Below are 123,058 nucleotides of genomic sequence, written 5' to 3'. Positions count from 1 at the left end.
ACAGTGACTATAAAAATTACATTGAAATAACTGCATGGGGGCCTTAAGTTTGATTTTATATTTTCACATACAGTATGTTACAGTTGATACAAAACAGAGCAGCACATATTGCACTTAGATGTACACAGAGGGCAAATGTCAACGACATGCATGTCAGTCTCTCCTGACTCAAAGTTGAAGGAAACATTGACTGCATCACTATTGGTCTTTGTGCGAGATGTTGATGTGTTGAAGCTACCGAACTGTCTGTTTAGGCAGTTGGTTCACAGTTCGGACACTCATTGGTATGGACAAGACAACCAGAGGTCTCTTCACAGTCCCCAGGGCCAGAACAGAGGCTGGGAAACACAGTATTAAATAGAGCCATGACTACATGGAACTCTCTGCCACCCCAGGTAACTCAAGCTAACAGATAAAATACCTCCTTATTGCAGGATGGCGACTGTAAAGAGACACAGACATGTTTATGCATTTTGTATTGTTTTCTGCATTGTATTATGTGTTGTATTATGTATGTGATACGTGGTTAGGATATGACTTTGATATGTGGTTGTCTCGTCTGGCTGTCTTAAGATGAATCCACTTGCTGTGGGTCGCTGTGGATGGGAGTGTCTGCTGAATGGCTCAATTGCAATGTAAATGTAGTGCTGTATATTTCTGTATATTACGTACTTCATTTCTTATTTTGTTTCATGTTTGGACCCCATTGTGATTTTTTCAGTACATATGTGCAAATTATTTATTTCAGAAGGAGCCAGCAAAACTAGTGCACTCCATGTGCTCTAGGTCATTGGAAACCGTTAGACATGCACGTGGTTATTCTTGTAACTGTTATGGCCAACTATGGTTACACCTCTTGGGTCTTTTCCAGAACAGCGGTTCCCCTTTCAGAGGATTCAGCAGGATGTCATGTATTGGTTATTCCTGTAGAGTGCCAAGGTCTGTTGCTATGGTCCTACATGCATGAAACTATTTTTGTGACTCTACAGGTTGCATGTCCTAATTTGAAGACAATATGATAATGGTGGCTAAATGCCAGAGGTGATAAGCCATTAAGAGGAGTCACTATGAGAATGACGTAAGAAGGACAAATGTAGAAGTATTCTGTGCCAAGACTGGAAGGCAGTTGTTTTCATGATCCCAGCTCGGCTTTTATTATGAAGTAATAAATAGTCTATTTGAACTCACATGCTCCGGGATTTGTGAAATATGATTGACCACATATTTCCACGACTACCCCAGGAAGAGTAGTTGCCTCAGCAACAACTAAAGGGGATCCTAATAAATAGTAAATACTACTAAATACATCAACGTGAAAATTGAAATGTTTATGAATGTGTGTTGTCCCTGTCAACTAGATACATAAACACACTCCCTCTCAAAATTATTTGTCAGTTTCTGGAGAAAATCACATTGATTGGTGGTCATAGTGAACTGATATAACAGTCTCTTCCTGTATGTTTGTAACCCTGGTGTTGGTCTCCATCTAGTGGTGGTCTATGGTATTTGCAGTCTTTGACTTGTGTCCTGCAGTCAGGTCATGCAGTGGGACAGAGGAGTAATACTCACCATCAATGTTGCCTCTAAACTGCACCGCGCGCTGGCGAGCAGTACCCCGAGACTGCCATGAAAAAGAAATATCAGTCCACGGAGAAAAGCACGAGATTGAACTTTACTCCACTTTCTAGAGCAGTAGTCACCAAACCGGTGGAGCGCAATCGACTGGTAGATCTCTAAGCATTTGTGTACAAAGCCCAACGATAAAGCCTTGTGTTCCTATTTTTTTATTGTCTCGGGCTGTTATTCATCTTGGGCTGTTGGCGGTAGAATTGTTGCCATGTGGAACCATATCATGTGTCTAAAGGTTCAAACTCTGCCTTCCCGGTGGGCCCAGAGAGCAAATCAAGTGCACTAAATAGGGCTACCGCTGGCCAATCGGATGGCTCGGAATACCGTGTCTGCAGTAATCTAGCAGGCATAAGAGAAAGCTACAGAAAAATTGATAGTGTGAGATTTCAAAACATTTAAAACCATAACTAGAAAGAGGCTGTCAACGAATACAGCACATGGCTGTGATATGTGGCTGTCCCACCTAGCTGTCTAAAGATGAATGCATTGACTGTACGTTGTTCTGGATAAGAACGTCTGCTAAATGACTCAAATGTCAAAAGTAGAACTGCTGTTTTTATGAGTGAGTTCATGTTTAGCTTCTTACTCTCCACTGTCAACACTTTGTATTCAACACTTTCATAAGCCACAAAATACACATTCTTCCTATTTCCACATTCAGCTGCGGGATCGGGGCACCACCAGTACAGAGCTTGCTCAGGAATGGCAGCAGGCAGGTGTGAGTGCATCTACACGCACAGTGAGGCGAAGACTTTTGGAGGATGGCCTGGTGTGAAGAAGGGCAGCAAAGAAGCCACTTCTCTCCAGGAAAAACATCAGGGACAGACTGATATTCTGCAAAAGGTACAGGGCTGATGAATCCCCTTTCCCATTGTTTGGGGCATCCGGAAAAAAGCTTGTCAGGAGAAGACAAGGTGAGCGCTACCATCAGTCCTGTGTCATGCCAACAGTAAAGCATCCTGAGACCATTCATGTGTGGGGTTGCTTCTCAGCCAAGGGAGTGGGCTCACTCATGATTTTGCCTAAGAACACAGCCATGAATAAAGAATGGTACCAACACATCCTCCAAGGGCAACTTCTCCCAACCATCCAGGAACAGTTTGGTGATGGAAAATGTTTCACGACTCTCGTCTCCTCAAGATTTCAGAATGAGTGATAACAGGTGTACGAACTGTGCCTACCTTGTTTCTGGTGCTGGCTCCTGTTCACTGATTCGGAATTTCTAGTTTGACTGTAAATCATGGTGAACCCTGCTCACAGTGCCAACCCTGCTCACAGCGCCAACCCTGCTCACAGCGCCAACTGTTAGGTTTTAAATTACCATTAGTAAAGCTTAAAGCAAGTTTTTTCACCCATTGGGTTACACAGCTGAATAAGACAAAGACATATTTCCACCAGTCATAGTATACAGTTGAAGTCGGAAGTTTACATACACTTAGATTGGAGTCATAAAAACCCGTTTTTCTACCACTCCACAAATTTCCTGTTAACAAACTATAGTTTTGGCAAGTTGGTTAGGACTTTGTGCATGACATAGAAAGTTTACAACAATTGTTTACAGACAGATTATTTCACTTATCTGTATCTGTATCACAATTCCAGTGGGTCAGAAGTTTACATACACTAAGTTGACTGTGCCTTTAAACAGCTTGGAAAATTCTAGAAAATTATGTCATGGCTTTAGAAGCTTCTGATAGGCTAATTGACATCATTTGAGTCAATTGGAGGTGTATCTGTGGATGTATTTCAAGGCCACCTTCAAACTCAGTGCCTCAATTCTTGACATCCTGGGAAAATCAAAAGAAATCATCCAAGACCTCAGAAAAAAATAGTAGATCTCCACAGGTCTGGTTCATCCTTGGGGGAAATTTCCAAACGCCTGAAGGTACCATGTTCATCTGTACAAACAATAGTATACAAGTATAAACACCATGGGATCATGCAGCTGTCATACCGCTCAGGAAGGAGACGCATTCTGTCTCCTAGAGATGAACGTACTTTGGTGCGAAAAGTGCAAATCAATCCCAGAACAACAGCAAAGGACTCTGTGAAGATGCTGGAGGAAACAGGCACAAAAGTATCTATATCCACAGTAAAACAAGTCCTAAGGTCGCTCAGCAAGGAAGAAGCCACTGCTCCAAAACCGCCATGAAAAATCCAGACTACGATTTGCAACTGCACTTGGGGACAAAGATCGTACTTTTTGGAGAAATGTCCTCTGGTCTGATGAAACTTCACAAAATAGATGGCATCATGAGGGAGGAAAAGTATGTGGATATATTGAAGCAACATCTCAAGACATCAGTCAGGAAGTTAAATCTTGGTTGCAAATGGGTCTTCCAAATCGACAATGACCCCAAGCATACTTCCAAGGTTGTGGAAAAATGGCTTAAGGACAACGGTCAAGGTATTGGAGTGGCCATGACAAAGCCCTGACCTCAATAAAGGTAAAAAAAGAAGAAAAAAAATCCTATAGAAAATTTGTTGGTATAACTGAAAAAGCGTGTGTGAGCAAGGAGGCCTACAAACCTGACTCAGTTACACCAGCTCTGTCAGGGGGAATGGGCCAAAATTCACCCAACGTATTGTGGGAAGCTTGTGGAAGGCTACCTGAAGTATTTGACCCAAGTTAAACAATTTAAAGGCAATGCTAACAAATACTAATTGAGTGTATGTCAACTTCTGACCCACTGGGAATGTGATGAAAGAAATCAAATCTGAAATAAATCATTCTCTGTACTATTATTCTGATATTTCACATTCTTAAAATAAAGTGGTGATCCTAACTGACCTAAGGCAGGGAATTTGTACTAGGAGTAAATGTCAGGAATTGTGAAAAACTGAGTTTAAATGTATTTGTCCAAGGTGTATGTAAACTTCCGACTTCAACTGTATATACCCCAATTTGGGTGGAGTCTCCCCCTTCTCTCTGAACATTGCATCTTTATTACTAGGCAGGAAGTTAAGTGTCCTTTATGATTACTTGGCCTGGAGACGTGTAGGACCTCGATGGATTAAATCCAATTTACTTGGTAAACAACAGGTGTAGACTAACAGTGAAATGCTTACTTACGGATCTTCCCAACAATGCAGAGAAGAGAGAAATAATACAAATAGAAAAAAAGAAACATAATAAATACACCATGATGACTTGGCTATATACAGCGCCTTCAGAAAGTATTCAGACCCCTAGACTTATTCCACATTTTGTTACGTTACAGCCTTATTCTAAAATGGATAGTAATTTTAAAATATATATATATCATGTTTTTTTAACCCCTTTTTTGTGGTATCCAATTGGTAGTTACGGTCTTGTCTCATCGCTGCAACTCCCGTACGGACTCGAAACACAACCCAACCGAGCCGCACTGCTTCTTGACACAATGCCCACTTAACCCGGAAGCCAGCCGCACCAATGTGTCAGAGGAAACATCGTACTCCTGGCGCCCGTGTCAGCGTGTGCTGCACCCGGCCCGCCACAGGAGTTGCTAGTGTGCGATGGGACAAGGACATCCCTGCCGGCCAAAACCTTGCCTAAACCGGACGACACTGGGCCAATTGTGTGCCACCCCATGGGTCTCCCAGTCAGACCTTAATATTTGGTACAGAAACCTTTGTTTGCAATAACAGAGATCATACGTTTCCTGTAGTTCTTGACCAGGTTTGCACTGCAGCAGGGATTTTGGCCCACTCCTCCATACAGACCTTCTCCAGATCCTTCAGGTTTCGGGGCTGTCGCTGGGCAATACGGACTTTCAGCTCCCTCCAAAGATTTTCTATTGGGTTCAGGTCTGGAGACTGGCTAGGCCACTCCAGGACCTTGATATGCTTCTTACGGAGTCACTCCTTAGTTGCCCTGGCTGTGTATTTTGGGTCATTGTCATGCTGGAAGACCCAGCCACGACCCATCTTCAATGCTCTTACTGAGGGAAGGAGGTTGTTGGCCAAGATCTCGCGATACATGGCCCCATCCATCCTCCCCTCAATACGGTGCAGTCCCCTTTGCAGAAAAGCATCCCCAAAGAATTATGTTTCCACCTCCATGCTTCACGGTTGGGATGGTGTTCTTGGGGTTGTACTCATCCTTCTCATCCAAAAAGCTCTATTTTTGTCTCATCAGACCACATGACCTTCTCCCATTCCTCCTCTGGATCATCCAGATGGTCATTGGCAAACTTCAGATGGGCCTGGACATGCGCTGGCTTGAGCAGGGGGACCTTGCGTGCGCTGCAGGATTTTAATCCATGACGGCGTAGTGTGTCACTAATGGTTTTCTTTGAGACTGTGGTCCTATCTCTCTTCAGGTCATTGACCAGGTCCTGCCGTGTAGTTCTGGGCTGATCCCTCACCTTCCTCATGATCATTGATGCCCCACGAGGTGAGATCTTGCATGGAACCCCAGACCGAGGGTGATTGACCGTCTTCTTGAACTTCTTCCATTTTCCACTAATTGCGCCAACAGTTGTTGCCTTCTCACCAAGCTGCTTGCCTATTGTCCTGTAGCCCATCCCAGCCTTGTGCAGGTCTACAATTTTATCCCTGATGTCCTTACACAGCTCTCTGGTCTTGGCCATTTTGGAGAGGTTGGAGTCTGTTTGATTGAGAGTGTGAACAGGTGTATTTTATACAGGTAACGAGTTCAAACAGGTGCAGTTAATACAGGTAATGAGTGGAGAACAGGAGGGCCTCTTAAAGAAAAACTAACAGGTCTGTGAGAGCCGGAATTCTTACTGGTTGGTAGGTGATCAAATACTTATGTCATGCAATAAAATGCTAATTCATTACTTAAAAATCATACAATGTGATTTTTGTTTTAGATTGCGTCTCTCACAGTTGAAGTATACCAATTACAGACCTCTACATGCTTTGTAGGTAGGAAAACCAGGAAAATTGTCAGTGTATCAAATACTTGTTCTCCCCACTGTATGTACATATTGCAGTGGAATCTCCTCCTCAGAGGAAGGGGAGGACCATTTTAATGTAACATTTTAATTGTATATATCCACATAACTGAGTATGTGACTAACCTTGTGAAACTGTGTGAAACTGCCCTATTATAATCTCCTGTTCTTGGGAGTATAATCCTGTGTTTCAAACCAGTTTGCTCCTGTGTCCTTGTATAGATGAAAAGGGAACTGAGAGTCCCGCCCAAGAACAGGAACTATAAAGATATGTGCTTATCACCCAATGCTTCAGATTTCAGACTGTCCACACTGCTCTGTGTAACTCCAGCAGATCCTTATTTTATAATATCCACCACAATTTGGCTGACGTATCGTTGACCTGTGGCTCCGAGGGTAAACTGCCGGCAGAGGCTCACTGAGCTGTGACTCTAGGGTAAATTCCTCCTCGCCAGACGAGGGAACTTAGAGACCCGCTTGACGTCCACGGGAGTTTGCGCTAAGGGATAGAGGAGCATGCTCTACCGCATAGTGCGATGCGGGTAGACCGGTTAAGATGTCCTGTTAGACTATAATATCCGGTTAGGGATGGACTTACTAACCAGTGGACAGGAAGAACTGTTTATCATACATTTGAAACTAAGTATAATAACAAAACTGTGTTTATGTTGTTACGATATCCATTTGGACGAGTTCTCCAGTGATTCAACGACAAATTGGGCAATATTTTAGCAGTCATGCAATTGCATGGTTTAGGTTGCAGGAACTGATCACTCCTCTGTGTTGTGTGTGAGTGTACAAGAGATAGGAACTCAAGATGAGATCATCCTCGAGCAAAAAGTGTTTTCCAGCCACCACATGCTACACAAGGCCATTGAAAGTAATGGTAAGCAAATGGGGACCGATTGTTGCGAGGACGTGTCACAATGGCACAGTTTAACAAATTGAGATTTTCCCAAAGAAGGCACCCTCAATGTCGTTAAGTTGAAATTAGTCAGAACGGTTGGAGAAAGTAGGGAAAGGCAAGAAATTTAATATAGGATGGGATAATTTTAGAAAGTGGGAAGTTGAAGCAGAGACAAGGACAGAGTGAGAGAGGATAAGTGCAGAGGTAATGATGAAATCTGAAGAAGAGAAAGGCAAAGCAAGTAGGAACAGACGTAAATAGGAACTGTATCAACATCATCCACCACACTACACTCCCCCCACCTCAAAACAGCTACCACCTCCACAACCAGGACCCCCAGCAGCAGGAGTGTGGGCTGTGGGGGCAGACGGCGGAGAATCTGAAGAAGACAAAGAAGAAAAAGAAACACCTCTGACCACCATACACACTGAGTTCCGACACCTCAGGACCGCCCCCGCCGAGACCCTAAGCCTCCCAAATGACTGGTCACCAAAATTACCTGTTGAGTTTATCCAGACTTATCACCCCATCCACCTCCTGTTTCCACACTACCCTATGCTGCACTGCTTCTCCTGATGTCAATATCAAATCCAGTGGCAGGCCATGACGCGAACGCCACTCCAACCATCCTCCTATTATAATCTCCTGTTCTTGGGAGTATAATCCTGTGTTGCAAACCAGTTTGCTCCTGTGTCCTTGTATAGATAAAAAGGGAACTGAGAGTCCTGCCCAAGAACAGGAACTATAAAGATATGTGCTTATCACCCAATGCTTCAGAATTCAGACTGTCTACACTGCGCTGTGTAACTCTGTTATTCTCTCTGAGCTCAGAAATAAAGAATCTTGGTTAGACTTGGACTCCAGCAGATCCTTATTTCATCATTTCCACCACACCATCCTACTCAATGAATTTCAGAAAAATGAATAAGTTAAACATAAAAAATTATCCTTTTTAGATAAAACTATACTAAATATGTATATTCATGTCACCAAATAATTGATTAAAACACACTGTTTTTCAATGAAGGTATACAGTAGCCTCAGCAGCACTCTTTAGCGTTGCACCTTGGTGTAGCTGGAGGACAGCTAGCTTCTGTCCTCCTCTGGGTACATTGAACAATTCAAAACCTACAGTAGGAGGCTCATAGTTCTCACCCCCTTCGATAGACTTCCCGGATGAAATCCTCCAACCTATCAATCAATCAAATTTCAATCAAATGTATTTATAAAGCTGGTGGTTTGCCCTTTTACATCAGCCGATGTCACAAAGTGCTTTACAGAAACCTAGCTTAAAACCCCAAACAGCAAGCAATGCAGATGTAGAAGCACAGTGGCTAGGAAAAACTCCCTAGAAAGGATGGAACCTAGGAAGGGACCTAGAGAGGAACCAGGCTCTAAGGGGTGGCCAGTCCTCTTCTAGCTGTGCCGGGTTGAGATTATGACAGTACATGGCCAAGATGTTCAAACGTTCATAGATGACCAGCAGGGTCCAATAATAATAATAATAATCACAGGGGTTGTAGAGGGTGCAACAGGTCAGCACCTCAGGAATAAATGTCAGTTGGCTTTTCATAGCCGAGCATTCAGAGTTAGAGACAGCAGGTGAGGCAGAGAGAGAGAGTCGAAAACAGCAGGTCCGGAACAAGGTACCGCGTCCGGTGAACAGGTCAGGGCAGGCTGAACAGTTGAAACTGGAGCAACAGCATGACCAAGTGGACTGGGGACAGCAAGGAGTCATCAGGCCAGGTATTCCTGAGACATGGTCCCAGGGCTCAAGTCGTCCGGGAGGTGAGCGAGAGGGAATTAGAAGGGAGCATACTTAAATTCACACAGGACACCGGATAAGACATGAGAAATACTCCATACATAACAGACTGACCCTAGCCCCCCTACACAAACTATTGCAGCGTAAATACCGGAGGCTGAGACAGGAGGGCTCCCGTAATAGGGTTAAAAGCAGAGAATCCCGGTGGAGAGAGGGGAACCAGCCAGGCAGAGACAGCAAGGGCGGTTCGTTGCTCCAGGGCCTTTCTGGTCACCTTCACATCCCTGGGCCAGACTACACTCAATCATAGGATCTACTGAAGACATGAGTCTTCAATAAAGACTTAAAGGTTGAGACCAAGTCTGTGTCTCTCACATGAATAGGCAGACCATTCCATAAAATTGTTGCTCTATAGGAGAAAGCCCTGCGTCCAGCTGTTTGCTTAGAAATTCTAGGGACAATAAGGAGGCCTGTGTCTTGTGACCGTAGCGTACGTGTAGGTATGTACGGCAGGACAAAGACGGAGAGATAGGTAGGAGCAAGCCCATGTAATGCTTTGTAGGTTAGCAGTAAAACCTTGAAATCAGCCCTAGCCTTTACAGGAAGCCAGTGTAGAGAGACTGGAGACTGGAGTAATATGGTCAAATTTTGGGGTTCTAGTCAAGATTCTAGCAGCCGTGTTTAGCACTAAGAGCGAGAGAGAGAGAACTATCTATGTTTCGTAGTGTATATTTTTTTACTTTTACTTTCATTACTTAGCTAGCAAATGCAGCTATCTAGTTTAGCCTACTCAAACACCTGGTTGAAACAGAGAGGGATGCTATGTTAGCTAGCTGGCTATGTGTGGCTGGCAGCCTTCCAGCTACCACAGAACTCCTGTACTTCATCCATTGTCAGTCTGCCTCCATCACCACCAGCATCTTCAAAGGGAACTGGGACTTTGTGCGTGGACAAGGGGTCCTCAGATTAAGGAGTTTCAATGGTTGGGGGGCAGCTCCTCACTGTCACTGCCAGAATCTGATTACTGACTTTCAGGCTCATTGTCAGAATTTTAAAAAATCTCCAGAATTTCCGCATTTGTGAGTTGTCTCCTTTTGAAAGACATTGCTAATGCTACAGCTTAGCTCACTAGCTACATACATAAACAACTACACTGAATGGTTCAGAGTGGGAGTGAGAGGTTACGTGATTGACTGCCTGCACGCATCATTTGTATCAAATTATTGATATATTTACTGTTTTATTCACGTTTTTCAAGTACCGGGGATGAATCATGCATTCCGATTCTTGCATAGATTGTAATATGTACATATTATGTGTGTAAAATACTTTTTTGAAGGTTGTACTGATTATGATGAGCTAAGCTAATTCCAGCTATATGTGTGGAGCCATGTTTGTTGACATACAATGCCTACTGGGTTTCACGTAATCGTCTGTTGGACCGAAAATGTTATAACAAAATGAGGGGCGTAAGGGTTCACTCATTTCTTGAGGACTTCCGGAAATTAATGGTGGGATGTGAACCATGGTGGATGACACCCCCCTTTGAACATGCATACTATAAACAGACCAAACTCATCTTGCCTCCTCTTATTATCTTTGGTTTCTTTGAGGGGAAAAAAGCATGGCAGCGAGCAGAAACTACCCAATGTCAGATTACTTTCGATTTCTAGAGAGTGTTTTACTCAATTATTTTGATCAATGGTGAGCTCACCCTGGATGTGATTCATTATACATAGTAATTTATATTAGCTAATTCATATTGTATTTGCTCAGCGAGAGTTATACAAATTTGACCGCATGTGTTATGTCAATCTTTCCTCAGTTAGCGCTAAGACAAATGTAGCCTACATTTTTCCAATTTGGATGATTGTGTTATGCTGTAGATACTTCTGCTAACATTCTGGACATAACTTTGTAAGGACTGTGTTTGTGCAAAATGTTTCTGAAAAAAAGTGTGGCCAGCTCAAATGCTGATTGATGCATCATTCGAAACTGGCCGTTTTAAATAAGCGTTTGATCGTATGCTACAGGGACCACTGTAGAATGATCACACCATTGTGTTGGTACATGTGAAAAGGTTAAAATGTACATTTCCCAGCTGTCAGGTTTACATCTAAATATTGTGAAACGTATGTGATTAAACATGAAACCATTTGTGAAAAGATGTAATGTGACGTTAACCTTCTAAATAAGAGTATGGATGTTCATATAAAGTTTAACTAGTCAGTGACCACGCCCCCGTGAGGCCAGACATTACATCAGGTGTCATAGAACTGCCCCTTTTTCCACAGAGAATTAAACCACTTCCTAAGAAATGTACATTATGGAGTCCCCACGTTGGAACTGCTGCAATTCTATAGACCAAAATATGGAGCTGACGCTACATGTTGAAATGGTTAAGAACTACAACTCCTGTAACGGTTGTCTTCGGTGGAATGAGAGGAGGACCAAGGCGCAGCATGGTATGTGTTCATGATATATTTTAATGAAATATCACTGGACACAGAAAACAAAAGGAACAAGAGAAATAAATGAAAACCGACACAATCCCGTGTGTAACCAACACTGACACGGAGAAATAATCACCCACAAAACACAGGTGGGAAAAGGCTACCTAAGTATGATTCTCAATCAGAGACAACGAACGACACCTGCCTCTGATTGAGAACCATACCAGGCCAAACACATAAACACAACATAGAAAAAAGAACATAGACTACCCACCCCAACTCACGCCCTGACCAAACTAAAACAAAGACATAACAAAGGAACTAAGGTCAGAACGTGACAACTCTATAGGTCACGGAGACCATACAGATATAGTTTTGGCTACACGGCTGGAAATGGTTCAACTCTGAGACTATCGATCACTACAGAATATGAGCAAATCCCAGACGTAGAATTACTAGTCTGCAGCTGGAAATTACGTAAGTCTAGGACAAGAATACCGACAACCGCCGAAACATCTATTCTATAAAACATCCATGTGTACGCCTGACGTATCCATAATTTACATAACCAGAGACTTTCTGTCGGTTGACTCTCCAGCAGACGGACCGGATTCCAACAGAGAAGACAACGACATACAGGTGTAAATATTTACACTACCGTTTAAAAGTTTGGGGTCTTTAGAAATGTTCTTGTTTTTGAAAGAAAAGCACATTTTTGGTCCATTAAAATAACATCAAATTGATCAGAATACAGTGTAGACATTGTTAATGATGTAAATGACTATTGTAGCTGGAAACGGCAGATTCTTTACGGAATATCTACATAGGCGTACAGAGGCCCATTAAAAGCAACCATCACTCCTGTGTTCCAACGGCATGTTGTGTTATCTAATCCAAGTTTATCATTTTAATAGGCTAATTGATAATTAGAAATCAATTTGCAATTATGTTAGCACAGCAGAAATCTGTTTTCCGATTAAAGAAGCAATTAAACTGGCTTTCTTTACACTAATTGAGTATTTGGAGCATCGGCATTTGTGGGTTCGATTACAGGCTCAAAATGTCTAAAAACAAAGTCCTTTCTTCTGAAACTCATCAGTCTATTCTTGTTCTGAGAAATGAGGGCTATTCCATGCGAGAAACTGCCAAGAAACTGAAGATCTCTTTCAATGCTGTGTACTACTCTCCTCACAGAACAGCACAAATTGGCTCTAACCAGAATAGAAAGAGGAGTGGGAGGCCCCGGTGCACAACTGAGCAAGAGGACAAGTACATTAGAGTGTTGAACAGAAGTGCTGATTGTATAGTACGTGTTCTAATGGTACTGTTTGTTTCTGTGTTCAGATACATCAGTGGTCATCATAGTATCTGGGAATGTGGTTATGCTGCTATTGGTGCTTGTGGTCAGCCTGCTCATGGTCTATAGATGTGAATTCAATAAGGAAACAGGTGAGAAACACTCACTCTCACACACACACTGTGTCAAATAAGGGAAATTACTCTTTTCACATCCAGTTTTCAATTCCAAGAAACTATTTGCACGTACAATCATCCTTTGGCCCTGAGAAATAGAGTTCTCATTGTGAACAGGGCTCTCTGTGTGTGTGTGTGTGTGTGTGTGTGTGTGTGTGTGTGTGTGTGTGTGTGTGTGTGTGTGTGTGTGTGTGTGTGTGTGTGTGTGTGTGTGTGTGTGTGTGTGTGTGTGTGTGTGTGTGTGTGTGTGTGTGTGTGTGTGTGTGTGTGTGTGTAAAATGTTCTAATCTATGTCCTCTATCAAAGACCCTCAGTTATGGAACAGCTTGCCCTCTCAGGTAAAAGGAGCAAAAACCATTGAGGTTTTTAAAATCACAGTTAACAATGTACCTTTTAGCTTGGCCTTTAATCAGTGACTGTTTTAGGCATCCTCTGTGATTTATGTTATTTTATTCATCCTTTTTACTGCTTCCTGTTTGCTTCCACATTTGTAATTATATTGTTTTAATTGTAAATTGTGTTGTGATTTAAAATGGAATTTATATTAAAGGGCAGTGTTGTTAACTTAATTTGATTGGTTTACATTGTTGACAAAAAATGACAATGCATTTTAATTCCATTTTGTAACACAACAAAACGTGGAAAAAAAAATCTATGGGTGTGAATACTTTCTGAAGGCACTGTAGCAGATGGTCTTATCCAGAGTGATTTACAGAAGCATTTAGGGTTAAGTGCCTTGTCAACGAGAATGCCCTAGTCAGCTCGGGGATTCAAACCAGCATTCTTTCGCTTACTGGCCCATAGGTTACCTGCCACCCTAACTAGTAAATCATTAACAAATAATTTAAAAGTTGTTTGAAAATCTGTCTATATACAGTATATGTTTTTATTTAATATTTATTGTAGGAATAAATTATTAATAAATGGTGAGTAAACTGTATATAAATGTCTTACAAATTGTTTATTGCCGGACGTTATTATAAAGTGTTACTGAGAAGTGAAATGGTTTCAGGAAGTACGAAGTGAAACAGCAGGACTTCTGTGGCTCAGCGTAGACACACTCACTCTCAGGGGGGTTCTCATACACACTGCAGGAGCAGACCTTCCTGTACTGGGGTGGTAACTGGACATATAAGTATTGAGGGGACTGTAGTAAACAGGGTGTACAGGGTCTAAAGAGACTTGAACTAGCTGGGAGCCACAAGTCATCATGGTTAACCTGCTGGTCCTCACACTGAAGGTTGTCCTCCTCTTAGGTGAGTACATCAGACTGAATGAACACATGTCCAGTGACTCCTCTCTATAGTTGGATACATTTGGTTGTAACATTTTACAGTGTAACTCCATTCACTCACTGATAATGTTGTTGGATAAAGGGGAGGGGACACTGAGGAACACAAGGTCCAGTATGTACTGATGGATGTGATGGTGATCACCAGTTGTGTACCAGACCAGAATCCCCTCTTACAGTATGTGAAATGGAAGCTGGGGTGTTTGTACTGTTTGTAATGAGACTGTTGGTGTGTCCTACAGCTGCTGTGTGGAGTGTGTGTTCAGCAGAGTTGATCACAGTGGAAGGATATGAGGGGGGCAAGGCAGAGATCAGATGCCCTTATAAAGAGGAGTGGAGGAGCCAACAGAAGTACCTCTGCAAAGGGGATTGTTCTGTTTTTAATAAAGACAAAGTTATTAAGACTGAGGCAGGGGAAAACAGTGCTTCTAACGGGAGATACTCGCTGAAGGACAACAGAGAAGAAAGTGTCTTCATTGTGACAATCACCAACCTGACGTTAAATGATGCTGGGAGATACTGGTGTGGAGTGGACAAATGGGGACAAGATAACTACATTAAAGTGAACCTTGAAGTCTCTGAAGGTAGTGTAAACATTGGATCCTCAAAACTTTGTCACTTCCAAACTAAACATATTATAATATACATTCCTAATCAAGCTTCTGCTATTGACCTGAGTCTTAACTTGAGATCCTGCGCATTATTCCATTTTTGTGCACATTATTCATTGACACAATGAATGCATTGTTCTGTTATGCGCATGTAGCAATCTGCAATTGCTACATAAAGTACCAGTCAAAAGTTTGGACACACTTACTCAATCAAGGTTTTTTCTTTATTTTTACTATTTTCTACATTGTAAAATAATAGTGAAGACATCAACACTATTAAATAACACATATTGAATCATGTAGTAACCAAAAAACTGTTAAACAAATCAAGATATATTTTAGATTTGAGATTCTTCCAAGTAGCCACCTTTTTCCTTGATGACAGCTTTGCACACTCTTGGCATTCTCTCAACCAGCTTCATGAGGTAGTCACCTGGAATGCATTTAAATTAACAGGTGTTTCTTTCCTTCTTAATGCAGTTGAGCCAATCAGTTGTGTTGTGACAAGGTAGGGGTGGTATACACAAGATAGCCATATTTGTAGAATGCTGTGGTAGCCATGCTGGTTAAGAGTGGCTTGAATTCTAAATAAATCACTGACAGTGTCACCAGTAAAGCACCCCCACACCATCACCCCTCCTCCTCCATGCTTCACGGTGGGAACTACACATGCGGAGATCATCCGTTCACCTACTCTGCGTCTCACAAAGACACGGAGGTTGGAACCCAAAATCTCAAATTTTGACTATTCAGACCAAAGGACAGATGTCTAATGTGTGTTGCTCATGTTTCTTGGCCAAAGCAAGTCTCTTCTTATTATTGGTGTCCTTTAGTAGTGGTTTCATTGCAGCAATTTGACCAAGAAGTCCTGATTCACACGGTCTTCTCTGAACAGTTGATGTTGAGATGTGTCTGTTACTTGAACTCTGTGAAGCATTTATTTGGACTGCAAATTCTAAGGCTGGTAACTCTAATGAACTTATCCTCTGCAGCAGAGGTAACTCTGGGTCTTATTTTCTTGTGGCGGTCCTCATGAGAGCCAGCTTCATCATAGCACTTGATGGTTTTTGCGACTGCACTTGAAGAAACTTTCATCATTCTTGACATTTTCTGGATTCATGTCTTAAAGTAATGATGACTGTTGTTTCTCTTTGCTTATTTGAGCTGTTCTTGCCATAATAGGGACTTGGTCTTTTACCAAATATGGCTATCTTCTGTATCTCACCCCTACCTTGTCACAACACAACTGATTGGCTCAATCGCATTAAGAAGGAAATAAATTCCACAAATTAACTTTTTAACAGGTGTGCCTTGTTAACTGAAATGCACTCCACTGAGCGCCCCTCTTCATCCTGGTCCCAGTGGGATTCGTCTCTCCCTGCCCCAGGGATACGATGGGAAGGCTGCGAACTGCCAGGGGTTCCTTCTCCAACTGGACCTAAACCTGGCCACCATCCACCCGGCTCCGTCGTGTCGTGAGAGGGTGTCCGCCCTCATCTCGTGCCTCACCGTGAAAGCCCTGGAGTGGGCCAACGCCGTATGGAGAGAGGGAGATGCAGAGTTTGGACCAGTTTGAGGAGTTCACCCGCTGTTTCCGGGCAGTCTTCGACCATCCGCCTGAGGGTCGAGCGGCGGGTGAGCGCCTCTTCCATCTGAGGCAGGAGACGAGGAGCGCCCAGGAGTTCACCCTAGAGTTTAGGACCCTTGCTGCCGGCGCGGGATGGAACGACAGGGCCCTGATCGACCATTATTGCTGCAGTCTGCGCGAGGACGTCAATCGGGAGTTGGCCTGCAGTGACACCACCCTTACGTTTGACCAGCTGGTGGACCTGTCCATCCGGTTGGACAACCTGCTGGCTACCCGCGGACGATCAGATCGGTGTCTGGTGGATCCATCCCCCCGCACCCCCTCTCCGATACCTACGGAGCTGGGAGGGGCGGTGCACAGGGATACCGGAGGGGGTTCCAGCTCGTGCACCATCTGTGGCCGCAGAGGTCACACTGCTGGTCGGTGCTGGGCTAGTTCCTCTGGGGATCGAGGTAACAGGCAGGGCGCTCTGGCGTCACCCCAGTTGAGCCGGCACCATTCTCATCCAGAGTCCTCTGTTGCTCATATGTTTGTCTATGTTACCTTTTCTGAGATTTCCCCGCTTTCCCAGCATAAGGTGTTCGTCGATTCAGGCGTGGCTGGGAACTTTATAGATAGAGCGTTCGCCTATAGTTTAGGGATCCCCATTGTTCCCGTGGCTGTGCCGTTCCCCGTTCACGCCTTAGATAGTCGACCATTAGGGTCAGGTTTGATCAGGGAGGCCCCCGCTCCTCTGGGTATGGTGACGCAAAGGGGGCACAAGGAGAGAATTAATCTCTACCTTATTGATTCTCCTGCGTTTCCCGTGGTGCTAGGCCTACCCTGGTTAGTTTGTCATGACCCCACTGTTTCTTGGCCACAGAGGGCTCTCACGGGGTGGTCGCAGGAGTGCTCGGGGAGGTGCTCGGGGAGGTGCTCGGGGAGGTTTCCGTTGGTGCTACTACGGTGGAGAGTCCAGACCAGGTCTCCCCCGTGCGCATTCCCCCTGAATATGCCGATTTGGAGATGCTGCACTCCCCAGGAGTCACGTGTATCCCCTCTCACAGGCAGAGACAGAGGCTATGGAAACATATGTCTCCGAATCCCTGCGTCAGGGGTACATTCGGTCCTCCACTTCACCTGCCTCCTCTAGTTTATTTTTTGTGAAGAAGGAGGAGGGAGGTCTACGCCTGTGTATTGACTATCGGGGATACCTGAATCAGATCACTGTGAGGTATAGCTACCCGCTACCACTCATAGCTACAGTGATTGAGTCAATGCACGGGGCAAACTTCTTCACCAAACTAGATCTCAGGAGCGCTTACAACCTGATGCGTATCCGAGAGTTAGACGAGTGGAAGACGGCTTTCAGTACCACCTCAGGGCACTATCTCGTCATGCCGTACGGGTTGATGAATGCGCCATCAGTCTTCAGCCGTTGTAGATAAGATTTTCCGGGACCTGCACGGGCATTCATAGTGGAGGTGGACGCGTCCGAGGCTGGGATAGGAGCCATGCTCATGTACACCACCGAAGCTCCGCCCCTGTGCCTTCTTCTCAAAGAAGCTCATCCCGGCGGAGCGAAACTATGAAGTGGGGGACCGGGAGCTGTTGGCTGTCATCAAGGCCTTGAAGGCTTGGAGACACTGGCTTGAGGGGGCTAGACACCCTTTTCTCATCTGGACTGACCACCGCAATCTGGAGTACATCTGGGCAGCGAGGAGACTGAACCCTCGCCAGGCAAGGTGGGCCATGTTTTCACCAGTTTTGGGTTTACCCTGTCCTACAGACCAGGCTCCCAGAATGTGAAGGCAGACGCATTGTCCCGGCTGTATGACACAGAGGGGAAGCCCATGGATCCCACTCCCATACTCCCCGCCTCCTGCCTGGTGGCGCCGGTAGTATGGGAGCTGGACACGGACATTGAGCAGGCGTTACGTGCAGAGCCTGCTCCCGTCCAGTGTGTCGCTGGACGTCTGTACGTCCCGTCTGCTGTTCCTGACCTGTTGATCGATTGGGCCCACACGTCACTCTCTTCTGGTCATCCTGGGATCGGTCAGACAGTGCGCTGTTTGAGTGGGAGGTACTGGTGGCCTACATTGTCTAAGGACGTGAGGGTTTATGTTTCCTCCTGCTCGGTGTGCGCCCAGTGTAAGGCACCTAGGCACCTGCCCAGAGGTAAGTTACACCCCTTATCCGTTCCACAGCGGCCTTGGTCGCACCTGTCGGTGGATTTTCTAACTGATCTTCCACTCTCACAGGGTAACACGATCCTGGTTGTTGTGGATCATTTCTCTTGTTGTCGTCTCATTCCTCTGCTCGGTCTCCCGACGGCCCTGCAGACTGTGGAAGCCCTGTTTACACACGTCTTCCGGCACTACGGGGTGCCTGAAGATACAGTGTCTGATCGGGGTCCCCAGTTCACGTCTAGGGTCTGGAAGGCGTTCATGGAGCGTCTGGGGGTCTCGATCAGCCTTACTTCAGGTTTTCACCCCGAGATTAATGGGCAGGTGGAGAGAGTGAACCAGGATGTGGGTAGGTTTCTGCAGTCCTATTGCCAGGCACGGCCGGGGAGTGGGCGGCGTACGTGCCCTGGGCCGAGATGGCACAGAACTCGCTCCGCCACTCCGCCACTCCTCCACTAACCTCTCTCCCTTCCAATGCGTACTGGAGTACCAGCCGGTTCTGGCACCTTGGCATCAGGGTCAGACCGAGGTTCCTGCGGTGGACGACTGGTTTATGCACGCGGAGGAGACATGGGAAGCTGTTCGTGTCTCCCTTCAGCAGGCCGTGACGCGCCAGAGGACAAAGGCAGATCGCCACTGCAATGAGACCCCGGTGTTCGCACCAGGGGACCGGGTCTGGCTCTCGACCCGAAACCTGCCCTCCCGCCTGCCCTGCCGGAAACTGGGCCCGCGGTTTGTGGGGCCATTTAAAGTCCTGAGGAGTGTGAACAAGGTTTGTTATAGGTTACAGCTTCCACCCAATTACTGTATTAACCCCTCGTTCCATGTGTCTCTCCTCAGGCCAGTGGTGGCTGGCCCACTCCAAGAGTCTGAGGTGCGAGAGGTTCCTCCGCCCCCTCTGGACATCGGGGGGGCCCCGGCCTACTCCGTTTGCTCCATACTGGATTCGAGGCATCGGGCAAGGGGCCTTCAGTATCTCGTGGAGTGGGAGGGGTACGGTCCGGAGTAGAGGTGCTGGGTTCCAGCCGAGGATGTGTTGGACCCTTCTATGCTGCAAGAGTTCCACCGTCTTCGTCTGGATCGCCCTGCGACTCGCCCTCCGGGTCATCCCTGAGGCCGGTGTCTCGGGGGGGTACTGTCACGACTTCCACCGAAATCGGTCCCTCTCCTTGTTCGGGCGGCGTTCGGCGGTCGACGTCACTGGCTTTCTAGCCATCGCCGATCCACTTTTCATTTTCCATTGGTTTTGTCTTGTCTTCCATCACACCTGGTTCTAATTCTCACCTGGTTCCAACTTTATTGTAAAGGACCATAGGAGGAGGCAGGTAGCTGGGTCCAGGGGCGGGCAGAAGGTCATACAAAGGGGGACAACAAGATAACAGTACAGGAAGGGAAAAGGCTAGTAATGTCGCCCGGGAGATCAGGCAATAGGTTGATAACAGGAAATCTGTTTTTGCCTGCCTCAATAGCCTATCATACACAGGAGGATTAAATTACGGGAAAAACAGAGCACCGAATAGAAGTGTGTCACAAAACAAACAATACCTCACAATGATGGGGTGCAAAGAACTGAACTAAATAGTGTGTGATAATGACATACAGGTGTGTCAACAGGTGATCAGAATTCAGGTGATTGGGATCTGGAGAGTGAGCTGCGTTCAGGGGATCTATGTGTTTGAGTGTGTGAACCCAGGAGACTTGAGGGTGTGAACCCAGCCAACTTATCTTAGGTCCAGGGCCAGCTCCTTCTTGACCTCTTGGTCAGCCAGTCCAAGTGGATTATTATTTGTTCAGATGGTGACGAAAAATACATATGTACAAAAAAGAAAAGTAGAAAAAAAGCATGCCCAAACTAAAGACTCAAAAACAAACGAAAGGCCTCATGGCCAAACAAAAACCAGCAGCCTCATGGCTCTGCCAGCTGGGACACACCTTAATTGGCAGCACCTGTGTGCAACTAGAAACTTGGCTCAGCATCTAGACTCGGTTGGTGCTGCCACCTGAGGATGTAGTGTGAAAGTGTATCATGGTAGTGTGTTGTTTGTCAATGTCCTAACTCTAACCTTCCCTCCATATCATAACACTATCAACACACAATGGATCCTTTTTACACTACGCTAGTTTGTAAACATATTTTTGTACTGTAAAGAGACAGATCTGGCGTCAAATCTGACTTTGAATCAGATTCCCGCCTCTGAGTGGTATAGTGTACAAGCAATGTCTCTCCGACAACACATCTGTCACCGATTCCCCGTACTCCTGCTCACTCCGTGCACCAGTTCCGGGGGTCTACGTCACCGGCCTCTAGGCGGCACTGAACTGTCCTATTACGCACACCTGGTTCCCATTCCCTCTGATTAGTCATTGTATATATGTGCCCTCTGCTCACCATTGTCTGGTCGGTTATTGTTCCCATGACCGTTGATCTTGTGAGTACATGTGCAGTGGTGTATTGTGTCCTCGTTATTATGGGTCTCGTCCTGGGTATTTATTAGAGGTTTAACCTCTTGTTTGGGTTACATCCCTGTGTTTTTGTACATGTGTTTGTTTTGAACTTCGTCCCTGTGCCTTTACATGGCATGTTGTATTTTTGGGTGGAGTTAAAACCCCCTATTACGTATTCCTGTCTCCAATCCTTTTCTACAACATCCCCCTGCAAGAACTACTTTAATACCAGTAGACAGCATTTTTTTTTTTTGCCAAGTGGAAAATTGTCACTTTGTTTTGTGGTCCTTTTTAGCAAAACCAACAATCACCACCAAAACAGAACCTACTACAACCGCTTCAGACCCTGGTTCACCAACTTCATCATCCTTAGCCATCTCACCACCGTCATCCATCTCATCAACGCACAATGGATCTGGTAAATAAGCTCTTATTGCTGTGTTTTTTACTTATTCAATCAGTTCAGCTCTGAAAAAGATGATTTGAAAATATCTGTGATTGGTCAAAAGTTGCGTGAACACAGCCTATGAGCCTTAACTACTGTATGCTGGTTTCTCTTTGAAACTGGTTTCACAACATGTACTTTTGTAGTCTAAGTTACTGATTTGGAGCCAAACCTGACTTTAGGTAGTGTGGGACACTTCTACACCAGATTCCCCACTGAGTGGTATAGTGCAAAGACCATGTCTCTCGGACAACCCATTAGATCTTTTTCAGAGCTGATCTGATTGGTCAAAATATCAATTAGTGAAAAAAAAGATCCAAATTGGGCTGCCTGTGTAAATCAGCCTTAAACAAATAGGGGAAAATGTCCACACCTGTGATTTGATGCATTACTTAAGTTTGCATTATGGTTTAGATGAGGAGCTCCTGTATAGTTGAACAGCTAGCCTTTTGGTGGTCTATATACTATGGTGTATGCTAATGGCTGCACCAATGCATGAATGTTGGCCACCACATCCAAGGCTAATGTAAGGATAGGATGTAAACAAAAGATGCACATAAAATGTTACATTTTATCAGAGGCAGATCTTGTTTTACATATTACTGTAAAAAGGCCTCATGTAAGTTAAATTGCTGATTGTGAAGTGTTGGCACTACTTGTGTGTCTGTGTTCCAGGAGCATCAGTGATCATCATAGTATCTATGAGTCTGGTTACATTGCTGCTTGTAGTCGGTCTGCTTATAGTCTACAGATGGAAATGCAACAAGAAAACAGGTGAGAAACGCACACGCTGTCAAAACATAAATGCCCCTTTTCACACTTCATTTCAAATAAATAATTAGCATATTCATGATTGCACATTTCGTCACTATTGTTTTGAGTGTTCTCTTGAGCACTGACTAGTGCATTCTCAACCTTCTGTTATCATTGTGATGTCATCCGATTGACTTTAGGTGTAGTATAACGTTAGCTAGCTAAGAGTGTTAGTAAATTCACTCTGGCTATCTACTCTGATTTTAGAGCACTCATCTGTGACAGGAGTGCAGAATAACTGAATTTACGAACTGCAATACCTGTTGAATATGACCGGTGTCAGTAAACATTGGCAAAAAAAACGGCATTAAATTGTTGCAGTTATAGTATCAAAGCTCTAGATAACATGAACAGCCTAACCAGCTCTGCTAGAATGAGTAAAATGGTCAGTGCCACACACTGATCTGGTTCACCTGTCTTTGTGCTTGTTGCCACCCTCCAGGTGTCGCCCATCTTCCCCATTATCCCCAATGTATTTGTACTTGTGTTCTGTTTGCCTGTCAGTTTGTTTTGTCAAGCATACACACGGATTTCCCGTGCTCCTGTCTAGTTCCTGTATTCTTGTTTTGACCATTCTGCCTGTCCTGAGCCTGCCTGCCATTCTGTACCTTGTCACACCACCCTGGATTACTGTCCTCTACCTGCCCCCCTGTTTATGAAACTTTTGTTACTTTGAAACTGTCTGCATCTGGGTCTTCTCCTGAGCCTTGACAGAGTGAGAAATTCCCTCATTTGTGTCGGCAGTATCTAGCAAGTTGGCCAGTTAGCTTGGCCGCTTGACTGCTGTTGTGAAATCAGAATGCTTGGATCAACCCTACTCCTCGGGCAGAGGGTCCAGTCTTCTCTCTGAACTCTCCGAGAGTGAAACGCTCTGAATTTACTATGACAATCTGACAATGTTCTGAATTTACAAATGCCCAGAAAACACTGAGCGCACTCTGACACTCCAGAGTGAATTTACGAACACACCCGTAGTATCATGTTAGCTAGCTAGATAAGAGGGAGGGGAGCACACTGAATTACAGCTAATTAACATGAGCATTGCTAGATAGTTTTGACAAACTTTGCTAGCTAATGACGACATTGCCATCTGTCTAAAGTAAATTTGACAACATATTGATTACAATGGTTTCCTACAAAATAGCTGCATAATGGCAATGTCATGCATTTCCAAGCTACTATAGTGTAATTGTCATGTATTGTCATGTTGTGTCTTGTTTCTGTCCTTTCCCTTCACCCTGTCTCCCTCTGCTGGTCGTTATTAGGTTACCTTTTCTCCCCCTCTTTCCCCCCAGCTGTTCCTTGTCTCCTCCTAACTACCTCGTCACCCCTTTTCCCACCTGTTCCCTTTTTCCCTCTGATTAGTCCTCTATATCTCTCTCTGTTTTTGTTTCTGTCTTTGTCGGATTCTTGTTTGTGTTAGTCATGCCTGAACCAGACTATCGTCATGTTTGCTGCAACCTTGTCCTGTCCTGTCGGAATCTGCCGGTCCATCTGAGCCTACCTTTGTTTGGTTATTAAAGAAGCTCTGTTTACATTAATTCGCTTTTGGGTCCTCATTCACGCACCGTAACAGAAGAATCCGACCAAGAATGGACCCAGCGACTTCGGATCCTCTCCACTCAGCCGTCGAGATCCAGGGAGCGATGCTAGGCAGACACGAGCAGGAATTGTCTGCTGCTCGACATGCCGTTGAGACCCTGGCCACCCAAGTCTCCAACCTCACAGAACAGGTTCACCATCTCCGCCTCGATCCACCGGCCACTTCCAGGGCTTTCGAATCTCCGGAGCCCAGAATCAATAACCCGCCGTGTTACTCTGGGGAGCCCACTGAATGCCGCTCGTTCCTCACCCAGTGTGATATTGTGTTTTCTCTCCAGCCCAACACTTACTGCAGGAGCACTGCTCGTGTCGCCTACGTCATATCTCTCCTTACTGGACGGGCTCGTGAGTGGGGCACGGCAATCTGGGAGGCAAGGGCTGAGTGTACTAACCAGTATCAGGACTTTAAGGAGGAGATGATACAGGTTTTTGATCGATCTGTTTTTGGGGAGGAGGCTTCCAGGGCCCTGTCTTCCCTATGTCAAGGTAATCGATCCATAACAGACTACTCTATTGAGTTTCGCACTCTTGCTGCCTCCAGTGGCTGGAACGAGCCGGCTTTGCTCGCTCGTTTTCTGGAGGGTCTCCGCGCAGAGGTTAAGGATGAGATTCTCTCCCGGGAGGTTCCTTCCAGCGTGGATTCCTTGATTGAACTCGCTATTCGCATTGAGCGACGGGTTGATCTTCGTCACCGAGCTCGTGGAAAGGAGCTCGCGTTCTCCGTTGCCCCCCTCTCCGCATCACTACCATCTTCCTCTGCCGGCTCGGGTGCTGAGCCTATGCAGCTGGGAGGTATCCGCATCTCGACTAAGGAGAGGGAACGGAGAATCACCAACCGCCTCTGTCTCTATTGCGGTTCTGCTGGTCATTTTGTCACTTCATGTCCAGTAAAAGCCAGAGCTCATCAGTAAGCGGAGGGCTACTGGTGAGCGCTACTACTCCTGTCTCTCCTTCAAGATCCTGCACTACCTTGTCGGTCCATCTACGCTGGACCGGTTCGTCAGCTTCCTGCAGTGCCTTAATAGACTCTGGGGCGGAGGGCTGTTTTATGGACGAGACCTGGGCTCGGGAACATGACATTCCTCTCAGACAGTTAAGGGAGTCCACGGCCTTGTTCGCCCTGGATGGTAGTCCTCTCCCCAGGATTCAGCGTGAGACGCTACCTTTAACCCTCACTGTTTCTGGTAATCATAGCGAAACCATTTCTTTTTTAATTTTTCGTTCACCTTTTACACCTGTTGTTTTGGGCCATCCCTGGCTAGTTTGTCATAATCCTTCTATTAATTGGTCTAGTAATTCTATCCTCTCCTAGGAACCTTCTTTTCGTTCCCGTTCCTACTCGTCTGGCCGTTCTTCAGTGGGCTCACTCTGCCAAGTTAGCCGGCCACCCTGGCGTTCGGGGTACGCTTGCTTCCATTCGCCAGCGTTTTTGGTGGCCCACCCGGGAGCATGACACGCGTCGCTTCGTGGCTGCTTGTTCGGTCTGCGCGCAGACTAAGTCCGGTAACTCTCCTCCTGCCGGCCGTCTCAGGCCGCTTCCCATTCCCTCTCGACCGTGGTCTCACATCGCCTTAGATTTTGTCACCGGACTGCCTTCGTCAGCGGGGAAGACTGTTATTCTTACGGTTGTCGACAGGTTCTCTAAGGCGGCTCATTTTATTCCCCTTGCTAAGCTTCCTTCTGCTAAAGAGACGGCACAAATCATCATCGAGAATGTTTTCAGAATTCATGGCCTTCCGTCAGACGTCGTTTCGGACAGAGGTCCGCAATTCACGTCTCAATTTTGGAGGGAGTTTTGCCGTTTGATTGGGGCTTCCGTCAGTCTCTCTTCCGGCTTTCACCCCCAGTCTAACGGTCAAGCAGAACGGGCCAATCAGACTATTGGTCGCATCTTACGCAGTCTTTCTTTTCGCAACCCTGCGTCTTGGTCAGAACAGCTCCCCTGGGCAGAATACGCCCACAACTCGCTTCCTTCGTCTGCGACCGGGCTATCTCCTTTTCAGAGTAGCCTCGGGTACCAGCCTCCGCTGTTCTCATCTCAGTTCGCCGAGTCCAGCGTCCCCTCCGCTCAGGCTTTTGTCCAACGTTGCGAGCGCACCTGGAAGAGGGTCAGGTCTGCACTTTGCCGTTATAGGGCGCAGACTGTGAGAGCTGCTAATAAGCGTAGAACTAAGAGTCCTAGATATTGTCGCGGTCAGAGAGTTTGGCTCTCCACTCAGAACCTTCCCCTTAAGACCGCTTCTCGCAAGTTGACCCCGCGGTTCATTGGTCCGTTCCGTATTTCTCGGATCATTAATCCTGTCGCAGTGCGACTTCTTCTTCCGCGATATCTTCGTCGCGTCCACCCGGTCTTCCATGTCTCCTGTGTCAAGCCCGTTCTTCGCGCCCCCGCTCGTCTCCCCCCCCCCCCCCATCCTTGTCGAGGGCGCACCCATCTACAGGGTCCGTAGGATTTTGGACATGCGTCCTCGGGGCCGTGGTCATCAGTACCTAGTAGATTGGGAGGGGTACGGTCCTGAGGAGAGGAGTTGGGTTCCCCCTCGGGACGTGCTGGACCGTGCGCTGATCGATGATTTCCTCCGTTGCCGCCAGGTTTCCTCCTCGAGTGCGCCAGGAGGCGCTCGGTGAGTGGGGGGGTACTGTCATGTATTGTCATGTTGTGTCTTGTTTCTGTCCTTTCCCTTCACCCTGTCTCCCTCTGCTGGTCGTTATTAGGTTACCTTTTCTCCCCCTCTTTCCCCCCAGCTGTTCCTTGTCTCCTCCTAACTACCTCGTCACCCCTTTTCCCACCTGTTCCCTTTTTCCCTCTGATTAGTCCTCTATATCTCTCTCTGTTTTTGTTTCTGTCTTTGTCGGATTCTTGTTTGTGTTAGTCATGCCTGAACCAGACTATCGTCATGTTTGCTGCAACCTTGTCCTGTCCTGTCGGAATCTGCCGGTCCATCTGAGCCTACCTTTGTTTGGTTATTAAAGAAGCTCTGTTTACATTAATTCGCTTTTGGGTCCTCATTCACGCACCGTAACAGTAATTTAGACAAAACACTCATAGCCCCTGTTAAGAATGACTGGGCACCACTTGACTTTTGGGCATCAGTATGGCTGAGCGTCATGAGAATGTTGATGACCATGGCATAACGCAGCTGAGTGACAGAGGTACAAATCATCCTTTGGCCCTGATTGAACAATAGAGGTCTCATTGTGAACAGTGTGCCCTCGGCTCCCTGTTTCTTGGAAATGCAGCTCTTAAATCCACCTGAACAGAATGCTGGAGCCAAATAGTGAGCTGTGTTTTGTCTGTGTTCTACAGCTGTCTCCCCTGCATCGACGGTGAACACTGGGATCAACAGAGAGGTCAGTGTGTGTGCCCTGTTGGTGGAAATGCAGCTCTTAAAACCACCTGAACAGATTACTGGATACCCAATACTGAGCAATGTATAACACACTGTGTAGCTTCTTGATATGCCACACCTGTCAGGTGGATGGCTTATTTTGGCAAAGTTTAAATGCTCACTGACAGGGATGTACAAAATTTGAGAAATAAGCTTTTGTGCATATGGAACATTTCTGAGATCTTATTTCAGCTCATAAACATTTTTGTTACTTTGAAACTGTCTGCATCTGGGTCTTCTCCTGAGCCTTGACGGTGAAGTTCCCTCATTTGTGTCAGAAGTATCTAGCAAGCTAGCCAACTTTAGCCAGTTCGCTTGGGCGCTTGACTGCTGTTGTGAAGTCAGAATGCTCGGATCAACCCTACTCCTCGGACAGAGCGTCAAGTGTTCTCTCTGAACGCTCCAGGAGTGAAATGCTCTGTCATAGTAAATTCAATCTGACAACGTTCTGAATTTACGAATGCCCAGAGTGAATTTACAAACATCTAGTATAATGTTAGCTAGCTAGATAAGAGTGAGGGGAGCACACCGAATTATATCTAATTAGCATTGCTAGGTATTTGACAAACTTTGCTAGCTAATGACAACACTGGCATCTGTCTAAAGTAAATTTGACAATTTTGATTGTTTCCTACAAAATATATGCCTAATGTAGCAGTCATTGAGTGTGAGATCATGCTGTTTAATCAGCTTCTTGTCACACCTGTCAGGTGGATGGATTATTTTGGCAAAGTAGAAATGCTCACTAAGAGATGTAAACAAATTTGTGTACAAAATGTAGACTTTTGTGCGTAGAGAACATTTCTGGGGTCTTTGATTTCAGCTCATGAAACATGGGACCAACACTTTACATGTGTTTTTGTTAAGTGTATGTTCTTCCCTCTCGTAAGTCCTCCCATCTCTCTCCTCGTTTTCCTCCATTCCAGGGTTGTGATGGTGACTATGAGGAAATAAATGAACAACCCCTACATTCCAACATCTACGCCAACTTACCCACAAGCCCCTCTGAATCTCAACTATGCCGGTCTCAACTTCCACAAGGACCCCAGCTGCCCCAATGAAGCCAGTGCTGTCATTTTAAGAGGGCACTTCTTCTGGTGATGCCACTCTCAACGTTGGTCAAAACCCTACCTAGTCCTCCCATCTACTCCACAGTCCGCAAACCCAGAAACACCTGAGTCACTGTCAACCAATCAGAAGGGACATACACACACTGGCAACCAATCACAGTGACCTGTTATTAACTATGTGTGCCACCTCTTGAATGTTGAGATTTAATTTGAGCAAACATCTGCATAATCTGCTTTATGTCCTCAATCAGATGTGCTACTTTGACTTCTGTCTTTCATGTCTCTGCTCACCTTGTCTTAATGTTTAGGTCACTTAGGCCTAATTTGCATGTTAATATCTAAGTAAATATTGGCTCACTATATGCATTATAACTGTCTAATGGTTTTTAACACATGATTAAATAGACATAATTAAGGGATAATCAATGAAGGACTATGCTTTCTGTGGAAAATAATGCACGATTTGGAAGTTGTGCCACCACGCACAGCGCCGTGGCACTAACCTTCCATGGCGTTGCATTGTTTACCAGGAAACGCATAGAGCCCTGAGTTGATTATTCTGCTTATACCACGGCTATAACACTTTCTGCTAGAAATGAAAAAGAAACTAGCTGGCAAGTTTCCTAGATAGTTACAGTAGTTACCTAACCAAACAGACTTGCTACAATAGATTAGCTAAGCAAACCATCAGTCCTAGCTTGCTATTAATGAAAATCAATATTGCCAATTATGTTTTCAATTTGACTTTTGCTTTCCAAAGCAGGTTAGACCCCTGGTAGTGTCAAATAGGTAATAGTCTCCAACCATGGTCTCCATCCCCCCCCCCCCCCCCCCCCCCCCCCACCATGTGCCCACTATGCCCAACATCATTTAATAGTTATTGACTCGATACCGGTACCCCTGTATATAGCCTCGTTATTTTTTTCTTTTACTATTTTTACTTTAGTTTATTTAGTAAATATTTTTGTAACTTTTCTTGAACTGCATTGTTGGTTAAAGGCTTTAAAGTAAGCATTTCATGGTAAGGTCTACTACACCTGTTGTATTCAGAGCATGTGACAAATAACATTTGATTTGAACTGTAAATGAGAGGATCATGTTATGTAGAATTAAAACATGTTATATTCTGACTTAGTCTGATATACAGTATGTATTTGAAAGGATCATAAATATAACGACGAGTAAAGCAAAAGAGACACTTGAAAGACGAGACCATTATGAAATGGGTAAGTGTGGATGGTTAGAGTGAAGCCCTTTTAATCTTTTATTTATTAATCATTAAACATTGTTAGATTATTCATACCGGTGAACAATGACCACTTTTACTAAGGGACGTTCACGACATACATATTACATTATTATATACAGTGCAGTACAGTGGATCGTTATGTGTTGCCGGGGGAACGGGGAGGGAATGTGAAATTCCATTGGCTTCTTCTTCTTGTACCACAGCACAGTTGTTCTATAAAAGTTGCCCATTGAGAGTTACACATTTTCACAGCTACAGTAACTTAAGGGTGAATCTACGATAAAGCAACTCCTGTGGGGAATATGAATTGGGGCACATTGTTGATATGAGTATGCTATTATTACGCTATAAAACATTCTAAGTTAGTCGAGCAGCTCCGGGGTTCGAGAGCCAGAGGAGAGGCATGAGATCAGCGTGCATGCGTGCTGCAGACATTCAGACTGGGCAGCCATCTTGAAAATGGACTGGCCCACTTCTCCCCATTTAAGCCTCATTTTTGGTGCTTTCCCTTTTATATAAAAAAATACAAAACATAACGGCGAAAATAATTCAAGTTTCATTCCATTTTCCCTTTTTGTTTTTTTTGTTTTTTTTTCTTGTCCGGCACTTAGCTACATATTGACAAAGTATACAATATTTTACAACTGAAGACTGAAATAACACTTGATTCGTCTAATCGGATATATACGGTGTAAGGCCCATATCCAATCAGAAAAGCCAACTGGAAGCTAACCAGTAGGAAGCAACACAACAAGCCTATGGTGTGAAGAAAGATGTCCGACAGCTCTGCATTAACACGAGCACCCACCCTCTGGGACAGTGGGTTCTGCTGGTTTGTCCAGCTTTATGTCAATCACTGGAAAGTGTCCAATTAAGGAAAACTTGGGGAATACATAGAAAATGGTTAAACATTATCTGCATATTCCATTCTAAATAACAAAACTGTCACATAACATCAACAAAAATGACTTTAATGCAATATAATAGACCCTCTTTCTTTCTCTCTCACACCCACACACACGGTCACACAATTCCACACTATATGGAACTACAGCACGCCCTCCTTCCAACCACAATAGTGTATTCATCATGTCTCCCTAGTACAGCTCTGCTACCCAACTCGAGCCCTAAGGGCCCCGACATTATACAGTGCCTTGCGAAAGTATTCGGCCCCCTTGAACTTTGCGACCTTTTGCCACATTTCAGGCTTCAAACATAAAGATATAAAACTGTATTTTTTTGTGAAGAATCAACAACAAGTGGGACACAATCATGAAATGGAACAACATTTATTGGATATTTCAAACTTTTTTAACAAATCAAAAACTGAAAAATTGGGCGTGCAAAATTATTCAGCCCCTTTACTTTCAGTGCAGCAAACTCTCTCCAGAAGTTCAGTGAGGATCTCTGAATGATCCAATGTTGACCTAAATGACTAATGATGATAAATACAATCCACCTGTGTGTAATCAAGTCTCCGTATAAATGCACCTGCACTGTGATAGTCTCAGAGGTCCGTTAAAAGCGCAGAGAGCATCATGAAGAACAAGGAACACACCAGGCAGGTCCGAGATACTGTTGTGAAGAAGTTTAAAGCCGGATTTGGATACAAAAAGATTTCCCAAGCTTTAAACATCCCAAGGAGCACTGTGCAAGCGATAATATTGAAATGGAAGGAGTATCAGGCAAAATCTACAATGGAATGGTTCAAAAATAAACATATCCAGGTGTTAGAATGGCCAAGTCAAAGTCCAGACCTGAATCCAATCGAGAATCTGTGGAAAGAACTGAAAACTGCTGTTCACAAATGCTCTCCATCCATCTCACTGAGCTCGAGCTGTTTTGCAAGGAGGAATGGGAAAAAATGTCAGTCTCTCGATGTGCAAAACTGATAGAGACATACCCCAAGCGACTTACAGCTGTAATCGCAGCAAAAGGTGGCGCTACAAAGTATTAACTTAAGGGGGCTGAATAATTTTGCACGCCCAATTTTTTAGTTTTTGATTTGTTCAAAAAGTTTGAAATATCCAATAAATGTCGTTCCACTTCATGATTGTGTCCCACTTGTTGTTGATTCTTCACAAAAAAATACAGTTTTATATCTTTATGTTTGAAGCCTGAAATGTGGCAAAAGGTCGCAAAGTTCAAAGGGGGCGAATACTTTCGCAAGGCACTGTACTTTCGCAATGCACTGTACCATCATTAGGGGGGATCCTTTCCCCTTGTCCTATGCTGCCCTACAAAACCTTTCATCTGTTGTAAAGGCCAGCAGGTATGTTATCTGATTAATGTGGTATTTAGTTACCTGAAACAAGAACAAGCCAATCGATCAAAATACATCATGAAGTACCATAACGTAGTTTGTGAACTTTGTAGGGCAGTATAGATTCCATACAAACTGATCATATTACGGGTTCACTGCACTGGAGATGGCAGCCGATTTCTGCCTACTTCTTTATTACCGTACCAGCAACCACGATGAGTTAAAGGATTCGTTCCCTCTACTGAGTTTCTCTTCGTTGTTCTGAGCCTTGATTAACCGTGTTGAGTCACTCACTCTCTCTGTTCTAAAGGATACTGCCTTCAGGGTTCACATCGTCCAAACTCTCCATCCCAGGTAAGGTTGCTGCAACACGCCGAAACAGCTGGAGAGGGAGGGAGAGAGAGAGAGAGAGGGAGGGAGAGAGAGAGAGAGAGAGAGAGGGAGGGAGGGAGAGAGAGAGAGAGAGAGGGAGGGAGAGAGAGAGAGAGAGAGAGAGGGGGAGGGAGAGAGGGAGAGAGAGAGAGAGAGAGAGAGAGATGGAGAGAAAGAGAGGGAGGGAGGAAGAGGGAGGAAGTGAAAGAGAGAGGGAGGAAGAGAGAGAGTGAGAGAGGAGGGGAAATAGAATCAAACTAACATAATAAAACAACATACTATAAAGAATTTCCACAATCTAAATCTTATGTTTCAGTGAGTGACATGAAGCAAATTAAGAAGCTAAAATTCTGAAATGTTGACTGTCTAATTAAGAAATGCTAAATTTATATAGCAAGAATCACCTGTTTGACATTGGTGCCTGTCTTGGCACTAGTTTCGATGAACATCACATTCAGTTCTTTGGCTCTCTGCTCTCCCGCCTCAATAGTGATTTGCCTGTGGGAGAATCAGACCATAGCATGCATTCAAATGTTTCAAGGGAAATACTTGTTAGACATCTTAAACGGTTTATGTAGAACCAATGACGTTGAACAATTGATGCACAATTGAATCAAATCAGGTGACTCATGTTCACGCTGTAAATGCATATATAATCAATTTAAAGGGATTGAAAAAGTAGCATTAAGGCAGACAAACTACCCCTCCGGAAAGCTTATACAGGGATGCTGGCCCGTGTTGACTTCAATGCTTCCTACACTTGTGTCAAATTGGCTGAAAGTCCTTTGGGTGGTGGACCATTCTTGATACACAAAGGAAACTGTTGAGCGTGAAAAACCCAGCACCGTTGCAGTTATTGACACATAAAACAAGTGCGTTTGTCACCTACTACCATACAACATTCAAAGCCACTTAAATATTTTATCTTGCCCATTCACCCTCTGAACTGCACGCATACACAATCCATGTGTCAATTGTCTCAAGGATTAAAAATCATCCTTTAACCTGTCTCCCTCCCTTCATCTACACTGATTGAAGAGGATTTAGAAAGTGACATAAATAAGGGATCATAGCTTTCATCTGGATTCACCTGGTCGGTCTATGTCATGCTAAGAGCATGGGTTCCTGATGTTTTGTACAGTCAGTGTAAATGTAATACATTTATCAGATATAAACTAGAGCAGGGATCATCAACTAGTTTCAGACAGGGATCATCAACTAGTTTCAGCCAAAGATCATCAACCAGTTTCAGACAGGGATCATCAACTAGTTTCAGACAGGGATCATCAACTAGTTTCAACCAAAGATCATAAACTAGTTTCAGACAGGGATCATCAACCAGTTTCAGACAGGGATCATCAACTAGTTTCAGACATGGATCATCAACTAGTTTCAGACAGGGATCATCAACTAGTTTCAGCCACGGATCATCAACTAGTTTCAGCCAAAGATCATCAACTAGTTTCAGACAGGGATCATCAACTAGTTTCAGCCAAAGATCATCAACTAGTTTCAGCCAAAGATCCTCAACTAGTTTCAGACAGGTATCATCAACTATTTTCAGCCACAGATCATCAACTAGTTTCAGCCACGGATCATCGACCGGTTTCAGACAGGGATCATCAACTAGTTTCAGCCACGGATCATCAACTAGTTTCAGACAGGGATCATCAACTAGTTTCAGCCAAAGATCATCAACTAGTTTCTGACAGGGATCATCAACTAGTTTCAGACAGGGATCATCAACTAGTTTCAGACAGGGATCATCAACTAGTTTCAGCCAAAGATCATCAACCCGTTTCAGACAGGGATCATCAACTAGTTTCAGACAGGGATCATCAACTAGTTTCAGACAGGGATCATCAACTAGTTTCAGACAGGGATCATCAACTAGTTTCAGACAGGGATCATCAACTAGTTTCAGTCAAAGATAATCAACTAGTTTCAGACATGGATCATCAACTAGTTTCAGCCAAAGATCATTAAATAGTTTCAGACAGGGATCATCAACTAGTTTCAGCCAAAGATCAACTAGTTTCAGACAGAGATCATAAACAAGTTTCAGCCAAAGATCATCAACTAGTTTCTGACAGGGATCATCAACTAGTTTCAGACAGGGATCATCAACTAGTTTCAGACAGGGATCATCAACTAGTTTCAGTCAAAGATCATCAACTAGTTTCAGACAAGGATCATCAACTAGTTTCAGACAGGGATCATCAACTAGTTTCAGACAGGGATCATCAACTAGTTTCAGACATGGATCATCAACTAGTTTCAGGCATGGATCATCAACTAGTTTCAGCCAAAGATCATCAACTAGTTTCAGCCAAAGATCATCAACTAGTTTCAGCCAAAGATCATCAACTAGTTTCAGACAGGTATCATCAACTATTTTCAGCCAAAGATCATAAACTAGTTTCAGCCACGGATCATCAACCGGTTTCAGACAGGGATCATCAACTAGTTTCAGCCACGGATCATCAACTAGTTTCAGACAGGGATCATCAACTAGTTTCAGCCAAAGATCATCAACTAGTTTCAGACATGGATCATCAACTAGTTTCAGACAGGGATCATCAACTAGTTTCAGACAGGGATCATCAACTAGTTTCAGACATGGATCATCAACTAGTTTCAGCCAAAGATCATTAACTAGTTTCAGACAGGGATCATCAACTAGTTTCAGCCACGGATCATCAACTAGTTTTAGACAGGGAACATCAACTAGTTTCAGACAGGGATCATCAACTAGTTTCAGCCAAAGATCAACTAGTTTCAGACAGAGATCATAAACAAGTTTCAGCCAAAGATCATCAACTAGTTTCTGACAGGGATCGTCAACTAGTTTCAGACAGGGATCATCAACTAGTTTCAGCCAAAGATCATCAACTAGTTTCAGTCAAAGATCATCAACTAGTTTCAGACAAGGATCATCAACTAGTTTCAGACAGGGATCATCAACTAGTTTCAGACAGGGATCATCAACTAGTTTCAGACATGGATCATCAACTAGTTTCAGGCATGGATCATCAACTAGTTTCAGCCAAAGATCATCAACTAGTTTCTGACAGGGATCGTCAACTAGTTTCAGACAGGGATCATCAACTAGTTTCAGACAGGGATCATCAACTAGTTTCAGTCAAAGATCATCAACTAGTTTCAGACAAGGATCATCAACTAGTTTCAGACAGGGATCATCAACTAGTTTCAGACAGGGATCATCAACTAGTTTCAGACAGGGATCATCAACTAGTTTCAGTCAAAGATCATCAACTAGTTTCAGACAAGGATCATCAACTAGTTTCAGACAGGGATCATCAACTAGTTTCAGACAGGGATCATCAACTAGTTTCAGACATGGATCATCAACTAGTTTCAGGCATGGATCATCAACTAGTTTCAGCCAAAGATCATCAACTAGTTTCAGACATGGATCATCAACTAGTTTCAGACAGGGATCATCAACTAGTTTCAGACATGGATCATCAACTAGTTTCAGCCAAAGATCATTAACTAGTTTCAGACAGGGATCATCAACTAGTTTCAGCCACGGATCATCAACTAGTTTTAGACAGGGAACATCAACTAGTTTCAGACAGGGATCATCAACTAGTTTCAGCCAAAGATCAACTAGTTTCAGACAGAGATCATAAACAAGTTTCAGCCAAAGATCATCAACTAGTTTCTGACAGGGATCGTCAACTAGTTTCAGACAGGGATCATCAACTAGTTTCAGCCAAAGATCATCAACTAGTTTCAGTCAAAGATCATCAACTAGTTTCAGACAAGGATCATCAACTAGTTTCAGACAGGGATCATCAACTAGTTTCAGACAGGGATCATCAACTAGTTTCAGACATGGATCATCAACTAGTTTCAGGCATGGATCATCAACTAGTTTCAGCCAAAGATCATCAACTAGTTTCTGACAGGGATCGTCAACTAGTTTCAGACAGGGATCATCAACTAGTTTCAGACAGGGATCATCAACTAGTTTCAGTCAAAGATCATCAACTAGTTTCAGACAAGGATCATCAACTAGTTTCAGACAGGGATCATCAACTAGTTTCAGACAGGGATCATCAACTAGTTTCAGACAGGGATCATCAACTAGTTTCAGTCAAAGATCATCAACTAGTTTCAGACAAGGATCATCAACTAGTTTCAGACAGGGATCATCAACTAGTTTCAGACAGGGATCATCAACTAGTTTCAGACATGGATCATCAACTAGTTTCAGGCATGGATCATCAACTAGTTTCAGCCAAAGATCATCAACTAGTTTCAGACATGGATCATCAACTAGTTTCAGACAGGGATCATCAACTAGTTTCAGCCAAAGATCATCAACTAGTTTCAGACATGGATCATCAACTAGTTTCAGACAGGGATCATCAACTAGTTTCAGACAGGGATCATCAACTAGTTTCAGACATGGATCATCAACTAGTTTCAGACAGGGATCATCAACTAGTTTCAGACATGGATCCTCAACTAGTTTCAGGCATGGATCATCAACTAGTTTCAGCCAAAGATCATCAACTAGTTTCAGACATGGATCATCAACTAGTTTCAGACAGGGATCATCAACTAGTTTCAGACAGGGATCATCAACTAGTTTCAGCCACGGATCATCAATTAGTTTCAGACACGGATCATCAACTGGTTTCAGATAGGGATCATCAACTAGTTTCAGACATGGATCATCAACTAGTTTCAGACATGGATCATCAACTAGTTTCAGCCAAAGATCATCAACTAGTTTCAGACATGGATCATCAACTAGTTTCAGACAGGGATCATCAACTAGTTTCAGACAGGGATCATCAACTATTTTCAGACAGGGATCATCAACTCGTTTCAGCCAAAGATTATCAACTAGTTTCAGACATGGATCATCAACTAGCTTCAGCCACAGATCATCAACTAGTTTCAGACAGGGATCATCAACTAGTTTCAGACATGGATCCTCAACTAGTTTCAGGCATGGATCATCAACTAGTTTCAGCCAAAGATCATCAACTAGTTTCAGACATGGATCATCAACTAGTTTCAGACAGGGATCATCAACTAGTTTCAGACAGGGATCATCAACTAGTTTCAGACAGGGATCATCAACTATTTTCAGACAGGGATCATCAACTCGTTTCAGCCAAAGATTATCAACTAGTTTCAGACATGGATCATCAACTAGCTTCAGCCACAGATCATCAACTAGTTTCAGACAGGGATCATCAACTAGTTTCAGACATGGATCCTCAACTAGTTTCAGGCATGGATCATCAACTAGTTTCAGCCAAAGATCATCAACTAGTTTCAGACATGGATCATCAACTAGTTTCAGACAGGGATCATCAACTAGTTTCAGACAGGGATCATCAACTAGTTTCAGCCACGGATCATCAATTAGTTTCAGACACGGATCATCAACTGGTTTCAGATAGGGATCATCAACTAGTTTCAGACATGGATCATCAACTAGTTTCAGACATGGATCATCAACTAGTTTCAGCCAAAGATCATGAACTAGTTTCAGACATGGATCATCAACTAGTTTCAGACAGGGATCATCAACTAGTTTCAGACAGGGATCATCAACTATTTTCAGACAGGGATCATCAACTCGTTTCAGCCAAAGATTATCAACTAGTTTCAGACATGGATCATCAACTAGCTTCAGCCACAGATCATCAACTAGTTTCAGACAGGGATCATCAACTAGTTTCAGCCACGGAACACATTTTTTTTTGAGGATGGTCGGGGGGCCGGAACATAATTACTATAATTTGTAGAGTACAAATTGACCTCAAGAAGCCCACACAGATATAATGTTTGACTAAAACATAATCATTACAAACCTTGTTTACATTTGTATACAATCATGTGTCTTTCTAGTATGCATGGGAACACTTGGGAACAGATTTCTTCAATTAAAATAACTTGGAGCTGATTTCCTGTTGTTTTTACAGTCTTGCAGTTCTAGGGTGGCAGGTGGCCTAGTGATTAGAACATTAGGCCAGTAACCGAAATGTTGCTAGATTGAATCCCCGAGCTGACAAGGTACAAATCTGTAGTTCTGCCCCTGAACAGGCAGTTAACCCACTGTTCCTAGGACGTCATTGTAAATAACAATTTGTTCTTAACTGACTCGCCTAGTTAAATAAAGATTAAATAAATAAAAATGATGTCCAACAACTTGGGGGGCCAAATATTACCACCCGTGGGCCAAATACGGCCAGCAGGCTGCCAGTTGGGGAACCCTGAACTAGACCTACCTCTTCTCCTCCAGGTCTGTCTTGTTGCCCACTAACATGATGATGACATCACTGCCCCTCTCTGTTCGAACGTCATCAATCCACTTACAGGTCTGCTGGAACGAGTTCATGTCTGTAGAGGAAATACATCATTTACAACCTTTTTACTGTATTTTACTGTGTACACCAAAATGACAAGCCCCTATAGTACACAGTGTGTGTGTGTGTGTGTGTGTGTGTGTGTGTGTGTGTGTGTGTGTGTGTGTGTGTATGTGCGTGTGTGCGTGCGTGCATGTGTGTGTGTGTGTGTGGTTCTGCTTGTTGTGTGAGTTGTAATGCTCACTTGTGATGTCATACACCACCACAGCGACAGTAGAGTCCCGTATGTAGCTAGGAATCAGACTCCTGAAGCGCTCCTGGCCAGCTGTATCCCACAGCTGCAGCCTCACCTAGATAGATAGCATACACAGAGATACAGTACTGTCTAAACAACAACTCTGTATTAAGACATTTACTTAAGTTCATTTCACCAGGTAAGTTAAATGAGAATACGTTCTCATTTATGAATGCCTCGTCGATGTAATTAGTATGTAGTATGTACAAGTATGTATAGTTCAGTGGAGGCTGGTGGAAGGAGCTGTAGGAGGATGGGCTCATTGTAATGGCTGGAATGCTATTGTACTAGTTAGCCACTAAAAGTGTCGAAATAATGTAGTCTGTGTTGATCTGTGTGTTCCTTTCAGGAAACTGACTACGTTTCTTACTGTTCGGTCCTCCAGGTACATGGTCTTCGATAAGAAGTCAATCCCAATGGTTGCCTGTCAAATAAAACAACAGGAAAGTGATATTAGCAATAATAGAACAATAAAAATGTGTCCCACAGGGTACAGTGTTTCACCCTCTATAGTTTGTTATTCACAAAAGAAAATATGTATTGTGATAGATAGGAAACATAAAAAGCTATTCAGTGTTTAGGCCAAACACTGACATCTAATCAAATCTATGGTAATTAGATTTGTATTGCCCTTTGTACTTTGTACTCTAATTGATGTCCTGTAATTTGTTTGTAATTTATGTCCTGTAATTTGTTTGTACCTGAACATTAAATAAAGGAGCCAAGTTTTACCTGATATGTGTTGTCGAAGCTGTCGTACATGAACCTGGTGATCAGTGATGTTTTCCCCACTGGAAGATGAACAGAACACGAGGGTGAACATACAGTACATACATACACACAGTACATACATACATACATACATACATACATACATACATACATACATACATACATACATACATACATACATACATACATACAGTAGATACGGTACATACATACATACATACATACAGTAGATACAGTACATACATACAGTACATGCAGTACATACAGTACATACATACATACATACATTCATACATACATACAGTAGATACAGTACATTCACATACATACATACATACATACATACATACATACATACAGTACATTCACATACATACATACATACATACGTACATGCATACAGTAGATACATACATACATACATACATACATACATACATACATACATACATACAAACATACATACAGTACATACATACAGTAGATACAGTACATACATACATACATACATACATACATACATACATACATACATACATACATACAGTGCATTCAGAAAGTATTCACACGCATTGACATGTTACGGCCTCATTTTAAAATTGATTAAATTGGGGGGATTTTCTCATCAATCTACACACAATACCCCATAACAACAAAGCAAAAACAGCTTTCGACATTTTTGCAAATGTATACAAAATAAAAAACTGAAGCGCACTGGAGCAGGTTTTCATCAAGGATCTCTCTGTACTTTGCTCGTTCATCTTTCCCTCGATCCTGACTCTTCTCCCAGTCCCTGCCGATTAAAATAATCCCCACAGCATGATGCTGCCACCTCCATGCTTCACCTAAGGGATGGTACCAGGTTTCTTCCAGACATGACACTTGGCATTCAGAACAAATAGTTCAATCTTGGTTTCATCAGACCAGAGAATCTTGTTTCTCATGGTCTGAGAGTCCTTTAGGTGCCTTTTGGCAAACTCCAAGCGGACTGTCATATGCCTTTTACTGAGGAGTGGCTTCCATCTGGCCACTCTACCATAAAGGCCTGATTGGTGGAGTGCTGCAGAGATGGTTGTCCTTCTGGAAGATTCTCCCATCTCCACAGACGAACTCTGGAGCTCAGTCAGAGTGACCATTGGGTTCTTGGTCACCTCCCTGACCAAGGCCCTTCTCCCCGATTGCTCAGTTTGGCCGGGCGGCCAGCTCTAGGAAGAGTTTGGTTCCAAACTTCTTCCATTTAAGAATGATGGAGGCCACTGTGTTCTTGTGGACCTTCAATGCTGCAGAAATGTTTTGCTACACTTCCCCAGATCTGTGCCGACACAATCCTGTCTCAGAGCTATACAGAAAATTCCTTTGACCTCATGGCTTGGTTTTTGCTCTGAAATACACTGTCAACTGTGGGACCTTATATAGACAGGTGTGAGCCTTTCCAAATCATGTCATTATGGGGTATTGTGCATAGATTGATGTTTTATGTAATACATTTTAGAATAAGGCTGTAACGTAACAAAATGTGCAAAAAGGGAAGGGGTCTGAAAACTTTCCTGATGCACTGTACATATAGTGCCTTCAGAAAGCATTCAGACCCCTTGATTTTTTAAATCAAACACATACATGCATATATACATGCACACACACACACACACACACACACACACACACACACACACACACACACACACACACACATACATACATACATACATACATACATACATACATACATACATACATACATACATACATACATACATACATACATACATACATACATACATACATACATACGTACGTACATACATACATACATACATACATACATACACACACACACATATGGGTAACTGCCAAAATAATTCTGGAGTCGTGTCTGAGACAGCGTTTTCCAACACCATCAACAAAACATCAAATGATGGAATTTCTTGTGGAAGACTGGTGTCGCATCCCTCCAATAGAGTTCCAGACACTTGTGGAATCTATGCCAAGGTGCATTGAAGCTGTTCTGACACACCCTATTAAGACATGTTATGTTAGTGTTTCCTTTATTTTGGCAGTTACCTGTACGTACCGTGCAGAACATACATTGCCTACATTGTCTACATATACATACGTACATACATACATACATACAGTAAATACATAATGTTACGGAATCAATAACTAGCCTATGGACAATGTTGCACTCGCTTTGTCTAGGTGTCTTAGGCTCCTTGTAGCTAAATACATCACAGTTAGTGACCTACAGAAGGCTATGGGCAGTGGCCATTACAGGCTTGAAATCAGCACCACACCGCTACATTACCACATACCTTACAGAAAACCATTAGGGTGTTAGCTAAATACAAATGCAATAACACATGCGCACAAACACACACACACACACACACACACACACACACACACACACACACACACACACACACACACACACACACACACACGTACATACAGTACACACACACACGTACATACAGTACACACACACACACACACACAGTGCATACACACACACACACACTACATACACACACACACACACACACAGCATCCATTCTATTACAAATAAACCACTAGTATTTTTCACTTCCATGATCGTACCGAAATGTGTATAGCCATTCCGACTGTCTGATGTCTGACCAGTGACCACATATTCCAGGAGGTTTATAGCGCTAAACCATTTATCGATCTAGACTCCTGAATCTGTGCCATATCAACCACGTAAACAGTCATTGTTCCCTAAATGATTGAATTATTGAATACAGCATCATGTTACGAAACGGAAAAACCATTCGTGACTATCATTATGTTACGGAACTGTGAGTCAAGTGACGGAGATTGGAGACAGTGACTGCGAGGTTTATACATTCTACAGACATCGCCAACCTGGGTGTGTCCCGAACTGACACATGGGAACTGTTGGTCTATTTATCCCTTTTAAACATAACAAAAAATTATAGCTTGTCATGTCATATATTTTAATGTTACATTTACGCCTATAATCAACGATGGAACTGTGATAACATGTTATTATAATCTTGGAACAGAACGAATCTTTCTGCCGGTCACTGCACCACATCAAAACATCCAAATTCGTATTTCACGTCGTCTACTATATTCTTTCTCTAATACCAATGATACATTAAAATAAAACATGTTTAAATAGAGAAATTGGTTTAAATGAAATATTAACATCTGGAAAACCGGGAAGATAGATTTATTTCATGACGTTTTAGATCACAATGGATGACTAATCAAATTTTCTACAAAAACAAAATCGTGACAGGAACCGGTGAATTGGTTGATTGGGCTAACATATTACACAACCTCTCAAAACATTTACAAAATAGTGGAAACTTTCAAATAGACCAAATAACACAGTTATGGCCTTCAGGAGGCATTAGCGTGTTTGGCAACTGATAACCAAGCAAGCCTCCAAGCCAAGGCTCTCCAAAATGCTCGACTCACCGCTCTGTTCTCCTAAAAAGACGAGTTTAAATTTTCTCAGAGGGTTCCCCAAGTCTCCTCCGGCGGACATGGTTACAGCGATAAAGCTCTATCGGATTATAATACAGGCTTTCTGATCCAGAGGCGTTGTTTCTTTCACTATCGGTGTGTTGGGATCCTCCTCTGCTCATATGATGATGGGAATGCAGCTCAGCATCGTCCTGTCAATTTAGGATGCGTGTGCGCCTGTGCGCGACCTCACCTTATTCGTTCTCTCACCTTCTGAAATATTATGGCATTTTCTACCGTTATTCCTTACATTTACACAGTGTATACATTTTCAGATAAGTAAGTAACGTAATGCAATAGCTGTGTTTTCGGGTTAGTTTTATTTCCAAACACATTGTGTTATAAACATTTTGTTATGGTAATATGACATTCACATTCATTCACAAATAGTGTCATTGATACAAATCCTCATAAAATTAAAAACATGCGAATACCGTACAATAAACCCGTAGCATATAGCGTTTTTCATGATAAACAAACCGAAAACATCCCTTTATCAAAACCATATGAAGTTATCAAAAGTCCCTTCAAAATGGAAGAAAGTGCTATGTTCATTTGTATTATAGTTCAAAATAAAATCTTCAATGTTGATACTACGTAATATATATGGTCATTTAGCAGGCACTTTTTATCCAAAGTGACTAACAGAGCTGTCATTGACAGTGGCACATATTCAGCTAAATTGGCCAATGCGGGAATTGAACCTGCAACCATAGTGTTTCCAGTATTGTGATCTAACTTGAGCTGAAGGAACCAATGGCCTTGACCCTGTCAGGCTCAGTGCCTTCCTCTTACTCCGGCCTCCCAGGCTCCTTCTCAATATTCAGGCTAGGCCTGTGATGGCTGTAATCTCCAGCCAGCCAGGAATAAGAGCACTGACCCAAGGCACTTATAACCCACCTGTAGCCCAATAACCCGAAAGGTTGCTGGTTTGAATCCCCAAAACTGACTAGGATAAACATCTGCCGATGGGACCTTTAACAAGGCACTTAACCCGAACCGCTCCTGTAAGTTGCTCTGGATACGAGCATCTGCTAAATTGCTAAAATGTGTAAATAAAACGTTCACAAAATAACAAGGACAACAAGACTTTGTTCGTGGTGACCCCTAATTTACAAGCACATCAAGTGCATCTGCACCTGATCCGAAGGATGTTGTTTGTTGTAGTAGTAACCGCAGGCGCTCAGTTTATTCCCACAGGCCTGCTTCCACCAGACACAGGAGTAGTCAATGGCCAGCTTAAACACAGTAAGGGCTGGCAGCCAGGCTGAAGTATATATGAAATGTACGGGTTGAAACATATTTGGAATCGATACTGAACAAAAATATAAATGCAACATGCAACAATTTCAAAGATTTTACAAAGTTACAGTTAATATAAGGAAATAGGTCAATTTAAATAAATTCATTAGGCCCTAATCTATGGATTTCACATGACTGGGCAGGGGTGCAGCAATGGGTGGGCCTTGGAGGGCATAGGCCCACCCACTTGGGAGCCAGGTCCAGCCAAATCTAATGAATTTTTCCCCACAAAAAGGCTTTATTACAGACATAAATACTCCCCACCTGTCAGGTGGATGGATTATCTTGGCAAAGGAGAAATGCTCATTAACAGGGATCTAAACAAATGTGTGAACAAAATTTGAGAGAACATTTCTGGGATTTTTTTTTCTCAGCTCATGAAACATGGGACCAACACTTTACATGTTTTGTTTATATTTTTGTTCAGTGTAGATGGGGTTGTGGGATGAATACAGTGAAGACCATGAGGATCATGGAGGGCAGGAGATGGGGGTTTCTCTTAGCAGAGGAACCTGGATGGGCAGTGCCCATACCCATGACAGCATTATATGGGGATGCTGTCATTATATTATAATATATTATAATAATAATCTCTAATAATAATCTCTAAAAAATAATCTATAATAATAATCTATAATAATACAAAAATAACCTATAATAATAATAATATATAATAATAATATATAATAATAATATATAGTAATAATATATAATAATAATATATAATAATAATATATAGTAATAATATATAATAATAATATATAATAATAATATATAGTAATAATATATAATAATAATAATAATATATAATAATAATATATAATAATAATATATAGTAATAATATATAATAATAATAATAATAATATATAATAATAATATATAATAATAATATATAGTAATAATATATAATAATAATATATAGTAATAATATATAATAATAATAATAATATATAATAATAATATATAATAATAATATATAATAATAATATATAATAATAATATATAATAATAATATATAATAATAATAATAATATATAATAATAATATATAATAATAATATATAGTAATAATATATAATAATAATATATAGTAATAATATATAATAATAATAATAATATATAATAATAATATATAATAATAATATATAGTAATAATATATAATAATAATAATAATATATAATAATAATATATAATAATAATAATAATATATAATAATAATATATAGTAATAATAATAATATATAATAATAATATATAATAATAATAATAATATATAATAATAATATATAATAATAATATATAATAATAATAATAATATATAATAATAATATATAATAATAATATATAATAATAATATATAGTAATAATATATAATAATAATAATAATATATAATAATAATATATAATAATAATATATAGTAATAATATATAATAATAATAATAATAATATATAATAATAATATACAGTAATTACAATCTCTAATAATAATATATCATAATAATAATAATCTATAATAATAATCTATAATAATAATAATAACAATCTCTAATAATAATATACAACAATAATCTCTAATAATAATAATATATAATAATAATAATAATAATCTCTAATAGTAATAATGTCGTATAATAATAATCTATGGGACTTTTGTAGCACTTTTCAAGGACCCAAAATCGCTTTACAATTGTAGAAACTTAACAGATCAAACAAGGCAACACCAGACTAGCAGCAGGGAGAAACAGAAACATGAAACAAAGAGAAGGGGGAGGTGTTTAAGCAGGGAAAAGCTTTAGGAGGGACTGAACGATGGTGATGGGCTTAGAGTCACAGATGGCTGGAGGGAGGGAGTTCCAGAGCCGTGGAGCTTGGACTTGGGAACGGCAAGGTGGCCTGCTGTGGTGGAACAGAGTGAGCGTGTGGGTTGGTAAGGGAGAAGAAGGTTGGGGATGGGGGGGGCAATGTGGAGAAGAGCTTTGTACGTCAGAAGGAGGATCTTGTAGTTAATGCGTTGAGAGACAGGGAGCCAGTGGAGATTATGGAGGATGGGGGTGATGTGCTGCCAGGACTTTGGGCTGGAGGAGTCGGGGTACAGAGTTCTGAACGATCTGGAGCTTATAGAGGGAGCTTGCGTTGATGCCGGTAGAGTAGGAGATTAATGCATGTATGAGGGTTTTAGCGGCAGGACGGGAGAGGGAGGACCTGACTTTGGAAATATTGTGGAGGTGGAACAATGAAGATTTGACAGGGGATTTGATATATTGATTTGATATACAGTATTTGACATGGAATTTGATATAGTGATATAACTCAAGGATGAACTATTCAGTACCTGGACTCTGTGAGAGTTTAGTGGGTCGGTAGTGACATTAGTGCAGCCAGTGTGACAGAGAGAAATGTACTCTGTGCTATTCACTCTACACACAGGGTTAAAGACATCATTCAGACAGGAACAGTTGGAGTTACTGAGAGGGAGAAACCTGGTAACATAATAACAGAAAATAACAGACTAGAATATTTGCCAACCTATCAGTGATGGTTGCTTTGGCTACAACGGTGCAACATGTTGAGAACACAATGCAGTCAGTGGTCTATATAAAGTGAATGACGTAGAGACAGCATAGGGAGACTGAACATGAATAATTGAGTTAGGATTTGTACCGCCAAAGGAAACAAATGTCCCACAGTAAAGTGCCACACAGTAATGAGGGGTATTTTCATACAGTCCACTGGTCCAGTGTGTCACTGTAGCCCACGTTGACCCCTGCCACTCTCTGAGTGGAACGGCCCATGAAGACGAGAGGTACACAGAGCAGGATGGAGAGGGAGAGAGGTACCTAACACAGCTTCATCACCACCCCGCCGAGCAGCAGCCCTACAGCAACAGTGGGCAGGTTGATGCCCCTGGAGAGAACCAACAGGGTGGAGGTCACAGTTGGGTTTAGGGTCAAAATAATTAAATGTTTCAAACTATACATTTAGAGATTGTGTGTGTGTGTGCGTGCGTGCATGTGTGCGTTTGGAGTGCGTATATGTTTGTGTTTGTGTGTGTACAGTAAGTGTGTAGCGTACGTAGCACATCATCCATGAGCAAGCTGCCGTAGGCGGCGGTGGTGCCATACTGGTGCTCCAGGAACTAGCTGAAGAAGGTGGTGAGGCCAGCAAAGGAGGAGGAGGGAGAGAGGGATGGAGGAAGAGGGATGGGGGAGAGAAGGATGGAGAAAGAGGGATGGGGAGAGAGGGATGGAGGAAGAGGGATGGGGGAGAGAGGGATGGAGGAAGAGGGATGGGGGAGAGAGGGATGGAGGAAGAGGGATGGGGAGAGAGGGAGGGAGGAAGAGGGATGGGGAGAGAGGGATGGAGGAATAGGGATGGGGGAGAGAGGGATGGAGGAAGAGGGATGGGGGAGAGAGGGATGGAGGAAGAGGGATGGGGAGAGAGGGATGGAGGAAGAGGGATCGGGGAGAGAGGGATGGAGGAAGAAGGATGGGGGAGAGAGGGATGGAGGAAGAGGGATGGGGGAGAGAGGGATGGAGGAATAGGGATGGGGGAGAGAGGGATGGAGGAAGAGGGATGGGGGAGAGAGGGATGGAGGAGTAGAGGTAAGAGGGGATGGGGAAGAAGGATAGGGAAGAAGATTAATGGATGGAGAGGATGGGGGAGAATAAGGGGGTTATCGGGACAGGAGCTGAGAGAGAATGGTAGGGGAAAATTCCATTGAATTTGAAAGTCATTGCTTCATATTTTTCTGGCTGTATGTGCTCTTCTTATTACTAACGGTGGAGCAGTGACATACTTAAACCTATCTTGTCCACGTCTACATAGATTCAGAGCATCATGGATCCCAGGAGGTACCAGAAGGCTGGCCCAAAAAACAGAGATGGCGAACGGGGTGGTTGGAAGACATAATAAATGAATTGTGAATAAAATATCAACCAGGTGATACTTAAAATATAACTCATCACCAGGGCCAGATTCAATGAACCCCTAGAAATGATTTCATTGATAAAACGCTCAGATCAAATCAATATCCTCAATAAAACATTTCACAACAAAACATTTCACTGTTAGTCTACACCTGTTGTTTACGAAGCACGTGACAATGATTTTTTTTTTTAACTAAAGAATGTGTCAATTAACATTTTGTCTGGTTCTCCTATTAGAAACTTCATTATAGATTCAGGCAGTACTGTAGCAGTAGCTTACCAACGTCCACATAGGAGATGCCAAACAACACCTGGGAAGCAGCCAGGGTCAGCCACTGTGTCCGCTCCTCAGAGGGGTGTCCGCTGACCCCCTGTCTGCACACCTCAGGGTCAGAGGAGTTCTCCCTGGGAACACACACGTCCCACAACCCTTCGGCTAAAAACAACAACACATGCATATATTTCTCTGTAATCTGTTCATTATTTTTGAGAAACATGCAGTGAGGGTTATTATTGCTTGTGCCAACCAATGCACATGAAGTACGAAAACATTTAAATATATATATATTTACACTACCCGTCAAAAATTTTAGAAAACCTACTCATTCAAGGGTTTTTCTTTATTTTTACTATTTTCTACATTGTAGACATCAAAACTATGAAATAGAACATATGGAATCATGTAGTAACCAAAAAAGTTTTAAAGAAATCAAAATATATTTTATATTTGAGATTTGTCAAATAGCCACCCTTTGCCTTGATGACAGCTTTGCACACTCTTGGCATTCTCTCAACCAGCTTCACCTGGAATGCTTTACTAAGAGTTCCCACATCTGCTGAGCACTTGTTGGCTGCTTTTCCTTCACTCTGCGGTCCGACTCATCCCAAACCATCTCAATTTGGTTGAGGTCGGGGGATTGTGGAGGCCAGGTCATCTGACGCAGCACTCCATCACTCTCCTCCTTGGTCAAATAGCCCTTACACAGCCTGGATGTGTGTTGGCTCATTGTCCTGTTGAAAAACAAATGATAGTCCCACTAAGCCCAAACCAGATGAGATGGCATATCGCTGCAGAATGCTGCAGTAGCCATGCTGGTTAAGTGTGCCTTGAATTCTAAACAAACCATAGACAGTGTCAACAACAAAGCACCCCCACGCCATCGCACCTCCTCTTCCATGCTTTATGGAGGGAATTGGAACCAAAAATCTCAAATTTGGACTCTAGACCAAAGGACAGATTTCCACCGCTCTAATGTCCATTGCCAAGTCTCTTCTTCTTATTGGTGCCCTTTATTAGTGGTTTCTTTACAGCCATTCAACCATGAAGGACTGATTCACACAGTCTCCTCTGATCAGTTGATGTTGAGATGTGTCTGTTACTTTAACTCTGTGAAGCATTTATTTGGGTTGCACTTTCTGAGGCTTGTAACTCTAAATTAACTTATCCTCTGCAGCAGAGGTAACTCTGGGTCTTCTATTCCTGTAGGGTCCGGGCTAAAGTGGTCACCCAGCCTGGAGGAGTGGTGCCAAGGCTGCGCACAAGAGCTCCAGTGCTCCCAAACAGCCCGGTCCATCCGGTGCCTCCTCCACGCACCAGGCCTCCTGTAGGTCTCCCCAGCCTGGTGGGTCCTGTGGCAGCCCCACGCACCAGGCTGTCTCTCCGTCTCCTCCCTCCAGGTTCTCCTGCCTGTCCGGAGCTGCCAGAGCCGCCCGCCTGTCCGGAACCGCCAGAGCCGCCCACCTGTCCGGAGCCGCCAGAGCTTCCTATTCCTCATCCGAAGAGGACAACAATCGTTAAATACTTGATGGTTTTTGCGACTGCACTTGAAGAAACGATCAAAGTTCTTGACATTTTCTTGATTGACTGCCCTTCATGTCTTAAAGTAATGATGGACTGTCGTTTCTCTTTGCTTATTATGGCAAGCTGTTCTTGCCATATTATGGACTTGGTCTTTTACCAAATAGGGCTATCTTCTGTATACCCCCACAACCTTGTCACAACACAACTGATTGGCTCAAATGCATTAAGGAAAGAAATTCCACAAATTCACTTTTAAGAAGGAACACCTGCTAATTTAACTGCATTCCAGGTGACTACCTCATGAAGCTGGTTGAGAGAATGCCAATAATGTGCACGTCATCAAGGTGGCTATTTGAAGAATCTCAAATATAAAATATATTTTGATTTGTTTAACACTTTTTTGGTTACTACATAATTCCATATGTTTTAATTCATAGTTTTGATGTCTTCACTATTATTCTACAATGTAGAAAATAGTAAAAATTAAGAAAAACCCTTGAATGAGTACAGTAGGTGTTCTAAAACCTTTGACCGGTTTTAGTATAAGCTGTATAAGGAAATAAGCAAACAGGAAACCACTTACCCAGGGGCGGCGCTCCTAGTGGCAGCAGACTTTAATGCAGGGAAACTTAAATCAGTTCTACCAAATCTCTATCAACATGTTAAATGGGCAACCAGAGGGAAAACATTTCTAGATCATCTGTACTCCACACACAGAAATGCGTACAGAGCTCTCCCTCACCCTCTATTTGGTAAATCCGACCACAACTCTATCCTCCTGATTCCTGCTTACAAGCAAAAATTAAAGCAGGAAGCACCAGTGACTCGGTCTATAAAAAAAATGATCAGATGAAGCAGATGCTAAACTACAGGGCTGTTTTGCTATCACAGACTGGAACATGTTCAGGGATTCTTCCGATGAAGAAACTGGAGCTGGCCAGGCACGACTCCAACACCATCATTAAGTTTGCTGACGACACAACAGTAGTAGGCCTGATCACCGACAACGACGAGACAGACTATAGGGAGGAGGTCAGAGACCTGGCCGGGTGGTGCCAGAATAACAACCTATCCCTCAACGTAACCAAGACTAAAGAAATGATTGTGGACTACAGGAAAAGGAGCACCGAGCACGTTCCCATTCTCATCGACGGTGCTGTAGTGGAGCAGGTTGAGAGTAGAGGTCGACCAATTATGATTTTTCAACGCCGATACCGATACCGATTATTGGAGGACGAAAAAAAAACGATTAATCTGACAATTTTTGTATTTATTATTTGTAATAATGACAATTACAACAATACCGAATTAACACTTATTTTAACTTAATATAATACATCAATAAAATCTATTTAGCCTCAAATAAATAATGAAACATGTTCAATTTGGTTTAAATAATGCAAAAACAAAGTGTTGGAGAAGAAAGTAAAAGTGCAATATGTGCCATGTAAGAAAGCTAACGTTTAAGTTCCTTGCTCAGAACATGAGAACATATGAAAGCTGGTGGTTCCTTTTAACATGAGACTTCAATATTCCAAGGTAAGAGGATTTAGGTTGTAGTTAATATAGTATTTGTAGGACTATTTCTCTCTATACCATTTGTATTCCATATACCTTTGACTATTGGATGTTCTTATAGGCACTTTAGTATTGCCAGTGTAACAGTATAGCTTCCGTCCCTCTCCTCGATCCTACCTGGGCTCGAACGAGGAACACATCGACAACAGCAACCCTCGAAGCAGCGTTACCCATGCAGAGCAAGGGGAACAACTACTCCAAGTCTCAGAGCGAGTGACGTTTGAAATGCTATTAGCGCGCGCTAACTAGCTAGCCATTTCACTTTGGTTACACCAGCCTAATCTCGGGAGTTGATAGGCTTGAAGTCATAAACAGTGCAATGCTTGAAGCACAGTGAAGAGCTGCTGGCAAAACGCACAAAAGTGCTGTTTGAATGAATGCTTACGAGCCTGCTGCCGCCTACCATCGCTCAGCCAGACTGCTCTATCAAATATCAAATCATAGACTTAATTATAACATAATAACACACAGAAATACGAGCCTTTGGTCATTAATATGGTAGAATCCGGAAACTATCATTTCGAAAACAAAACGTTTATTATCGCATATTCCCTGACTCTGCGTGCAATGAACGCAAAGGAAGTGACACAATTACACCTGGTTAATATTGCCTGCTAACCTGGATTTCTTTTAGCTAAATATGCAGGTTTAAAAATATATACTCCTGTGTATTGATTTTAAGAAAGGCAATGATGTTTATGGTTAGGTACACGTTGGAGCAACGACAGTCCTTTTTCCGCAAATGCGCACCGCATCGATTATATGCAACGCAGGACACGCTAGATAAACTAGTAATTATCATCAACCATGTGATTATGATTGATTTATTGATTGCTTGTTTTTAAATAAGATAAGTTTAATGCTAGCTAGCAACTTACCTTGGCTTCTTACTGCATTCGAGTAACAGGCAGGCTCCTCGTGAGGCAGGTGGTTAGAGAGTTGGACTAGTTAACTGAAAGGTAGCAAGATTGAATCCCTGAGCTGACAAGCTGAAGAACTGTCGTTCTGCCCCTGAACAAGGCAGTTAACCCACCGTTCCTAGGCCGTCATTGAAAATAAGAACATTCTTAACTGACTTGCCTAGTTAAATAAAAGTGTAACATTTTTAAATTAAAGATATAAAAAATATTGGTAAAATCGGTGTCCAAAAATACAGATTTCCGATTGTTATGAAAACTTGAAATCGGCCCTAATTAATCGGCCATTCCGATTCATCTGTCGACCTCTAGTTGAGAGCTTCAAATTCCTTGGTGTTCACATCAACAACAAACTAGAATGGTCCAAACACACCAAGACAGGAAACTAAAAAGATTTGGCATGGGTCCTGAGATCCCCAAAAGCATCTGCAGTTGCAACATCGAGAGCATCCTGACCGGTTGCATCACTGCCTGGTACAGCAATTGCTCGGCCTCCGACCCCAAGGCACTTCACAGGGTAGTGCGTCCGGTCCAGTACAACACTGGGGCAAAGCTGCCTGCCATCCAGGACCTCTACACCAGGCGGTGTCAGAGGAAGGCCCTAAAAATTGTCAAAGACCCCAGCCACCCCAGTCATAGACTATTCTCTCTACTACCGCATGGCAAGCCGTACCGGAGTGCCAAGTCTAGGACAAAAAGGCTTCTCAACAGTTTTTACCCCCAAGCCATAGACTCCTGAACAGGTAACCAAATGGTTACCTGGACTATTTGCATTATGTGCCCCCCCAACCCCTCTTTTAAGCTGCTGCTACTCTCTGTTTATCTTATATGTATAGTCACTTTAGCTATACATTCATGTACATACTACCTCAATTGGCCCGACCAACCAGTGCTCCCGCACATTGGCTAACCTGGCTATCTGCATTGTGTCCCACCACCCGCCAACACCTCTTTTTACGCTTATGCTACTCTCTGTTCATCATGCACAGTCACTTTAACGATACCTACATGTAGATACTACCTCAATAAGCCTGACTAACAGGTGTCTGTATATAGCCTTGCTACTCTTATTTTCAAATGTATTTTTACTGTTGTTTTATTTCTTTACTTACCTACACACACACACACACACACACACACACACACACACACACACACACACACGCACACACATACTTGTTTTTTGTGTGTTTTTTTTCTCCGCTCTATTGGTTAGAGCCTGTAAGTAAGCATTTCACTGTAAAGGTCTACCTGTTGTATTTGGCGCACGTGACAAATAAACTTTGATTTGATTTGATTTGATATATGTATATATACTGTATTCAGTGACTGAGGATTTACAAAATAATCGCTTGATAACCTGTTGAAATATAACTAAATTGTTATATTGTTAAACTCTAACTGAGAATATAATTCTTCAAGGTTTTCTCTAGAGGATGCTATCATGAGCCCGCCAGAGCAACACAATTACACCTGTATTCATAGTCAAACTAGTGTCATGGACATCCTGCACTGTAATGCTTTGAATTTTGGCCAAAATGCACTGTAATATATTGAGTAAAATATTTGGGTTTGTCTTCTTACCAGCTAACATAGAGTGACACTGGTAGGGCTTGGACAGGAAGTGAGGTAAGGTCAGGGTGGCAGCAGCACAGGACATGAACAGCCCTCCCAGGCCATTGAAACGAGGCCGTTGGACCCGGCTCCTAAAGTGACTGACAAACACCACTAGCACCATGTTCCCCATCTGCAGGACACACACATGCAGTCACAGCCCAGTGGGCTTACTACAGTGGGCTAAATTAGAGTGTTTCTTAGTCATCTTAAAACACATCTACTTTGAAACAAAAGTATATACCTTACACATATGGTTATGGGCTTACAGAAAATAACACCTATACCATGTCAGATACAGATTTGAAAGAGTTTGCATCCCAATATTACACTTCAAATATGCACTGCATTCAGAAAGTATTCAGCTCCCTTGACTTTTTCCACATTTTGTTAAGTTACAGCCTTATTCTAAAATGGATTAAATACGAGTTGTTCCTCATCAATCTACACACCCATAATGACAAAGCAAAAACGGGTTGTTGTTTTTTTAGGTCGAACAAATTGTCTGTATAGCTCCGAAACAGGATTGTGTCGAGGCACAGATCTGGGGAAGGGTACCAAAACATTTCTGCAGCATTGAAGGTCCCCAAGAACACAGTGGCCTCCATCATTCTTAAATGGAACAAGTTTGGAACCACCAAGCCTCTTCCTAGAGCTGGTCACTCGGCCAAATTCAACAATCGGGGGAGAAGGGCCTTGGTCAGGGAGGCAACAAAGAACCCAATGGTCACTCTGGCAGGGCTCCAGAGTTCGTCTGTGGAGATGGGAGAACCTTCCAGAAGGACAACCATCTCTGCAGCACTCACCAATCAGGCATTTATGGTAGAGGGGCCAGACGGAAGCCACTCCTCAGTAAAAGACAGCCCGCTTGGAGTTTGTCAAAAGGCACATAAAGGACTCTGACCATGAGAAACAATATTCTCTTGTCTAACGAAAACAAGATTGAACTCTTTGGCCGAAATGCCAAGTGTCACATCTTGAGGAAACCTGGCACCATCCCTACGGTGAAGCATGGTGGTGGCAGCATCATGCAGTGGGGATGTTTTTCAGCGGCAGGGACTGGGAGACGAGTCAGGATTGAGAAAAAGATGAACGGAGCAAAGTGCAGAGATATCCTTGATGAAAACCTACTCCAGAGCGCTCAGGACCTCAGACTGGGGCAAAGGTTCACCTTCCAACAGGACAACAACCCTAAGCACACAGCCAAGACAATGCAGGAGTGGCTTCGGAACAAGTCTCTGAATGTCCTTGAGTGGCCCAGCCAGAGGCCAAACTTGAACCCGATCAAACATCTCTGGAGAGACCTGAAAATAGCTGTGTAGCGACACTCCCCATTCAACCTGACAGAGCTTTAGGGGATCTGCAGAGAAGAATGGTGGAAACTCCCCAAATACAGGTGTGCCAAGCTTGTAGTGTCATACCCAAGAAGACTTGAGGCTGTAATCGCTGCCAAAGGTGCTTCAACAATGTACTGAGTAAAGGGTGTAAATGTGATAATTCAGTTTTAATGTTTTTTATACATTTGTTAAAGTTTATAAAAACTGTTTTTGCTTTGACATTATTGGGTATTGTGTGTAAGGGGGAAAAAAACATTTAATCAGTTTTTAGAAAAAGGCTGTATCAAAATGTGGAAAAAGTCAAGCGGCCTGAATACTTTCCAAATGCACTGTACATCCATAAAGACTGAAATATAACAAAAATGTTTGTCATAGATACACCGTATTTTCAGCTGTTTAAAAAAAGTGTTTAATTATGAAATTATGAAAAATATTAATAACATTCCCTCCAGCTAGTGCTGGAGAGATTTTGCAGTTACACATGACTTTGTGCTGTCCCAGTTGAGAACGGAAGAGGTGCTGTACCTCATGCAGGGAGGAGATGGTGCCCATACTGTAGATGTGCTGTTGAAACCGGAGGGGTGCTCTATGGTGGTGATGCAGCTCTTGACGTAGGCACTTTGCAGCAGCTGGATGAGCTGGAGCAGACTGTGACACAGCACAAATAGCTTGGGGGGACAGTGAGGGAGGAAGAGAATGGAGAGAGGGGGTAGAGAGGAGGGTAGAGAGGGGGTAGAGAGGGGGGTAGAGAGGGGGTAGAGAGATAAAGAAGAAAGGAGACATGCAGAAAGAGAGACGAAGAGAGAGAGACAGAAACAGAGACAGAGACAAACAGAGAGAGACAGAGAGACGAAGAGAGAAACGAAGAGAGAGAGACAAAAAGAGAGCGAGACAGAGAGAGACAGAGACAGAGCGACGAAGAGAGAAACTAAGAGAGAGAGACAGAAATAATGACAGAGACAGAGAGAGACAGAAAGACAGAGACAGAGAGAGAGAGAAAGAGAGACGAAGAGAGAGACAGAGAGAGAAAGAAAGAGACGAAGAGAGAGAGAGAGAGAAAGAGAGATGAAGAGAGAAGAAGATTCTTGGCCGTTTTATCTCTGGTAGACGTTTGTCGACATATGGTATATTGCTGTGGCTACAGAATGAGGGCAAACTGTTTTTGATCTTTACTTTGAGCATGAATATAGACATTTTGCAGTCCGTGCAACACGTGGAATTGAAGAAGTCTAGACTCACACCAGAAATTGACTGATTTCTTTATATGAACTGTGTCATGACGTTGGCCTGGGGGATAGGTTAATGACAGTCATAAATACCTCTTCCCCCCTTTTTCCTCTCTCTACCCTACTGAGGTTACATTTGCAAAACCCATGGTTAACATAGAGATTCTAGGAACATCAGTAGGTGGGGGAAAGGAACTATATTCTGGTAATCCGAACAATTGAACATATGCGGTGGTACTTAATGAATATGATGTCAGTTCGGTTGGCATCTGAGACATTCTCATCAATGACAGTGGAAAGTCTACACATCAGAGTTATCAGATTCACATGGAATTGTTCAATTTAAATGCTTGAATATGAAATTATTCGTGATGGGATGAAATGTGATTTTAGCTTCTAAAATGTGAGATTTGGGTTTTCATAAGGCTCTGCTCAATCAGTGGCCCACCCTGTGAAGGGACATGGGCTATAAAACTTTTCAAACACGCCCTCCTCTCCCTTCCTATGTAAGCCCTTGATGACAATATAACTTCCTGTTCCAAGGACTTGAGGACGACGGTCCAATGTCAGAATGGTTCAGATAATAACTACAGAACGAAGCCAACATCAGCGTGAGCTTTGGTTGCGAATGGTATGAACTTTGAACTCTTATTCACTACAGAAGTGATACCTCCTAGCCGTTGAGTTAGCAACAGCAGATGCAACGAGGGTTAGGAAGGAACAGACAGAGTATCCCGTTTATCACCCAATGACGTTACTACAATGTATCCAATTGACAACCAGAGACATTCTTCAAAGGACTCGGTTTGGCAACACGGCCTTCCATCTACCACCAACCTACCGAAGCGCAGCTCAGAGTAAATATTTGTTGCATTTTCCTTTTCCAAATGGGCGGTAATTTAGGATGCATCAGATACTGTATTTACGATAGCACAGCTTCTCCCTGTGTCCCTCAGTCTTCCCGCTCTTTCACTCAAACCCAGCCCTTTTCCTTTGTGTAACAAGCTGTCATATCTGTTCCGCCCGCTAGGGACGTTTTCCTGTATGACTGTAACGGTTGTCGTCTGGAGATAGAGAGGACCAAAGCGCAGCGTGGTTAGTGTTCATCTTTTTAATGGAAAACTGAACACTTCAAAAACACAAAACAACAAAGTGAAAACCGAAACAGTTCTATCTGGTGCAGACACACAAAGACTGAAAACAACCACTCACAAACCCCAACAGAAAACATTCTACCTAAATATGGTTCCCAATCAGAGATAATTACTAACACCTGCCTCTGATTGAGAACCATATCAGGCCAAACAAGAAACCCCACATAGAAACAGAAAACATAGACTGCCCACCCAACTCACACCCTGACCACACTAAAACAAAGCAAATACAAAAGAACTATGGTCAGAACGTGACAATGACGTAATTTGTAATCAAGTTATGATTTAATTATGTGTATGTGTAATTCTGTGTGATTAGTTAGGTATTTAGTAAATAAATAATTAAACTAAATTTTGTATTGCTGATTCAAATTGTTAGCCAGGGTTCGTGCAGATAACCAAGAATTTACAACTTTCAGATGAGACTGAATTAAGATGACGATTGATATTGACTGCTATTGATGTAAAATATTACTAGGTCTTTAAGAGTTTATTCGGAAGATAACAGCTCTATAAATATTATTTTGTGGTGCCCGACTCTGTAGTTAATTACATTTACATGATTAGCTCAATCAGGTGATATTAATTACGGATAAATTATTTTATAGAATAGCATGTCATATCACTTAATCCGGCATAGCCAAAGACACGACAACTGTAACTCAGTAAAATTGTTGAAATTGTTACATGTTGCATTTATATTTTTGTTCAGTATAGCATTAGGGACTGTTGTAATGAGTCAATGCAAAAACAGTTTGTAATTTGTACTTGGGCAGACATCAGGTTATAGGGGCTTATGTTATTGCTGATTTTAAAACACATAAAACTATTGATGTAAAACAGACTTTCCATGAGATAGATTGTGGATTGTGTATGTGTGTCAATCAGAGGGTGAAAGGGCAAGACAAAATATATAAGTGCCTTTGAACAGGATATGCCAGGCACACTGGTTTGAGTGTGTCAAGAACTGCAACGCTGCTGTTTTTTTTTACTCTCAACAGTTTCCCGAATGTATAAAGAAAGTACCACCACCCAAAGGACATCCAGCCGACTTGACACAACTGTGGGAAGCATTGGAGTCAACACAGGTCAGCATCCCTGGGGAAAGCGTTCGACACCTTGCAGATTCCATGCTCAGACCAATTGAGTCTGTTCTGAGGGCAGAGGGGGGTGCTGATGGTCCCAGGTTGAAAATACAATCTAGAAAGGACTTTCTAATCAGCAGGTTTGCATGGGCTTTCCATGATGACATCACCATAAGGTAAATTGGTTAGTAGACCAATTCCAAACCTCTGCCAATAACAGCTAGTTTAAATGTGTCCCTCCCCACTCAGACTATTCTCAGACAGTCCAAGCAAAATTCTTGCTTGACCATTTTTTAGGGGGCCCATTTTAATGGAAATCTATTACAGTAATGTACTTTATTGTTACCAGAAATGATTTTATATTGATATAAAAACGGCTGATTAGGGCATTTACTATACAACATAAATCAACAATCTAAAAGCTGTAATGATATCATGATCAAGGATGTATTCAGCTTCTTTCAATTGATTTGCAATGACATAACACTCATGCACACTCATTCTGAATTAATAGTCTCTCCAAAAGCCCCAAAATGCACTGAACAGTCTAACAACACAAACAAGTTTTACAAAAAAATATCAAAAGACAAAGTGAAAACCAGGACTAATGTTTGAAATCCTTACAGAAAGCAGGCTGTGGTTGATGTATTTACAGATCTTGTTTTTACTGAAACAGGAGAATTCTGTGGCGCTGCTACACTTTTAAAGCTTTTCTTCCGGACTGGCAGTCTACACTATGAACTAGCCTTGTGCCCAGACACTGACACTATCTGGTGCCCCCTGGATGGTACCTTCCATGTGCTGCAGCAGTCCCAAAGAACGGGGCTTTGATGTCCTCAAATCTGTCAAGCCACAGCCGCTTCCCTTCCTGGATCTCCTGGAGGACCGCCTTGTGGAAGTCCCTGACGGTCTCCCATGGGAAACCCCCTACGTGGTAGAAGACATTGTCTCACATCAGGTGCCCTCATTTTCAGCTCCTCAGCTGTCAACTCCTGCTCCAGGATGTGGAAGTAGCCCAGCATGTAAAGGTCAATGGTCAGGCTGTCGTAGATCGCCTGGGGAGGCAGGAAGTGCTCGGGGCAAGAGGTGGTGGGGCGATGCTGGCTTGGGGATATCGGAGAATATGGGTGTTGACCATCTTGTCCACTGCAGTTTTTACGTGGTAGAAGTGGAAGAGAGAGCTGGGCCGGTGTGGCATCCCCGGTTGTGTTTTCGTCCAATGTTGTATCCCGGAAAGTGTCGACACAGTTCATTGTGTCGACCACGGCCTCGTTCGACCGCCTCCTATCTCACCCTGGCTCTCATGGAGATGGCTTACACCGACTTCAGGAACAGAACAACGATGCGCTCTTGTCTCAAGAGTTGGACCTCAAACTCCTAACCGACACCCGAGACTGCTGATCTCCCTCTCCCCTCCCTCTGCTGCATATTTATAGTACCAATCAAAAGTGTGAACACCTACTCATTGCAGGGTTTTTCTTAATTTTTACTATTCCCTACATTGTAGAATAGTGAAGACAAACTATGAAATAACACATGGAATTATGTAGTAACCAAAAAAGATTCTTCAAAGTAGCCACCTTCTGCCTTGATGACAGCTTTGCACACTCTTGGCATTCTCTCAACCAGCGTCATGAGGTAGTCACCTGGAATGCATTCCAATTAACAGGTGTGCCTTCTTAAAAGTTAATTTGTGGAATTTCTTTCCTTCTTAATGCGTTTGAGCCAATCAGTTGTGTTGTGACAAGGTAGGGGTGGTATACAGAAGATAGCCCTATTTGGTAAAAGACCATGTCCATATTATGTCAAGAACAGCTCAAATAAGCAAAGAGAAACAACAGCAATAGCAGCCCATAGTCACAACTCAGATAGGGCCTTCTGAGTGTTAATTATTCAACGATGGGACTGGATGTCCAGGGATGAGGAAGTACAGTAAATCAAAGGAGACTGGTGGGAGGAGCAATAGGAGGATGGGCTCGTTGTAATGGTAAACAAATATATGTAAACCATGTTTGACTCTGTTCCATTTCAGCCATAACGAGCCAATCCTCTTATAGCTCCTCCCACCAGCCTCTGCTGAGTAGACCAATGGCTATGTGGATGTACAGTTGAAATCGGAAGTTTACATACACCTTAGCCAAATACATTTAAACTCAGTTTTCACAAATCCTGACATTTAATCCTAGTACAAATTCCCTGCCTTAGGTCAGTTAGGATCACCACTTTATTTTAAGAATGTGAAATGTCAGAATAATAGTAGAGAGAATGATTTATTTCAGATTTGATTTCTTTCATCACATTCCCCGTGGGTCACTGAATTAGTATTTGGTAGCATTGCCTTTAAATTGTTTAACTTGGGTCAAACGTTTCGGGTAGCTTTCCACAAGCTTCCCACAATAAGTTGGGTGAATTTTGGCCCATTCCTCCTGACAGAGATGGTGTAACTGAGTCAGGTTTGTAGGCCTCCTTGCTCACACACGCTTTTTCAGTTCTGCCCACAAATTTCAATGGGATTGAGGTCAGGGCTTTGTAATGGCCACTCCAATACCTTGACTTTGTTTTCCTTAAGCCATTTTGCCACCACTTTGGAAGTATGCTTGGGGTCATTGTCCATTTGGAAGACCTATTAGCAACCAAGCTTTAACTTCCTGACTGATGTCTTGAGATGTTGCTTCAATATATCCACATAATTTTCCTCCCTCATGATGTCATCCATTTTGTGAAGTGCACCAGTCCCTTCTGCAGCAAAGCACCCCCATGACATGATGCTGCTACCCCCGTGCTTCACGGTTGGGATGGTGTTCTTCGGCTTGCAAGCCTCCCCCTTTTTCCTCCAAACATAATGATGGTCAAAGTACATTAATCTCTAGGAGACAGAGGGCGTCTCCTTCCTGAACGGTATGACAGCTGCATGGTCCCATGGTGTTTATACTTGCGTACTATTGTTTGTACAGATGAACATGGTACCTTCGGGCATTTGGAAATTTCTCCCAAGGATGAACCAGACTTGTGGAGGTCTACAATTTATTTAGGTCTTGGCTGATTTCTTTTGATTTTCCCATGATGTCAAGCAAAGAGGCACTGAGTATGAAGATAGGCCTTGAAATACATTGACAGGTACACCTCCAATTGAATCAATTGATGTCAATTAGCCTATCAGAAGCTTCTAAAGTCGTGACATCATTTTCTGGAATTTTCCAAGCTGTTTAACAGCAACTTAGTGTATGTAAACTTCTGACCCACTGGAATTGTGATACAGTGAATTATTAGTGAAATAAATCTGTCTGTAAACAATTGTTGGAACAATTATTTGTGTCATGCAAAGTAGATGTCCTAACCGACTTGCCAAAATTCTAATTTGTTAACAAGAAATTTGTGGAGTGGTTGAATGACTCCAAACTAATTGTATGTCAACTTCTGACTTCAACTGTATTGTTACGCAGGGTGGAGCAGGTGAACCCAAGTGCAGACTCAGATGAGGAGACTGGGGGGACAAGGTTACCAAGGTATTTATTGAAAAGTGTGTGTGTAGGGGGGGGGGGTGCAGGCCAGGGGAAGCTCAGGCAGGTAGCAGGGAACCAGGAACTGACACTGGAGCAAGAGAAGTAGGGGCAGGGTAAGCAGGGCCGGAGCAGAATCCAAGGAAGCAGTAGAGCGGGGGTCCAGGGCAGGGGAGCAGGACTGACAAGACCAGGGACATGGACCAGAGTCAGAGTGGACAGAACTGTAGCGGAGAGAAAAGCAGCATCAGGCTAGGGAAACCAGGCACCACAGGATAACAAGCTCTATGCAGGCGCAAACAGCTAGAAATGCAGACTGAGCAGAGGCTACAATCTGGCAGCACGGAAGTGGCAGGGCTGAGTATTTGTAGAGGTATTGATTATGGAACAGGTTGCAGCTGGTGGGGATCTGCTCTGACTCCAGCACACCTGTCTCCACTCACACAATCAGATACACCCACAGAGAGAGAGAGAGAGAGAGAGAGAGCACTGGGAGAGTGGCGGCAGTTTAGGGAGACACAGGATGAGAAGTAGTGGGCGTGGCAGGGGCAGATGTAACATGTATGCATAGATATAAAGCAGTGTTCTATAGCTATGGATGTATGTATGTGCGAGAACCAAACACTTGGGCAGGGGAAAGAAATGACCTACAACAATGGAAGGCCTGTCAGACCAACCAGAACAAAGGCATTGAATACTTCTTGGCTCATTGGGTAGCCTTTATGTTGGAGCATCGGAGACATTTATTGGCTGACTGGTTCATCATTCTGTTATAGCATAGTAGACATTCATTGGCATCAAGCTGTTGATTGATAGAGATTTGGCTTTGCAGTGATGGGGCCAAAACAAAATGAGTGAGGCTATAGGGAGAACATGTGTGAAAAGGCATAGCACTAAAGCCAAACACACACACACAATACAATAATAACAATAATAATAATTCCACATATAAACAGGCCATCTTCCCCAATATGTCACACATTACAAAGGCCCTTTAAACCCTGAATTGGGCTGTATCTTTAGGGTCACACTGTCGCAGCGGTCAACCAAACAACTAATCGTTAAGTACACTGAACAAAAATATAAACGCAACATGTAAAGTGTTGGTCCCATGTTTCTTGAGCTAAAATAAAAGATCCCAGAAATGTTCCAAACGCACAGAAAGCGTATTTCTCTCAAATTTTGTGAGCACATTTGTTTACATCCTTGTTAGTGAGTATTTCTCCTTTGCCAAGATAATCCATCCACCTGACAGGTGTGGCATATCAAGAATCTGATTAAACAGCATGATATTTATAAAGGTGCACCTTGTGCTGGGGATAATAAAAGGCCACTCGAAAATGTGCAGTTTTGTCACAAAACACAATGCCACCGATGTCTCAAGTTTTGAGGGAGCGTGCAATTGGCATACTGACTGCAGGAAATGTTTACCAGAGCTGTTGCCAGAGAATGTAATGTTAATTTCTCTACCATAAGCTGCCTCCAACATCGTCCAACGTCGTTTTAGAGAATTTGGCAGTACGTCCAACCGGACTCACAACTCCAGACCCACATGTATGGCGTTGTGTGGGCGACATTGTGAACAGAGTGCCCCGTGATGGCAGTGGGGCTAAGGTATGAGCAGGCATAAGCTACGGACAACAAACACAATTGCATTTTATCAATGGCAATTTGAATGCACAAAATTACCGTGCCGAGATCCTGAGGCTCATTGTGATGACAATTTTTTTAAAGGTATCTGCGGCTAACAGATGCATATCTGTACTCCCAGTCATGTGAAATCCATAGAATAGAAATTGACTGACTTCCTCAAATGAACTGTAACGCAGTAAAATCAATGAAATTGTTGCATGTTGTGTTTATATTTTTGTTCAGTATATTTCATTAGTTGAATTAGATGTGTTAGTGCTGGGCTGGAGCAAAAACCTGCACACCATGTACAGTAGGGGCCCCGGGAACAGGTCTGAACAACACTACATTAGAGACACTTTTTACACATTTCAAACCAGCACGTCCTTGCATCCTTGTATAAGGTAGGATCTATGAGTTTTAGATGATTGGCGATGCCAGACAACAAAATCCAGACAAAGGACACAAGCAAATGTTGCATAAGTTCCACATTTATTTCACTTTATTCTGACAAATTGTTGACGTGTCCACAAACATTAGAAGACACTAGAACTCCAACACTCAAAAGATAACGTGAGCACTGAGATGATATCACAGGCCAGTTATTATGGAACGGGGGTTACATCTGTGCGATCGGACCCACCACAGCCAATCAGGTTCATTATTGACAAGACAAGAGCCAATCAAATGTCAAGTTCAATGCAGAGTCATTTAGGCGGGCGTTTAGTATACGGGTCTGTTTCTATACAAAGCTGCACTGAGGGGGATAGGGCGTCATTAGCAAGCAGTGAGGGAAAGAGAGAGCAGGGTGAAGAAGAGGCAGATCCACATGCTTGGATCCGGGAAATGTAATGCTACATAAAAAAGCTGTCAAAGCAGTAACAGAATCCATCTGTATTTGTATATATAGCCGGCTCACGGAACTTCAAATGCATCGTTTTAACTTCTTCCTTGAGGATGGAACTTCATATATCCTAGCTGTAAGAAGAACCCTAGTTTTAAGAAGTATCCTAGCGTTAAGAAGTGCCCTAGTTTTAAGAAGCATCCTAGTTTTAAGGAGCATCTTAGTTTAAAGAAGTACCCTGGTTTTAAGAAGTATCCTAGTTTTAAGAAGTAGAGTTAAGAGTTAGTAGACGCTAAACGATAAAGCGACAATAGTACAGTTTCAAACAAAACAACATCTCCTTCTTTTGAGGGATAATATTGTAACCCCCAAACAATCTTATGCATTCTGTACATTTTTAATATGATAAATGATGATGTGATAAGTACAATAAATTATACTTGGATGACAATTCAATAGCCCTAATATTCCTTACTCACGTAATCCACCTCCAAATAGAAACAAGAATTCATAAATAAAGCTTTCTTTTCTTCCATTGGTTGAGCAGGCAAAATAGTGGCATACCAGTGTACACCAAAGTAAAAAAAAAAAGTTGCATACGACACACACCAAGATGACCACAACCGGGTCGGCAGGTAGCCTAGTAGTTAAGAGCGTTGGGCCAGTAACCGAAAGATTGCTGGTTTGAATCCCCGAGCCAACAAGGTGAGAAAAAACCATCTGTCGATGTGACCTGGAGCAAGGCACTTAACCTTAATTGCTCATGTAAGTCGCTCAGGAAACGAGTGTCTGCTAAATGACTAAAATGTTAAAAAATTTAAAAAAAACAGCTCCACAATATGAAACCCAGAGATAGGTTGTAAATTTAATTAGTTCATAGTATATATCTTGTGATAGGTTGTATTTAAGTTTTAGCATTCTAGAAACAGAAACCAAAGAACCGTGTGATTTTCCACTGAAACCAATCAACTCTCAATTATTGCACTGCAGTATGTACGCAATATATTCCTTGTAGGAAGGATATAAGAAGATATGTTCATAATTGACGATATAAGCGCTTATTAATATTATTTGAGGAAAATCATGTGTGAGTATGCCATGTCTTGCATGTTGCTCCCTTGCTGTGGCTATCTGAGCATGCTCTGTAGGTTGGCAGGCCTGAGGCATGCATAAAAACCCAACACTGTGTGTTAGATGGGAGAATTGTGTTTGACCAAAAACACGAACCTCGCCATACAAACAAGGAACAACCGTAGGACATGATCCAATTGGCTGTCTGGCCATGGCTGGTCTGCTGCACTCACACATGATGTTGCTGTAAACACAACACTAACGCTTGGTTTTCAATAAAGCAAAAGGACGTACAAAAGCATAGAACACTCAGACTATGAGACAACAGGCCACTTCAGTTTGAAATTGTCCATCTCCTACGGCTGCTAGACCAAGGTGGTACTAAAGAGTCACTTTGCTTCAGTCGGCAGTGCCACCTTGATTCACTTTGGACTACTCTCGTTTCAGATAGCAGTTTGTGGTCATCTGGGTGTGAAAGAATAGTCACAGCGACAATAAACCACAGCCAAAGTCCCCAGGATGTGCGACTTCATAACATCTACATACTGTATAGGTTTCTGACACAAGCATCAGGCTGTAAAACAGCTATACAAAAGCAAAGCAGAGGAGGTTAGCTGCTACTTTACACAAGAAGCTAGTGTAGCCTATAGACTGTACACATATTAGTCAAAATGGATAGAATCACATGGACACACGGCATCAATATTAGGTTCATAGCATCAGAGTAAATAAAAGCTTGCTTCAATACATGTCCCATTGAGCTAATGTGGTGGACGTCAACGATACTAAAGTGTGGATTGGATGAAAAACAGGAGAGAGAGAGAGAGCGAAGTGGAGAAAGGGAGGCACTACCTGGTGCATAGCGATGCACTTTCAGACAACTCGACTGGTGGAAAAAAGGTCAAAAATATCCCAGTAACTTATCAATAGAGTATAATCACAGGGTTCTTTTAAATTATTCAATGTACTGCAACCCACCACCATAGAAGGCAAAGTAACCCACCACCATAGAAGGCAAAGTAACCCACCACCATAGAAGGCAAAGTAACCCACCACCATAGAAGGCAAAGTAACCCACCACCATAGAAGGCAAAGTAACCCACCACCATAGAAGGCAAAGTAACCCACCACCATAGAACACAAAGTAACCCACCACCATAGAACGCAAAGTAACCCACCACCATAGAAGGCAAAGTAACCCACCACCATAGAACACAAAGTAACCCACCACCATAGAAGGCAAAGTAACCCACCACCATAGAACACAAAGTAACCCACCACCATAGAACGCAATAAACATCCTCTTGCTGGAGAGGAGCCATTCTTAGTGTATCCACGTGGAATATTTAACTTATAAACATACATTCAGGGCCAATAGCAGAATCGTAGATATTACATTAATATCTCACTAAAACCTAGGAGACATTTTTTCAAGTCTACATGACAGAGGATCTCTTCACTATTTTAAATAGATTGGACTGCTTTGGTTAAAAACAACTGAGTGAATGGGACAGACATCAACTCAAGAGAATATAATGCAAGAATAAAGTACCATGCGACAAAACTGGTCAGTGATCCCACACAAATAAATTGAACTGGTCAGTGATCCCACACAAATAAATTGAACTGGTCAGTGATCCCACACAAATAAATTAAACTGGTCAGTGATCCCACACAAATAAATTAAACTGGTCAGTGATCCCACACAAATAAATTAAACTGGTCAGTGATCCCACACAAATAAATTAAACTGGTCAGTGATCCCACACAAATAAATTAAACTGGTCAGTGATCCCACACAAATAAATTAAACTGGTCAGTGATCCCACACAAATAAATTAAACTGGTCAGTGATCCCACACAAATAAATTAAACTGGTCAGTGATCCCACACAAATAAATTAAACTGGTCAGTGATCCCACACAAATAAATTAAACTGGTCAGTGATCCCACACAAATAAATTAAACTGGTCAGTGATCCCACACAAATAAATTAAACTGGTCAGTGATCCCACACAAATAAATTAAACTGGTCAGTGATCCCACACAAATAAATTAAACTGGTCAGTGATCCCACACAAATAAATTAAACTGGTCAGTGATCCCACACAAATAAATTAAACTGGTCAGTGATCCTACACAAATAAATTAAACTGGTCAGTGATATATAAATTAAACTGGTCAGTGATCCCATACAAATAAATTAAACTGGTCAGTGATATATAAATGAAAACTAAAATAACAAATAAATAATGTATATACACAAAGAATATGTAAACGGTCAAGGACACATTGCTCTCCAGTGTGAGTCAGGCAGGTGGCGTATTATATTGCCTAATGCTCTACAAACATGTTACTATGAAATGTCAACACAGTGAACTCGCCATTCTCCAAGCATGGAAGGCAAAGAGTCATCCTATTGCCCTATCATATCCCCAGTACCCTAATCTGTCCATTACATTATCCAACTATTACAATACCCCACTTCTATCCCACTGTATACTGTCCAAAACCTGGATATATATTTACGTTCATCCTATACTGTCTAAAACCTTGGATAAAAACAGATACAACGACAACGAGTTCCAGTTTGCGACTGGCAGCCATTTCAACATGAGGTAAATGTGGATATGCTGTTTTAACACGAGAACACACACACAGAAACAGATATCTCTTATGAGAGGACTAGAAAAGGGAATATACCATGTCACCATTAGTATTTTTCTTATCAGTCTACAGTGTTTATAAGAAATACATGAGTGGTTTTGATCTGGGGTTTAATGTACAGTCAGAGTGGGGCGGTAGTAAGTAGCAGGCCATTGAAACTGATAACAACTTGGACTAAGACTTATACACTATACCGTTTCTCTTTGTTTGGATAAACCCTATGGGGACTGTTAGCATGTTAGATAACGGTAAAGTTTACGTGCACATGACAATGGGGCGTGTCACAACCAGGCACAATACAGCCAGCAGGGGTAAGCCCCACTACACAGGGTCGGGTTGTTAGTTAAGTCTTACATGGGTATTAAGGGTGTTTAATGGGTAGTTTAAACTGTGCGTGTTCCAGGTAACCAGGAAGAGGCTTCAAATAGGGCATCAGCTGGGATGGTTTTAAGTGCAGTTTGGGGAAGTATCAGCGACAGGATGGAGCACTGTTAGGACAGGGAGAGCTGTTTAGATGAGCTGTATACAGGAGAGGGTCAGTGGAGCTTTGAGATTGTGTTTTTGTTTTCTTTTTTCTCCCCCCCTCCCGTATGTGTTCCTCTCTCTCACATCCTTGGGCCTGACTTTCTTCTGGAGAGCTTAGACCTTGGGGAGGGAGGGAAAAGAGGGGAGGGTTAATGTTTGACTGAAAATGATCGGGGGCAGACAGTGAATTTTAATTAGAAATTAGCTTGAACAAGTGTTTACGAGGAGATTTAAGTAACCTGGTATTACACAAAAAAATTACATTTTGAGGAAGGGTTTTCATTGATGAACACGAGGTAACAATGTTGAGGCAGTGAGGGGTTACTATACCTGATAGTTCCGGCGAGCAGGGGGTTAAAAGCATACAGCCAGTCGTGCATCTCCTTGTCATTACTGGCCTGGAGGAGTATTCCACGATGCTCGGTGCACACTGCAAATGTGTTTGGAGTCTAAAAGCAGAAATGATTTAGATCACTAAAAGGATCTGGTAAATTAACTAGAATTCGACAGATACAGGAAATCAATGGTATAAAAAATATATTTATTATCCATTTATTAAAAATATATATTTGTCTATTAACAAAAAATATATCCAAGAAGTACATTCCAACAAACATATTAGTGGTATACTGTATTTTTGGTATATCCATTGTATATTTGTAATATATGAGTGATTTATTTGTAAAATGTATATGGTATATTTTTGATATATTTATGAAATATTTGGAAGAGGTTTCTGTCAGTCCTACCCGGAGCAGAGTCTGCTTGTCCTCGCTGTATTCCACCTGGGCAGAGGAGAGGTTGATGACAGCGCGCTCCACATTGTCCCTCTCGTTGCGGTACAGGTAGACGTAGGGCCGGCGTACCACCACGTAGCGCTTCACCCAGCCACTGGTGTGGGGCTCCAGGAAGTGCAGGTAGCCTTTCTTCGACACGATGGGGCTGCAGCCCAGGGGAGATAGAAGGACAGTTATATTTCACTTATATATGAAGTAAACATCATATTTTCTTATTTATTGTTGATTTAGTAGAAATACAGCCCATCCGAATAACTTAAGTATTGCTCATAAATTTTTTCATCTTTATAGTGATTCCAAACAATGAATCTAGCAGAGATATATCATAATTCACCCCAATATCAAACTGTATGACTCGTCTGACCTCTATGGAATCCTGTACAGCAGTCTAGTCCTAGCTGAAATTGCTAAGCCCCAGAGTGGTCTGGTCTCACCTGACGCGGATCTCCTGGATGTCAGGGACGAAAGTGCAGCCTCTACCCGGGATCCTCTTCCTATCTACAGGGCTGAAGGGGTCCAGGTCTGGGGTTGAAGCTCCAGAGCTGGGCTCAATGTGTCTGCAGACCAGAGATAACGTTCCATCAATGTTCTCTCAACTTTCTTAAAACGTTCTCTGTGCTTTCTCAATGTTCTATCAATGCCCTTTTAACAAAGCTCTTTCTACAAAGCGAATTAAGTCATTTGCATATACAGAGCATTCGGAAAGAATTCAGACCCCTTGACTGTTTCCACATTTTGTTACGTTACCGCCTTATTCTAAAATTGATTAAATCATTTTTCCCCTCATCAATCTACACACAATACCCCATAATGACAACGCAAAAACAGCCTTTTAGAACTTTTTGCAAATGTATAATATTTTTTTTTTTAAATCACATTTACAGAATTATTCAGGCCCTTTACTCAGTACTTTGTTGAAGCACCTTTGGCAGCGATTACAGCCTTGGGTATTCTTGGGTATGACGCTACAACTTCGGGAGTATTTCGGGACTTTCTCCCATTCTTCTCTGCAGATCCTCTCATGCTCTGTGGGGAGCTTTTTTCAGGTCTCTCCAGAGATGTTTGATCGGGTTCAAGTCCGGGCTCTGGCTGGGCCACTCAAGGACAGTCAAAGACATGTCCCGAAACCACTCCTGCGTTTTCTTGGCGGTGTGCTTAGGGTCGTTGTCCTGTTGGAAGGTGAACCTTCGCCCTAGTCTGAGGTCCTGAGCGCTCTGGAGCAGGTTTTCATCAAGGATCTCTCTGCACTTTGCTCGTTCATCTTGCCCTCGATACTGACTCGTCTCCCAGTCCCTGCCACTGAAAAACATCCCCAGAGCAGGATGCTGCTACCACCATGCTTCACCGTAGGGATGGTGCCAGGTTTCCTCCAGATGTGACGCTTCGCAATCAGGCCAAAGAGTTCAAACTTGGTTTCATCAGACCAGAGAATCTTGTTTCTCATGGTCTGAGAGTCCTTTAGGTGCCTTTTGGCAGACACCAAGTGGGATTTCATGTGCCTTTTACTGAGGAGTGGCTTCCGTCTGGCCACTCTACCATAAAGGCCTGATTGGTGGAGTGCTGCAGAGATGGTTGTCCTTCTGGAAGTTTCTCCCATCTCCACAGAGGAACTCTGGAGCTCTGTCCGAGTGACCATCGGGTTCTTGGTCACCTCCCTGACCAAGGCCCTTCTCCCCCGATTGCTCAGTGTGGCCGGGCAGCCAGTTCTAGGAGAGTCTTGGTGGTTCCAAACTTCTTCCATTTAAGAATGATGGAGGCCACTGTGTTCTTGGGGACCTTCAATGCTGCATACATTTTTTTGTGCCCTTTCCCAGATCTGTGCCTCGAAACAATCCTGTCTCGAAGCTCATGACTTGGTTTTTGCTCTGACATGCACTGTCAACTGTGGGAACTTATAGACAATCTTATATAGATGATCGATGGAGCTCAATTTTGAGTCTCATAGCAAATGGAATACTTATGTAAATAAGATATTTATGTTTCTTATTTTTTATAATTATTATTTTTTTAAAGTTTTCATGTTGTCATTATGGGGGTGTGGGGGTGTAGATTGTGTAGATTGATAAGGAAAAACATTTATTTAATCCATTTTAGAATAAGGCTGTAACATAACAGAATGTGGAAAATGTCAAGGGGTCTGAATACTTTCCGTATACTACTTGTCAACAGCAGGTCTGGGGTGAATAAAATGGGAGTGAGGGGTGACAGTTGAAAGGACTCATACCTGATGTCATAATGTCCCTCCACCAATGAGGGGCAAGTAGAGGACGGCGTTAGCGTGCTCAGACCAGAAGAGGACGGTGACATCAGCGACGCTGACATCTCAGACAGCTGAAACACGTACACACAAGCATACACAGATAATCACACACACACACACATACAAACAAACATGAACATATACACACACAAAATAAGCACACACAAACACGCACATACAATGACACCATTATACATTCATCAACAGTTCCCATGTATTGCATTTGGAGGGTCTATGACAGAATCTGATACTCATCAAGTCATCCGATGAGGTCATGAGAGGACATGTGTTTCAGCCCCAGGCTTTGGTAACACATGTAGAGACAACATGCTGTAGTAGGGACAGAGAAGCCTGACATTCTCTGAGACGGGGGTGGGAGGAGAGGGGGGTTGGAGGAGAGGGGGCTAGGGGTGAGAATGAGAAAATCTGTAGGTTGGGTGAAGGATTCCATAGAACAGAAGTAAATCAATGGAAAAGATGGGACCTCAGGGGGGATGGGGTTGACGAGTGATGATGAGCAACTGAATATTCATTCATTCATTAAGAGAAGTGAATAAGGTAGTTATTTTGTTTTAATGTTAAGTTCTTCATTCAAATGTATTTCCTTGTTAGAATTCAGTTTTTTGTTAGAGTTTAGTTCTTTGTTTAACAAATAAGCAAATGATCAGAAAGGCTGCGTGTGTTAACTAGACAGGGGATCGGGAGAGAAAGGATGTAGATGACAGATGTCTTGGGTGGGATCAGTGAGAATCGTCTGGAATCTATAGGGGGCGGCACGTTTGATGGTATACAAAGTGCTTTGGGCTAGGGGCTGGCTGGGTAAAAGAATCATGCACGGTGTACTGTAAGTTGGTTATAAAGTGGGTTAACAGGCCTGGGGGCTGGGTTCTGTAAGTGGGTTATAGAGTGGGTTAAAGGGCCTGGGGGCTGGGTTCTGTAAGTGGGTTATAGAGGGGGTTAACAGGCCTGGGGGCTGGGTTCTGTAAGTGGGTTATAGAGTGGGTTAACAGGCCTGGGGGCTGGGTTCTGTAAGTGGGTTATAGAGGGGGTTAACAGGCCTGGGGGCTGGGTTCTGTAAGTGGGTTATAGAGGGGGTTAACAGGCCCGGGGGCTGGGTTCTGTAAGTGGGTTATAGAGGGGGTTAACAGGCCTGGGGGCTGGGTTCTGTAAGTGGGTTATAGAGGGGGTTAACAGGCCCGGGGGCTGGGTTCTGTAAGTGGGTTATAGAGGGGGTTAACAGGCCTGGGGGCTGGGTTCTGTAAGTGGGTTATAGAGGGGGTTAACAGGCCTGGGGGCTGGGTTCTGTAAGTGGGTTATAGAGTGGGTTAACAGGCCTGGGGGCTGGGTTCTGTAAGTGGGTTATAGAGGGGGTTAACAGGCCTGGGGGCTGGGTTCTGTAAGTGGGTTATAGAGGGGGTTAACAGGCCCGGGGGCTGGGTTCTGTAAGTGGGTTATAGAGGGGGTTAACAGGCCTGGGAGCTGGGTTCTGTAAGTGGGTTATAGAGTGGGTTAACAGGCCTGTTGGCTGGGTTCTGTAAGTGGGTTATAGAGGGGGTTAACAGGCCTGGGGGCTGGGTTCTGTAAGTGGGTTATAGAGGGGGTTAACAGGCCTGGGGGCTGGGTTCTGTAAGTGGGTTATAGAGGGGGTTAACAGGCCTGGGGGCTGGCTTCTGTATGTGGGTTATAGAGTGGGTTAAAGGCCTGGGGGCTGGGTTCTGTAAGTGGGTTATAGAGGGGGTTAACAGGCCTGGGGGCTGGGTTCTGTAAGTGGGTTATAGAGTGGGTTAACAGGCCTGGGGGCTGGGTTCTGTAAGTGGGTTATAGAGTGGGTTAACAGGCCTGGGGGCTGGGTTCTGTAAGTGGGTTATAGAGGGGGTTAACAGGCCTGGGGGCTGGGTTCTGTAAGTGGGTTATAGAGGGGGTTAACAGGCCTGGGGGCTGGGGCTCACCTTGCTCTCACTGGCACTGCTGCTCACCTGGCTGTACTCCCTGTTGAATGTATGCATGAGCAACCGCAGACACTGAGACCGCAGGAGGAGGAGAGGAGGAGAAGAGGAGAGGAGGAGCAGAAAAATGTATTATTATTACTAATAATCACAACCATTAAAAGTCCAAAAAAAGAGAGTGAACCAGAAAGTGTTCTGGCAAGCAAGCGTTGTATTAGGAGCTCCAAGGTAGGCCTGGTTCCTAATAGAAGCCAGGGACTTGTAGTCACCTTGGCAGCCAGCTCCCTTTGCCTCTGGCTGGGGCTTTCCAGGGCGGGACTGCCCCCGGGGCTGTAGCTGAGGATGGGGCTCTTAGCAAAGTCGCTGATGTCGCCACTCTTGCAGAGCGCGTCTTGCCCCGCGGCCAGGGTGGCCTCTAGTTTCTCCCGCAGCAGCAGGTAGTGCCTGGTCTTCTCTACCTGTAGTGACACACACAGAGAAACTGCTGAGTCTCTGGCACAAAATGGCCACTGTCCATTATCCAGGTGAGTGACTCATTGGTGAGTAGTACCGCCACACAATACTATTTTGAAAACAGCTACTGTTTATGAATAGAAACATAATTGATTACTTGTTATTCAGACCACATTTCATTGGCAAAGTATTGTTTGTTTATTTCATTCATTCATTGACTAACTATCACACTTGACTCCACCCCTCTGAATTCCGGCCCACCCACCCTACAGACCCTACCAATCCAAGGCCTCACCTCCTGCAGCAGGCTGAGTTTCTCCAGCTCCCACTGGTGGTCCAGGATGAGGCTGTCGCTACGGGGCCTCCACCCAGCCAGGTTCTCCTCTCCACGGACGTACGCCACTGAGGTGTCCAAGACGCGCCTGCGCCGCCGCTGCATACCTGAGGGGAAAAAATTGTAAAAAGACAGCCATGTCAAATATAGAAACAGAACTATGTTTATATACTGCCTATATACTGTCTGTATACTGTTTATATACTGCCTATATACTGTCTGTATACTGCCTATATATACTGTCTATATACTGCCTATATACTGTATATATATACTGTCTGTATACTGCCTATATACTGCCTATATACTGCCTATATACTGCCTATATATACTGTCTGTATACTGCCTATATATACTGTCTGTATACTGCCTATATACTGCCTATATACTGCCTATATACTGTATATATATACTGTCTGTATACTGCCTATATACTGCCTATATACTGCCTATATACTGCCTATATACTGTCTGTATACTGCCTATATATACTGCCTATATACTGTCTATATACTGTCTTTATACTGCCTATATATACTGCCTATATACTGCCTATATATACTGTCTATATACTGTATATATACTGCCTATATACTGTATATATATATATATATATATATATATATATATATATATATATATATATATACACTACCTATATATACTGCCTATTTACTGTATATATACTGCCTATATACTGTCTGTATACTGCCTATCTATACTGTCTATATACTGCCTATATACTGTATATATACTGCCTATATACTGTATATATACACTGCCTATATATACTGCTCATATACTGCCCATATCCTGCTCATATACTGTCTATATACTGCCTATATATACTGCATATATACTGCCTATATACAGATATACTGTTTATATACTGTCTAAAATACTGCCTATATACAGATGTACTTTCTATATACTGTCTATATACTGCCAGAACACACTGGGATGTGGGTTGCAGCTCAATCCAGATTTATCTCCAGACAGATTGAACTGTGAAATTGACAGTTGCACACACAAGTTGGATGAAATGCATCCCAGATACTTGTGTAGAATGCATGGATACAACCCTTAGCCATGGTATATTGGTCATACAGTGCCTTGCGAAAGTATTCGGCCCCCTTGAACTTTGCAACCTTTTGCCACATTTCAGGCTTCAAACATAAATATATAAAACTGTATTTTTTTGTGAAGAATCAACAACAAGTGGGACACAATCATGAAGTGGAACGACATTTATTGGATATTTCAAACTTTTTTAACAAATCAAAAACTAAAAAATTGGGGGTGCAAAATTATTCAGCCCCCTTAAGTTAATACTTTGTAGCGCCACCTTTTGCTGCGATTACAGCTGTAAGTCGCTTGGGGTATGTCTCTATCAGTTTTGCACATCGAGAGACTGACATTTTTTCCCATTCCTCCTTGCAAAACAGCTCGAGCTCAGTGAGGTTGGATGGAGAGCATTTGTGAACAGCAGTTTTCAGTTCTTTCCACAGATTCTCGATTGGATTCAGGTCTGGACTTTGACTTGGCCATTCTAACACCTGGATATGTTTATTTTTGAACCATTCCATTGTAGATTTTGCTTTATGTTTTGGATCATTGTCTTGTTGGAAGACAAATCTCCGTCCCAGTCTCAGGTCTTTTGCAGACTCCATCAGGTTTTCTTCCAGAATGGTCCTGTATTTGGCTCCATCCATCTTCCCATCAATTTTAACCATCTTCCCTGTCCCTGCTGAAGAAAAGCAGGCCCAAACCATGATGCTGCCACCACCATGTTTGACAGTGGGGATGGTGTGTTCAGGGTGATGAGCTGTGTTGCTTTTACGCCAAACATAACGTTTTGCATTGTTGCCAAAAAGTTCCATTTTGGTTTCATCTGACCAGAGCACCTTCTTCCACATGTTTGGTGTGTCTCCCAGGTGGCTTGTGGCAATCTTTAAACGACACTTTTTATGGATATCTTTAAGAAATGGCTTTCTTCTTGCCACTCTTCCATAAAGGCCAGATATGTGCAATAGATGACTGATTGTTGTCCTATGGACAGAGTCTCCCACCTCAGCTGTAGATCTCTGCAGTTCATCCAGAGTGATCATGGGCCTCTTGGCTGCATCTCTGATCAGTCTTCTCCTTGTATGAGCTGAAAGTTTAGAGGGACGGCCAGGTCTTGGTAGATTTGCAGTGGTCTGATACTCCTTCCATTTCAATATTATCGCTTGCACAGTGCTCCTTGGGATGTTTAAAGCTTGGGAAATCTTTTTGTATCCAAATCCGGCTTTAAACTTCTTCACAACAGTATCTCGGACCTGCCTGGTGTGTTCCTTGTTCTTCATGATGCTCTCTGCGCTTTTAACGGACCTCTGAGACTATCACATTGCAGGTGCATTCATAAGGAGACTTGATTACACACAGGTGGATTGTATTTATCATCATTAGTCATTTAGGTCAACATTGATTCATTCAGAGATCCTCACTGAACTTCTGGAGAGAGTTTGCTGCACTGAAAGTAAAGGGGCTGAATAATTTTGCACGCCCAATCTTTCAGTTTTTGAATTGTTAAAAAAGTTTGAAATATCCAATAAATATCGTTCCACTTCATGATTGTGTCCCACTTGTTGTTGATTCTTCACAAAAAAATACAGTTTTATATCTTTATGTTTGAAGCCTGAAATGTGGCAAAAGGTCGCAACGTTCAAGGGGGCCGAATACTTTCGCAAGGCACTGTAATACCACAAATCTCAGAGGTGCCTTTTGCTATTATAAACTGGTTACCAACGTAATTAGAGCAGTAAAAAATACATGTTTTGTCATACCCGTGGTATTACGGTCTGATATACCACGGCTGTCAGCCAATCAGCATTCAGTGCTCGAACCACCCAGTTAATAATTGTGTTTATAATCAAGCATTCTGCCATTCCTTTACTCTACCTGGACTTCCGGCATCAGCGACATGGCAGAGACTGACTTCATACACTCCAGTGACACGGTTACTGAGGAAGAGAAGAGAGGACAGAGTTAGTACTGTCAGATTCCACAGAGAGGGCTTGAGGTGGGGCCTACCCACATAGAGATATATAACCTAGAATAATATGGTCTAATTCTATTTCTACGGGCCTAGCTACCTCTCTGAGGGCCTTAGGCAGCCGGTGCTGAAAAGGTTTCTAATGGAGCGAGAGGCAGGAAGCTTGGCGTCACGGGAGTAGAACACCATACAGAAGTCTTTGGTGATCACCGTCGGCTGGGTGCAGTTCTCCATCTGAAAGGAATGGACCAGAACCAGCATTAAACTCACATCACTTTACATTGTAGTGTACAGGCTAACTCACCACTTCCCCCCCATCAATATAGAGAGCCAACATGGGTGATGTTTCTGGGTTGCAGCGAAGGAAATGTTTACCTCTAGGTAGGCTGAGAGGGTGATGTAGATCTTCTCTCCATAGGGAGTGACGCGGTTCAAAAGGAGGGAGTTGTGCATGGAGCTGTCCCATGCTGCCTCAAACCGGTAAAACGTCCTGTAGGTAAACACAAGGGAAAAAGTTAGTGTTTTTTTGTGTCTAGTACAGGAGGCTGGTGGTACCTTAATTGGGGAGGACAGGCACGTGGTAACGGCCAGAGCGGAATTGGTGGAAAGGTATCAACAACATCAAACAAATGGCTTCCGTGCTTTTGATGCCATTCCATTCGCTCCATTCCAGCCATTATTATGAGCCGTCCTCCCCTCAGCAGCCTCCACTGGTGTATGGACGTTGTTTTCAATTTGTCAATGATGAGTGACTGGAAACACGTAGTATGACTTTCCTTCATCGGCATAGATCAGGCAGTATCAAGAGGAAAGGGTATTCAGTTGTGCAAGCCCTTCAAAGACAAGGGGTACTGAAACAAACTCTATACATGGACAGAAACAACAGCTTTGAATTCACTGCTAAGCGTCATGTCAAATGAACATGTCGGGTTAAAAACAACTGCAGAAAAAAGTTAGAAATAAAACAACAAAAAGCAAAGAAACAAAGAGTTGAGAAGCAGAAAGGTTGTATAAAGAGAGGAGAGAAGGAGAAAGGTTGTATAAAGAGAGGAGAGAAGCAGAAAGGTTGTATAAAGAGAGGAGAGAAGCAGAAAGGTTGTATAAAGAGAGGAGAGAAGGAGAAAGGTTGTATAAAGAGAGGAGAGAAGCAGAAAGGTTGTATAAAGAGAGGAGAGAAGGAGAAAGGTTGTATAAAGAGAGGAGAGAAGCAGAAAGGTTGTATAAAGAGAGGAGAGAAGGAGAAAGGTTGTATAAAGAGAGGAGAGAAGCAGAAAGGTTGTATAAAGAGAGGAGAGAAGGAGAAAGGTTGTATAAAGAGAGGAGAGAAGCAGAAAGGTTGTATAAAGAGAGGAGAGAAGGAGAAAGGTTGTATAAAGAGAGGAGAGAAGCAGAAAGGTTGTATAAAGAGAGGAGAGAAGCAGAAAGGTTGTATAAAGAGAGGAGAGAAGCAGAAAGGTTGTATAAAGAGAGGAGAGAAGGAGAAAGGTTGTATAAAGAGAGGAGAGAAGGAGAAAGGTTGTATAAAGAGAGGAGAGAAGCAGAAAGGTTGTATAAAGAGAGGAGAGAAGCAGAAAGGTTGTATAAAGAGAGGAGAGAAGCAGAAAGGTTGTATAAAGAGAGGAGAGAAGCAGAAAGGTTGTATAAAGAGAGGAGAGAAGGAGAAAGGTTGTATAAAGAGAGGAGAGAAGCAGAAAGGTTGTATAAAGAGAGGAGAGAAGCAGAAAGGTTGTATAAAGAGAGGAGAGAAGCAGAAAGGTTGTATAAAGAGAGGAGAGAAGGAGAAAGGTTGTATAAAGAGGAGAGACGCAGAAAGGTTGTATAAAGAGAGGAGAGAAGCAGAAAGGTTGTATAAAGAGAGGAGAGAAGCAGAAAGGTTGTATAAAGAGAGGAGAGAAGCAGAAAGGTTGTATAAAGAGAGGAGAGACGCAGAAAGGTTGTATAAAGAGAGGAGAGAAGCAGAAAGGTTGTATAAAGAGAGGAGAGAAGCAGAAAGGTTGTATAAAGAGAGGAGAGACGCAGAAAGGTTGTATAAAGAGAGGAGAGAAGGAGAAAGGTTGTATAAAGAGAGGAGAGACGCATAAAGGTTGTATAAAGAGAGGAGAGAAGCAGAAAGGTTGTATAAAGAGAGGAGAGAAGGAGAAAGGTTGTATAAAGAGAGGAGAGAAGCAGAAAGGTTGTATAAAGAGAGGAGAGAAGGAGAAAGGTTGTATAAAGAGAGGAGAGAAGCAGAAAGGTTGTATAAAGAGAGGAGAGAAGGAGAAAGGTTGTATAAAGAGAGGAGAGAAGCAGAAAGGTTGTATAAAGAGAGGAGAGAAGGAGAAAGGTTGTATAAAGAGAGGAGAGAAGCAGAAAGGTTGTATAAAGAGAGGAGAGAAGCAGAAAGGTTGTATAAAGAGAGGAGAGAAGCAGAAAGGTTGTATAAAGAGAGGAGAGAAGCAGAAAGGTTGTATAAAGAGAGGAGAGAAGCAGAAAGGTTGTATAAAGAGAGGAGAGAAGCAGAAAGGTTGTATAAAGAGAGGAGAGACGCAGAAAGGTTGTATAAAGAGAGGAGAGAAGCAGAAAGGTTGTATAAAGAGAGGAGAGAAGGAGAAAGGTTGTATAAAGAGAGGAGAGAAGCAGAAAGGTTGTATAAAGAGAGGAGAGACGCAGAAAGGTTGTATAAAGAGAGGAGAGAAGCAGAAAGGTTGTATAAAGAGAGGAGAGAAGCAGAAAGGTTGTATAAAGAGAGGAGAGAAGGAGAAAGGTTGTATAAAGAGAGGAGAGAAGCAGAACGGTTGTATAAAGAGAGGAGAGAAGCAGAAAGGTTGTATAAAGAGAGGAGAGAAGCAGAAAGGTTGTATAAAGAGAGGAGAGAAGCAGAAAGGTTGTATAAAGAGAGGAGAGAAGGAGAAAGGTTGTATAAAGAGAGGAGAGAAGGAGAAAGGTTGTGTGTTATACCTATGGTCAATTCCCAGGGAAACACTGCAATACAGCGAAGCACAAAGAAAAGAGAAGAGGGCGAGCGGGTTAAACAAGCAGCTTAGCTGAGGATTTCACAGCAGCAAAGTGACCAAAATATACAGTGTTAATATACAACAAATACAAAGAGAAACATAGACATACTGCAGCAGAACATTATGGAAAATCATATTCGGTGTTGTTGTGAAACAAGCTAAAGCCATTGATTCAGAACTACAGTATGTCCAGTATGTCCAGTATGCACAATATGTATAGTATGCACAGCATGCACAGTATGTTCATTATGTCCAGTATATCCAGTATGTACAGTATGCACAGCATGCACAGCATGTCCAGTATGCACAGTATGTACAGTATGCACAGTATGTCCATTATGTCCAGTATATCCAGTATGTACAGTATGTACAGCATGCACAGCATGCACAACATGTCCAGTATGCCCAGTATGTCCAGTATATCCAGTATGTACAGTAAAAAGTTGAGAAAGGGGAAAGCATACGTACTTGTCGTCATACGAGGGCCAGACGTAGCCTGCAGACAAGATGTTGAGGGAGAGGATGTTTGGGTCAATGATGGTCTCGTCAGCCTCCGGAGTATTCCGGATACGCCCTGAGAGAGGTCAAAGGTCAAAAGTCAAGAGATGGATGTTTATGATCCACCCGACAGCCAGAAGAGGACTGGCTACCACTCAGAGCCTGGTTCCTAGGGAGTTTTTCCTAGCCACAGTGCTTCTACATCTGCATTCTTTGATGTTTGGGGTTTTAGGTTGGGTTTCTATATAGTACATCTGTTGATGTAAAAAGGCCTCTACAAATACATTTGATTGATCGATTGATGTACTGTAAAGATGGAGCTAGTGGATCTTTATTGTCATTACGCTCTGTTGTCTCCTAATAAAGCATTCTTCCAGCCGTACTCACCCACCACCAGCTCCTTGACCTCCTTCCACTCTACGTCATTTCCTGTCTCGTGTGCTATGGTAACTGTGATCCTCCTCTGGATGCCCTGTGGACAGGTCACCACACAGGAAGTCAACACTGGGCTTTGAATAACTGAGAAATAGATTCAAATCAACTCCCCTCTGAAAATGTTGCAATTCTTTACCTGGTGAAGGAGGAAGGTTCCATGGCAAGGCATGCCACCTCTGTGGTCCACCACTGAAGGGATATAGCTGAGGACAAACACAGAACAAATGTACAACCTATATGAGTAGATTATGATTGTTGTGTCCATTTGATTCCTTGATTCGAACGGGGAAGTAAGGAAATAGATGTTAAGGTTGCTCACTCTCCATTGGCCTCCAGCTCACAGATCTCAAAGAAGGCCATGAGGTCATATTTGGAGTGACATGGGCCTGCCATGGAGCGGGTCAAGGTGTTTAGCTTGGTGGCCGGCACTGTGAAAGAGAAGGAATGAATCTGGCCTGGTGAACGTTCTGGCACTGTGACAAAACACTTTGCTAAGATAAAGAGAAGGACACAATGCCATGTTTGAACCCTCACCTGGTTTAGACAAGGGCATGACCCTCGGGAATTGCCTCCTAGAAGGTCGAAGGGGACTGTAAAAAAAGTTCGAACTTTTAAAATTGACTATTTTAGCAAGACAGTGAAACGGGATCAATTGAAGAAGAAGAGAACGAGTAGAGTTTTATCACCTGATGAGGTCTTTGCAGAGAGGTGGGAACGGCTGTTTCTGGTAGTGACCAAACACCTCGAAGACGATGGGCTGGGTCTTGATGTACTCCACAAACGACTTGGTGACCTCTACCGTGATCTAATAGACAAATCAAAAGTGAGGTTAGCCATCACTCAATAAGGCCTGTAACAATGGATGATACAAGGAAATACAAAATAAATTGATTAAATAATGGTAATATCACAGAAATGAGACCTATTAGTTGTAATGAAAAATAACATATTGTTTCTGGTCAGTGCTTACATTTTGTACATGGTAGAATCCCAGAGGAGGTCCCCTGCCTGTGTTCTTCAGTGGCTCAGTGGAGAACGCCTCGTCATGTCGGTGGATGAAGCTGGAAGTAGAAAAACACATTCAATCAATATTAAATATTCATTAATCATGTACATTGAGTGTATACAAAACAATATACATTAAACTACTGCACTGTAACATTACTAAATACACTGAGTGTACAAAACATCTTTCCATGACATAGACTGACCAGGTGAAAGCTATGAGCCCTTATTGATGTCACTTGTTAAATCCACTTCAATCAGTGCAGATGAAGGGGAGGAGACCGGTTAAAGAAGGATTTTTAAGCCTTGAGGCAAATGAGACATTCAGTGGGTGAACGGAAAAGACAAAATATTTAAGTGCCTTTGAATGGGGTATGGTTGTAGGTGCCAGGCCCACCAGTTTGTGTCAAGAATTGCAACACTGCTGGGTTTTTCACACTCAACAGTTTTCCATATCAAGAATGGTCCACCACCCAAAGGACATCCAGCCATTGGAGTCAACTTGGGCCAGCATCCCTGTGCAACGCTTTTGACACCTTGGAGAGTCAACTCGGGCCAGCATCCCTGTGCAACGCTTTTGACACCTTGGAAAGTCAACTTGGGCCAGCATCCCTGTGCAACGCTTTTGACACCTTGGAGAGTCAACTTGGGCCAGCATCCCTGTGCAACGCTTTTGACACCTTGGAAAGTGTTCTTGATATTTTTTACACTCAGTGTATAATATTTACTACTCTCAATATCCTGCATTGATTATGAGCACATTTGATGGAAACTTGTCTTTCACCGTCAGACGAATCTGTCTTAGGAATAACACCAACCCTTAGGAATAACCCCAACCCTTAGGAATAACACTAACCCTTAGGAATAACACTAACCCTTAGGAACAACACTAACCCTTATGAACAACACTAACCCTTAGGAATAACACTAACCCTTAGGAATAACACTAACCCTTAGGAATAACACCAACCCTTAGGAATAACACCAACCCTTAGGAACAACACTAACCCTTAGAAATAATACTAACCATAAGATTTAAGTTTGTTTAAATCAAGAGAGGATGGGTTGATTCTGGATAGAGAGAAGTGACAGGCCCTGAATGGCACGGCATTGTCATAGCATAGCTATGAGACAGTTAGAATGCGAGGACTGCCTGAGTGAAAGTACCTGAACCATAGACACTTGTAGTTGTTCCTAAGAAGAGATTTTAGAAACAAATGCCCCCATATGCAACATCATCATCATCATCATTCAAAATGCTTTTCCTCACTGACATCTTGTCAATTCTCTCTCAAAAACATTGAACCTAAACCTCAAGACACTTCCTGGTCAAATAAAGTCTAAAATACATCAAAAAGTTGGATGGGAGGCACTAACTTGAACTGGCAGAAGATATCGGCATATTCGGCAGAGATGCTGGAGGCTTGCAGCACGGTGACCCTGAAGGTGAAAGTGGATCCGATGCGGAGGTGGGACAGGGCCTTCTCGTGGTTCAGCTCCATGGGTAGTTCCAGACCCAGAACCCCCTTCAACGGGCTCTGAGGGGCCTCCGGAGTGGCTGTGACGGGGGACAAGTCTGGGGTCATAGTGAGGACATGTTGACCTTTCAGTTAACATTTCATTGACATATTATGGTTTATTTGGATAGGAAGCGATACGAAACACATCGACACATTGAATAAACAATTATCCGATGCATTACACCCTAGATAATGCACGACACCCTAGATAATGCATTACACCCTAGATAATGCACTACACCCTAGATAATGCACTACACCCTAGATAATGCATTACACCCTAGATAATGCACTACACCCTAGATAATGCACTACACCCTAGATAATGCACTACACCCTAGATAATGCACTACACCCTAGATAATGCCTAGATAATTTATTACACCCTAGATAATGCATTACACCCTAGATAATGCACTACACCATAGATAATGCATTACACCCTAGATAATGCACTACACCCTAGATAATGCACTACACCCTAGATAATGCACTACACCCTAGATAATGCACTACACCCTAGATAATGCACTACACCCTAGATAATGCACTACACCCTAGATAATGCATTACACCCTAAATAGGCTTACATAAATGTCTTCTCTAAACATATTTGTGCGGATAATGTCTGAGGAACACAATGGGATTAAGTCGTTGACTTTGTTTGTCATCCTCAATGATTTGTAGTGTGGGCGCTGCCATTGTACACCACTGATTATCTATTTATAGAAGAAAGGGAGGGGGCCTAACGTTGAGACCACACTTGCAATACCAACAGAACTTCCATAACACATTATATTAAAGAGAAATCAGGTGTGATGATGATGAAGATGATGACTAAGATGCCCTCACCAGCACAGGTGTTGTTGTTGACCTCGTCAGGGTCAGCTCCTATGTCAGAGGTCTGTCCCTCCCCCTCAACAAAGCGGAGCTCCTCTTGGGAGGTGTTAGAGTGAGACATGCTGCCAGAACACGACTCTGTCTGGAACTGACCAGACAAACACTTGATATGATATGTATTATAACCTATTTTAGATAATGATACTGCATTGTTTTAGATACAGCATGCAGACAGTGGCTTGGCAAGTACTCCAGTTTTTATATAATCTCTTACTGATTCTACCTTCTCAAACTGTTGGTCCTCAAAGGAGATCTTGGCAGTTCCTGACTGTCTGACACCAGAGCCGTAGTCAGGGGCTTCTTCATCAGCTGGGGAGAGAAGACAGCTGGTTGGTTACGACTCCAAACACTCAACAAATACTAGAAGCATCCATAAACAAACTGTAATAGCTGTTGTATCACTCTGTCTTTCTCAGTTTCACAAGAGTCAACTCTCTGTACCTGAGATGGCCTGCACTGCCACCCTGAGGAAGCCCTTCACCTCTCCCTTCTCACTGACGATGGCCACACGGTGCACCAGGGGCACGGGGTACAGCAGGTTACTCAGGTACACAAAGGCCCTGCAGACAGGGACAGAGAAGGAGAGGGGGAGCAGGAACAGACACAGGGAAATCATTTCAGAGCGTCATAGAATCTTGAGGTGGTCTCTAGTGGGGCAAGTCTACTAGCCCGGGCCCTGTTCAAATATTTTTCACGTGTATCCTCCCCTCTGTATCTTATTGGATCTGTTTCTATCCTTTTGCTCTCATAATGAAAACACTGGCTGCTTAGTGATTACCTCAAGGAAGTAAGGGAAAGACGGCTACATCTGAAAAGAACAGGGCCTGGGTCCATGACTGACCTGCCCACCAGACGGAACCATGGGAAGCGGTCATAGAAGGGGTCTCCCCCGGTCAGGGCCTGGTCACAGTCCTCCACAGTGCTGCTGGGCACCTCCGCCGCACGGTCGTACATCTCCCTCATCAGGTCCAGCCTCTGCCTACAGGGGGCAGAACAGTCAACACACAGTCAGCACAGATTACCTCAAACCAACCGACACAGTAAAGTAGACGCTGGGCAACGTAAACCCATATAGTCCTACATACCAGAACTATGTGCAAAATAAACCTGTACAAACTCCCATGATCCCCCCACACATACCTGAGTTTCTCCAGGGTCCAGTAGTGTGTGGCCCCGTTCTTCTGGTCCTGGATGTCCACTGCTACGATGGTGCGGGGGAAGGGCTGTCTCTCCCTCTCCTTGGTCACGCTGGGGGGCAGCAGGTCCGGGGGCAGTGGGGAGTACAGAGTGTCGGTCAGCAGCACAAACTGGAACTGGACCTGCAAAGGAGAGAGTGGATCATTTTAACATTTTAGCACATTACCAACAAAATAGTTTTGTTTTAGAATGTTGATGTCAAATCTCATTTCACTGACTCATCGAACCGATTGACAATTGGAAAGTTTCAATGACTACGCAATTTTTTTTGTTGCAATACCAGTCTTTGCTGACACGCTGAATGGATTTACAGTTTCCTAAGACAGTTAACATTTTTACATTTGAGTCATTTAGCAGATGCTCTTATCGAGAGCGACTTGCAGCAGTGAGTACATAAATTTTTTATTTTGTTCATACTAAGAACAGTACCCGTCTGATTCTGTGCACACATTTAGTAGATTGACTGAACTGATTAACAACACAGTTTCATTTTACAGATAGCTGACAGTTTCACCATTCAATCTTTGTTCTACTTTATAGATATAACGTACAGTGAGCTCCAAAAGGTATTGGGACAGTGACGCGTTTGTTGTTGTTTTGGCTCTGTACTCCAGCACTTTGAAATGATACTTTGTGCCCAATAGAAATGAATGGTAAATAATGTATTGTGTCATTATGGAGTCACTTTTATAGTAAATAAGAATATAATTATTTACCATTCATTTCTATTGGGCACAAAATAATCTGAAACACAACCCAAAAAAACAACGAATGCATCTAACAAGTGTGTAGAGTCACAAGCTTTATGTAGTCATTGCGTGAATATGGGACCAAATACTCAACTTTTGACAACTTTAATACAAATATATGTGAATTTGTTCCAATACTTTTGGTCCCCTAAAATGGGTGGACTATGTACAAAAAGTGCTGTAATTTCTAAACGGTTCACCTGATATGAAAACAAAATACCCTCAAATTAAAGCTGACTGTCTGCCGTTCAACCACATGGTTGTTGTATCATTCCAAAGTGCTGGAATACAGAGCCAAAACAACAACAAATCTGTCACTGTCCCAATCATTTTGGAGCTCACTGTATATTTTATTTTACCTTTATTTAACCAGGCAAGTCAGTTAAGAACTAATTGTTATTTTCAATGACGGCCTAGGACCAGTGGGTTAACTGCCTTGTTCAGGGGCTCGGGCATTTGAGCTCGGGGATTTGATCTTGCAACCTTTCGGTTACTAGTCCAACGCTCTAACCACTAGGCTACCTGCCTCCCCAAAATATAATGACAGTGTACCTACCTTCTTCTTGAGCTCCACACTGATGGCGTTGGCTTCCTTGAGGAAGATGGCGTTTCCCCACAGCAGGTCCCTGAGGGAGGTAAACTGGTAGAAACGCCACTTACGGAAGGCCCACAGTGCAAGCTCCGTCTCACACTTGGTCCATGGAACTATGGGAAAAACTTAAAACATTCCATAATTCTAAAAATATTCCATTGTCTGGCCTCAGCAATGGGCATCTTATTTCAAAACGATTGTAAAATGTTGAAAAAGGGTGGTCTAGGTGGATAACTGTCAATCACTGTCTCACCTTCCTCCTCAGGCTCCTCCTCTTCCTCTGGGGGCTCCAGGCAACGGGAGTTTCTGTCCACCTGTTTCTGCAGGGCCTCCAGTTTACTCTCATAGTCCTAGGAGAGACCATGGTACAAACACATCAAATCACATGACAGAATATAGCGCATATATCTCATACGTATTTCAAAAAATCTCTTAGTGGCCTGTCTTACCAGTCTCTGTTGTTCCAGAAGGTTACTGGCCTCCTCTCGTTCTCTGCGGTACTGATCTTCTAACTCTTGAAGCCTGCAGACAAAACGATCACAAATCAGTTTTAAGCTATATAAAAGGATGATAGTTAATTACAGTTGGTGCTTTGCCAAAGGTAGCCCATCGATTATTGTACCTTGACTCCATCTCCTGCTTCATGTCGATGCCCTGTTTCTCCAGCAGCTCTCTCTGGGCGAAGGCCCAGTCCACGGGCTCCACGGGGGTCTCAGCGAAGGGCGTCCTCTCCCGCTCCTGCCGCGCCTGCTCCGGGTCATTGAAGCGGAACACATGGCTCTTCCCCATGATAATGCGGTTCCCTGGGGTCAGGAGTCAAAGGTCAATCTGAGGTCAACCGCATCAGTTGTTTCATACATTTTTACCTATTGATGTTTTTCTAACCCTGGAGTGTTCACCTGTGATGATTCTTAGTTTATTTGTAGATGTTGTATATGGAAGCTGATTCATGCCAAAACAAATAAAACATTTTGAAATAAAATCCTTACAGAGATTTTCAGTATGTTTTACGTGTGTGGTATATATGTTTCCCACGCTCAGTGGAAGACGCTGAGGGGTTCAAGACTTACCTGAGCGAAGCAGAGTAGGCATGGTCACCAGTTTCCCGTTGACATAGATCTCCGCCCCCTCGCAGGGCTCCAGGAAGACGTTCCCTGTGTCATCATCATCAACAGACAAGAACCACCGGGGATGGTGAACATTTGACCGTTCTACTGACTCTCTTGCACTGGTTCTCTACACACTCACTAGACTCTACCCACACACTCACTAGACTCTACCCACACACTCACTAGACTCTACCCACACACTCACTAGACTCTACCCACACACTCACTAGACTCTACCCACACACTCACTAGACTCTACCCACACACTCACTGGACACTACCCACACACTCACTAGACTCTACCCACACACTCACTAGACTCTACCCACACACTCACTGGACACTACCCACACACTCACTAGACTCTACCCACACACTCACTAGACTCTACCCACACACTCACTGGACACTACCCACACACTCACTATACTCTACCCACACACTCACTAGACTCTACCCACACACTCACTAGACTCTACCCACACACTCACTAGACTCTACCCACACACTCACTAGACTCTACCCACACACTCACTAGACTCTACCCACACACTCACTAGACTCTACCCACACACTCACTAGACTCTACCCACACACTCACTAGACTCTACCCACACACTCACTAGACTCTACCCACACACTCACTAGACTCTACCCACACACTCACTAGACTCTACCCACACACTCACTAGACTCTACCCACACACTCACTAGACTCTACCCACACACTCACTGGACACTACCCACACACTCACTAGACTCTACCCACACACTCACTAGACTCTACCCACACACTCACTAGACTCTACCTACACACTCACTAGACTCTACCCACACACTCACTAGACTCTACCCACACACTCACTAGACTCTACCCACACACTCACTGGACACTACCCACACACTCACTAGACTCTACCCACACACTCACTAGACTCTACCTACACACTCACTAGACTCTACCCACACACTCACTGGACACTACCCACACACTCACTATACTCTACCCACACACTCACTAGACTCTACCCACACACTCACTAGACTCTACCCACACACTCACTAGACTCTACCCACACACTCACTAGACTCTACCCACACACTCACTAGACTCTACCCACACACTCACTAGACTCTACCCACACACTCACTAGACTCTACCCACACACTCACTAGACTCTACCCACACACTCACTAGACTCTACCCACACACTCACTAGACTCTACCCACACACTCACTAGACTCTACCCACACACTCACTAGACTCTACCCACACACTCACTAGACTCTACCCACACACTCACTAGACTCTACCCACACACTCACTAGACTCTACCCACACACTCACTAGACTCTACCCACACACTCACTAGACTCTACCCACACACTCACTGGACACTACCCACACACTCACTAGACTCTACCCACACACTCACTAGACTCTACCTACACACTCACTAGACTCTACCCACACACTCACTAGACTCTACCCATTCTACTGTCTGCTGTGATTACACTACTATAACTATAGTCTAGAACCTCAGTAGTCCACGTCTCTATAGTCTAGAACCTCAGATAGTCCACGTCTCTATTGTCTAAAACCTCATTAGTCCACGTCTCTATAGTCTAGAACCTCACTAGTCCACGTCTCTATAGTCTAGAACCACACTAGTCCACGTCTCTATAGTCTAAAACCTCACATAACACCAGTCATCCTAATCTATAACACCAGTCTTCCTAATCTATAACACCAGTCTTCCTATAGTCTATAACCCAGTCTTCCTAATCTATAGTCTATAACACCAGTCATCCTAATCTATAGTCTATAACACCAGTCATCCTAATCTATAACACCAGTCATCCTAATCTATAGTCTATAACACCAGTCATCCTAATCTATAACACCAGTCTTCCTATAGTCTATAACCCAGTCATCCTAATCTATAACACCAGTCTTCCTAATCTATAACACCAGTCTTCCTATAGTCTATAACCCAGTCTTCCTAATCTATAGTCTATAACCCAGTTTTCCTAATCTATAGTCTATAACACCAGTCTTCCTAATCTATAGTCTATAACCCAGTTTTCCTAATCTATAGTCTATAACACCAGTCTTCCTAATCTATAGTCTATAACCCAGTTTTCCTAATCTATAGTCTATAACATAAGTCATCCTAATCTATAGTCTATAACCAAGTCATAATAATCTATAGTCTATAACCCAGTTTTCCTAATCTATAGTCTATAACCCAGTTTTCCTAATCTATAGTCTATAACACCAGTCATCCTAATCTATAGTCTATTAGCCAGTCATCTTAATATATAGTCTATAACCCAGGCATCCTAATCTATAGTCTATAGCCCAGTCATTTTACTCTATAGTCTATAACACCAGTCTCACTAGTCCCAGTCTCTACAGAGTCTCTATAACCTCTGGTGCACTCAGGCATAATCTGCCAGTTATTTCTCCCATAGAAATATAACTAATAGAACTAGCATGGTTAGTCCACAGTTGGTCAATTCAGTCTCACCTTCTCCCCCGGGGCCTGTGGTGCTGCTGAAGGTGCAGTGCTCGTCCTGGATAAAATGGCCGCTAAGCACAATGTCCTGGCGACTTCTGGCGTCCTCACGACCCACCCTGAGGGAAAGATACAGAGGACATGGAGTCTAGAGTGATTCGCTGTACGCAGATGTATTTCTTGTAAGAAAGCTATTTCAGTCTTCACATTCTGAAGATGATAAAATATCCTCGTCCACTTCACAGGACCACTCATCACCTTTGATATTCCAGGTAGTAATCTTAAACAGCTGACCCCCCTACTCCAAATCCATATATGCTGTACTACAGGACTGTTGGCCACCTCAGTCCAAAATAGTTCTCAATGAAAAGTGCACATTTCCTGCAGGTGAAAGAAAGCAGTCGTTCTTACTTGGTGGTCCCATCTTTGATGTAGTAGAGTAAGCACTCAGACATCAACGGGTCCTCGTTTAGGTTCACCAGGTGAGGGGTCTGGAAGAAAGACATGAACATTAGGACTTGGGTCTAAATGTTGTTGACAGAGGTTGTTGTAGCATGACGGGGGAAAAAAATGATTATGTACAGAGCATTATGGGTACTGTAGTGGATATCATTACAGTTGTGATAGGGGTGTACTGTATTTTTGAGGTTCTGACCTTCTTGGGGGAGAACACGCCCACGGTGCCTCCATCTTCCCTCATGGCCACACCCATCTCAGCCAGTAGGGCTTCCCTACAGATAACAGAGAGACATGTTTTTGGGGAGATTAGGGTTTGGGTTAGTTATAACGGTTATTTAAGACAGAGGGACTCAGATGAGGATAATGGCTCAATCCGTCTAACACACCTCTGCATCCGGATATCTTCAGTACGGCGCAGCTTCTCCTCCCATGTTTCATTGAGCTCTGCAATGATTTTCTCTGTTTCCTAGGGTGGAAAGAATGACAAATGTCTAAATTGGTATGGTACACACATGGTATTACTAAGCATTGTGGTTAGCCTCCCTCACCCTTACCGTCTATCTCTAATTTTCCTCTTCTCCTCTCTATCTGTCCCCAGCCGTCTCTCTCTCCCCACCGCCTTCCTCTCCTCCTCTCTCTCCCCTTCCCACCCTCTCTTTCTCCTTCAATCCCTTTAGCTCACACAGTCACCTACTCACTCCCCCACTACCTCTCATTTCACCCTACCTCCCTCCTCCCTACCTTGAGTCTCTCTATGGCCTCCTCAGAGGCGGGGCTGAAGATGCGGTCATGCAGGTTTGCCATGGAGCCCGCGCGGCTGGACAGAGCAGAGAGTGAGGGGGAGGGGCTCATCCCAGTCATGGCATTGGTCACTGTGGATAGATCACCCATTTGATTGACAGCCTGGCGTTTATTGACAAAGTTGTTGTAATCACACAAGTCTGCCAGAAGAAGAGCGGGAGTGTGTGGGGGAGAGAGGGAGAGAGAGGGAGCAGACAGCAGGAAGGTGAGGAAGAGGAGACATCGGGGTGGAGAGAAAAACAGAGAGATGGACATATGGAGGAAAGGGAAGAGCAACAAAAAGAAGAAGAGAGCTCAAAAGATGGATTGTAGAAGCAGACAGGTGCTTACCAAAGCCACTGCAGAGAGAGCGAGAAAAGAGCAACTTAAACTGACGGAATATGTTAAGCATACGATAAGTTAGAGCCAATACATTTCTCTGACATTCATATGCGTAATACATGAAATACCAAGCTAAAAACAAGCAATGTTATATGAAGACCAGCCAATATATAGGTCAGCCTAGAAGAAATGTCTTTTAGTTCTTACTTGCAGTATAATCTCCAGGCTGAAAGGCTGTGAAAGCATTATTGAATTAAATTCAATGCAATTCCCAAAAAACGTTATTCATCCGCAAGGGACAATTATGCCGGGCAAGCAGTGTGAATTAGAAGGCAGCTGAGCTCTAGAGACCCAACCAGAGCCCACATTAAGAACCTGGCATATCAAAGCTCCTCTTCAGAAGCAGAGCATCCAATCAGCTAGCTACACACCCAGAGAACCGGTGTAACCAAGGCTGCATGCATCCCAACAGTCTAAAATGGCTTCCTCCCCTCGTTCCTCCCCTCGTCTCTTCTTGATCTACACTGATCTGAAAGGACTGGACAGGTGGACAAGTCTGTTCCCTAAGAGGAGTTCATCATCTTGCATTCACCTATCCCATGTTTGCAGATCAGTGCAGATAAACGAGGGAAATGAGAACATGGAAAGTACTATGAGAGCAGTTTCTTGTCTACAGGGTCTGCTGGTCTCATGTAAAACCTTTCTATAGGTTTTAGATGAGTTTTGGTTCGGCGTCCTGTCATAGCTCTGGTGTATAAGGACTTCAGTGTCATAAGAGTTTGAGCTTTATTGTCAAGTTAGCTGCAAAAGCGTGAGGTTGCTAGAATATACACACTTTTCAAACCAGCTATCACAGGACCAGGACATCGATACGCTGAGAGGAGAGGGGAGAGAGAAGAGTGTGTGTGAGACACTCATCCTGTGTGTGTGTGTGTGTGTGTGTGTGTGTGTGTGTGTGTGTGTGTGTGTGTGTGTGTGTACTCACTGTCTATGATATCTCCCAGACCCTGAGCAAAGAGGAGGTCCTTGAGGCGACACACCTCCTCCTTCAACTCACGCACCAGACGGTTGTTGGGGTCCTCGTTGATAACAGCGTTACAGCGGATCTGCTTAGCGCGGTCTGCATACCTGAGAGAATGAAAACCATTAAAGGGGACGTTCACCCCAAAATCTCAATTCTACTTTGTTCATAATTACATTGACAGTGAAAACATGGGAGCCTTCAAGGCATCATTATTTGAAGCTCCTGGATTACGTTCTTGTTTAGTCTCATAATGCATTGTCATTACACTTCACAAATGATGACAGTGATAGTGAAGTACTATAGGGTCATCCAATGACTACTATGTTTTTAGCCGGAGAATGTTACCCCAGAGCTGGGTTCTTACCTGAGGGTGCTCAGGGTCTCGTCATAGTTGATATCAGCAGGGCTGAGGGCTGCCACCATGGCGGTGCGAGAGTTACCTCCTGATGGACAGAAAGAAAGGGGAAAACAGATGAATAGTGGATGAGGGCGAGAGGAGGAAGGATTATTTAAAGGGTACCTGCAGAGGAATTAAACAAAAGAGTAAACAGTGATGAGGATGCTACAATTATCATAGCCGGCAGGACCTGGGCTACTAGGTGGAAAGTACGTACCCAGGTTCTCTCTCAGTAGCCAGGTCAGCACTGAGTCTCTGTATGGGATATGGCTCTCCACCTTCTTCTTCTTCTTGTTCTGTTAACATATCATCTTCCCAATTAGAATACTGCTTCAATAGAAGTGCATTTACATGTTGACAAATGTAGGAATACATGTAAGAATAAACGTTTGTTAATCATCCATCTCTTAATACCATTTCCCCAAATATTTTCTCATGGCAGAAATTGAATAAGTAATTGAAATGGTGTACCTTATTTGGGGCGGAGTCCTAGAAAGATAAGAAGTTGACAGTATTGAATTAATAGACAGTCTTACCAAGTTGCTTAAATTACCATACAGACAACGAGTTGTGTACAGAAGAGTAAGGACTCTAACCACTTCAGCTAAAGCAGAGATGACTTTTCCCAGTGTGGTTAGAGATTTGTTGATATTTGCTCCTTCCTGAAAAGGAACAGATGGGGCGAAGTTAATTGTTTGGGACGCAAAAACTACAATCTCCACAATCTCGAGACACAGAGCCTAGATGCTTTGTAAAACGCATAGACGTGTCAACTAGAAATGTTAACTCAAAACTTTGAGGAATTCATACATCGACATCACTGGGGGATCAAATTCAGCCCATAAAGTAGACCCGAAAAATACCCTCTCACCTTCAGCCTGGTTCCTTTGGCTCCTGTAGAGTCGGCTCTCTCACTCCCAGCCAGATCCACCAGGCTGATCTTGCTCACCTGCAACAATAAACCACTCTGGTGTCATAATTTATTTTGGCATGAATCTGCCTCCGTACTCTGTATTGTAAAGGGAAAATGTCCAGATTCCAAATACACAGCGGTAGCCCCAATAAACGCTCTTTGAGGGCTTATCTGTAATGAGCATTGAGTAGTGTTATCATAAAATGATAACACTGTGGATGTCCAGATAACATGGCAATAGATCTCAACTATAAAAGTGTAAACCATACATATTGGTCAGGGTTATTAACTCTTTGGCCTCAAACCATTGCAGAAGCTTGAACAGGAGGTTGAACCTGGTCATTAAGTTGTTGTAAGCCTGTACCGTACCTTCTCAGACGTGTTCTCTGAATCCATGTCGTGTTTCTTCTGAGTGAAGATGATGTTGAAGACAGCGTGAGAGCGGCTGCTGGTCTCGTTCATGTTGGTGGCTGCCACCGTCCTGAAGGAAGAGAGAATTTAACGTTATGACATCCATCCATCCCTCCCTCTTTCATCCACCATCCACCCTTCCAACCCATGCACCTATCATCCATCTATCCCTCCCTCTTTCATCCACCATCCACCCTTCCAACCCATCCACCTATCATCCATCCATTCCTCCCTCTTTCATCCACCACCCACCCTTCCAACCCACCCACCTGCCCACCCATCCATCTATCATCCATCCATCCATCCCTCTTTCATCCACCATCCACCCTTCCAACCCACCCACCCGCCCACCCATCCATCTATCATCCATCCATCCATCCCTCCCTCTTTCATCCACCATCTACCCCTCCAACCCACCCACCCACCAGCCCACCCATCCATCTATCATCCATCCATCCATCCATCCCTCCCTCTTTCATCCACCATCCACCCTTCCAACCCACCCACCCGCCCACCCATCCATCTATCATCCATCCATCCATCCATCCATCCCTCCCTCTTTCATCCACCATCTACCCTTCCAACCCACCCACCCACCAGCCCACCCATCCATCTATCATCCATCACTCCCTGACTCTTTCATCCACCATCCACCCTTCCAACCCACCCATCCATCTATCATCCATCCATCCATCATCCATCATCCATCCACTGAAAGTCTAATTTACCTGGCCTTGTTGCCAGACTCCATCAGGTCCTGGATGTCGTTGTAGGAGGTGACGGCCAGTTTCGACAGGTCCTCCACGTAGGGCCCCATCAGGGGGTGCTCTCTCACACGCAGGTTCCCTTTGTTCTTCGGGTTCAGCAGGTCACGCACACGCTCACAGTAGATCTCCATGTAGCTCACCTGTGGAGGTCGTCAATACTCTATAGAAGTGCCAATCAAACCAACTAAGTGCCAATCAAACATCTATTGAGAACTTGGGATACAAAATACTCTCTTATCAGAACTCTTATCTTATGTTTGCATTATGACAATACTGTGTCCTCCCATTTGTTTTTACATATCACTTGTCTTGGGGTTAAGCACCCTAATGTGGATTTGCCATTTCATGACTGTCAACCACGTTAGGATACAATTAGTTATGGTGGATTCTATATAGATTTAACAGAGCTATTCATATCCCCTGGAGTTAAAGTAAAGTTTCCCTCATGTTGAGTGTTATATCGTATTTGTGCATCTCTGAGTGCTGTTCTAACAATTTCCAGGGTCATTTCATGTTTTCATGTGTATCTGATGTATTGGCGTTCAAACAGGCAGAAAGCAGGCCGGTATGATGAAGCACCGTGATAAAGTCACTCTCACTATTCTGGAAGTTAATAGGAATACGACTTTAAGATCGCGAAAACCTATATCATACATCAGATTTCAATACTGGCCGATGTCATAACTCGGGAGGATGTCGTCTCTCGAATGAGCCATTGATCTTATGTTTGCATTTTTTTTTGCATGTTTTGCATCTATCTTATCTTATTCCTACCCCGAGAAATTGTCAATTTAACGGAGGGTCTAGCACATTTTTCCAATTTGTCTGCCTCTTTAGTCCAGGATGCATTGCATGGTGCCGTTGCTAGATATATTATAGAAAGGAGCAATGCATTGTGGCAATGCATTGTGGATTTTGTAGTCGACTTGAGCTGAAACAGATTTCCACAACGATTTTCCATGTTGCTACCAACCTTATTATAAACGCCAAAACGTTAACACTTTAAAATCCCTAACCTACTATGGAGTAGGCCTCTCTTGTATTCAAGCTTCCTCTAAAAACAGTAGAGGGTCGGGAGCACTCACCTCTACGGAGTAGGACAAGCTGTTGTCGGTATTGCTGTCACTGATCTTGGTGAAGAGGTCCTCGCACAGCTAGCAGAGAAGAAAGCATGGAGGGTTATTTGTTATTATTATTATTGTTGTTGTTTGTATTTATTAAGGATCCCCATTAGCTGCTGCACTCTTCCTGGGGTCCAGGAACATTAAGGCAGTTATATACCATTTTAAATATTACATGACATTATATGTTATAACACGTTCACAACCCATTAAGTGTGTTTCCTCAGGCCACTAATCTACTATCACATATCTACAAAATTCATGTGTATGTGTAGAGTGAGTGTCTTCTCATGTGTATGTGTGTCTGTGCCTGTGTGTGTGTCTGTGCCTGTGTGTTTGTGTCTCTTCACAGTCCCCGCTGTTCCATAAGGTGTATTTTTATCTGTTTTTTTTATCTGATGTGGAATAGAGTTCCATGTAGCCATGGCTCTATGTAGTACTGTGCGCCTCCCATAGTCTGTTCTAGACCTGGGGACTGTGAAGAGACTTCTGTTGGTATGTATTGTGGTGTATGTATGGGTGTCTGAGCTGGTGTGCTAGTAGTTTAAACAGACACCTCGTGCATTCAGCATGTCAACACAAGTAGTGATGAAGTCTCTCCTCCACTTTGAGCCATGAGAGATTGACATGCGTATTATTAATGTCAGCTCTCCGTGTACATTTAAGGGACAGCCGTGCTGCCCTGTTCTGAGCCAATTGTAATTTTCCGAGGTCCCTCTTTGTGGCACCTGACCACATGATTGAACAGTAGTCCAGGTGTGACAAAACCAGGGCCTGTAGGACCTGCCTTGTTGATAGTGTTGTTAAAAAGGCAGAGCAGCGCTTAATTATGGACAGACTTCTCCCCATCTTAGCTACTGTTGTATCAACATGTTTTGACCATGACAGTTTATAATCCAGGGTTACTCCAAGCAGTTTAGTCACCTCAACTTGCTCAAATTGCACATGATTTATTACAAGATTTAGTTGAGGTTTAGAGTTTAGTGAATGATTTGTAGGAGCAACCATACAGAACACACTTTCTAGTAGGTTTAGATTGAAAATATGGCAAATAGGAGTGGCAATTTTGTCCACTATTATCCTCAGTAATTTCCATTAAATCAGACCTCAGTGGCTTGTCATTGTTGATAGACAACAATATTGTTTTTAATGGGTGCATGCTTATTAGTAACTGGAATAAGCAATTTCATTAATGTGTCAAGTGCAGCGTATGGTTGCTCCTCATTGCACACCACAGACCAACAAATATTATTTAAATCAACAACATAGAAATCAATACAAAACGTATTGTATGACCTCTTATACACTATATTAGGGCCAGCCTTTGGAACTTTGGTTTTCCTTGATATGGTTACTAAAAAACAAATTGTACTTGTCACGAGCTCCGTATACAACAGGTACCTTACAGTGAAATTCAGTGAAATGCTTACTTACAAGCCCTTAACCAACAATGCAGATCAAGAAATTGTAACGGCTTTCCTCCTCTTCGTCTGAGGAGGAGTAGGAGAGATCGGACCAATGCGCAGCGTGGTACGTGTTCATTATGTTTATTTGCCTGAACACCAAAATACAAAATAACGAAGTGAAGAAACAAAAACCGAAACAGTCCCGTGTGGAACAAACACTGACACGGAAAATAATCACCCACAACTCAAAGGTGAAACCAGGCTACCTAAGTATGGTTCTCAATCAGGAACAACGATTGACAGCTGCCTCTGATTGAGAACCATACCAGGCCAAACACAGAAATCGCAAATCATAGAAAAAGGAACATAGACAACCCACCTAACTCACGCCCTGACCATACTATTCAAAGACATAACAAAATAACTAAGGTCAGAATGTGACAGAAATATGGTTAAGAAAATATTTAGTAAATAAACTAAAGTAACAAATAAAAAGTAACACAATTAAATTACATAACAATAACAAGGCTATATACATGGGGTACCGGTACCGAGTCAATGTGCGGGGGTACAGGTTAGTCAAGGTAGTTTGGGGTAAAGTGTAGGTTGGGGTAAAGTGACTATGCATAGATAATAAACCTTGAGTAGCAGCAGGAAGCTTGGTCCCAGTGATGTATTGGGTCATACGCACTTCCCTCTGTAGCGCCTTACGGTTGGATGCCGAGCAGCTGCCATACCAGGCGGTGATGCAACCGGTAAGGATGCTCTCGATGGTGCAGCAGTATAACTTTTTGAGGATCTGAGGACCTATGCCAAATCTTTTCAGTATCCTGAGGGGGAAAAGGTGTTGTCGTGCCCTCTTCACAACTGTCTTGGTGTGTTTGGACCATAATAGTTTGTTGGTGATGTGGACACCAAATAATTTGAAACTCTCGACACGCTCCACTACAGCCCTGTCGATGTTAATGGGGGCCTGTTTGGCTCTCCTTTTCCTGTAGTCCACGATCATCTCCTTTGTCTTGCTCACATTGAGGGAGAGGTTGTCCTGGAAACACACTGCCAGGTCTCTGACCTCCTCCCTATAGGCTGTCTCATCGTTGTTGGTGATCAAGCCTTCCTGGCTAAATTCCCAATCTGGCCCACAAACCATCACGGTCACCTAATAATCCCCAGTTTACAATTGGCTCATTCATCCCCCTCCTCTCCCCTGTAACTATTCCCCAGGTCGTTGCTGCAAATGAGAACGTGTTCTCAGTCAACTTACCTGGTAAAATAACAGATAAATAAAAAAATACCACTGTTGTGTCGTCAGCAAACATAATGATGCTGTTGGAGTCGTGCTTGGCCACGAAGTCGTGGGTGAACAGGGAGTACAGGAGGGCAGTAAGCACACACCCCTGAGGTGCCCCTTTGTTGAGGATCAGCGTGGCAGATGTGTTGTTGCCTACCCTTATCACCTGGGAGCGGCCCATGAGGAAGTCTAGGATCCAGTTGCAGAGGGAGGTGTTTAGTTCCAGAGTCCTTAGCTTAGTGATGAGATTGAGGGCACTATGGTGTTGAATGCTGAGCTGTAGTCAATGAACAGCATTCTCACATAGCTGTTCTTTTTGTGCAGGTGGGAAAGGGCAGTGTGGAGTTGGGATGGTATGCGAATTGGAGAGGGTCTAGGGTTTCTGCATTGATGGTGTTGATGTGAGCCATGACCAGCCTTTCAAAGCACTTCATGGCTACCGATGTGAGTGCTACGAGGAGGTAGTCATTTAGGCAAGTTACCTTCACATTCTTGGGCACTGGAACTATGATGGTCTGCTTGAAACTTGGGAATTACATACTCGGTCAGGGAGAGGTTGAAAATGTCAGTGAAGATACTTGCCAGTTGGTCTGCTCATGCTCTGAGTACACGCCCTGGTAATCCGCCTGACCCGTTGACCTGTTTAAAGGTCTTGCTCACATCGGCTACGGAGAGTGTGATCACACAGTCTTTCGGAACAGCTGGTGCTCTCATGCATGCTTCAGTTTTGCTTGCCTTGAAGCGAGCATTAAAGGCATTTAGCTCATCTGGTAGGCTCGCGTCACTGGCAGCTCGCGGTTGTGTTTCCCTTTGTAGTCCGTAATAGTTTGCAAGCCCTGCCCTGCCACATCTGACGTCAGTGCCGGTGTCGTAGGATTCAATCTTAGTCCTGTATTGACACTTTGCCTGTTTGATGGGCATAGCGGGATTTCTTATAAACGTCCGGATTAGTGTCCCACTCCTTGAAAGCCGCAGCTCTAGACTTTATCTCAGTGGGGATGTTGCCTGTAATACATGGCTTCTGGTTGGGATATGTATGTACAGTCACTGTGGGGACGACGTCGTCAATGCCCTTAATGATGAAGCCAGTGACTGAGGGGGTATACTCCTCAATGCCATTGGATGAATCACGGAACATATTCCAGTCTGTGCTAGCAAAACAGTTCTGTAGTGTAGCATCCGGGTCATCTGACCACTTCCATATTGAGAGAATCACTGCTACTTCCTGCTTTAGTTTTTGCTTCAGGAGGATAGAATTATGGTCAGATTTGACAAATGGAGGGCGAGGGAGAGCTTTGTATGCGTCTCTATGTGTGGAGTAAAGGTGGTCTAGAGTTTTTTCCACTGGTTGCACATGTGACATGCTGGTAGAAATTATGTAAAATAGATTTTAGTTTGCCTGCATTAAAGTCCCTGGTCACTAGGAGAATCGCTTCTGGATGGGCATTTTCTTTTGCTTATGGCCTTAAACAGCTCGTTAAGTGCGGTCTTAGTGCCCGCATCGGTTTGTGGTGGTAAATAGACGGCTATGAACAATATAGATGAGAACTCTCTTGGTAGTGTGATCTACAGCTCATCATGAGGTACTCTACCTCAGGTGAGCAATACCTTGAGACTTCTTTAATATTAAACATCGTGCATCAGCTGTTATTGACAAAAAGACACACACCCCTGCCCCTCGTCTTACCACACGTAGCTGCTCTGTCCTGCCGATGCACGGAAAACCCGGCCAACTCTATATTATCCGTGTCGTTGTTCAGACATGACTCGGTGAAACATAAGATATTACATTTTTTAATGTCCCATTGGTAGGATAGTCTCGGCCGTTCATCCAGTTTGTTTTCCAGTGATTGCACATTGGCCAACAGAACCGATGGTAGTGGTGATTTACTCACTCGCCTACGAATCCTAACAAGGCATCCCAACCTTCTCCCTCTGTATCGCCGCCTTTTCTTCCCGCAAATGACAGGGATTTGGGCCGGGTCTCCGGAGAGCAGTATATAATTTACGTCGGACTCATTAAAGAAAAAATCTTTGTCCAGTTCGAGGTGAGTAATCGCTGTTCTGATGTCCAGAAGCTCTTTTCAGTCATAAGAGACCATAGCATCAACTTTATGTTCAAAATAAGTTACAAACAATGGGAAAAAGCAAACAGAATAGCACAGTTGGTTAGGAGCCCGTAAAATGGTAGCCATCCCCTCTGGCGCCATTACTATATTGTGATCACTACATCCGATGGATATGGATACTGCTTTAAAGCAAATTTCTGCAGTATTAGTAAAGATATGATCAATACATGTTGATGATTTCATTCCTGTACTGTTTATAACTACCCTGGTAGGTTGATCGATAACCTGAACGAGGTTGCAGTTACTAGTTACAGTTTGAAGTTTTCTCTTGAGTGGGCAGCCTAATGAAAGCCAGTCAATATTTAAATCACCCAGAAATTATACCTCTCTATCGATATCACATACATTATCAAACATTTCACATGTTATCCAGATATGGACTATTAGCACTTGGTGGTCTATAGCAGCTTCCCACAAGAATGGGATTCAGGTGAGATAGATGAACCTGTAGATCATGAATATAAACCGCCACACCTCCACCATTGGCATTTCTGTCTTTTCTGTAGATGTTATAACCATGTGTTGCTGCCACTGTATCATCAAAGGTATTATCTAAATGAGTTTCAGAGATTGTCAGAATATGAATGTCACCTGTTACTAGTAAAAAATGTATTTCATGAACCTTGTTTCTTAAGCTACATATGTTCACATGGGCAAATATTTTGCACTTTTCTGTGATACTTGATTGTTTTCATTGCTTTACTGGGATGCTTAGCAGAAGTAGACATGCTCATATTATTTATGTTAGTGCAGGGTGTGCTGCACACAGTGGACTTCCTACTAGGGCACACCACCTCAGTGCTAACAGTATAACTCTGGTTCATAGGCACATGATTACTGCATACAATATCTGTAGGATGAGCAGAGACATTCAGGGCAGTTAAGAGCGACACAAATTAGGTTACTTACATTGTGTCTACCAACGCACAAGGGATAATGTACATTTGCTGTAGCATTATGACAACTCCGTGACACAATGGTAGGGATTAACTGAGCTGGGCTTGGGTCATTGAACACAGCAATCAGTATGTATTATGAATAAGAGGCATTTTTTTGGCATAAACCTAAATGTGTTTTCATAGTTTCATTATTTGACATGTACGTGATGAAGTAACTATAGATTATGATGTCTTTACTACATTTTGTCATCCATCCATTTATCCATCCATCCTACCAGAGGGATAATGCCTTGCTGGTCCTTCTGGTCCTGCTTGCCCATCATGGTGTAGCTCTTCCCAGATCCAGTCTGGCCATATGCAAAGATACACACGTTGTAGCCCTCAAAGGCATGCAGCAACATCTCCTCTCCAATGTCTTTGTACACCTGCTTCTGTGAATGATAGTTGATGTCGTCCGGCTGCAGAGAGAGAGAGAAACAGAGAGAGAGAGGAGAGAGAAACAGAGAGAGAGAGGAGAGAGAAAGAGAGAGAGAGAGAGAGAGAGAGAGAGAGAGAGAGAGAGAGAGAAACAGAGAGAGAGCGAGAGAGGAGAGAGAAACAGAGAGAGAGAGAGCAAGAGAGGTTAGAGAAACAGAGAGAGAGCAAGAGAGGAGAGAGAAACAGAGAGAGAGAGCAAGAGAGGAGAGAGAAACAGAGAGAGAGAGAGCAAGAGAGCAAGAGAGGAGAGAGAAACAGAGAGACAGAGTGCAAGAAGAGAGAGAGTGAGAGAGGAGAGCGAAAGGGATTGAGGTTTAATACACCTTTATTAAGCAATTACAGAGTAAATACTGACCTCAAGACTTGCATGATCTTTAAATGCACGACATTCAAGTCTCTAGTGTGGGATGGCAAAACTCACCGTGGTATGTGACCAGTAGGAGTAGTCGAAGTTGAAGCTCTTGTTCTCCTTCGGCTGTTTGGGGTTTAGGATCGCTGAAAGGACAGACAGGAAGGAGACAAAGGTTAGAAGTATCCAAACCAAACCCATAAATCTACACCAAGTAAACTATTGTGATACACTGTATATGGCAGACCAGATATATAAAATATTTGGCTGACTACATACAGAAGGTACAATTAGTGGAAAATGCATTGTCATCATTTCAGGAAGAATTGTGGAGCTGGTGGAATCTGAAACTAGGCCAAGAGTTTGTGGAAAACTGAGCAAGTCCGTCTCTGTGAAAGCTTTAATGGCCAAGGCACAGAAGCAGAGAAAGCACCTGGCAGCAGCTGGTGTCTGTGGCCCTTAGAGGTAATGCAGCGATTAGGTTCATCTGAGCCTGACTGATACAGCCGCATCATCAGTGGTGTCTGACCAATCATGATGTCACTTATGTCATAGACTGGGGAATGTACTCGCGTGCACGTGCTAGTCAGAACTAGGAAACTGACATTTTCAACTTGCTAGCACGTGAACCCGGCTAGAGTACATTCCCCAGTCTATGGCATAAGTGACATTATGATTGGTCAGACACCACTGATGATGCTGCTGTATCAGCATTAGGTATTGATAGAGATATGTAAGCAGTCACAGGAAGGATGTAGGCAGTCACAGAAAGGATGTAGGCAGTCACAGGAAGGATGTAGGCAGTCACAGAAAGGATGTAGGCAGTCACAGAAAGGATGTAGGCAGTCACAGGAAGGAAGTAGGCAGTCACAGCAAGGATGTAGGCAGTCACAGGAAGGATGTAGGCAGTCACAGAAAGGATGTAGGCAGTCACAGAAAGGATGTAGGCAGTCACAGAAAGGATGTAGGCAGTCACAGGAAGGAAGTAGGCAGTCACAGGAAGGAAGTAGGCAGTCACAGGAAGGATGTAGGCAGTCACAGAAAGGATGTAGGCAGTCACAGGAAGTAGGCAGTCACAGAAAGGATGTAGGCAGTCACAGGAAGGAAGTAGGCAGTCACAGCACGGAAGAAGTTGAAAGTCGTAAAACAATGTTTCAGTTGAACAGAAGAATGGGTCAGTAGCTATGTTTCCATCCAAATATTCTAAAATCCGCATAAAAAACGCACAGAAATCCGCACACAAAATGTACTTTCTCACTTACGTTTTCATGTACAGAATAAAAATCTAAAGGTCAATGTGTTTCCATCTCAATTCAGCTCTACCGATAGTTTTGTCACAAAAACTGTTGAATTTAAATAGCAAATGTGTCTACTCTGGTCTTTGCACGTGCTCTCTAGCCAACAGCTCGCAGGTAGGCTGTGCGGGAAGGCTAGTATACATGATGAGATTATTATGGATAAGAGTGAGAATATTTTTATTTGTCAAACGCAGACAAGCATCGATCATCATGTCACCAAAAATCAGACACTCAATATTTATTGGAAAGGAGCATCAAGATCACTGTGCACTTCCCCACCTTGTGAAGTTCATCATAACTTATTTAATCTGTAGCCTAATAAACTGCATGGTTTCCTGAGTTGTAGTGGGAGGACCACACACCATATCATCGCGTAACTCCAAGTTTACTTCCTATATGATGGTTATTATATCAATATTTGCTCATAAAGGCGTGTCGACTGCCATTATCAACTAAATTCATTTTATAGACACAAAAAGATCCCACCATATCGAATCAACAAATTATCTGTCAGCATTTATATAATTGCCCTGAAACTTCCTGTTTCCATCACAGCTGTCGTGATTTTTTTTGTTCATAACAAATTACTTTTAATCACATAAAAACTGTAGATGGAAATGTGGTTACAATCCCTCAGTGATACAAGACAGATGAGATTTCTGCAAGCATTCCCATCCTAATAGTCTAAAGTTCCTTGAAATAACCGTAGAGTGGAAGCAACCGGAAAGAGGATGATGCTAGCTGATGTTTACATGGTAAACAGTACAATGTATTACCTTCACCAAATCAATTTCAGTTATTTCCAGAGATCTAACCTAATCTGTACTGTCATGACGTTGGCCTTTTTGGGTAGAGCAAGCCCATCCCCCTATTTTCCCTTGGTGCCCCGATTTCATAGTTAATTAGTTACGTGATTAATCAGTTGATCGCATAGTAACTAATTACAGAGAATCTTTGATAAAAACTATCAGTCTTCAGTTAATGATAGTAAAGACATGACAGTACCATGCCAAAGATTGTGGGAATGAGGTCATAAACAGACCCGCCGACAGGCACAAAGCAGAGGAACAAGACACACCCACACACACATCAGCTGACTCAGTGTCTCAGCTCAGACAGAAACAACGAGGCCTATTGGACCCTCTGGCTCGAGGGATAAGACGCTCTAGAGGTCCACACACACAGACACACTCGGTTCTGACTGGACCCTTTGTTTCACTTCCTATGGAGATGTGTTACATGCCCCACTGCCCAGCGTCGCATTGCTTTCAAGCGTGTATTTTACATGTATTTTAAAACCATATACAATGTCATTACTGTCAATGTCTAATGGAAATCTCTTCTCTCCAAAACAGAAGCTTTTCTTGACCACATTTTCCCATGAATGAGCATAAAAATATGAAACTTCAGAATTATTATTTATTTATCTAGGCAAGTCAGTTAAGAACAAATTCTTATTTACAATGACAGCTTAAGAACAGTGGGTTAACTGCCTTGATCAGGGACAGAACGACACATTTTTACCTCGTCAGCTTGGGGATTTGATTTAGCAACCTTTCGGTTACTAGTCCAACGCTCTAACCACAAGGCTACCATCTTGGTCCTTGGTCCGAGAGTCATGAAATGTTCAGAGTACATTGGGGGGAGTTACTGCTCTCAACCAATTTAAAACATTTAAAATGTAATGTCAAAAAAAGGAGTTACAAGATTTTTCATCAGAGAAAATGAGATTGTCTCCTGAAGGCCCAATCTAAATCAGACCATAATAGTAAATATTTCATCAAACTGTATTTATTATTGTCAAGAACATATTTGCCTGGAGTTATCAGACTGGAAAATGATGTATATCACAATGGAAGGCCTTTCAAGGATTTGTCATGCCCTGATTTGTTTCACCTGTCCTTGTGCTTGTCTCCACCCCCTTCCAGGTGTCGCCCATCTTCCCATTATCCCCTGGGTACTTATACCTGTGTTCTGTTTGTCTGTTGCCAGTTTGTCTTGTTTGTTCAAGTCAACCAGTGGTTTGTCTCAGCGCCTGCTTTTCCCCAGTCTCTCTTAGTCTCGCCCTCCTGGTTGTGACTTCTGCCTGTCCTGACTCTGAGCCTGCCTGCCGTCCTGTGCCTTTGTCCCTACTCTGGAGTACCGACCTCTGCCTGACCTGACCCTGGGCCTGCCTGCCGTCCTGTCCTTTGCCCCTACTCTGGAGTACCAACCTCTGCCTGACCTGACCCTGGGCCTGCCTGCCGTCCTGTCCTTTGCCCCTACTCTAGAGTACCAACCTCTGCCTGACCTGACCCTGGGCCTGCCTGCCTGCCGTCCTGTCCTTTGCCCCTACTCTGGAGTACCGACCTCTGCCTGACCTGACCCTGGGCCTGCCTGCCGTCCTGTACCTTTGCCCCACTACTCTGGACTATCGACCCCTGCCTGTCTTGACCTGTTGTTTGCCTGCCCCTGTTGTTGTAATAAACATTGTTACTTCAACAGTCTGCACTTAGGTCTTGCCTGAAACTTGATAGGATTCATCAATACATATTCCAGAGATCACTATAGAACATTGGCTACATTGCCTACTATAACAATGGCACACTAGGCATAAAACCAGCATTTCCCCTACCAGTACTTAGCCAATCACTGCCTTAATCAGTTGACCCCCAACTAAAATATTTTAGATTTGACATACACTACATTACCAAAAGTGTGTGGACACCTGCTTGTCGAACATCTCATTCCGGAATCATGGGCATTAATATGGAGTTGGTTCCCCTTTGTTGCTATAACAGCATCCACACATCTGGGAAGGCTTTCCACTAGATGTTGGAACATTGCTGCGGGGTCATGCTTCCATTCAACCACAAAAGCATTAGGGATTCAGGCACTGATGTTCGACGATTAGGCCTGGCTCGCAGTCAGTCGGCATTCCAATTCATCCCTAAGGTGTTCAATGGGGTTGAGTTCAGGGCTCTGTGCAGGCCAGTCATGTTCGTCCACACCGAACTCAAAAAAACATTTCTGTATGGACATCGCTTTGTGCACGGGGGCATTGTCATGCAGAAACAGGAAAGGGCTTTCCCCAAACTGTTGGATTCACGGAATCATCCAGAATGTCATTGTATGCTGTAGCGTTAAGATTTCCCTTCACTGGAACTAAGGGGCCTAGCCCAAACCATGAAACACAGCCCCAGACCATTATTTCTCCTCCACCAAACTTTACAGTTGACACTATGCATTGGGGCAGGTAACGTTCTCCTGACATCTGCCAAACGGTGAAGCGTGATTTATCACTCCAGACAATGCGTTTCCACTGCTCCAGAGTTCAATAGCGACGAGCTTTAGACAACTCCAGCTGACGCTTGGCATTGCACATGGTGATCTTAGGCTTGTGTGCAGCTGAGCTGTTGTTGCTTTTAGAAGTTTCCACTTCACAATAACACCACTTACAGTTGACCTGGGCACTTCTAGCAGGGCAGATATTTGACAAACTGACTTACTGGAAAGGTGGCATCCTATGACGGTGCCATGTTGAAAGTCACTGAGCTATTCAGTAAGGCCATTCTACTGCCAATGTTTGTCTATGGAGATTGCATGGCAATGTGCTCAATTTTATACACCTGTCAGCAATGGGTGGGGCTGAAATAGCCGAATCCACTCATTTGAAGGGGTATTCACATACATCTGTATACAGTGCATTCGGAAAGTATTCAGACCCCTTGACCTTTTCCACATTTTGTTACATTACAGCCTTATTCTAAAATTGATTAAATGAAACAATTTTCTCATCAATCTACACACAATACCCCACAATGACAAAGCAAAAACAGTTTGTTTTTTTACATATATTTTTGGGGGGACGGGAGGGGTGTATTTTTTCTCCCCAGTTTTCAATCTTGTCTCATCGCTGCAACTCCCCAACGAGCTCGGGAGAGGCGAAGGTGGAGTAATGCGTCCTCCGAAACATGACCCGCCAAGTAAAGACCCACCGGCCAAACCCTCCCTAACCCGGACGACGCTGGACCAATTGTCGCAGTCCTATGAGACTCCCAGCCATGGCCGTTTCTAGCACAGCCCGGGAATGAACCAGTCTGTAGTAATGCCCCTAGCACTGCAATGAGGGGCCTTAGGCCCTCGAAAACAGGCTTTTAGAAATGTTTGCAAATGTTTTAAACATAAAAAAGTATAAGTATTCAGACCCTTTGCTATGAGACTCGAAATTGAGCTCAGGTGCATCCTGTTTCCAATTACCATCCTTGAGATGTTTCTACACCTGTGGTACATTCAATTGATTGGACATTATTTGGAAAGGCACACACTTGTCTATATAAGGGTATACAGGTGACAGTGCATGTCAGAGCAAAAACCAAGACATGAGGTCGAAGGAATTGTCCGTAGAGCTCAGAGACAGGATTGTGTCAAGGCACAGATCTGGGGAAGGGTACCAATACATTTCTGCAGCAAGAACACAGTGACCTCCATCATTCTTAAATGAAGAAGAGTGGAACCACCAAGACTCTTCCTAGAGCTGGCCGCCCAGCCAAATTGAGCAATCGGGGGAGTAGGGCCTTGGTCAGGGAGGCGACCAAGAACCCGATGGTCACTCTGACAGAGCATTTATGGTAGAGTGGCCAGACGGAAGCCACTCCTCAGTAAAAGGCCCATGACAGCCCGCTTGGAGTTTGCCAAAAGGCACCTAAAGGACTCTTACACCATGAGAAACAAGATTCTCTGGTCTGGTGAAACCAAGCCTGAATGTCAAGATTCATGTCTGGGGGAAACCAGGCACTGCTCATCACCTGGCCAATAACATCCCTATGGTGAAGCATGGTGGTGGCAGCATCATGCTGTGGGGATGTTTTTCAGCGGCAGGGACTGGGAGACTAGTCATGACCGAGGGAAAGTTGAACGGAGCAAAGTGTAGAGAGATCCTTGATGAAAACCTGCTCCAGAGCGCTCAGGACCTCAGATTGGGCGTGGGTTCACCTTCCAACAGAACAACAACCCTAAGCACACAGCCAAGACAACGCAGGAGTGGCTTCGGGACAAGTCTCTGAATGTCCTTGAGTGGCCCAACTAGAGCACAGACCTGAACCCGATCAAACATCTCTGGAGAGACCTGAAAATAGCTATGCAGCGACACTCCCCATCCAACCTGACAGAGCTTTAGGGGATCTGCAGAATAAAGGTGTGCCAAGCTTGTAGCGTCATACCCAAGAAGACTCAAGGCTGTCATCACTGCCAAAGGTGCTTCAACAAAGTACTGAGTAATGGGTCTGAATACTTATGTAAATGTGATATCCGTTTTTTTCATTTTTATACATTTGCAACAAAAAAAATCATATTTTTTATCATGTTATTAAATTACTACCATGCAACTGCAACAAAGATAACTCAGACGTGCAAGTGCCTTTTGCATTTTCTTACAATACTAGAAATGTCTTAAAACACCAAATATCCAATGCTCACTTGTGGTGTTCCCTGTCATCTGGATGATGCACTTGCTCTCCTTCCCGATCTCTCGAGAGTTGAAGGGACGGACTCGGACTGCCACTTTCACTGAAGCCCCCGCCATGCTTCCTGTCAGTGGGGGGCGACGTGTTTATAGAGGAGTTCAGTCAGGAGGGGACACCTGTGGAGAGGGATGTCATGGTGAGATAAAATCAGATCTTCATTCAGAGCTTCAACTACTTTGTAATGCCATCATCTAACATAAAAACGGGTAACAACTTTACATAACCTGCGTGGTTGCATTGTGATGCAGTTATAGTGCATTGAAAGACTTCATGAGGACCTGGCATCTTATAATGATCCTGACTAAATGCCAGCCAGTCACCTTGTTTTTAGTAGCACTGTATGGTTGTAAAGTCTAGGCACATATGTTCCCCTTATGAATTGACTGCTAGATGACATACAGTGTTTCTTATTCTGGAAGAATCACATGACATGTTGTCATTGTCTACTTATTGCACACAGAATGAAGTTCTCCTAAATCAATTTTTGACAACCACAAACGTAGACTAGGCAGCCCTACATGCTGCGTCATTTGCCACCTCCTCAATGAATTCGGATGACCCACATCATCACCTGCACTTCATGAATCAATGTATCGGTATAGTTGATTTGCCTACGATACATCATGCCATCATCACAATGTGGGCCCTCCTTCTTACTTTTTTTTCTTTAGTCGGGATAATTCAAAACCTAAAATTAAAATATTCTCAATAAATTGCGTCATTTTAGTCGACTATAAACTAGTACATGCTGGGGTAAACATTCTAATCTAGGCTATCTAAAATTAAAATGGCTGCTTTCATCGTAGCGGACATCATTCCTTATTTTTCTCCATCCTCCTCGGACCTACTTACAATGGGCGCGTCTACAACGCTGCAGCTGACAATGCCGACTTTACTGCACCTGCCTGAAGAGTCATAGCCTATGGGTAATAATATGTAGCCTAACTGGGGCCTGGGTCTGTTGTCCTATATTGACCAAAAATGTACCACCCATTACAAAATGGGTTGGCTTGTTACGTTTCATGAATTCGTTGATTCTAAAGACAGCACTATCCACTCGACGCAGCAGCTAAAAATCTCAGTCATATAATTGTATGTGCACACTGTCAGACAGAGCATCATAAAACCTACAGCACGCAAAAAGAATGTAATAAATACAGAAATTACATAATTGACATGGATATTAAAGTGACAAATGTTAGTATGCAGCAACCTAGTTTGTGGTTTTTTGTTTACACTCGAAATGACCCAACATTCATAATGTAAATATTGTTATCTCCACCATCTAGCGCTGCCGCACCTCAAAGCAAACGCACTGTCGAAGCAATTTAATATAGGCCATCACTCAATTTACTGCTAGGCTATTCGCCCACTGTAGAAATCAATGTCATTGAATTCCTCCAGACATAAATTAATCCCTGCAACACATTAACAAATTCATGATTATCAGATTTAGTTGTTTGCACTGTGGATCTGATCAAATTAAAGAGGCTATTGACAAGATGATTCTGTACATTTAAAAACAATTGTTTCACAATGTCTAATCATGTGGATGCCAATGTTCCTCAAAATAACAACACATGTGGTTTACATTATCCAAATAATCCAGACTTCATGCATAAACATGTCGCAGTGCTCTTTTAAGATCCTTGTTTACTGCCCCAAGATAAGGAAGAAGAGCCTCAAAATGGCCAATCCAAACAAGACAACCATGAGGAACAACAACACCGTTGGTTCCCCACTGCGTCAACCCAAGACCGTGATCAGAAACAACATCTCATCAGAAAAGAACAAAACCTCAAATTGTCTTACCAAACCACCTCGAATTCAACAACCGCAGTGGGTTCCTCCTTGATATTTTTCCTTCCGTTAATATCAGCTAACAGCTTCCCTCAGTGTATCCATGCAAGGAGTATCCGCTTCGAGCAACAGAGAGAAACGGAGATAGCTAGACCACCCCAGTCAGGGCTATGGCTGGGTGGGTTCTAACAACAGGGCCTGGTACACAGTGGTGCGTCAGTCGGTCTGCCAGCCAAGGGTAGGGGAGTGAACGGGGAGGAGAGAGAGAAGGGGGCTAGACTGGATTAATGCAGGAGGAGAGCTCAGAGAGAGAGAGAGAACGTCCTATACGGTAGGTCCAAAAAAAATGGTGCTGATGATGATGTCAATGATGACATCATCATCAGCATCATCGCAGTGGAGCAGGTAGAGAACAGTGAAGCAGCGCAGAGAAGGAGGGAGGGGGTGAGGGAGGGAGGGAGCAGGGAAAGGAATGGGAGGGGTAGGAGGAGAAGACCAGGTTGAGGGAGGGGGCATTCAGGTACCAATGGGAAGCCTCCATTTTACAAAGCACAGATAATTTGAGGTGGTGCAGATCTTATTGGTTTCTCACTGAGCTAAACAGTAGATAGTAAGGTTGTAATTCTATACCTGCAGTACTACAACAGAAATGTATCCACTGGCTGTCCAATGAATGAAGTCTTTGTTGTTCAAGTTCAAGTATTTATCTGTGTGGGCAATAGTTAACAATATAGGCTATTGTTTCTCATAAATATGGTTTCTTTGTCTAGTGACCGCAACAAATCTATGTTATTTTACTGGACTGTAACGCTATTACAGAGTAGAGAGCAGAGATATGTTAATACAGAGATATGTTATTTTATTTTATTATGGGGGGTTTTCACTGGGGGAATCTTTCGGGGAAATGCGGGGGTTATCTTGGAGGGCTGGTGGCCTGGCTGATAGGTCGCTGGTTCCGGTTCCCGTTTTTGACCTTGTGGGAGATCTGTCGACGTGCCCTTGAGCAGGGTGTTTAACCTGGTTGCTTCTGTGGGTCGCTCTGGATGGGAGTCTGTTAATGTAATGTAAATGTTGAGCGGCTTCACTGCAGGTAGATTGTATGTTTCAATATTCAATTAAAATAAAATAAACAAATAAAAAAGAAGGGATCATAGCTTTCAACTGGATTCACCTGGTCAGTCTATGTCATGGAAAGAGCAGGTGTTCTTAATGTTTGTACGCTCAGTGTATATAATGCATTATAATGTGGTTATAATGTATTGTAAGACCTGCCATTAGCAATGCATGACTTCCTTTATCATTTCTCATTATCCTCTCATGATGATCACACCTGTCACGTTCTGACCTTAGTTATTTTGTTATGTCTTTGTTTTAGTATGGTCAGGGCGTGAGTTGGGTGGATAGTCTATGTTCTTTTTTCTATTATTGTGTTTATGTGTTTGGCCTGGTATGGTTCTCAATCAGAGGCAGGTGTCGTTCATTGTCTCTGATTGAGAATCATACTTAGGTATCCTTTTCCCACCTGTGTTTTGTGGGTGATTGTTTTCTGTTTAGCGTTTGTCAACGTACAGGACTGTTTCGTTTCATGTCATTCTCTTTGTTATTTTTGTTTTAGTGTTCTGAGTTTAATAAATATCGTCATGAACACGTACCACGCTGCGCATTGGTCCTCGGATCCTTCATACTCCTCAGACGAGGACGACGAATGTTACAACACCTCTGTTGCTCTTCTGTTCATCGGATAAGGAAAGACATTATTTAGACAAACAGTTGTTATTCTGTCACATTATCTGGACACGCGTCAGCAGATTCAGAAGATGTTACATCACACATTAACATTGCGAGGAATCTAACTATGGAGGAATCTAACTATGGATGGCATTTACTGCACAAAAATGTTGTTTATTATCTGACAGCCTATCCATCTATAGGCCCTGGCCAAACACAAGCCCGTTCTGTTCCTCCTCACACATGGAGAGTCCTCTGCCAGGCTCGCCAACCCCGCCAATGGCATTGGAGACCTCTGCCGGGCTCGCCAACCCCGCCAATGGCATTGGAGACCTCTGCCGGGCTCGCCAACCCCGCCAATGGCATTGGAGTCCTCTGCCGGGCTCGCCAACCCCGCCAATGGCATGGGAGTCCTCTGCCGGGCTCGCCAACCCCGCCAATGGCATTGGAGTCCTCTGCCGGGCTCGCCAACCCCGCCAATGGCATTGGAGACCTCTGCCGGGCTCGCCAACCCCGCCAATGGCATTGGAGACCTCTGCCGGGCTCGCCAACCCCGCCAATGGCATTGGAGACCTCTGCCGGGCTCGCCAACCCCGCCAATGGCATGGGAGTCCTCTGCCGGGCTCGCCAACCCCGCCAATGGCATTGGAGTCCTCTGCCGGGCTCGCCAACCCCGCCAATGGCATTGGAGACCTCTGCCACAAGTGAGACACCGCTCCATCGCAAAACAATTTAAAATAAATAAATACAGTTGAAGTCGGAAGTTTACATACACTTGGGTTTGAGTCATTAAAACTCATTTTTCATCCACTCCACAAATTTCTTGTTAACTAACTATAGCTTTGGCAAGTCGGTTACTTTGTGCAAATTTTTCCAACAATTGTTTACAGACAGATTATTTCACTTATAATTCACTATCACAATTCCAGTGGGCCAGAAGTACATACACTCAGTTGACTGTGCCTTTAAACAGCTTGGAAAATTCCAGAAAATGATGTTGTGGCTTTAGAAGCTTCTGATACGCTAATTGACATAATTTGAGTCAGTTGGAGGTGTACCTGTGGATGTATTTCAAGGCCTACCTTCAAACCCAGTGCCTCTTTGCTTGACATCATGGGAAAATCAAAAGAAATCATCCAAGACCTCCAATTTATTTTTTTTAGACCTCCTCAAGTCTGGTTCATCATTGGGAGCAATTTCCAAACACCTGAAGGTACCACGTTCATCTGTACAAACAATAATAAACACCATGGGACCACGCAGCCGTCATACCGCTCAGGAAGGAGACGGGTTCTGTCTCCTAGAGATGAACGTACTTTGGTGCGAAAAGTGCAAATCAATCCCAGAACAACAGCAAAGGACCTTGTGAAGATGCTGGAGGAAACAGGTACAAAAGTATCTATATCCACAGTAAAATGAGTCCTATATCGACATAACCTGAAAGCCGCTCAGCAAGGAAAAAGCCACTGCTCCAAAACCGCCATAAAAAAGCCAGACTACGGTTTAAAACTGCACATGGGGACAAAGATCGTACTTTTTGGAGAAATGTCCTCTGGTCTGATGAAACAAAAATAGAACTGTTTGGCCATAATGACCATCATTATGTTTGGAGGAAAAGGGGGAGGCTTGCAAGCTGAAGAACACCATCCCAACTGTGTAGCACGGGGGTGGCAGCATCATGTTGTTGGGGTGCTTTGCTGCAGGAGGGACTGGTGCACTTCACAAAATAGATGCCATCATGAGGCTATAATTATGCGGCTATATTGACCCCAAGCATACTTCCAAAGTTGTGGCATAATGGCTTAAGGACAACAATGTCAAGGTGTTGGAGTGGCCATGACAAAGCCCTGACCTCATTCCTATAGAAAATGTGTGGGCAGAACTGAAAAAGCTTGAGCGAGCAAGGAGGCCGACAAACCTGACTCAGTTACACCTGACAGTTACATCTGTCAGGAGGAATGGGCCAAAATTCACCCAACTGATTGTGGGAAGCTTGTGGAAGGCTACTCGGAACGTTTGACTCAAGTTAAACAATTTAAAGGCAATGCTACCAAATACTAATTGAGTGCATGTAAACTTCTGACCCATTGGGAGTGTAATGAAATAAATAAAAGCTGAAATAAATCATTCTCTCTGCTATTATTCTGACATTTCACATTCTTAAAATAAAGTGGTGATCCTAACTGACCTAAAACAGGGATTTTACTAGGATTAAATGTCAGGAATTGTGAAAACTGAGTTTAAATATATTTGGCTTAGGTGTATGTAAACTTCCGACTTCAACTGTACTACAGTATATCTCCGATGTATTTATCTCAATTCACACTTGTGATGTCTGCAACTTCAAATTCAAGCCCTAAATTTCTCTCTCCTCAGACACAATACCCTGTTTCTTGTAAATACAGTTGCATCTCTTGGGGAAACGCCTATTTTCATGTACCAGCAGAGTAAGAAAACGTTGAATCTTGGTTAACCCGGAACTAAAATATGGCGTAATTTAGTCAGATGCTTGGTACCATTAATGTTCACCGTAGTCTGTCTATGAGATATTAGAAAATGTCAGACTCTTGTTTCATTGTCAGTATGTCTGTATTCGTGTAACATGTTATCATCATTTTATTGTCTTTGTAGATATTGACATTCTGTACACTGGCTCTCAAAAGGCCTTGAATGTACACCCTGGCACAGCACCCATCTCTTTCAATGAAAGAGCATGGTAAGGACTCTGTGTGTATTTGTGTGCATGCGTGTGTGTTGTATGAGTTACGGGAGAAAGAGAGGGATAATTATTGAATTGAGACAAAGTGAATGTTTGAAATTTGAGAAATATGGACTTTTACACTCCCTCTTGATACCCCATACAGCCAAAATATGTAAAACAAAATCAGTGTCCTACCTCTTTGACATGACCCACTTGTCTAACTACTGGGGAAACGATGGTCAACAAGCCAGACTGTTAAGTCGACAGTATCCTCATGAACACTACTTTATGAGAAAACTGCCCATCCTAACAGGGTGAAATATGTTTCAGATACCACCACCCAGGACCAGTGTCTGGGTCATTTGCCCTGAGGGAATGTCTTGCTATTCTTGCTGAGAAGGTAAAGAAGAAGGTCCTAAATGAATTAACCATGTTTATGTCTATTAGCTGATTACTTTGAGGATTGCTTCTAATTCTCTAAATAAATCAGTTAATTTACAACCAGCTTTGGACCAGTTTCAGGCTTTCAGGCTTACTGTCCCTGTACCATCAGTAGCAAGTTTTCAAATCAAATCAAATGGTAGTGGTCACATACACATGGTTAGCAGATGTAAATGCTAGTGTAGCAAAATGCTTGTGCTTCTAGTTCCGACAGTGCAGTAATATCTAACAAGTAATCTAACAATTCCACAACAACTACCCAATACACCCAATTTCGTATCGTCTGAGATTCCCAAAGATTGGAAAGCAGCCGCGGTCATCCCCCTCTTCAAAGGGGGAGACACTCTAGACCAAAATGCTACAGACCTATATCTATCCTACCCTGCCTTTCTAAGGTCTTCGAAAGCCAAGTTAACAAACAGATTATTGACCATTTCAAATCCCACTGTACCTTCTCCGCTATGCAATCTGTATTTCAGAGCTGGTCATGGGTGCACCTCAGCCACGCTCAAGGCCATCGATAAGAGACAATAAATACTGGCCAAGGCTTTCGACTCTGTCAATCACCACATTCTTATCGGCAGACTCAACAGCCTTGGTTTCTCAAATGATTGCCTCGCCTGTCTCACCAACTATTTCTCTGATAGAGTTCAGTGTGTCAAATCGGAGGGCCTGTTGTCCGGACCTCTGGCAGTCTCTATGGGGGTGCCACAGGGTTTAATTCTCGGGCCGACTCTCTTCTCTGTATACATCAATGATGTTGCTCTTGCTGCTGGTGCTTCTCTGATCCACCTCTACGCAGACGACACTATTCTGTATACTTCTGGCCCTTCTTTGGACACTGTGTTAACTAACCTCCAGACGAGCTTCAATGCCATACAACTCCCCTTCCGTGGCCTCCAACTGCTCTTAAATTCAAGTAAAACTAAATGCATGCTCTTCAACCGATCGCAGCCCGCACCTGCCCGCCCTTCCAGCGTCACTACTCTGGACGGTTCTGACTTAGAATATGTGGACAACTACAAATACCTAGGTGTCTGGTTAGACTGAAAACTCTCCTTCCAGACTCACATTAAACATCTCCAATCCAAAATGAAATCTAGAATCGGCTTCTTATTTTGCAACAGAGCATCCTTCACTCATGCTGCCAAACATACCCTCGTAAAACTGACCATCCTACCGATCTTCGACTTCGGCGATGTCATTTACAAAATAGCCTCCAACACTCTACTCAACAAATTGGATGCAGTCTATAACAGTGCCATCTGTTTTGTCACCAAAGCCCCATATACTACCCACCACTGCGATCTGTACGCTCTCGTTGGCTGGCCCTCGTTTCATACTCGTCGCCAAACCCACTGGCTCCAGGTCATCTACAAGTCTTTGCTAGGTAAAGCCCCGCCTTATCTCAGCTCACTGGTCACCATAGCAGAACCCACCCGTAGCACGCGCTCCAGCAGGTATATCTCCCTGGTCACCCCCAAAGCCAGTTGCTCCTTTGGCTGCCTTTCCTTCCAGTTCTTTGCTGCCAATGACTGGAACGAACTGCAAAAATCACTGAAGCAGGAGACACATATCTCCCTCACTAGCTTTAAGCACCAGCTGTCAGAGCAGGTCACAGATCACTGCACCTGTACATAGCCCATCTGTAAATAGCCCATCCAATCTACCTCATCCCCATACTATATTTATTTATCTCTCTTCTTTGCACCCCAGTATCTCTACTTGCACATTCATCTTCTGCACATCTACCATTCCAGTGTTTAATTGCTATATTGTAATTACTTCGCCACCATAGCCTATTTATTGCCTTACCTCCCTTATCTTACCTCCTTTGCACACAATATATATAGACTTTTTTTTCTACTGAATTATTGACTGTATGTCTGTTTATTCCATGTGTAACTCTGTGTTGTTATATGTGTCGAACTGCTTTGCTTTATATTGGCCAGGTCGCAGTTGTAAATGAGAACTTGTTCTCAACTAGCCTACCTGGTTAAATAAAAGGTGTAATAAATATAAAATAAAAAATACACACAAATCTAAAGGGATGGAATAAGAATATTTACATATAAATATATAGATGAGCGATGGCCGAGCGGCATAGGCAAGATGCAATAGACGGTATAAAATACAGGACACACATATGAGATGAGTATGTAAGATACGTATGAAAACATTATTAAAGTGACTAGTGACAGTCTTTGTCTCCCTCTAGAGGCTGGAGGTGCCTTGGAGTCACCACAAGGAGGTGTCAGGGTACCTATGGAAGGCACTACAAGTCCTTACACCATGGCAACCCTGCCTCCCTACAAGCTGTGGGTATTGATCATGTTCCGGCCTCAATTAGAAAAGGGAACCGTCTTACATAGCTAAACCAAAGGGAACGTTACAAACTACAGGCCACTAAGTACCCTGGTTTAAATGAAGATATGGATTTACAAACTACAGGCTACAAAGTACCCTGGTTTAAATGAAGATATGGATTTACAAACTACAGGCCACTAAGTACCCTGGTTTAAATGAAGATATGGATTTACAAACTACAGGCTACAAAGTACCCTGGTTTAAATGAAGATATGGATTTACAAACTACAGGCCACTAAGTACCCTGGTTGAAATGAAGATATGGATTTCTCACCTTTCCTGTCAGGTCGTGATAGTTCCCTTTGCTGACATCTAGTGGACATATTGCTCTATTGCCCTCAGCTATGTTTAGACTGTTGTGGTCCATGTTTGCTGTGATCGAGAGTACAGTACTATCATATAGATGGCTCTCCTATTCTTACCACTTTGCCCAGTCATATTCAAGGTTAGAACTATCTTTCTAGGGGTTATGATGCATCTAGCTAAGAGTTGCATTTTTGATAACATATCTACAGTATTTCACTTTTGAATGTGTATAGTTTTGCTTACTAGGTGTTGTCCAATTAATTATGTACCACTCCCTCTTCAAATCAGGGTTGATTGGAAAAAGCTGTTCAAAAGTGGACATTGTACCGTCGTGGCCAAAAGTTTTGAGAATGACACAAATTAGAATTTTCACAAAGTCTGCTGCCTCAGTTTGTATGATGGCAATTTGCATATACTCCAGAATGTTATGAAGAGTGATCAGATGAATTGCAATTAATAGCAAAGTCCTTCTTTGCCATGCAAATGAACTGAATCCCCCAAAAACATTTCCACTGCATTTTAGCCCTGCCACAAAAGGACCAGCTGACATCATGTCAGTGATTCTCTCATTAACACAGGTGTGAGTGTTGACAAGGACAAGGCTGGAGATCACTCTGTCGTGCTGATTGAGTTCGAATAACAGACTGGAATCTTCAAAAGGAGGGTGGAGCTTGGAATCATTGTTCTTCCTCTGTCAACCATGGTTACCTGCAAGGAAACACGTGCTATCATCATTGCTTCGCACAAAAAGGGCTTCACAGGCAAGGATATTATTGCCAGTAAGATTGCACCTAAATCAACCGTTTATCGGATCATCAAGAACTTCAAGGAGAGCGGTTCAATTGTTGTGAAGAAGGCTTCAGGGCGCCCAAGAAAGTCCAGCAAGCGCCAGGACCGTCTCCTAAAGTTGATTCAGCTGAGGGATCGGGGCATCACCAGTAGAGAGCTTGCTCAGGAATGGCAGCAGGCAGGTGGGAGTGCATCTGCACGCACAGTGAGTCGAAGACTTTTGGAGGATGGCCTGGTGTCAAGAAGGGCAGCAAAGAAGCCACTTCTCTCCAGGAAAAACGTCAGGGACAGACTGATATTCTGCAAAAGGTACATGGATTGGACTGCTGAGGACTGGGGTAAAGTCATTTTCTCTGATGAATCCCCTTTCCCATTGTTTGGGGCATCTGGAAAAAAGCTTGTCCGGAGAAGACAAGGTGAGCGCCACCATCAGCCCTATGTCATGCCAACAGTAAAGCATCCTGAGACCATTCATGTGTGGGTTTGCTTCTTAGCCAAGGGAGTGGGCTCACTCACAATTTTGCCTAAGAACACAGGCATGAATAAAGAATGGTACCAACACATCCTCCGAGAGCAACTTCTTCCAACCATCCAGGAAAAGTTTGGTGACGAACAATGCCTTTTCCAGCATGATGGAATACCTTGCCATAAGGCACAAAACATCAATATTTTGGGTCCATGGGCAGGAAACTCCCCAGACCTTAATCCCATTGAGAACTTGTGGTCAATCCTCAAACTCCAAGCATTGATTATGCAAGACTGGGCTGCCATCAGTCAGGATGTGGCCCAGAAGTTAATTGACAGCATGCCAGGGCGGATTGCAGAGGACTTGAAAAAGAAGGGTCAACACTACAAATATTGCCTCTTTGCATCAACTTCATGTAATTGTCAATAAAAGCCTTTGACACTTATGAAATGCTTGTAATTATACTTCAGTATTCCATAGTAACATCTGACAAAAATATCTAAAGACACTGAAGCAGCAAACTTTGTGGAAATTAATATTTGTGTCATTCTCAAAACTTTTGGCCACGACTGTAGTATCATAACTTTGTACTTACTCCCTGACAAAGGCCGAGCAGCCGAAATGCTTCAGAGTTTTTAAACTTTGTTTCCATTGAACATGCCATACAAATAAAGGCATTTTAATTAATTATATGAAGAGTGCCTTGGTCCTCCTTTCTTTTTGAGAACTAATGGGTGATTTAATCTTTTCTACCTGTTCAACACTAATAAGGTTTAACCCAAAGGCCGGCAGATGGCAATATTTAGTCATTTCAGCTTACCGTTCAAACGCATTGTATGCGAAACATTTGTATCCCTCATGGACCGGTTGTACCTAAAACACTATCCATTCAGGCAATATAGGATTCGATTTCCTCTTTAACTGTTTTTATGTTGAGAATATGGAAAATCGGGGGAAATATGCGTACTTTTGTTATGAAGTACAATTTTCTTCAATAGGCTGAGAGAGGCTGGACTGACGGCTTGTACCTGTTTTAAGGCAGGT

At 43.2% G+C, this 123,058-nt stretch overlaps 3 protein-coding genes across 27 annotated transcripts; 1 reads left to right on the top strand and 2 right to left on the bottom strand.

Annotated features, from left to right (window-relative positions):
* The first annotated feature begins 14,182 nt into the window (after positions 1-14,182).
* Positions 14,183-28,913, top strand: nilt2 (polymeric immunoglobulin receptor-like). The gene is given in 6 exon segments (NM_001160492.1): positions 14,183-14,384; positions 14,662-15,003; positions 21,524-21,646; positions 22,349-22,447; positions 27,396-27,439; positions 28,404-28,913. Coding segments are annotated over 6 exon segments (789 nt in total). The 5' UTR covers positions 14,183-14,338; the 3' UTR covers positions 28,539-28,913.
* Positions 28,914-29,774: 861 nt separating this feature from the next.
* On the bottom strand, positions 29,775-43,522 carry LOC110508967 (ras-related protein Rab-6B). Its single transcript, XM_021589897.2, has 8 exons — positions 43,283-43,522; positions 39,815-39,873; positions 39,453-39,506; positions 39,032-39,137; positions 38,710-38,821; positions 32,836-32,929; positions 32,375-32,441; positions 29,775-30,652 (listed from the first exon to the last, which is right to left on the bottom strand). The coding sequence occupies exons 1-8, from the start codon at positions 43,350-43,352 to the stop codon at positions 30,588-30,590; spliced, it is 627 nt and encodes a 208-aa protein (XP_021445572.1). The 5' UTR covers positions 43,353-43,522; the 3' UTR covers positions 29,775-30,587.
* A 21,351-nt stretch (positions 43,523-64,873) lies between these two features.
* On the bottom strand, positions 64,874-113,553 carry LOC110508221 (kinesin-like protein KIF1A). Of its 25 annotated transcripts, none has more exons than XM_036966074.1 (49): positions 113,229-113,553; positions 111,370-111,532; positions 104,687-104,760; positions 104,064-104,246; positions 98,028-98,096; positions 96,904-97,082; positions 96,134-96,245; positions 95,723-95,800; positions 95,448-95,513; positions 95,323-95,340; positions 95,069-95,147; positions 94,819-94,897; positions 94,416-94,558; positions 94,266-94,304; positions 93,050-93,249; positions 92,695-92,774; positions 92,505-92,580; positions 92,261-92,340; positions 91,862-91,968; positions 89,291-89,389; positions 88,843-89,023; positions 88,670-88,742; positions 88,474-88,570; positions 88,185-88,345; positions 86,823-87,001; positions 86,524-86,661; positions 86,124-86,242; positions 85,897-85,991; positions 85,635-85,770; positions 84,640-84,838; positions 83,228-83,318; positions 82,944-83,062; positions 82,792-82,865; positions 82,577-82,685; positions 82,394-82,460; positions 82,210-82,294; positions 81,793-81,898; positions 81,269-81,292; positions 78,707-78,821; positions 78,432-78,565; positions 78,238-78,299; positions 75,259-75,404; positions 74,780-74,968; positions 74,514-74,585; positions 72,529-72,635; positions 70,739-70,861; positions 70,257-70,449; positions 69,838-69,956; positions 64,874-69,627 (listed from the first exon to the last, which is right to left on the bottom strand). In XM_036966074.1, exons 2-49 carry the CDS (start codon positions 111,473-111,475, stop codon positions 69,588-69,590), a joined length of 5,220 nt encoding a protein of 1,739 aa, XP_036821969.1. In that variant the 5' UTR covers positions 111,476-111,532; positions 113,229-113,553; the 3' UTR covers positions 64,874-69,587. The 25 variants fall into 25 exon arrangements, with proteins under 25 accessions (XP_036821969.1, XP_036821977.1, XP_036821973.1 ...); XM_036966082.1 differs by having other exon boundaries at positions 74,541-74,585; XM_036966078.1 differs by having other exon boundaries at positions 82,792-82,847.
* Between the last annotated feature and the right edge of the window lie 9,505 nt (positions 113,554-123,058).

This window comes from Oncorhynchus mykiss, chromosome 28 (genome assembly GCF_013265735.2).
Source record: "Oncorhynchus mykiss isolate Arlee chromosome 28, USDA_OmykA_1.1, whole genome shotgun sequence".
Classification (NCBI taxonomy): domain Eukaryota; kingdom Metazoa; phylum Chordata; class Actinopteri; order Salmoniformes; family Salmonidae; genus Oncorhynchus; species Oncorhynchus mykiss.
Note: the sequence above shows the minus strand (reverse complement) of the source record. Positions and strands in the feature narration are given on the sequence as shown.

What these genes read in the sequence shown, in the direction of transcription:
- LOC110508967 (XM_021589897.2), bottom strand. Translation starts at nt 43,352, where the DNA reads ATGTCCGCCGGAGGAGACTTGGGGAACCCTCTGAGAAAATTTAAACTC. An exon ending in CTTTTTAGGAGAACAGAGCG is followed by an intron (nt 39,874 to 43,282) that starts GTGAGTCGAGCA and finishes TTCATCTTCCAG; the next exon opens with TGGGGAAAACATCACTGATC. An exon ending in GCTTCGACAACACATATCAG is followed by an intron (nt 39,507 to 39,814) that starts GTAAAACTTGGC and finishes TTTATTTGACAG; the next exon opens with GCAACCATTGGGATTGACTT.
- LOC110508221 (XM_036966074.1), bottom strand. Translation starts at nt 111,475, where the DNA reads ATGGCGGGGGCTTCAGTGAAAGTGGCAGTCCGAGTCCGTCCCTTCAAC. An exon ending in GTGTGGAGCTCAAGAAGAAG is followed by an intron (nt 87,002 to 88,184) that starts GTAGGTACACTG and finishes TCTCCTTTGCAG; the next exon opens with GTCCAGTTCCAGTTTGTGCT. An exon ending in CGCTGATGCCGGAAGTCCAG is followed by an intron (nt 75,405 to 78,237) that starts GTAGAGTAAAGG and finishes TTTTCCCCTCAG; the next exon opens with GTATGCAGCGGCGGCGCAGG.